At 45.8% G+C, this 138,593-nt stretch overlaps 9 protein-coding genes, 4 long non-coding RNA genes and 1 pseudogene across 19 annotated transcripts in view; 7 read left to right on the top strand and 7 right to left on the bottom strand.

Annotated features, from left to right (window-relative positions):
• Window positions 1-15,227: 15,227 nt before the first annotated feature.
• Window positions 15,228-37,868, top strand: LOC120674455 (annotated as a pseudogene).
• Window positions 37,869-38,546: 678 nt separating this feature from the next.
• Window positions 38,547-42,856, top strand: LOC120674228 (E3 ubiquitin-protein ligase At1g12760-like). The gene is made up of 7 exons (XM_039955372.1): window positions 38,547-38,715; window positions 38,919-38,984; window positions 40,429-41,236; window positions 41,481-41,606; window positions 41,692-41,968; window positions 42,064-42,383; window positions 42,468-42,856. The coding sequence occupies exons 3-6, from the start codon at window positions 40,641-40,643 to the stop codon at window positions 42,286-42,288; spliced, it is 1,224 nt and encodes a 407-aa protein (XP_039811306.1). The 5' UTR covers window positions 38,547-38,715; window positions 38,919-38,984; window positions 40,429-40,640; the 3' UTR covers window positions 42,289-42,383; window positions 42,468-42,856.
• An 11,645-nt stretch (window positions 42,857-54,501) lies between these two features.
• LOC120675807 lies at window positions 54,502-57,335 on the top strand. Of its 2 annotated transcripts, XR_005675501.1 has the most exons (4): window positions 54,502-55,131; window positions 55,471-55,536; window positions 55,650-55,833; window positions 56,036-57,335. It is a non-coding gene; the product is annotated as an uncharacterized LOC120675807 (long non-coding RNA). The 2 variants fall into 2 exon arrangements; XR_005675500.1 differs by having other exon boundaries at window positions 55,471-55,833.
• Window positions 57,336-60,327: 2,992 nt separating this feature from the next.
• LOC120673096 lies at window positions 60,328-61,454 on the bottom strand. Its single transcript, XM_039953786.1, has 3 exons — window positions 60,756-61,454; window positions 60,427-60,683; window positions 60,328-60,375 (listed from the first exon to the last, which is right to left on the bottom strand). The coding sequence occupies exons 1-3, from the start codon at window positions 61,432-61,434 to the stop codon at window positions 60,328-60,330; spliced, it is 984 nt and encodes a 327-aa protein (XP_039809720.1). The 5' UTR covers window positions 61,435-61,454.
• A 4,861-nt stretch (window positions 61,455-66,315) lies between these two features.
• Window positions 66,316-68,758, bottom strand: LOC120674419. The gene is made up of 2 exons (XR_005675109.1): window positions 68,609-68,758; window positions 66,316-67,416 (listed from the first exon to the last, which is right to left on the bottom strand). It is a non-coding gene; the product is annotated as an uncharacterized LOC120674419 (long non-coding RNA).
• Window positions 68,759-72,456: 3,698 nt separating this feature from the next.
• LOC120674418 lies at window positions 72,457-76,089 on the bottom strand. 3 transcript variants are annotated; one of them, XR_005675108.1, is made up of 2 exons: window positions 75,569-76,089; window positions 72,457-73,910 (listed from the first exon to the last, which is right to left on the bottom strand). It is a non-coding gene; the product is annotated as an uncharacterized LOC120674418 (long non-coding RNA). The 3 variants fall into 3 exon arrangements; XR_005675107.1 differs by lacking the exon at window positions 75,569-76,089 and adding an exon at window positions 75,259-75,447; XR_005675106.1 differs by lacking the exon at window positions 75,569-76,089 and adding an exon at window positions 75,103-75,252.
• A 578-nt stretch (window positions 76,090-76,667) lies between these two features.
• On the bottom strand, window positions 76,668-78,482 carry LOC120676184 (acyl transferase 7-like). The gene has a single exon (XM_039957417.1). The coding sequence runs from the start codon at window positions 78,323-78,325 to the stop codon at window positions 76,994-76,996; it is 1,332 nt and encodes a 443-aa protein (XP_039813351.1). The 5' UTR covers window positions 78,326-78,482; the 3' UTR covers window positions 76,668-76,993.
• A 12,750-nt stretch (window positions 78,483-91,232) lies between these two features.
• On the top strand, window positions 91,233-95,162 carry LOC120674305 (syntaxin-32-like). The gene is made up of 5 exons (XM_039955477.1): window positions 91,233-91,653; window positions 92,439-92,689; window positions 92,813-92,982; window positions 93,763-93,966; window positions 94,706-95,162. Exons 1-5 carry the CDS (start codon window positions 91,404-91,406, stop codon window positions 94,863-94,865), a joined length of 1,035 nt encoding a protein of 344 aa, XP_039811411.1. The 5' UTR covers window positions 91,233-91,403; the 3' UTR covers window positions 94,866-95,162.
• Window positions 95,163-97,035: 1,873 nt separating this feature from the next.
• Window positions 97,036-100,088, top strand: LOC120673441 (nucleolin-like). Its single transcript, XM_039954269.1, has 3 exons — window positions 97,036-97,698; window positions 99,091-99,340; window positions 99,505-100,088. The coding sequence occupies exons 1-3, from the start codon at window positions 97,327-97,329 to the stop codon at window positions 99,867-99,869; spliced, it is 987 nt and encodes a 328-aa protein (XP_039810203.1). The 5' UTR covers window positions 97,036-97,326; the 3' UTR covers window positions 99,870-100,088.
• Window positions 100,089-101,186: 1,098 nt separating this feature from the next.
• Window positions 101,187-114,377, top strand: LOC120673440 (protein SUBSTANDARD STARCH GRAIN 4, chloroplastic-like). 2 transcript variants are annotated; one of them, XM_039954267.1, is made up of 23 exons: window positions 101,188-103,095; window positions 103,515-103,713; window positions 103,841-103,900; window positions 104,119-104,223; window positions 104,310-104,450; window positions 104,552-104,614; window positions 105,207-105,434; window positions 105,550-105,633; window positions 106,204-106,361; window positions 106,448-106,973; window positions 107,419-107,589; window positions 107,681-107,740; window positions 108,381-108,503; window positions 109,151-109,426; window positions 109,536-109,601; window positions 109,731-109,862; window positions 110,061-110,882; window positions 111,057-111,337; window positions 112,293-112,525; window positions 112,786-113,024; window positions 113,132-113,323; window positions 113,569-113,841; window positions 113,955-114,377. In XM_039954267.1, the coding sequence occupies exons 1-23, from the start codon at window positions 101,324-101,326 to the stop codon at window positions 114,099-114,101; spliced, it is 6,351 nt and encodes a 2,116-aa protein (XP_039810201.1). In that variant the 5' UTR covers window positions 101,188-101,323; the 3' UTR covers window positions 114,102-114,377. The 2 variants fall into 2 exon arrangements, with proteins under 2 accessions (XP_039810202.1, XP_039810201.1); XM_039954268.1 differs by lacking the exon at window positions 103,515-103,713 and having other exon boundaries at window positions 101,187-103,095; window positions 103,841-103,895.
• Window positions 114,378-114,754: 377 nt separating this feature from the next.
• Window positions 114,755-117,355, bottom strand: LOC120674409. The gene is made up of 4 exons (XR_005675104.1): window positions 117,036-117,355; window positions 116,303-116,352; window positions 115,724-115,784; window positions 114,755-115,588 (listed from the first exon to the last, which is right to left on the bottom strand). It is a non-coding gene; the product is annotated as an uncharacterized LOC120674409 (long non-coding RNA).
• A 3,847-nt stretch (window positions 117,356-121,202) lies between these two features.
• Window positions 121,203-128,628, top strand: LOC120674175. 2 transcript variants are annotated; one of them, XM_039955314.1, is made up of 5 exons: window positions 121,203-121,644; window positions 121,741-124,069; window positions 125,137-126,858; window positions 127,615-127,861; window positions 127,940-128,628. In XM_039955314.1, the coding sequence occupies exons 2-5, from the start codon at window positions 121,910-121,912 to the stop codon at window positions 128,491-128,493; spliced, it is 4,683 nt and encodes a 1,560-aa protein (XP_039811248.1). In that variant the 5' UTR covers window positions 121,203-121,644; window positions 121,741-121,909; the 3' UTR covers window positions 128,494-128,628. The 2 variants fall into 2 exon arrangements, with proteins under 2 accessions (XP_039811248.1, XP_039811249.1); XM_039955315.1 differs by having other exon boundaries at window positions 127,946-128,595.
• A 3,505-nt stretch (window positions 128,629-132,133) lies between these two features.
• On the bottom strand, window positions 132,134-134,035 carry LOC120675871 (UDP-glycosyltransferase 75C1-like). Its single transcript, XM_039957082.1, has one exon. It carries the CDS (start codon window positions 133,842-133,844, stop codon window positions 132,357-132,359), a length of 1,488 nt encoding a protein of 495 aa, XP_039813016.1. The 5' UTR covers window positions 133,845-134,035; the 3' UTR covers window positions 132,134-132,356.
• Window positions 134,036-136,897: 2,862 nt separating this feature from the next.
• Window positions 136,898-138,593, bottom strand: part of LOC120674192 (probable serine incorporator) — a 5,514-nt gene continuing 3,818 nt past the window's right edge. For both annotated transcript variants that reach the window (XM_039955330.1, XM_039955331.1), the window contains exons 7-13: window positions 138,495-138,593; window positions 138,329-138,402; window positions 138,145-138,214; window positions 137,955-138,026; window positions 137,691-137,827; window positions 137,506-137,579; window positions 136,898-137,413 (exon numbers count right to left, since the gene is read on the bottom strand). The exon at window positions 138,495-138,593 is cut by the window's right edge and continues 73 nt beyond it. In XM_039955330.1, coding sequence (XP_039811264.1) covers window positions 137,349-137,413; window positions 137,506-137,579; window positions 137,691-137,827; window positions 137,955-138,026; window positions 138,145-138,214; window positions 138,329-138,402; window positions 138,495-138,593 — 591 coding nt within the window. In that variant the 3' untranslated portion in view covers window positions 136,898-137,348. The remainder of the gene's footprint in view (window positions 137,414-137,505; window positions 137,580-137,690; window positions 137,828-137,954; window positions 138,027-138,144; window positions 138,215-138,328; window positions 138,403-138,494) is intronic.

The following is a 138,593-nucleotide window of genomic DNA, read 5'->3' as shown; positions in this document are numbered from 1 at the left end:
AAAAACTAATTGCATAGTTTGCTTGTAAATTATGAGACGAATCTAATGAGCCTAATTAGGCCATGATTAGACACTAAATAACTATAGTAACCATGCATTAATGATAGATTAGTTAGGCTCATTAGATTCGTCTCTTAGTTTACAGACGAGTTTTATAATTAATTTTTTAATTAATCTATATTTAATACTTCAAATATGAAAGAATTTTATTTCAAAAATTATACACGTGCAACTAAATGAGGGCTAGATCTTTTGGTATTTTTTTCTTTTTTTAAAAAAAGAATTTTGTTATTTATGAGTGTTAAATAAAATTTATTTGGAAAATCTTTTGCACGGATGGATTGTAAATCGCGAGATGAATCTAATAAGTCTAATTGATCCATGATTAATTCTTAATTAGCAGATGTTTACTGTAGCACCACTGTTGCAAATTATGGATTAAGTAGACTCATTAGATTCATCTCACGATTTACAACTCATCTATACAAAAAGTTTTATAAATTTATTTTATTTAGTACTTCATACATGTGTTTAAACATTCCATCTGTTTTTTTTGTCGTAAATTTTTTGGATCAAAACACACCCGCCTGTCCTGTGCACCGGTAGTGTTTTGATTTCTTCCAAGAAAGCTGCGATGTCTGCTCCCTCTGCTTCCAAAAAATCAGGCACGGAGCTCGGCAGAATAATGCCAAATTGATCGCGTGGTAAAGCTGCCTGGACGCAGCTTCCCTTTTGGCTCTTCCTGCTCGAGCCATTATTCTGAGGGTCACCGCAGAAGAAGCAGCCATTATTCTCGTTTCTCCTTTTGTCGTTTGCAAAGACCAAGAATAAAAAGAAAGAAACACGATCACAACGTGTCATACTTTTTTTACCAGCTCTTCGTTCCCAAACCCTAAATACTTCTTCTTCATGACTCTTTCCTACTCGAAAAAAGACTAATAATTAGAGTTGTTTTGTTGGATACCAAAATGTTAGCATGCCAATCTTTCTTAGCAAAATCTTGGCAAGTTTAGAATACCATTTGGTTAGGTGGGCTATTTTTTTTTTCTTTTGCCTTCAATGAGTGCTGAAATTTATAAGTTTGCATTTTAATACAACATATATTTTGGAAGCCAACCAATTTTACCCTCGGAATGACTACGTGTCACTGCAACACCGAGCAGGAGCGCAAGATTGCATATTGGGTGTGTTTAGATTCCAAAAATTTTCATCCAAAAATATCACATCGAATGATTGGATACATGCATAAAGTAATAAATAAAATCTATTTACAAAACTTTTTGTATGGATGGATTGCATGAAGTAATAAATAAAATTTATTTATAAAACTTTTTGCATGGATGAGTTGTAAATCGCGAGATTAATCTAATGAGCCTCGTGATTTACATCTCATATGTACAAAAAGTTTTATAAATAGATTTTATTTAATATTCTAAATTAGCAAGATTTTCTTTCAAAAAAATTTGGCAAAAACATCTAACGCAGCCATTGCTAGTTGGCCGGCAAAATGGCCGATCGCGCATCCACCGTCAAGTCAAAAGCAGAATCTGGCTTGCTTTGAGGTCGGGTTGCTTTTGGCCTGCCTGCCTAGTGCCCACCGCGGCGAAAAACACACTCGCCCCGGTCAAAGACTCAAAGCGACGGCCTCCTTGTGCTTGGCTCGCCGAGATAGAGAGAGGCGGACTTCCCGTGATCCCGTCAAAAAGAGAGAGAGGCGGACTGGGGTTTTCCCTCCTTGTCCACGAAGCTGCAGCTGCCGGAGTAAGCCCGGGCCGAGCTCGGTCAGTCAACGCGCATCCTGTCGGCTCAGTCGGAGCATCCGATGCCAATTTGCTAGCGACGCCACCACTCGAAAAGAAAAGTCTGTACTAGACCACCACTAATCTCAGCTCCATTAAATTAGAAGAGCTCTCGTGTAGTCTGACCTGCTAAAAACCTTGTCGATGCCGTTGCCATGGCTCTGTTTGTTTTGGGCTACTCAAACTTGCGCTACTAGGGAATCTTGCAGGTATAGAGTACTAAACGAAGTTTATTTGTAAATTTTTTTTATGGATGTGTGTAACTTTTTGCGACGAATTTAATGACAATAATTAATTGATGATAGACTACAGTAACCATCCTCTAATCGTACGGTCAAAGATCTCATTAATTTCGTCTCGCGAAGTAGTGCAGGAATTGTGGAGTTAGTTTTATAAACTGATTTTATTTAGTACCTCTAATTATTAATTAAAATTTGTGCTACTTATGCTACTCATCAAACCAAACAGATCCCATCTTCGCCTGAACCGGAGACCCTCTGAAACTGAGACTGAAACTGTGCTCCCCCCGCAATCCATTCCAAGCTGCACAACACAACGGGCACGGAGGTCTGGGGAACACGGGCTAGTGGGCTGCAGAGGGGATCGGAGATGACCCGGAAGTGATGCCGTTGCTGCTGCAGTGCTAGCCTTTGCTGCCCTCGCTGTCAGCTAACTGTTGACTCTTGACAGTTTTGCCGACCCACCTCCACCTGGCCCGACCACACAGTGCAAACGGATATCGCCCATCAGCCCATGGCCATCCTCCCAAACAGCGGTCTGTCACTGTCACTCCCAGTCACTAGACTCACTACAGTAGTTTCAGGCTTTCAGCTTTTTTTAGGGGTTCTCACACTCCATTAAGTAACCAAATAAGAGTTACAAACGCAATCTGGCGAATCAAAAAACCATACACGCCGACCAAAAGAGCTAGCTAAGGTGCTCCTCGCCAGAACATGTGCGTCGTGGTTTGCTTCTCGTCGCTCGTGGACGAACTCCATCACCAGGAATGCCTTTGCGTCTTCTCTAAGTTCTTGTATAATTTGGCCATAAGCTCCCATAGTGGACCCTCCTGTCATACACCGTATTGTGTTGGCGCAGTCACTCGCCATACGGACCCGGTTGAGTGAGAGGTCTTTTGCTAGTGCCAAGCCTTCTCTGAGGGCTAGGACTTCCATTGTCTCTGGGTCAATAATTCCTCGCATTACAACAGACGATGCTCCCATAAACTTTCCAGATGCATCTCTGGCAACTGCGGCAGCTGAAGCCCCTCTCGAGTTTTTGGATAAAGCTGCATCAACATTAATCTTCACTATCCCGCCAGGAGGTGGAATCCACCGCGGCACCATGCCTTTGCTTGCTGTGATCGCCGATTGGGGACTTGATAAGTCTAGGTCAGACATGAACCTATCAACAAAACAGTGAGTGGAAAGTGGACTCTGGAAAATATTTTCGTAGACAGCTTTCCGTTTTGCATGCCAAACTGCCCACATTGTGACCACCACTCACCTTCACTCTTCCTTTGGCAAGGAGATAATTTCTGCCCACCAAGCCTTTGCGTTCTGCTCCTCAACGTTGCAAATATGTTCCACAGTTTCTTCATTCATTAAGGCCCAAACACATTTGGCCAAATTGCACTCAAGAAGGGAGTGCTTCCACGAGTCTGGGACTCCACAGACCAGACATGTTGCAACTGGCCAAATATGTCGTCGATGGAGGACATCTGCAGTTGGAATCGAATGCCTCGCCAAACGCCAGAGGAAAACTTTGATCTTTGATGGGACTTTCAGCTGCCAGATGGCAATCCACTCCTCCTCGTTTGCACGAATATCAGATGTGCTAGGCGTATGCTCCAACCAAGCTGTTAAATTCTCTTTCTTCTGAACCAACATCCGATATGCTGATCTTACTGAAAAACACCAGTTTTCTCATAATGCCAAGCCCAGAAGTCATCCTGCCTCCTGGTAGTTAAGGGGATGGAGCTGATTACCTCTGCATCCAAAGGGGTAAAGAAACATTGCAGCTTGTCGTGGTCCCATGTAAGAGTCAGTGGATCCACCAGCTCCTTTACCATCTGCGGCGCATCTGCTCGAGTACAGGTGAGAGGCCGGAACTGGCCATCCCGAGGGAGCCAATTCATACTCCAAATGTTTGTTGTTTCTACTGTCCCAATTCTTCTGATTAAACCCTGCACTATTGCATCTTTCCTTTCACTGATTGCACGCCACACTCGCGATGGCGACGACCCCACAGCGGCATCTAGGAACTCCGCCTCCGGGTAGTACACAACTTTAAGAATTCGTGCGCTCAGTGAATTGGCATCATTCAGAATCCTCCACGCTTGTCGTGCGAGCAAGGCAAGATTGAATAACTCGATATCTCTAAATCCGAGTCCCCCCCCAATTCTTGGGTTTGATCATCTCGTCCCATGCGACCCAGCAGGGCTTCCGTTTGCCTTCTTTGCTACCCCACCAGAAACTCCGGACAATTCCATTGATGTGCTCACATAAGCCTTTCGACAGCTTGAAACAGGACATGGAATAAGTAGGAATTGCTTGCGCAACTGCTTTGATGAGCACCTCTTTTCCTCCTGCCGATAAAGATTCCTCCATCCAGCCCTGGACCCTCTTCCAAACTCTGTCTTTTAAGTATTTAAAAGCACCATTCGCAGACACACCAACATCTGAGGGCATGCCCAAATACTTCTCACTGAGTGACTCGTTATGAACATTCAGCAAGTTCTTGAGTTCCTCCCTGGTGCTATTAGAAACTCCTTTTGCAAAGTGGATCGACGACTTATCCATATTGATTTGCTGGCTCGATGCACGACAGTAGGTCTCCATCACATCATTGATCACTTGAGCATTCTCCAAGTTTGCTCCAAAAAACAGCAGGCTATCATCTGCAAAAAGAAGATGGCTTACCACCGGAGCTGATGGAGCCACCTTGATGCCCTTAAGAGTCGATGATTGAAGTCTAGAATTTAAGAGGCACGAAAGGCCCATTGCTGCCAAGAGAAATAAATATGGAGAAATAGGATCTCCCTGACGGGTCCCCTGCGTCGGTAGAAAAGAGTTAAGCCGTTCACCATTGAATAAAACTGAAAAGGAAACAGTTGTGATGAGCCGCATTACCATGTCCACCCATAAGCGATGAAAGCCCAATTGAGTCATGATAGCGCGTAGATAATCCCACACCACGCGGTCATATGCCTTTTTCGTGTCAAGCTTCAGTGCACAACATCTGACATCTCGCGGTCTCTTCTTTTTCATGAAGTGCAGACATTCATAAGCCGTAATAACATTGTCTGTTATGAGCCGGCCTAGAACGAAAGCTGATTGTTCCTCAGAGATGATCTGGGGCAGCACCAGCTTTAGCCTGTTTGCAGCAACTTTCGATGCAATCTTGTAGATAACATTACACAGGCTAATTGGACGGAATTGAGATAATTCATCCGCAGCTGTAACTTTCGGGATTAGGACAAGCAAAGTATTGTTGACACATGAAGGATCATCTTCCCCCCTTAAAATTCGCAGCACAACTTTTGTGACCTCCTCACCACATAAGCTCCAGTGGCGCTGAAAGAAATGTGCTGGCAGACCGTCCGGCCCTAGTGCCTGTGGCGGAACCACCCAAAACTACTGGGCCCGGGTGCACCGATCTTTGTTGCTAAGCAACTCTGACCCAATTTGGCACTCACCAGTAGTTCCTTGAGTGAAGCCTCGATAAAAGCCACGCTATTCTAGGATCAGCAGACAACACTCACACGAAGGTGAGCCCAGAGATTACAACACAAAACATTTCATACATCTCAGAGTTTGCAGCGGAAAGGAAATTTATTACAAACCATATTCAGAGTAGCAAAGTACTACAGAAGTCCGAACTACACAAATTATTCAAGTGTCATAGTCTCAGCGGAAGTAATAAAACATCTAACGAAAGGAAGTGACGTATCGATAAAGCCCATACGAAACACGTCACTCAGCGGGACGGTGGTCAGCACCAGCTGAAGGGTCATCCCACTCAACAGACCAGCCCGGAGGAAAGGTACACGGCCGAGTAAGACTCGCAAACAGATCTTCGAAGTTAGTACCTGAAAAACAGTGCCACAAGCAAGGCTGAGTATACTAATGCTCAGCAAGACTTACCCGTCACCGGATATAACATAGTCCGATAACTAGACATGCGAGGCTTTTTAGGTCGGTGGGGTTTGTTTTGCCAAAAACGCCACTAAGAGTTGATCCTTATTTTCAGATTTTATTTAGCCATCTTCTAGTTAGATTAACCGTTCTAAGTTGGCATCAAACTCTACACAAACATGGTAGAGCAATCATTTAATCAATCAACAGTATTATCATCATCATGTTCCACTTGTTACTCTATGTGACCGAAAACGTTAAGCAATCTCATGCCGTGAGAGGCGGACGATTCTGAATCGAATTTCAACCTGGCCAGGGGAACCTAACACACACGCATGGGGATCGACGTCGCTTTCACCCAAGCAACTTTTCCTCTTTCTTTGCAGTCCGTGGATCCGGGTCACCCTCCCCGACTACAAAGTCCGACCACTCTGCACCCGTACGGTCGGACAAAAATAAAACCTACATCTACCAAAAGGGTGAATGGTCGTTCCACTCGCCGGTCCAATCAGGTACTTAAGCTTACCGATTACCATATTTCTCGGCATGTGGCTAGTACTTTCAAACGCTTAACGAAATGAGCCACACACACCGCAACCTTAACCATTTTCGACTACACCAGCGGGGTATCACAACTACACAACCCCGCCCATTGTCCTTATATTTCAGTAGGAATTAAAGTCAGTAAAAAAAATCCTATTTGCTCGCGAGAGGCAGGAAACCCCTCGACTTCTACCGTACCTAATTAGCATGGCATCTAGTCGATAAATAGATCCGGGTATCAAACATAGGTACCTAGGGATCATGAATCTAAGGTTTTCGTTCAACGCCTAGAAAACTTAAATGTAGAAATAAGATTATTACAACACATTATAAAAAGCTAGGTGAATAATAACTCAGAAAATAGTGGGATTATGCACCGGGGCTTGCCTTCTTGGGCACTGTCAGGTAGAAAAACCTCTGGGGCTTGGCCCAGGCCTTGAGATAAGTTAGCACAGTTCAAATTAACCTCCTGATCAATACGAGAGTCCGCGGGCACCAATTCGTATTCACCGTCCGCGAGATTAACCGTTTCTATATGCAAATGCAAAGATGTGTTATTATGACATGATATGATTTTTCTTTCCTTCACGATAAAGTTGTAGCCCAACAAAAGTTAATTCAGTGATGATCTCAACATTTCATTTCATGGGCAGTCATTTATAGAGTAGTAAGCACAACTATGTTTCTTCATAAATGAGTGTGGGGTTTGGTTTTCATTTTTATCATTAAAACATAGCATGCTTTCACTATTTCATGACAACAAAAAATTACTCATGAGCTAGTGATGAAAAATTTAAGTAACACAGATCAGATACTCTAGCATCTATGGTATAGTTTTCAGCATCTAATCATAAAGCAATTAACCATAACAATCATGTAAGTAGATTACTCTAGTTGCTTCACCTTTTTGCACAGAACATTTGACATAGTTTCTGGTGCTAAAATTTTTACGGGAGAAACTTCATAGCATCTACTCAGTACTGTAATTTTTCCAGATTTTATATACTTATACATCAGAGGTGACAAAATGAACAAATTTAGCAAACTATTAAATAAGATTAATTCTACTTAGAGTTATACTAGGAATATGGTTCACAAATTTTTACTAGAGCCTAGTCATGAGCTAAAAATATTCCATAAAAATTATCAAGCTTCATATCAACGAGATAAATTAGTTATGCATTTAACTTAACATGAGTTAACATAAATTTTTCAAGGTTCATTTGATTAGTACTGCATGTGAAATTTTTATTATAGTGAGAAAATACTCTAAATAAGAACATGTCCAAAAATCATGATCAGATATGGCATAGTTTACTAAAAAAATGGTAAATCTAACCATGAGATACTAAGCATGATTTTTATCTAAAGCAATACTCAGTAACTGTAGCTCCAAGTTTTCATACAGGATCGCAAAACTGAAGTGAGACATCAGAAATAAATATATATTTTTCTGAGTATAAAAACTATATATGATAAATTAAGTTGATTAAACAAGCATTACTCATGGTATATAGCAAATGAACTCTAATAAATCTGAAATTTATGGATTAACAAGGATTCAATTACACATGCATGCAGTAGAAATTACAGAACAAGTTTATGTATATGTTTTCCAGTATTAAATTGTGAAAGTCAACAACAGATTAGAGAATCTTTATTGTTCCAACATGATAACTGTTTTGGTCGGGTGCCATCTTTTTACTGTAAGATTAAAATTCCATCAGTGATAACATATTCAAAAATCAAGATCGTTTGTTGAGTGGAACTTCCTGAACATGCATGGGTTGGTTTTCTTATTCTTTTTCCTAGATTAAATTTAGTAAAGTTTCTGTAGATTCGACTGTTACAAAACTTGTAGATATTGTTACAAGGATTCCAGATCAGTTGAGTTTGCATTTTTACGATTTTTCTGTGATTTGTTTAGTATTTTAGAAGTTCACTAACAAACACTAGAAATCTTGCAAACACACCCTTGAGCGAAAAAAATAAATTACAACCGGGTCCTTCGCCGGCCTTCTCCGCCGTTGCATCTTGCCGGTGGTGTTCTGCTAGGCAGGGCTTACCGGGGCTGCAACGGGGAGGCGCGTGAGAGAGAGGAGGTCGAGGAACACCAACCTAGGTCGGCGTTTGAGTGCAAGGTGACCGGAAACAAGCTCGTCGGCGTCAATGGCGGAGGTGAAGTTCGGGTCGCCGGCGTTGTAGGCGACGGAGGGCTCGGGGTAGAGGAAATTCGCGCGCACGAGCACCGCGAGAGCGTGAGGAAGCTCCTGGGGTAGCTCTCGTGCACGGTCTCCCTCTGGGTTGGCCGGTCCGCGGTGAGCCCGAGCTCGCCGCTGGCAGCACAGAAGGGCAACGGCGACGGGGATGGGTTTGGGCTCGATTCCGTGCGCGTGGAGCTTAACTGGGGTGTGGCGAAGCTGCTGGGGTGGTTGGATGGAGCAATGCGGCGCTGTGGTGGCCGGTCCGCGCGAGCTAGATCTCGCCGGCCATGGCGAAAGGTGGAGGAAGGGGAAGGGGAAAGGGATCGCGCGACTGGGGCCTTGGGTCCTCTTTATAGGCTGGAGAGCACCTGGGCGAGGCTATTGGAGTCTGGGGGAGGTCGATTTGGTCCGGGTCGACTCGACGGCGAGCGGGCGGAGCGAGCAGGCGGCGAGCTGCATGGCGGGGCGGCGTGGCGGCTCGGGAGGGCCTCAGGGGCGCGTGTCCTCTTGGGGAGGTGCCAAGGGGCAGGCCAGGTGGCGCTGGAGAGCTCCCCTGGGTCTACTTGGCCGCGGACGCGCCGTGGACGAGGTCCACCGGCGGCGTACGGCGGGTGGCTGGCGAAACCGCGAAACAGAGAGAAACAGAGAGGGGAGATGAAGATGAGGGCCTATTTGTGATTTTTGAAAATTCAGGGACCTCTCTGAAAACTAAAAATATATCCTTAGAGGGCTCAAATGAAAAAGTGTTGAACACCAATTTTGCATAACTTTTCAAGATCTACAACTTTTGTGTAATGCAAATTTTCATTTGAAACTCACATTTTGAACTATTTTTAAATTTCAAACTTGCAAAAAAGGGGTTTGGTTTTATTCAGTTTTTGGGTGGTTTTTGGCTGAAGTTTAATTGAGCACATGTCAATTGAAGTACCTCTCATGAGCCAACTAAATTTTTGTGCACATTTTTTAATTGAATTCTGAGTAGTTTTTCACTCCTTTTTCTTTCTCCTTTAATTTCTTTTGTATACTTTGACTTTTATTTGACCTCTCCTCTTTGAATTAATTTCCCACATTTTTCTTTTAAGTTTTAATTGGGTAGAGTTATCTGTATTTAAGTATACTGACACCTGAGGAGTCACAACCTACCCCCCTTAAAAAGAATCTCGCCCCGAGATTGGATGATTGAATTTAGGTAGGAAAAAATGAGATACCTGAGGTGGAGCTAAGAAAACCCGGATAATGTCGATTAAGATAATCTTCCGTCTCCCATGTGGCTACTTCTTCAGTGTGATGAGACCACTGAATTTTATACATTTTTACCACCTTTCGACGAGTACCTCTCTCTTTTTGATCCAGAATTCTGAGTGGATATTCGGTATAAGAGAGATCGGGCTCCACTAAAATTTCCTGTTGATCGATAATTTCGGTCGGAACTCGGACACATTTCTTAAGTTGGGATATGTGGAAAACATCCTGGATGGCTGCAAGTCGTGAAGGAAGTCACAGACGATAAGCCACGGGTCCACATTCTTCAATGATTTCATATGGCCCGACGTAGCGAGGTGCTAGCTTACCCTTGACTCCGAAACGTTGAACGCCTCGAGTTGGTGATACTCGTAAATAAACATGGTCACCAACCATGAACTTCAAAGGATCCCTTCTTTTATCAAAATAACTATTTTGCCGAGACAGGGCTGCCCGGAGATTTGCTTGTACGATTTTTACTTTTTCCTCGGCCTCGACCACTAATTCGGGTCCAAATATTTGGCGTTCTCCAGTCTGGGACCAACTCAAAGGAGTTCGGCACCGTCGACCATACAAGGCCTCGAATGGTGCCATCTTCAGACTGGCCTGATAGCTGTTGTTATAAGAAAACTCAGCCAAGGATAAACATTTGTCCCAGTTCTTGTCATAATGGATGACACATGCTCGAAGCATATCCTCGAGAATTTGATTCACCCTTTCGGTCTGTCCGTCAATTTGTGGATGGTAAGCTGAGCTTCGAATTAATTTAGTTCCGAGAGCTTCTTAGAGCTGCTCCCAAAACCTTGCCACAAACTGAGGACCACGATCCGAGATAATCGTTTTGGGTACACCGTGTAGACAGACAATTCGATCGATATAGATTTCGGCATATTTCTTGGCTCGATATTCAGTATGCACTGGAATAAAATGAGCGATCTTTGTGAGCCTGTCGACAATAACCCAAATGAAATCATGATGCTGAGAGGTATTCGGTAAGCCCACGATGAAATTCATACTGATATCTTCCCATTTCCAGGAAGGAATTGGCAAAGGTTGGAGAGTTCCAGCAACTTTCAAGTGACTAGGTTTCACTCTCTGACATGTGTCACACTCTGCGACATATTTAGCAATTTCTCTCTTCATGCGAGTCCGCCAGAAATTTTGTCTGAGATCTTGGTACATCTTGGTGCTACCCGGATGAATCGAAAATTTAGAGAGATGTGCTTCGTCCAAGATTTGTTTCCGCAGCTCATGATTTTTGGGAACGACTAGGCGATCCTCGAACCACAAGATTCCTTTATGGTCCACACGCAAACACTTGTATTTATTTTCACTTTCTAATACTTTTTCTATTTGATGATACCAACACTTTTGTTATGTAATTGTGCCATGATGACCTTGTCATACAGTGTTGGTTCCACAGAAATATGAGTCAGAGAACCCTGAGGAATGATCTCCAATTTCAGCTTTTGCATTTCAGCACACAATGTGTCATTATACGACTCCACTGAAAGGCAATTGCAGTGAACCTTGCGACTGAGCGCATCGGCTACGACATTAGCTTTGCCCAGATGATAATGAACTTCCAGGTCATAATCTTTTATTAATTTCAGCCATCTTCGTTGCCTCATATTCAGCTCACTTTGGGTGAAAATGTATTTGAGACTCTTATGGTCGGTATAGATATTGCAATGAGTGCCCATAAGATAATGTCTCCAAATCATGAGAGCATGAATAACTGCGGCTAGCTCAAGATCATGAGTGGGATAATTTAGCTCGTGTGGCCGAAGTGCTCGGGAAACATATGCTATAACCCGATTATCTTGCATTAGAACACAACCAAGACCAGTTGCTGACGCATCACAGTAAACATCGTAGGGTTTATTATTGTCAGGTTGAGCTAAGACTGGTGCAGTGGTTAGATGTGCTCTTAATGTATGGAATGCTTCATCGCACTTTGCATCCCATTTAAACTTGACATCCTTCTTTAGTAGTTCTGTCATGGGTTTTGTAATTCTGGAGAAATCCGGAATAAATCTGCGGTAATTGTGGCAGAACCGCCCGAATTAATCCGGCTCAAGTGTGCTAACCATCACCATAAAGGTAATCCCGGCTAACACGCACTTCAAATGGAGTAATCCGACAGTCCAGTCGGATAAAGTCCTGATAAAACCACCTCAGCTGCATTCGAAACCCAAAACTTACATGCAACTCACGCAAAGGTGAGTCCAGAGAGTACAACATTCCACAAATATATTACATTACCGAGTCTTAACTTAATTATTACAAACCAAGTTCGAATTCTCAGAAAGGTACTTGAAGTTCAAATTGAAAATAGTTCAGAGTTTAACTGCAGCAGAAATAAAGCGAGTTCTAAACGACGATACCAGATGTCATGATAAAGCCCGTACATGACATCACTTGGTATTGCCATCGTTGGCCGGAGTCATATCCCCCTCTACCGACCAACCAGGAGGTAAAGTACACGGCCAAGTCAAGCTAGCTATCTGATCTTCAAACGTATCACCTGAAAACAAAGTTGAGCCACAAGCAAGGCTGAGTATACTAATACTCAGCAAGGCTTACCCGACTAAGGGTATACTTATCCCTTAACTAGACATACAAGGCTTTTGGCTTGAGGGGTTTGTTTTTGCCGAAAAGCAATAAAGAGTAAGTCCTTATTTTCAGATTTTAGCCTTCAAGTTCTAGTTCGATTAACCATTCTACATTAGCATCTATCCAATAGCATACATGGTGAAAACAATTCTTTTTCATCATTCAACCATATTTCTCATCATCATTGTTCCACTTCTTACTCTATATGGCAAAAGGGTTAAGCAGTCCCAATATCCGTGAGAGGCAGACGATTCGAATCGAATTTGTTAACCTGGCCAGGCAGACCTAAACACACGTATGGGAACAGAGTCACCCACGCAATAGTTCCCTTCAATTCCCGCTTCACGGAACAGGCCCACCGCCCTCAAGTACAGCAGTACGACGACTCTGTACTCGCCATTAGCTAGATGTGAACGAGTTCAAGACGGTGGGGAGTATGTTCCGGCCTCGGTTCAATCTAGTACTTAAGCTTACCAATTACCATATTCTCGGCATGTGGTTAGTACATTCAAACGCTTAACCACCACTACCACACACTGCGGCCTTATCATTTTCACTAAATAGACGGGGCATCACAAGTACCACAGCCCCGCCCGTGAGCCTTATAGTTGCAGTATGTAGTGGACATTCAATTCCTATAATTCTCGCGAGTGACAGGAAATCACTCGACTTCTACCGAACCATTAGCCTAGCCAACTAGCGACCTAAACCAACTAGTGTTCAAGCATAGGTACCTAGGATCATGCAACTAAGGTTTCAATCAACTCCTGTAAACGTAAATGCACAAGTATATAGAAATATAAGCAGTTGCATAAATCTACAATAGATAGGACATGCTCCGGGGCTTGCCTTGCTAAGCAAAGTTAGCCTTGAGCTCTTCCGAACTTTGGTTGGGGTCTTCGGCGGCTTCAGTTAGATTAGCTTGGGCTTCACGCTGCTCACTCTCGGACTCCGGCACCAGCTCGTACGTACCGTCGGCGAGAGTAGGCGTATCTATATGAAATACACATGCATGAGTAGTGTGATCGTAACAATTTATTATTTACTTCACTATAAAGTTGTAAAATATTTCATTTACATCTATTTGGGCAATCGTTTATAGAGTAGTAATTAACTTGGCTTAAACTTATAGAGCAAGTTGGATTTCTTATTTTTGTCTTTTGTCATTTTTCACATAGAAATTTAGTTTATTTACTATCATTACTAGGAAGAGTTTATGGTGTTGAAATTTTTATGCAGAGAACAAAACTAAACAAAAAGATTACTATAAAAGTTTCAGCCATTTTCATTAATCATATATAACATGAAAAATAAAATACACGGATTCTTCTATAAATAAGATTCATTTTTACAAAACGGAATATGACAGTAATGGTGCTCATGATTTTATAGAGTATTCCAGATATGCCAAGAATCCTACTGTTAAAGTTTCAACAAATTTTAGTCAGCAAATTAATCGTGAAAAATAAAACAAATAGACACTGCTAGAAACAAAACATATTTATACATAACAATATATACAAGTTCTGGTATTAAAATTTTTTATGAGTATTTTTAATATGGTGTAAAGTATTCTATGAATTTTTCATATTTTTCTAGTTACCAGAACTATTTATCATGAAATATCACTATTAAACATGGATTAAATCAAAACCATATCTAGAGACATGTGATGGGTTTCAAACTTTTACTGCACTGTTATTTCAGTATATTAAATGTACAGAAAAAGTTTCATCCATAAATATTCATTATAACATCAAGAACAAAAATGCAAAGTTTCATCCATAATATCACTATTAAACATGGATTAAATCAAAACCATATCTAGAGACATGTGATGGGTTTCAAACTTTTACTGCACTGTTATTTCAGTATATCAAATGTACAGAAAAAGTTTCATCCATAAATATTCATTATAACATCAAGAACAAAAATGCAAAGTATTATGCTAGATCCAACAAAGAGTAGGGTTTCATCTAGTTACAAGTCTTATATGGTGCTCAAGTTTTTACACAGAGCTAAACATAGTATGAAGTATCTACCAACCAAAAATCACCTATAGATACTGAGTATAACTCCTTGAATAATTATAGCCTATGGAATCTAATCTTTTTTCCTATAATAAAATATATTCCGAAAATAAATATGTGCATGTAATGAAAGTTGTATATCTAGTAACAAGGAACTCAGATCAATTGAGTTTGCATTTTTCTGATTTTTCTTCGAATTTATATCGATTTTACAAGTTCACTGCTTTGGAAAACAAAAAGGAAAAAGGATATCTTTTTGCGCAGAGGCCCCTGGACTTCTGTTTCTTCTCAGGAAAGGTCCCTGGCGGACTGGACAGAACAGGGGAGAGGTTTGAGTGGCGTTTTCCGGCGAGGTCCGGCCCTGGAGGCTAGGGGAAAGTTGGGGGAAATAGAGAGGAGTTCGAGCCGCACCTGTAGATGGTCTCAGTGGGGGCTGGGGTGGCCTGTGGCGCGCCGGCCACGGAGAGCAGCGGGTGGCAGCGACGGCAAGCCGCGGCGGCGGCGCTCTGACGGGTTGAGGCGTCGGTGAGCGGGCTTGGGAGGTCCGTTGGGGCGAGGTGAAGCCGTTCCCGAGGTCGGTTGGAGCCGAGGGAGGGCGGAGGAGGGGGCTCCGCGTTGAGCTAGGGGGAGGGGCGGCGGCAATGGTGGGCACCGGCGATGGCGTGCGCGTTCCGGCTCGGTGGGGGCAAGGAGCGGCGGTTTGGCGGCCCTGGGAGGTGGAGTGGGTGGTGTGAAGCTGCTCCGGGGTGGGCAGGGGTGGAGGCCGAGCGGAGGGGGAAGCTCGACGGCGAGGTCGAGCGGCAGCACGGCAATGCGGCGGCTGTGGCTCCCGGGCGCGTGAGCAGAGGCTTGCCTCGGCTTTTATGGGCGAGCAGGAGGAGGAGAGGGGCTGGGCACATCGGTCTCGGGGCAGGGAGGCCGGCCGTGGCGCGAGCGGCGCTTGGCCGGGCGCGGCTGTCGCCGAGCGGCCGTCGGAGCGTGGCGTGCGCGGGCGGAGCGGGGCGTCAGCGATGGCCAGGGCGCGGCGCGTGCTTGAGTGGGGTGGTGGTGGTGCGGCGCAGCGAGACAGCAGTGCGGCGGCAGCGCGGGCATCCGCGCTCGAGTGGCTGCGCGCGCGCAGGGAGAACAGGGAGAGCGAGGGAGAGAGAGTTAGGGTGATTCGGTCAACGGTTTGACTCGCTTCGAACTCAAAATTTTCAATTGAAACTCGAAAAACTTTGAATACGAAAGTTGTTCAAAATGTCGAAATCTACAACTTTTGTTTTAGGCATTTTCCCATTTGATATTTGGTTTGAAAGTTACAAATTCAAATTTAAATGCAAAAGAAATTAACCTATACACATTGTTTTTCAAATTTTTCTTCAAATTTTGTGTGCTAACTTGAAAAACTTCGAACATGAAAGTTGTTTGTCATATAAAACTTTACAACTTTGGTTTTAGACAAAAGTTTATTTAAGCAACGGTTTGAATTTTAACTGTTAGGCCTAATTAAAGAATTTTCAAAATCAATATATGTTATAAAACTTGAGTTGAAACAACTTGTCATTTCATGCACAAAATTTTATTTTCTCCTCTTGAGTTCAACTAGACTTTGGTTCATCATGATGTCGGTGAGATGCCTATGCAATTTCATAAGCATACTCGCAATAGTTAAAAAGTTATTCACATGTTCTGACTTAGGGTCCAATTAATTTGATATGTTTTAATCCTAATTTTTGTTTATAACTTCCTTGCTCGTTTTAGGTCTAACCCATGCTGAACTGCCATTAACAGTTTGGGCGTGTTCTCTTAGTGGTTTAAATGTTACGAATGTTTCCTGAATTAAGGTTTAAATTTTGTTAACACGCGTATAAACACGTGTAGGTGTTCAAATTAAACCCACTTCAAAATGCACCTTCGAATGATTAATTCTTAATTAGTGTTTTAAGAATCTGGGTTGTCACAGTGATACCCCGCCAAGCCGAGAAAACTGCGAATCTGATGAACTGAAGTAGGAGGTTTCCAGTCCATCACTTCTTGTACTTTGTTGGGATCAACTGAGATGCCTTCCCTAGATATGGTGTGACCCAGAAATTTGACTGTGTCCAGCTAGAATTCACACTTGGAAAATTTCGCGTACAGCTTATGATCTCGGAGACGTTGAAGAACAATACGCAGATGTTGTTCATGTTCCGCCTCGTTCTTGGAATAGATCAGAATGTCGTCAATAAAAACCACGACAAACTTGTCAAGTTCTGGCATGAATACCGAGTTCATGAGATACATGAAATAATCTGGAGCATTGGTGAGACCGAAAGACATAATCAAATATTCATAGAGGTCATATCTGGTTGAGAAAGCGGTCTTGGGAATATCACAAGGCCGGATTTTAATTTGATGATACCCCAATCGAAGATCAATCTTGGAGAAGATCTTTGCTCCAGCCAACTGATCAAACAGTACATCAATGCGGGAAAGTGGATATTTATTTTTGATGGTCACCGCATTGAGAGGCCGGTAGTCAACACACAACCTCAGACAGTCATCCTTCTTCTTTACGAACAATGCTGGACAGCCCCATGGTGAAGCACTTGGGCGAATAAAACCCTTGTCCAGAAGTTCTTGCAGCTGGATTTTTAGTTCAGCCAATTCTTTAGGCGGCATTCGGTACGGCCTTTTTGAAATAGGTGCTGTACCAGGCTGAAGTTCAATGACAAATTCGATCTCCCGGTCTGGCGGCATACCAGGTAAATCGTCCGGGAACACATCTACATATTCACGGACTACAGGAATATCTTCGAGAGGAATATCTTTCATGGCATAGGCACAAGAGTTGTTGCATTGGTGATGAGGTAAATATAGAACCGAATGGCCATGGGTGGGTGAATTAATTTCAACTGCTCGGGAAGAGATATCTAACAATATCCCATGTCTTTTCATCCAATCCATTCCTAGAATAATATCCATACCTTTTAGTGGTAATAAGATTAAGGTGGTAGGAACGGTTTTACTACCCAAACTAAGTGGCGCATTATGAACGATTTGGTTTGATGCGACTTTACCACCCGGAGTAGATATCATGAATGACCCTTTTGTGTGACAAAAATCTAACCCAACCCTTGCTCCAAATTTAGAACTAATGAAGCTATGAGATGCACCAGAATCGAATAAGATAACTGCGGGGTGATGGTTTATAGAGAATGTACCCGACATAATTGGTGCTCCCTCTGGAAGGTCAGCCAAGTTGGTGAAATTAAGTCGGCCCTGCCTGATTTGAATGGTTTGTTTCTTGCCCTTGTTCTGATCATTTCTGCGAGAAGCCTGCCCTTGAGATTGTCCCGCCTGGGGGCACATCTTGACAAAGTGATCCGGACTCCCGCATTTGAAACAGCGGTTATTGTTGTCAGGGCGAGCGGCTTGCTGAGTATTCGGCCTAGGGCTGGTCTGCTGCTACTGAGGTGCAACTCGAGCTTGCTGGGGTAGTCCGAATCGAGTCTGCTGCTGCTATTGAGGAGGACGAATAATTCAACGCCCTGGATGAGGGGCCTTCTGAGAGGGTGCGAGTGGATTATTCTGCGCAAGGCGATACCTCGGTGCAGAGGCACTCGAGGGTCCAGCAGGTATCTTGCGCTTCTTTTCAGTGCGGTGTGCAGAAATAAGATCCTCCTGGGAGATAGCCATATTCACCAATTCATTGAAAGAGTCTGCACTGACAAGATTTAGCCTTTCTTGTAATTTGGTGCTAAGGCCTCGACGGAAGCGTTCATGCTTCTTAACGTCGGTATCCGCGTGATGTCCAGCATATTGACACAATTGATTGAATGCCTGGGCATACTGCACTACAGTACGAGTGCCCTGAGTTAAGGCCAAGAACTCGTTGAGCTTACGGTCAAGAAGTCCAGCTGGAATATGATGAGCCCGAAAAGCTATTTTGAACTCATTCCAATTCACCACATGATCAGCCGGTAGCATCCCGTGGTAATGATCCCACCACATACGAGCTGATCCGCAAAGCTGCTGCGCTGCGTAGCGAGTCTTGTTCGCTTCTGAACAAGGAGTAGTCGATAGAGAAAACTTGGACTCGATTGTGCGAATCCAAGCGTCCGCGTCTAGAGGCTCATCCGCTTTAGTAAACAGCGGAGGCTGAGTACTGAGGAAATCTTGGTAGCTCGCTTCTTGTGCTTGATGAGAATGATGCCCACCCCGCGGTTGTTGCTGAGCTTGAACCAACTGCCGCAAAATTTCCGTCTTGGCGGCAAGAACCTCAGCGAGACCCACTGGTGGAGGAGGTGGAGGTGGGTCGCCATTCCCCCCGGCTCCAAAACCACTAGGGTCACCTCGAGTTGATCCAACCATCTGAAATGTGGGTACTCTTGCATTAGGCTCAACATTATCATCATTTCAAATGGAACATACAACTCAAAATGACAAGGAAGTAATAGGAATCGCTTAAATCATGTTGTGCAGAAAAACTGGTGATACGAAATCGTGCATAACTGGAGTTATGTACATGATATAAACTTGAAACTTTTACAGGAGATAGATAATTTCATGAGCTAAGACTTTGGTAGTCATCACAAAGTCAGATTCCCAGAGTAGGTTAGTCGAAAAATTCATTTACTCCTCCTCTGGTTTTCTGTTTTACAGAAAACAGAGCTTCTGTATTTTGCGATTATCTCTTGCGACACAAATCCGTTTGAGCTGAAATTTTGTGAGCATTTCAATGATGAAATTTGGAACAACTTTGGTATTCAACTTAGGAGCTAATTCATAAAGGAAAAGAGGTTAAAATTTCGAACTAGCTGCTGTATTCAGCTTTTCACAAATCACCGATATTTCACATTAGTAGCATTAGAGGTTCATTACATTCATCATCCTCCCATTTCCACTTGGTTACTTCTAACATCAGTACTAAGGGGGTTACTCAACTCTAAGTTAGCCTAGTAGCCATGATCCAAAAGTAGGCTACACTAAGAGGAGTCTACAAAAGCTAAGAAAACAGCGCCTCGGTCTACATATTGACCGATGCCTCACTCGCCACGGGAGTGTGAACCTCAACCGGTGCGAGCTGCGGCGCCTGGTCCTCAGAGTCCATCTCTGAAATGCCCTGGATCTCATGGGGATCGTCCTCACCGTCCACCTGCATCTCGTCGGGTGGTGCGTGAAGGGCATCCTGCGCGTGCTGCATCTTGTGGAGCTGCCCCTGGGCCTCGTCCAAGTCAAGCTGAAGGTCGGGAAACTGGTCCTCCAGGAAGTTGATCGTAGCATCACGATCCAACACCGTGTCCTGAAGCTCGTGAACCTGGCCGTGGAGCTGGGTGATAAGAGCTGCCCTGCTCTCGAGCTCGGCACTAGCCTCCTGAAGCTGCTCGTCTCTCAGCTGGACCGTCAGGTGCAAGGCCTGAGCCTGGTCCACCAACTGAGCGACGACGTAACTCTGGTACGTGTGAAGTCTGTAGAGACCGTCTAAGCACATCGCTGTCGTCCAAAGTGCCCCGACCGGGTCGAGGGTAGCGACTACGTTCACGTGTGCCATCCGGTCAAGCCAAAGTGGGTCTGCTGGGTCGGGTGCAGGGAACAACCCGAACGCGGTCAGAACCACCTCCAGAGGGTGAGAAGAGCAAAAAATGGTCATCGCCCTCATGGTGGCAAGCTCCCAAGTGTCAAGCAGATGGTGACCGACCATCTGAGTCATTATCGGCTCCCACCCGTTGAGCGGGTGCTGCGGGATCACCATCGTCACACTGCAGCGACGAACTCCATCCTCCACAAACTCATGGCCATCGTAAATCGGTGGAGGTAACCGGCTGCACTCAAAAGCTCCCAAAGATGGCGAGGAAATCCATCCCAGTGCAAGCAAAGGGGAGTGCACGTGCCCCTGCGCGTCAACAACCAGCAGCTCTTCCATCTGTCCCAACAAAACACCGATGCATCAGCTGATGGTAAACAAGGAATAGCTGATTCTGGACAGTGAAAGAAATTGCCAAAATGATAGATAATATGCTCCAAAAATCCTCAAAAATTTACAAAAGATCCCTATGATAATAAGTAAAAATTTATCTAGTCATCACTAAGATCAATTCGGACTCTAGGGGGTGCTATGCTCAGGTTTTCAAAGTGACGTCAACCAGGAAAACTGGGTGTCCAGAGAGGGTGTATTTTGACCATAACTCTCAAACCAGTTATCTAAAACGCTTCCAATTTTTATGGTAATTTAATCATTTAGTTATATACAACTTTCATGTTGAACGATTTTTCATTTGAACAACTTATGAAGGTCGAAAAATTTTAGTTTGTACAGACTGTTCAGAGTTGACAGTTTTACATAGGGTTGATATAAAATCACAAATACCAAGCTAGAAGGCTTAAAAAATTCTCAAATTTTTACAAGAGTTTGATAACTGAAGTAGCATCATTTCGTCTTACTACCCCAAGTTTATTTGAATAATTTAACAGAGGGTTAAAATTCGTGGAAACCAATTTCCCTGAATTTGCAGACTATCTAGATGCTCCTTAGGATAGGGTTTTAGCCGATTTGATTGCGATTTCTTCCAAAGATTTCTTTGTTAACAATTTTGAGGATGAATGCAAAACCTATCAATCCTCACCAAGGAAAAGAATTGCCAAGTAACCTTGGTCTTACGCAATTGACTTTGGTGGCATACATATTATGTCTCTCACTATGTAGCTACTCGATATAGCTAGATAGCCTAGAATTCGATTTCGAGTTAGCGTACTTGCAGAAAATTGACAATACATAAATTGAACCTTCCGTGCCAGCACTCACGAAAGCGTTCCCATCCATTACCGATCACTATAGAACCGTCATCCATACAATTACGGCCGTATGGACAACGTTAAGCATACGTTATCGAAACAATGTATTGACTGAGTACCGTCTTTGACGGGGAATTGAATTCCAATTTCGAACCATTACTCCCCATATAATGAACCGAAGTTGGTATATGGGCAGCAGCTCAATTAGGCCACTGCTTGAGCTCCAGCGTTCGGCTTGCATCACCGACGGGAAGGTCAGACTCCCTCAGCTGACTGAGTAAGCATACCTCCGCGGCGACGATGTAGTTGCAGAATTTAAATTACGGAATTTAAATACTGAAAAGTAATGTGCTGGAAGTTAGCCATACAATATAAGTCACCTGATTATACCCATAAGATCCCCTAGGGCTTTACGTTCTAGACTTGTCCTTGGAGATCCTAAACTCTTTCAAAAACTTTTGTAGTTTTGAAGTCAAGTTTTAATTTGTTGTTTTGAAAACCGAGGCTGCCATCTCGGGTAGGCTGTCTGCGAGCTCGGATGCCAGCTGTGGCGGAACCACCCAAAACTACTGGGCCCGGGTGCACCGATCTTTGTTGCTAAGCAACTCTGACCCAATTTGGCACTCACCGGTAGTTCCTCGAGTGAAGCCTCGATAAAAGCCACGCTATTCCAGGATCAGCAGACAACACTCACACGAAGGTGAGCCCAGAGATTAGAACACAAAATATTTCATACATCTCAGAGTTTGCAGCGGAAAGGAAATTTATTACAAACCATATTCAGAGTAGCAAAGTACTACAGAAGTTCGAACTACACAAATTATTCAAGTGTCATAGTCTCAGCGGAAGTAATAAAACATCTAATGGAAGGAAGTGACGTATCGATAAAGCCCATACGAAACACGTCACTCAGCAGGAGGGTGGTCAGCACCAGCTGAAGGGTCATCCCACTCAACAGACCAGCCCGGAGGAAAGGTACACGGCCGAGTAAGACTCGCAAACAGATCTTCGAAGTTAGTACCTGAAAAACAGTGCCACAAGCAAGGCTGAGTATACTAATGCTCAGCAAGACTTACCCGTCACCGGATATAACATAGTCCGATAACTAGACATGCGAGGCTTTTTAGGTCGGTGGGGTTTGTTTTGCCAAAAATGCCACTAAGAGTTGATCCTTATTTTCAGATTTTATTTAGCCATCTTCTAGTTAGATTAACCGTTCTAAGTTGGCATCTAACTCTACACAAACATGGTAGAGCAATCATTTAATCAATCAGCAGTATTATCATCATCATGTTCCACTTGTTACTCTATGTGACCGAAAACGTTAAGCAATCTCATGCCGTGAGAGGCGGACGATTCTGAATCAATTTTCAACCTGGCCAGGGGAACCAAACACACACGCATGGGGATCGACGTCGCTTTCACCCACGCAACTTTTCCTCTTTCTTTCCAGTCCATGGATCCGGGTCACCCTCCCCGACTACAGAGTCCGACCACTCTGCACCCGTACGGCCGGACAAAAATAAAACCTACATCTACCAAGAGGGTGAATGGTCGTTCCACTCGCCGGTCCAATCAGGTACTTAAGCTTACCGATTACCATATTTCTCGGCATGTGGCTAGTACTTTCAAACGCTTAACGAAATGAGCCACACACACCGCAACCTTAACCATTTTCGACTACACCAGCGGGGTATCACAACTACACAACCCCGCCCGTTGTCCTTATATTTCAGCAGGAATTAAAGTCAGTAAAAAAAATTCCTATTTGCTCGCGAGAGGCAGGAAACCCCTCGACTTCTACCGTACCTAATTAGCATGGCAACTAGTCGATAAATAGATCCGGGTATCAAACATAGGTACCTAGGGATCATGAATCTAAGGTTTTCGTTCAACGCCTAGAAAACTTAAATGTAGAAATAAGATTATTACAACACATTATAAAAAGCTAGGTGAATAATAACTCAGAAAATAGTGGGATTATGCACCGGGGCTTGCCTTCTTGGGCACTATTAGGTAGAAAAACCTCTGGGGCTTGGCCCAGCCCTTGAGATAAGTTAGCACAGTTCAAATTAACCTCCTGATCAATACGAGAGTTTGCGGGCACCAATTCGTATTCACCGTCCGCGAGATTAACCGTTTCTATATGCAAATGCAAAGATGTGTTATTATGACATGATATGATTTTTCTTTCCTTCACGATAAAGTTGTAGCCCAACAAAAGTTAATTCAGTGATGATCTCAACATTTCATTTCATGGGCAGTCATTTATAGAGTAGTAAACACAACTATGTTTCTTCATAAATGAGTGTGGGGTTTGGTTTTCATTTTTATCATTAAAACATAGCATGCTTTCACTATTTCATGACAACAAAAAATTACTCATGAGCTAGTGATGAAAAATTTAAGTAACACAGATCAGATACTCTAGCATCTATGGTATAGTTTTCAGCATCTAATCATAAAGCAATTAACCATAACAATCATGTAAGTAGATTACTCTAGTTGCTTCACCTTTTTGCACAGAACGTTTGACATAGTTTATGGTGCTAAAAATTTTACGGGAGAAACTTCATAGCATCTACTCAGTACTGTAATTTTTCCAGATTTTATATACTTATACATTAGAGGTGACAAAATGAACAAATTTAGCAAACTATTAAATAAGATTAATTCTACATAGAGTTATACTAGGAAAATGGTTCACAAATTTTTACCAGAGCCTAGTCATGAGCTAAAAATATTCCATAAAAATTATGAAGCTTCATATCAACGAGATAAATTAGTTATGCATTTAACTTATCATGAGTTAGCATAAATTTTTCAAGGTTCATTTGATTAGTACTGCATGTGAAATTTTTATTATAGCGAGAAAATACTCTAAATAAGAACATGTCCAAAAATCATGATCAGATATGGCATAGTTTACTAAAAAATGGTAAATCTAACCATGAGATACTAAGCATGATTTTTATCTAAAGCAATACTCAGTAACTGTAGCTCCAAGTTTTCATACAGGATCACAAAACTAAAGTGAGACTTCAAAAATAAATATATATTTTTCTGAGTATAAAAACTATATATGATAAATTAAGTTGATTAAACATGCATTACTCATGGTATATAGCAAATGAACTCTAATAAATCTGAAATTTATGGATTAACAAGGTTTCAGTTACACATGCATGCAGTAGAAATTACAGAGCAAGTTTACGTATATGTTTTCCAGTATTAAATTGTGAAAGTCAACAACAGATTAGAGAATCTTGATTGTTCCAACATAATAACTGTTTTGTTCGGATGCCATCTTTTTACTGTAAGCTTAAAATTCCATCAGTTATAACATATTCAAAAATCAAGATCGTTTGTTGAGTGGAACTTCCTGAACATGCATGGGTTGGTTTTCTTATTCTTTTTCCTAGATTAAATTTAGTAAATTTTCTGCAGATTCGACTGTTACAAAACTTGTAGATATTGTTACAAGGATTCTAGATCAGTTGAGTTTGCATTTTTATGATTTTTCTGTGATTTGTTTAGCATTTTAGAAGTTCACTAACAAACACTAGAAATCTTGCAAACACACCCTTGAGCGAAAAAAATAAATTACAACCGGGTCCTTCGCCGGCCTTCTCCGCCGTTGCATCTTGCCGGTGGTGTTCTGCTAGGCAGGGCTTACCGGGGCTGCAACGGGGAGGCGCGTGAGAGAGAGGAGGTCGAGGAACACCTACCCAGGTCGGCGTTCGAGTGCAAGGTGACCGGAAACAAGCTCGTCGGCGTCAATGGCGGAGGTGAAGTTCGGGTCGCCGGTGTTGTAGGCGAAGGAGGGCTCGGGGTAGAGGAAAGTCGTGCGCACGAGCACCGCGAGAGTGTGAGGAAGCTCCTGGGGTAGCTCTCGTGCACGGTCTCCCTCTGGGTTGGCCGGTCCGCGGTGAGCCCGAGCTCGCCGCCGGCGGCGCAGAAGGGCAACGGCGACGGGGATGGGTTTGGGCTCGATTCCGCGTGCGTGGAGCTTAACTGGGGTGTGGTGAAGCTGCTGGGGTGGTTGGATGGAGCAATACGGGGCTATGGTGGCCAGTCCGCGCGAGCTAGTTCTCGCCGGCCATGGCGGAAGGTGGAGGAAGGGGAAGGGGAAAGGGATCGCGCGACTGCGGGCCTTGGGTCCTCTTTATAGGCTGGAGAGCACCTGGGCGAGACTATTGGCGTCTGGGGGAGGTCGATTTGGTCTGGGTCGACTCGACGGCGAGCGGGCAGAGCGAGCAGGCGGCGAGCTGCATGGCGGGGCGGCGTGGAGGCTCGGGAGGGCCTCAGGGGCGCGTGTCCTCTTGGGGAGGTGCCAAGGGGCAGGCCAGGTGGCGCTGGAGAGCTCCCCTGGGTCCACTTGGCCACGGACGCGCCGTGGACGAGGTCCACCGGCGGCGTACGGCAGGTGGCGAGCGAAACAGAGAGAAACAGAGAGGGTAGATGAAGATGAGGGCCTATTTGTGATTTCTGAAAATTCAGGGACCTCTCTGAAAACTAGAAATATATCCTTAGAGGGCTCAAATGAAAAAGTGTTGAATACTAATTTTGCATAACTTTTCAAGATCTACAACTTTTGTGTTATGCAAATTTTCATTTGGAACTCACATTTTGAACTATTTTTAAATTTCAAACTTGCACAAAAGGGGTTTGGTTTTATTCAGTTTTTTGGTGGTTTTTGGCTGAAGTTTAATTGAGCACATGTCAATTGAAGTACCTCTCATGAGCCAACTAAATTTTTGTACACATTTTTGAATTGAATTCTAAGTAGCTTTTCACTCCTTTTTCTTTCTCCTTTAATTTCTTTTGTATACTTTGACTTTTATTTGACCTCTCCTCTTTGAATTAATTTCCCGCATTTTTCTTTTAAGTTTTAATTGGGTACAGTGATCTGTATTTAAGTATACTGACACCTGAGATGTTATAGTGCCTTTGTGGGAAACATCTGAAAAAGAGCGTCCTTCACTTCCTTCTCCACAAAAGGCGCTAACAGCAGTCATTCATCTCCGGTGTCACCTTCACAGGCACCACATTCAGTACTGATTCCATGTCTATAGTACCCTCATAAGTATAAAGGTTCCTGTAAAAACTAGATGTTAAGTTGCCCATCTCCTGGATATCCTCAGTAAACTGCCCATCTGGCCTTTTCAGTCTCTTAATGCTATTCTTCTTCCTTCTCTGACTGGCTCGTAGGTGGAAGAAACGGGTATTCTTATCACCTGCCGCCAGCCATCTGATTCTCGACCTTTGTTGCCACATGATTTCCTCTCTATGGTTGAGTTCGACGATCCTATCTGCAATCTTGTTTTCTACGTAAGTTGGTCCCATGCGATTCAGATCAGACTATAACCTCTCTAGTTCCTCCTTTAGGCGCTTTAGCTCTAGACGGACATGGCCAAAGGTTGTCCTTCCCCAGCTGTCTAGCTTGTTCGTCACATCTGACAATTTCCGTTGCAACTCTTGCAAAGTCGATGCCTTTCCCGTTTCCTGCCATGCATTAGCCATCCACGAGAAAAAATCATCATGTGATTCCCACATGATCTCGTACCTGAACATTTTCTTCCCTTTCGTCTTGTAGCACCCTCCTTGTTGCCACTGTAGCAATATTGGGCCATGATCCGATGATGTTGCTATCATGTTGCGTACAGTAGCAAAAGGGAAGCGGGAATTCCATTCAGGTGCAGACAGAGCACGGTCCAGCCACACTCTACAGTAAGAGCCTCCCACCACTTTCTTTTTAAAAGTCCACCTGCGTCCTTCATATCCAAGATCATGAAGACCGCAAACATCCACCATCTCCCAGAATCCCTCAATTTGGGCGTAGCTACGCTCTTGCACTCCTTCATGTTCCGATCGATGTAAGACTTCATTAAAATCACCTATGCACAGCCACAGCAGAGCATTTGATGACTTTATATGTTTCAGCATATTCCAAGTTTTGAAACGCTCACTTGTCTGGGCTTCCCCGTACACACAAGTTAGTCTCCATGGTTCACTCCCAGTTTCTATGACAATGGCATCAATATGGTATTGTGAGTACAGTAAAATTTCTAACCTTATTTTGTTGTTCCAAAAAATCCCCATGCCGCCACTGCGGCCAGAGCTGCTTACAACAAAGGCATTATCAAAGCCTAAAGTGCCCTTAAGGCCTTCAACACGTGCTTTGTGAACCTCAGTTTCCAGTACACATAACACGGACGGGGCAACACTCTTTGCAAAATCACGAAGCTCCTTCACTGACGCGGCGTTGCCCAATACGCGACAGTTCCAACTAAAGCAACTCATTACGATCGGCGGTCCTCCGCCAAGGAGGCCGCCTTACTCTTTGCCGGGGATTTAGTTGCTTTCCGAAATAGCTCGTCCAAACCCAGCTCTCTCCTCGCCTTCGTCTTGGAGGCCTCCGCCACCATCTTCTACTCCGTTACGCCGAGAGCAAGCTGGTAGGACTACCACCCCAAGACCTAGAACCTCAACCTCTCGCCAAGGCCGGGTAGCTGTGCTGAGACAACCCCTGGTTCAGCCCGAGCAAGGGAAGAGGGGGTGATGGGTGTAGGGATGAACCTTCACCGGCGGTGAGATTGCCAGCAAAGTCGCCAAGCCCTAGGTCCCGGCCTAGGTCCGAATAGCACCTAAGAGTAGTTTCAGGCTTTCAGGTGCACGGCAAGAAAGCAGAAACCTTCCCGGGCCAACCTTGCATGCAGGCCCACTTGTCCCGTAGCCTCATGGGCCGTTTCAGCTGGGCCCGCTACCATCAACCGGCCCGACAGATGCTACGGGCCTCGCAGCGGCGAACCTTTTCCTCGCCGGCCCGTTCTCATTTCGGCGCGCGAAGGGATGACGAACATTCCTTTTCGTTTCGTGCCACAGTTCTTCTCCAAAAGACGAAGAGGAAACAACAGAGGCAGGCATTGGAATTATTTTCCACCAACATTACTCCTTCAAAAAAAATTCAACGGATTTGTTTACTAGGATGGTAATTACTATAGCCTACCAGGCATCCAAATGGCCGACCCCTCCAGATCCAGCTTTTACTAGCCACCAAACCAAAACGAGCAGGGGTTAACCATGCTTGCCTGCACTGATATGCAATCTTTTTCTCATTAAATTACTGCCCCCAAACCCTTCAACTTTCCCCCATAGTGAAAAAAACGTACGCGTCTCTTCACCAGCTGATGGAATCTGCCCGTGTTGCCGGCAGTATCACCACAGCACGGCATGCCATTTAGGATCAATGGCAAGTAATCAAGGTTGCAGATTTACAGCCCATGATGAACACCACACCACTCATCCATTGCCATTGCCCCAAGGGTGGTAAATGGGCCCAAGATTTTGAACTATAAAATCTAAGAGCCGGACCCTAAAAGGGCCGGACTCTAATCTTATATAATTTTGAACTAAGTAATTTAAGGGCTTTGTTGGGCTGTGAAAAAAACACTAGAGCCATGACCCATTACCACCCCTAATTGCCCCTCTAGTTACCATCTACGTTACGGTAATTCACCTATTAGTATCGGGCGAGTGTCACCAGCCATGGCGGAAATTATTACTACCGAGTCACCGTGTTCCAGTTCAGGAGTCGCTAGCGCAGGACGCCAAGGGAGCGACGGTGATGATGCTCGTCCTCTCCGCCCTCGTCGTGCTCCTCGCCGGGCAACGGGCCTGCGCGGCGTCCGACGCCGGGTTCAGCGTGGAGTTCATCCACCGCGACTCGCCGAGGTCGCCGTTCCACGACCCGGCGCTGTCCCCGCACAGCCGGATGCTCGCGGCCGCGCGCCGCTCGCTCAACGGCCAGATGCCCGGGGGCTCGGCGCCCGCGCCCGCGGCCGACGGCGGCGTCGAGTCCAAGATCATCTCCCGGCCGTTCGAGTACCTGATGGCGGTGAACATCGGGACGCCGGCAACGCAGTTGCTCGCGATCGCCGTCACCGGGAGTGACCTCGTGTGGGTCGACTGCAGGAACTGTTGGAAATATGCCCTAGAGGCAATCATAGAGATGATCATATTTCCTTATATTCATGATTAATGAAGTGTTCCTTGAATATCCATGAAAGGCAACTTGTATTGATTGATAATTATGTGAATTGTCTGTGAGACTCTTTACTTGTATGGTTATTCTAAAGCTGTTCCTAGTCGGAGTTCATGTGAGGACACACATAGATATTAGACTAGCACATGTATTAGTTGATGACTATGTTTCACAAGTCATGGACATGTAGATGTCAAACTAATAAAGTGGGCTCATGTGGGACATGAGTCTGAACTGACCCAACACGAGAGATGGTGATTTCTCATTACACAATATGTACGCTGTGTCCCAAGACCTGAGATCGTCGTATGTACTCAAGATGTGAACCGACTTACTTAGGAGCCATCAAACGCTGCACCGTAATAGGGTAGTCATAAAGGTGGCTTTCGTGTCTGTCAAGAAGCATGATGTGAGACATAGTCGGTCAAGATGGGATTTGCCCCTCTCTACAAGAGAGATATCTCTGGGGGCCTCGAGTGATTCGGATCAGGAAATGCATGGCCATGCTGGGATTAAGAGTTAACCAAGTATTCCAAATCACAGGATCGAGAAAGAGTGGTCGACTTTAAACCAGACCAAATATCGTGAGGCAAAGGGAACAGCATGTATATGATATTGTGGCGGCTTGTCTGATATGATCTTTGTGTGCGTATAGGAGTTGACATGTCTTGCTACAGGCCACTGTCTACTATTGGGCCGAGTAAGAGTACTCGGGCCATGTCTATTCGCATATGAGCCCATAGGGTCACACACTTAAGGGAAAAAAGCCTGATAAGGATGAGATGCGAATTAGAATGGGCTTAGGTGCACTAATGGGCCTTTTCGGCCCAAAAAGGGGGCGCCCAAAGTGGGGCCCAAGGCAGCCCACCTAAGGGGTTATATAAACAGAGGATGGGGGCGCCTAAGAACCCTAGCTGTGTTTACTGTTCGCATGAATAGTAGCCGCCGCTACAGTAGCGGTGCGTGAACAGTAGCCACGCCTCCTGTGCGCCCAAGCCCTAGGTCGCCTTCGCGGACCTAACAGTCTGGATCGCGACGCTTCTTTCCGTACGTGTGGATACCTTTGAGGTGTCGCATCTGCTGCACAAGGACGAGCCGCACGTTAGGAGGTTCTCGCAACTGCACTGCCGGCTTCCATCTGTTCGACTACATCGACGCGCGAAAGAAGTTCCGCATCCGTGCGTCTAGTGGTAATCCCGTGATCTATAACTGCAGTAATCCTGTTTATGCGGTAGAAAATTTTTGTTTTTAGTACCTCATATTCCTACAGTGGTATCAGAGCCAGTGATGTCTCGTTATAGATTCGGATATTGCATATGGAGATATGCCTAGTTTCAGATCGATCTATGACCTAGTTTCGTAAACTAGCTGCGAAGGTTGTGCAACGACATACTCCTACCGGTGGGTTTTCCGCCATCAGAGTTAAGTGATGCACATAAACCCAGTCACTGCGGTAGGAGATCAATGTGATTGGTCGAATCGAAACTTAGGGCATAAGCCAGATGCAAGAGATGCATAGGGCAGTAGATTGGATCTATTACGAATTCCGTTTTGTTGCAAAAGCATGTTTTACTGTAAAACAGTCATAACTTTTGCATACGAACTCGGATTGAGGCGAATTTTATATCGATTTAAATCTATAGAAAAAGTTAGAATTGGTTCAGAACAACAATAGTGTTTTCGCGAAATTTAGATTTGCGAAATTCGGCCCAGAAGATAGAGTTTTCGGCGTTTTAAGTTCGGACGTCGGAATCGCATAACTCTGTTTTGCAGGTTTTGTGATCGGTATGGCCCCTATGTGTATGTGATGCATGTGTGTAATTGTTCCATGACCTGCGCGTCGTGATTATGATAATTCGGCTGGAGCCATATGAATTGTTGCATTTGATGTAATGGCCTGTGTGCCAACCTGTGATGATCCAAGTCGTGAATGTAATTTTATTTACTAGCTATTAGGTGTAATAGCAAGTTCTAGTTCTTAGAGTTTTCATCACATGAAGGATGGTGCACATGTACATGGAGATGGAGATCAACATGGTGAACAAGTTCCATGAAGATGGAGATCTACATGGCGAACAAGTTCTATGGAGATGGAGATCACCAGAAGAACAAGAGCCATACTGATTCACAATTATGTGCTTGCCGTTCTTGATGTTTTACTATTACGTGCGTCATAGTAGAAGTAGAACGATCCCTCACAAATTTCGAGCTATCATGCCCTACCAACTAAACCTTGCACTGTCACATGTCTTGTACGATTGGTGGTGGGTCTATGAAATTAGGGCGCCACTGGTTTTCCTTGACTAGACAGGCTGTATCGGATACATGCACGCATAAGGGTTGGTTAGCTTGACAAGGTTAGCTTAACGGTTAAGGACCTTGGGGCATAAAGGTTGTGCGCCGAGACATGAGATGTCACCCAACAACAAGAGTCATATGAGATATGATTAGCAAAGAGTTGCTTACCGATCTAACTTGTCCTCTAGCGGTGATGCTAAAGCTCACTAGTCGACTTGATAGTTGTGGGTCTTGAATCACTAAGAATCAATGGAGGGATATTGATTTTAGTGGGAGTAGATTCTGTTAAATTGTTTAATATGATTTACTCCATCATGAATATGTTTGTATTAGTATTTTGTATTATTATTTTGTTGTAGATCATGGTCCGCAATAACACCCAATCCTTTTCATTGTGTCCGGTCCTTGAGAAGGACAAATTGAATGGGACTAACTATGAGGATTGGATCCGCAACCTAAGAATTGTTCTCAGGGCAGCTAACAAGGAAGATGTTCTAGATAACCCATCACTAGTAGGGCCACATGTAATCAAGATGGCTGGTTACACACATAGGTTGGAGAACCTAGGCTTCCCATTTGGCTAAGAGTTGGCCACTAACTTCATTCTTGCCTCTTTGCCTCCGAGCTATGGAAATTTTGTCTCGAACTACCACATGCACGGGGCTGAGAAGGGCTAGAATGAGCTGTGCGGCATCCTCAAAATGGCAGAGAGTGACATCAAGAAAAGCACAGGTGGCGGCCATGTGATGGCTGTCCAGAATAAGCCTACTTTCAAGAAGAAAGGTTCTTCTTGGAAGAAGAAGAAGGGCAAGGCTAAGGTTGCGAACCCCAAGCCAAACCCTACACCCAAGGCTAAACCTGGACCAGCTGCAGACAAGGAGTGCTTTCATTGTCACCAGACAGGACACTGGAAAAGGAATTGCAAACTATACCTTGCTTCGTAGAAGAACCATTCTTCAACCTTAGGTACGCTTGCTATTCATGTTACAGACATATTTCTCGCTGACTCTTATGTCAATTCTTGGGTATTTGATACTGGATCGGTTGCTCATATTTGCAACACGATGCAGGGAATGACCAAAGAGTAGGAGCGTTGAAAGAGGAGAAGTTGATTTCCGTGACGGCAATAATGCAAGAGTTGCTGCTTTGGCCGTCGGGCAATGCAACTACACCTATCGTCAGGATTTATCTTGGAGCTTAATAATTATTATTTCGTTCCAAGTTCGAGTCGAAACATTGTGTGTCCTTCATGTCTGATGAAGGATGGTTATTCTTTTGCGAGTGAAAACAATGGTTGTGTGATCTCTAAGAATAATATGTTTGTGGCTCTGGCGTCCATTAAGAATGGGCTATTTATTCTAAATCTTGATGATTCACCTGTCTGTAATATGATTTCTAAAAGGCCTCGGCTTACTGATTTGAATCCTACCTACATGTGGCATTGTCGTCTCGGTCATATAAGCGAGAAACGCATGAAGAAGCTCCATTTGGATGGACTTCTAACTTCGTTTGATTTTGAGTCATACGAGACATGCGATGCTTGTTTGCTAGGCAAGATGACCAAGATGCCATTTACAGGTTTTCCAGAGAGAGCATCAGACTTGCTGGAACTCATACATACTGATGTATGTGGACCAATGAGCTCGATTGCTAGAGGTGGATTCAAATACTTCATAACTTTCACTGATGACTTGAGTAGATATGGCTATGTCTACTTGATGAAGCATAAGTCTAAAACTTTTGAAAAGTTCAAAGAATTTCAGAGTGAAGTTGAAAATCAGTGTGGCAAGAAAATTAAAGGCTTACGATCTGATCGTGGAGGCGAATATCTGAGCCACGTGTTTAGCAATCATCTAAAGAGTTGCGGAATTGTTCCACAACTTACGCCGCCTGGAACACCTTGGAGAAACGGTGTGTCTGAGCGACGTAATCGAACTCTGTTGGACATGGTTCGATCAATGATGAACCAGTCGGACCTACCGTTATCGTTTTGGGGTTACGCTCTAGAAACAGTAGCTTTCACACTGAACAGGGTGCCGTCAAAATCCGTAGACAAGACACCATATGAAATATGGACTGGCAAGTCTCCCAGTTTGTCTTTTCTAAAAATTTGGGGTTGCGAAGCATTTGTCAAACGACTCCAGTCTGACAAGCTTGCACCCAAATCGGATAAGTGCATATTCGTGGGATACCCAAAGGAGACCTTAGGGTATTACTTCTACAATCGATCTGAGGGCAAAGTGTTTGTCGCTCAGAACGGAGTTTTCCTAGAGAAAAAGTTTCTCAAAGGAGAGAAAAGTGGAAGAACGGTGCAACTCGAAGAAGTTCGAGATGAGCCAATAGGACAGGACTCTACAAGTGACGCTAATGCAGTTGAACATGTTGAGATGCCTATGGAAATATAAGCACCTCTGCAACCACGAAGGTCAGCAAGGCTCCGTTCAGCACGGGAATTATTATTGTTAGACAATGATGAGCCTGCAACATATGCAGAGGAGATGGCAGACCCTGACTCCGAGAGATGGCAAGATGCCATGAAATCCGAAATAGAATCCATGAAGGAAAATCAAGTTTGGAACTTGATAGACCCGCCTGATGGTGTGAGAACCATAGAGTGCAAATGGATCTATAAGAAGAAGAAAGATATGGATGGAAATATTCACATCTATAAAAGCTCGACTTGTCGCAAAAGGTTTTCGACAAGTTCAAGGAGTTGACTACGACTAGACTTTCTCGCCTGTAGCGATGCTTAAATCTGTTCGGATTATTCTAGCTATTGCTGCATATTTTGATTATGAAATATGGCAGATGGATGTCAAAACAGTTTTCCTCAATGGAAATCTGACCGAGGACGTGTATATGATGCAGCCCGAGGGTTTCGTCGATCCGACCAATGCTGCAAAGATATGCAAGCTTCAAAAATCCATTTATGGATTAAACCAAGCATCTCGGAGTTGGAACATTCGTTTTGATGAAGTAGTCAAAGGGTTTGGCTTCATTAATAATGAAAAAGAGGCTTGTGTTTACAAGAAGGCAAGTGGGAGCTCTGTTGCATTTCTAATCCTGTATGTGGATGACATACTGTTGATTGGAAATGACATTCCTATGCTTGATTCCATAAAGACTTCACTGAAAAATAATTTTTCGATGAAAGATTTAGGGGAAGCAGCATACATTTTGGGAATTAAGATCTATAGAGATAGATCGAAAAGACTTATAGGATTAAGCCAGGATATTTATATTGACAAAGTGCTAAAGCGGTTTAGCATGGAGGAGGCAAAGAAAGGGTTCTTGCCTATGTCACATGGCATACAACTTAGCAAGACTCAGTGTCCTCGGACGGCTGATGAGCGAGAGCACATGAGTAAAGTTCCATATGCCTCGGCAATTGGATCTATTATGTATGCAATGATAAGTACACGCCCAGATGTTTCTTATGCTCTAAGTGTTACGAGCAGATACCAGTCTGATCCAGGTGAAGGTCACTGGACAGCTGTGAAAAATATTCCAAATGCGTCCAGTCCGCTGGACCTTTACTGTGACAACAGTGGGGCTATTGCGCAAGCAAAGGAGCCTCGGAATCACCAGAAGAGCAAACACGTTATGCGGCGATTTCATCTCATTCGAGAGTTCATCGAACGTGGTGAAATTAAGATATGCAAAATACATACAGATTTGAATGTCTCAGTTCCGTTGACAAAGCCACTCCCGCAGCCCAAGCATGAGGCGCACACAAGAGCAATGGGTATAAGATACATTCTAGATTGACTCTAGTGCAAATGGAAGACTGTTGGAAATATGCCCTAGAGGCAATCATAGAAATGATCATATTTCCTTGTATTCATGATTAATGAAGTGTTCTTTGAATTTCCATGAAAGGCAACTTGTATTGATTGACAATTATGTGAATTGTCTGTGAGACTCTTTACTTGTATGGTTATTCTAAAGCTGTTTCTAGTCGGAGTTCATGTAAGGACACACATGGATATTAGACTAGCACATGTATTAGTTGATGACTATTTTTCACAAGTCATGGACATGTAGATGTCAAACTAATAATGTGGGCTCATGTGGGACATGAGTCTGAACTGACCCAACACGAGAGATGGTGATTTCTCATTACACAATATGTACGCTGTGTCTCAAGACCTGAGATCGTCGTATGTACTCAAGATGTGAACCGACTTACTTAAGAGCCATCAAACGCTGCACCGTAATAGGGTAGTCATAAAAGTGGCTTTCGGGTCTGTCAAGAAGCATGCTGTGAGACATAGTCGGTCAAGATGGGATTTGCCCCTCTCTACAAGAGAGATATCTCTGGGCCCTCGAGTGATTCGGATCAGGAAATGCATGGCCATGCTGGGGTTAAGAGTTAACCAAGTATTTCGAATCACAGGATCGAGAAAGAGTGGTCGGCTTTAAACTAGACCAAATATCGTGAGGCAAAGGGAACATCATGTATATGATATTGTGGCGGCTCGTCTGATGTGATCTTTGTGTGCGTATAGGAGTTGACATGTCTTGCTAGAGGCCACTGTCTACTATTGGGCCGAGTAAGAGTACTCGGGCCATGTCTATTCGCATATGAGCCCATAGGGTCACACACTTAAGGGAAAAAAGCCTGATAAGGATGAGATCCGAATTAGAATGGGTTTAGGTGCACTAATAGGCCTTTTCGGCCCAAAAAGGAGGCGCCCAAGGTGGGGCCCAAGACAGCCCACCTAATGGGCTATATAAACAGAGGAAGGCGGCGACTAAGAACCCTAGTTGTTTTACTGTTCGTGTGAATAGTAGTTGCCGCTACAGTATCCGTGCGTGAATAGTAGCCGCCCCTCCTGTGCGCCCAAGCCCTAGGCCGCCTTCGCGGACCTAGCAGTCCGGATCGCGACGCTTCTTCTCATAAGTGTGGATACCTTGGATGTGCCGCATCTGGTGTACAAAGACGAGCCGCACGTGAGGAGGTTCTCGCGACTGCACTGCCGGGTTCCATCTGTTCGACTACATCGACGCGCGATAGATGTTCCGCATTCGCACGTATAGTTGTAATCCCGTGATCTATAACTGCAGTAATTCTAATTTATGCGGTAGAAAATTTTTATTTTTGATACTCCATGTTCCTACAGGAACGGCAGCGGCGCGCCCGCCGCCGCCGGCGGGGGCGTGGTGTTCGAGCCGTCGAGCTCGTCGACGTACGACGTCGTGGGGTGCCAGTCCGAAGCGTGCCAGGGGCTGAACCAGGCCTCCTGCGACGCTGACTCCAACTGCCAGTACCAGTACGCATACGGCGACGGGTCCCGCACGGTCGGGGTCCTGTCCACCGAGACGTTCAGCTTCGCCGAGCGGCGGCGGCGGCGCGCGCCAGGTTCCCGTGCCCCACATCGACTTCGGGTGCTCGACGTACATGGCCGGCAATTTCCGCGCGGACGGGCTCGTCGGGCTCGGCGGCGGCGCCTTCTCCCTCGTGTCGCAGCTCGGGTCCGCGACGCCGTTCGGGCGCAGGTTCTCCTACTGCCTGATGCCGTCCTACGCCGCCAACGCGTCGTCCACACTCAACTTCGGGTCCCGGGCCGTCGTGTCGGGGCCCGGCGCCGCGACGACGCCGCTGGTGCCCGGGGAGGTGGAGGCGTACTACACCGTCGTGCTCGAGTCCGTGGCGGTGGCCGGGCGGACGGTCGCGTCCCACCGCTCCCCCATCATCGTGGACTCCGGCACGACGCTGACGTTCCTGCACCCCGCGCTGCTGCGGCCGCTGGTGGCGGAGCTGGGGCGGCGGATCAACCTGACCCGGGCGCAGCCGCCGGAGCAGCTGCTGGAGGTGTGCTACGATGTGAGCGGGAGGCCGCAGGAGGAGTGGGGGGTCCCGTACGAGGCGCTGCGGTTCGGCGGCGGCGGCGGCGGCGGGGACGTGACGCTCCGGCCGGAGAACACGTTCGTGCTGGTTGGAGGGGACGCTGTGCCTGGCGCTGGTGCCCGTGTCCGAGTCGTAGCCGGTGTCCATCCTGGGGAACGTCGCGCAGCAAAACTTCCACGTCGGGTTCGACCTCGACGCGCGCACCGTCACCTTCGCCCCCGCCGACTGCGCCCACTCGTCGGCGTCGACCTCCAGCTGATGAAGAACAGCCGGCACTGCCGGCCCTACTGTGTACCTAGCCACACAACTGGAAAATAAATAAATCATTTGAGGAAAAACAAAAACAGAGTTTTGCTAGGTTTTATTGTCCTGTTCGTGTTTTTCTTTTTGACAAGTCCTGTTCGTGTGTTGGACGAACTTAGCACCAGGTGATGCTAGAAGTCATTGCCCATGGCTGTCGAAGCTGCTGCTGACTCACTGCACACTGCAGGATGGAAATGCCAATTTTAGCCACGCACCCCCACGTTTCCTCCGAAGGTTCGCGCAACGGGAAGCATATCCGGTGCAATCACCGAACTGGTGAAAGCACCGTGAAAGCAAACTAAAAAAATCTTCAAAAAATTCTGAAAAAAATCATGAATGTACATCTCGATCTACCCTATCTACATATAAATTTCCACGATCAAATTCATCTTACACTTGCAGTTACAAAAAAGACAAAATGTGATTCCCCACTGCCCCCAATCCCTTCCTCCCTCTAACATTAGCCAAAGAAGAGGCCCGACGACACGATTCCCACGCGAAGGCGAAGCCACCTCGCCATTCCTTAACCTGGGCTGCCACCGGAGCTAGTCAAACAGGGGAGGAGGGCCCCACTAATCCCGCCCGCGCCAGCGGGCCATGACCGAGCGCCCTCCGCGGCCGTCGGATGCCGCCACCCGAGCGGCCACGATGCGCGCTGCCTAAATTTACCGGGCTGCCCCTTGGCTTCTTCTTCTTCTTCTCTCTCCCCCCGCCTGGTCGTTAGCTTCGTCGGCCCCCCGAGCGGACCCCGACCGCTGACCTGCGGCTGCGGGGGTTCCTACAAAAGCGACGGCGGCGAAAGGACAGGCGAGCCGAGGGGGGAAGGGGCCAGGGGGGCAATCCGCTCGCTCGGGGGTGGGAGCAGCCCGAATCGGAGCCCCGGTTCCTCCTAGGTACGCTCCCGCTGATCCTCTCTTGTCCTCCGCCTCGCTCGCTCCGATCGTCGGAATGGGGCCCGTGCCGTTCGTCCCGTTCAGTATAGCGCGCGTCTCGTCTCGTCTCGTCTCGCCGCGCGTTGTCGGCGTCGATTAGTGGCTTGTGGGGTTGAGATGCTCCTGGGATTGGCTGTTTTATCCGCTGTTTTTTTTTTCCTCAGGTGATTGGGGAGAACGAACGAGCTGCGCCGGTTAGGTGGGGGCTTCCGTTTCGCCATTCTATGGAGGTATGCTGTATCCAGGGTTCACCAAACCGGTGGGAACCGGTCCGGTTTGACCGGACCGGTTCCGGTTTCGGCCTGTACCCGACCGGCCAAAATTCAAAATTTAAATTTAAATTCAAAAAATGAAAAATTTCCAAAAAAATCCTAAAAATACTTCAAGTTGCGATGAATCTAATGGTATCAAATTTTCTCAAAAATTCGTTTATTTAGTATAGTTTGCGGGGATTTAAAGTTAAAAAAAATGGGCCGGCCCATTAAGGCCCACCAGTCAAACCGGCCGGTAAACCGGTTGCACGGGAGCTTTTGAATTTGGATTTGAATTCAAACCGGGTAAACCGGTCGGAACCGGTTGCACGGGAGCTTTTGAATTTATTTGAATTCAACCGGTTTCCACCGGTTACCGGTCCAACCGGTCCGGTAAACCGGAACCGGTGGCCGGTGGTTTGGGTTAACCGGTCGGGGAAAAAAACCTTGGCTGTATCATGCTCCCTCGTAGTCATAGCTGCATTATTCTTCTGAAGCAACATTTGGAGGGGTTCAGTTGTTGTGCGTTTCATTTCTAGGATCAGTGTGTTAGGTTATGTTTCGTTTACTCTAGTACATCGCAATGCCTCCCTGCCAAATCATGCCTATGGCGTGACCAACGATCTTGTGTTACGTTGTTTTATTGTAGCAAATCATGCCCCGTTACTTCCAATTTTGTGGGAGTAGCATTTTATTGGGATAATTGGCTCCATAGCACTGAAAAAAGGAATGGTATATTGACATCTCGTTTTCATGCCTATGATGTGACCAACGATCTTGTGTTACATTGTTTTAGTGTAGCAAATCATGACCCGTTCCTTCCAATTTTGTGGGAGTAGCATTTTGTCAGGATAATTGGCTCCATAGCACCAAAAAATGGAGTGGTATATTGACATCTCGTTTTCATGCCTATGGTGTGAGCAACGATCTTGTGTTACATTGTTTTAGTGTAGCAAATTGTGTCCCGTTCCTTCCAATTTTGTGGGAGTAGCATTTTGTTGGGATAATTGGCTCCATACCACTGAAAAATGGAACGGTACATTGACATCTCGTTTGACTCTGCACCACTTTTTTGTTTTTGCAAAAGAAAACGAGAAAATTTTACTTGCAAGATTTATTTGCAGTGAAGCTCTAGTATTGCAGGAAAATAAGATGAAGAACAGTTGGTTGTGTATACTATAAAATAAAGGAACGTAATGTCAACCTTAGGAGAACAGATGAGATTTGGTAATGGAAAATGAGGTTTACCTACGACAACAACTCTGATCTTCCAAAACACTCCATATAACCTGGCTGCGATCTTTCCTTCTACTCTAATTCTGTCTAGCGACATATCATGCTTACCTTAGATGAAGTCTTTCATAAATTAAGCAGGCAGGTTGGCAGTTATTTGACTCTTGGTATTGACTTTACTTTCCTTCAGGTACACTAAAAGTTACCTTAGGTGCTCTGCTGGGGGGGGGAAAATAAGTACCTTAGTTTGTGTTAAGGATATAGAGCCAAGTCGGAGATCACTTAATATCAAGGGAGGCTGTCAAACTAACGTTTTGTATGGCTGTCTAGTTTCGTGGCTGTTGGCCTGTTGCCCCTGCTGAATCAAAACGTGAAGGTCAATCACGTAGTCATCCTTTATTGATGGATCACACTGGAAACTTAAGCCATCATGATCACACAATTGACATACCAAGGAATGATGTTACCTCCCCATCAGCATCTCACCAGGACGATCTCGACAGCTTGGATGAGTTTCACGACACCATAAGTCCTCCAGATGAAGTGCCTGCAGTGCCAGAAAGTGCTTCTGTCACGTATGATGTATCTGACTCTCAAAACGCATCCTCTGCCAGAAGAGATCGAGGCCATCGTCAGCAAAATCCTTTGAATTCTGGCTTCTGGATCTCAATTGAGCTTATTGTAAATCTTAGCCAGATTATAGCGGCTATTTCTGTTCTATCAGTATCAAGGAACGAGCACCCACATGCTCCATTATTTGTGTGGCTTCTTGGCTATACAATAGGTTGTATTGCTATTCTTCCACATCTTTATTGGCGGTACCTTCATCGCAATCGCCAGAACACAGAGCAGGAACTGCCGACCCAAAGTTCATCAGAAAGAAATATATCTGAGATTAATTCTTTTGCGGCTGTTTCATCTACTCATTCATCAGAAACTGTGGATGGTGCCAACCGAACTGGAGTCTCAAGAAGTAACTTACCATTGGCAAGTCCAAGGTAACATTTTTTCCATTGAATAAATACATGTGTTATACCTGCATAGTCATATAGCCTATCTCCAATGGGATGCATCACATGATCCTGGGCATTTTGACTATGCTGACTATTAAGATTCAGCACTTCCTATAACTTTTCTTTGAACTCTGGATGTGGTAGTTGAGACACATCATATAATGACATGACATTTGAAGTGTTTCCTCTGCCAATACTGAGTACTAATGGCGTAATTAATGTTTTGTAGGTTCTATGCATTGGTCGCTTGCTTTAAATTGTTGCTGGATTGTTTCTTTGCTGTGTGGTTTGTTGTGGGGAATGTGTGGATATTTGGCAGCCGTTCTTCTGCCCAAGATGCTCCTAACTTGTACAGGTATGTGCTCCATGTTTTCAATTTTTAATGGCTTCCTCACATTCGCAACTTAGACGTGTCATCTTTTGTTTGTAATAATTTTCAGGATCTGCATAGTATTCCTTGTGTTTGGCTTCATTGGCTATGCATTGCCTTTCATTCTCTGTACAATGATATGTTGCTGCCTGCCCTGCATAATCTCCATTCTGGGCGTCCACGAGGATTTGGATCCAAACAGAGGCGCTACCACGGACACAATCAATGCTTTGGTGGCATACAAGTTCAAATCGAAAAGAGTTCACGATGGGGATGTGGGAGAAGAGGGCGGTGGAGTCTTGGCAGCTGGAACTGACAAGGAGCGAACGATCTCCGCAGAAGATGCTGTGAGTTCCCTCCTCATGTTCCTTTCAACATCTGGTCGACTGTGCTGCACATTGCACATTTGTTGTTGACACATTTGCTTGTCTGGGCTCTGCAGATCTGCTGCATCTGCTTGTCAAAGTTCTCGAACAATGAAGATCTACGAGAACTTCCCTGCGCGCATGTCTTCCACATGGAATGCATAGATAAATGGCTCCAGATAAACGCATTGTGCCCTCTTTGCAAGGCTGAGATAGGGGGCTCCAAAAGTGCTGCAGAAACTGGCTCCGAGGGGCCTCGGGATGATAACAGAGTAGCCAGTGACGTTGAGTCACAGCGATAACTGCTGAATGCTCTCTCACATGAGCATGAGGATGATGGATGATGTGCTTTTGATACGGCCTAAGCTTGTTAACATAACCGACTACAAGTAGGAAGGTTATACGCTCTATGATCCGACAACAAGTCCTTTTTTCTGGTGGACTTGTTTCGTATTGCTAATATAGTATTTCCTGCTTACAGTGCAGGGCAATGTTCTCTCAGATTTTCTCATGCATTTCGGAAGCAACATTTTCACGTACCTACCATGGCTTCCTAGCTGGACTGAGCTGGTGATGGTGGCTACCTAAGATGATCATACTCTGTGGGTTGCTGATGTTAACCTCCCTGCTGTTAGCAGCAGTTGCCCTATCGCCTTGTATAGAAAATGTTAGTGAATTAGTCTACACTTTGCACCAATGTCCTTGTACAGAAAAAATGGACATCTCATTTGTACCTGGTCAGCTTGCACCAGTACCGCAGCTCCTGTAATGGTTGATCTTGTACACTGTATAAACCCAGAAATGCTGGGTACTAGGTAGATATATATTGTTATCAATGAAAGGCAAAATTCACCAAACCCATTCGCTGGAGCATGCCTGTACTTTACCTCTAAATGCATGTGTATCAGTGTATGGTACAGCTCAGTTTATTCCAACTCCATGTATGCAAGTCCCTGTAATGACTGGGTGACAGAAAGTGCAATAACAGATGCGTCCATGATAGAAGAGAAAGCGCAGATCTATCCATGAAGTACCCAACAACATTCAGTTCCCCCACGTTTATTTAGAGAGATACCAGCACAAATGCAGATCCAACAACCTGATGCTCCTACACACAATTAAGCTGCAAAAGCTTATCCATCCCCTGCATTGGACCTTGAAAGCTGCACTGTCAACTATTGCTTGTCCTTGCATCCCAGAAAGAAAGAGAGAGGAGAAGAATATCTCCAATTATTGATCCCTTTCTTGGTTTGCTCTGATGATACTGTGTGCGGGCAGACAGTACAGCTATGCAACACTGACCACTCTACTGGTCTACTCCTGCTATAGCTTCGAATAAACTTCTCGTGATCATGAAATGAAACCATCTTATTGCCGTCCTGAAACTAATGGATTGCTGTTAGTAGTGATTGAGCTCTGGATCGTGCGGCTGCAGCATAAAAACGCGTTGATCACTTTGCTTAAGCATGCAGTGATTCAGCCAAGCAATGCACTATCTGCTGAAGTACTGAACGGCATCCTAGATACCTGAATGGCTGAATCTGGTCAAGAATCGGAGACACCAATCTCAGTCTGTCCGTGCGCCGGCGATGGGTCCGATTTCACGTGCCGCCGGCCCGATCCACCTCATGACCGACGGGCATGTAATCATGCTGAAGCATGAGCACTTTTGTAGTAGGTGTAGATGATGGATTGGTTCGCGTCCGTCCATCTCTCTCCTGCTCTCCCTCTCATTCTGCCGGCCGGCCCTCGCGCTCCCTGTAGCCTGGCGTTGTCGAGCGAAGGTGGCACAGGGCCGGCAGGCAGATTGGCCGGACGCGCGGGCACGCGGCGGCGGCGGCGTGCCCCAGCTATTCCCTATTGGTTAGCGCGTACGTGTGGGCGCGGGGCACAGTCAGGCGATAAGGGGAGGGAACGTGGTGTGCCGGAGGAAGACGACGGCGAGGTGAGCGTGAGCCCCGCTCCGCCCCGCCCCGCGCGCATGCGCGTGCGTCTGGCTAGCCTGTGCGCGGGCCAACGCGGCGCCGGCGCGTCGTGCGAACAGCCATCCCCTCGCAACAGGCCCCCCGCCGTCTCCGGCCACACCGCTCCCCTCGCGCCGCCGCGATGGCAGCTGTAGAACAGACATTTCAATAAACCCCCTTGGACGGGCTCCACCTACGGCCTGCCGAGCAACGGCCGCCGCCACCGCCACCATCCTAGCCGAGCGACAAGAACCGGATGCTCGTAGCCTAGGGAGTGAATTAGGTGAATTAAAAATTTTAATCTCAAACTCTAATTATTTAGATATAAATAAACTAAGACATACTATCTACATGTGCAACTAGTGTTTTTAGTATGAAAATCCTCATCCAAAAAAATTATGTAATATATAACCAATTCTATCAAAATTCTACTCTATGAAAATAAAGGCACACAAAATTGCAATAAGTAAAAAGAAAGCAAACTCTTTGACACGAAGATTTATTCCGTGGTTCGGGTAGCCACAAAGGCACATCTACATCCATGTTGTTGAAGCACTCACAAAGAATATTGCTTCTCGGCCACCAAGTCTTTTCCGTAAACACAATCACAGTCACCTTGGTTCCGAGTTCCACTAAGGAGTTTCATAAAAAAGGGTGGGGGTCTACACATCCCCCGCACAAATATGTCGTAGCCGCTCCACACCAAGCCGGAGGGTCGATGACATTGCCGGTGAGTCACCAAGACTCCAAGGATGGCCGGCTCACCGAGTACACGCTTGAGCAGCTCGCAAGCACAGCACACAAGGCACACAACTTTGCTCTCACACTCAAACTTGAGCTATCCTAGCATTCTCACTTATAAGAATGTGCTAAATCTAAGGATTTGATTACTAAACACTTGGGTTGGCTTGGAGATATTCTTCAATGTTTCTAGGGTCTCTCTAAACTCCAACAACTCCAAAATGGCCGGGGGAAACCATATATATAGCCCACAAACTTGAAGTAGCTGTTTGTAGCCGTCGGATAATCCGACGTGTTCACTGTCTAGGGCGTCGGATCATCCGACCCCACTGAGATTCCCCTGATAGCCGTTACCCTTTGCAACTTTTGCTGACGTCATTTATCCGACCTATTAGTTCGACGTGTTCTGAATCACACGTCGGATCACCCGATGCAACTGCCAAATTTGAATTCCAAACAATGATCACTGATCATTGCTACTGCCCATTAGTCCGACGCTTCGAAGTCATCATATCGGATCATCCGACCCTAAAGGATATTTTCCATCTCGAGAAAACAAACTCTCTGGAGAATAGTCCGACCTTTAGTCCGATGTTGAATTTCCTATCGTCGGATTATCCGTCCCTGAAGGGATTCTGAGCTCTGTGAAACAGTCTTCTCTGAAGAATGCTCTGGTCATTTGTCCAGCCCTTCTTCCATTCCGTCGGATTAACCGAGTGCATTGGTCGGATAGTCTCGACGGTCACTGCGACTTGATATCTCTACGGTGGATTGGACACCTCGTCTCGACGGTGTATTGGACATCTCGTCTCGACGGTGCATTGGACGTCTCGGATATTGCTTAGACTCTATTCAAGGGACATAAAGAATTCTACAAATACGATCTTGCAAACTCGTTAGTCCCATTAATTATGTTCACTCGATCACCAAAATCACTCGAAACGGTCTGCCGCTGCTCCCGCAACAAGCCGCGCGTCCGAGCCGAGCGAGAAGCCGTGCGCTCGAGCTCACTCTGGCTGGCGCGGCGCCGCACGGACTGCGCCTCCCCCCTGGACGATGCTAGCTGTGTTAACCCCGCCATGAGAGGCCAAGAGAGCTTTCCCCCACGAGATTTCTACTGTGCCGCTAGCTAGCCTGTGCAGGCCAGGCCAGGGCCGGCGGCTCGTCGTCACTCATCACCGCGCGCGTCGTGCCACCACGCGGCGCTAGGGCCTGGCCCTCCCCGGAGAGCCCTGCGCTCCGCTGCAGGCTCGTGTGGGCAAGACGGTGATTGAGCGCCGGTGGGGACGGCCATGGCACTGCACCTGCACGGCTGCACGCGTCGTGTCGTGTGGTGGCTGGTCGAGCGGCCGCGCGGCCGCGGCCATGTTTGACCGATCTGAGCTGGGTCTCGCTCGGCTGGATTTGACTGTCCTGCCCTTGCCCCTGGTGCGTCTACGGTTCCTACAGCTGCTGAGGGTAGAACGGCCAATCGACACACGTGGCGTGACCCCACGCCGGCCCCCTATTTAAACAGCGGCGTCCCTACTCTCCGGCGCTCAACTCAACCCAGCTACTCCAACTGTCCACACCCTGACACCCATCTCGATCTCTTCTCTGCATCACATTACGAGCTGCAAGCCAGCAAACACTCTCTGCACCGCCTCTTGGTCTTGGGCGTCGGCCATCGTCACCGCTGAGCTTCATCTCCTTCGATCCATGGAGCCGATCTCGGCGTCCGTCCCCCGGCCCGCGTGCGCGGCGTACCGGCGGCGGCGGCGGACGACGGCGAAGCCCGTGGGCGGCCTCGCTGGGCGGGGCAACGCCGTGCTGAAGCAGCACAAGACGAGGCTGTACATCCTCGGCAGGTGCGTCTCCATGCTCTTGTGCTGGCGCGACCACGACGCCGACTGATGACCGCGGCCGGCTGCGCAATCGAGCTTGCTGGAGGGGATCGGCCGGACTGCCGTGAGTGGGGGTCTGACCATTGGGTTTTGGACTTTCGGTGTAGGGCGGCTTGCGGTGTATTACAGTAAACCGGTTGGTAAATTATATTGGACTGATTATAGGTGACGATGAAAAATGCAGAAGTGTAAATGAATGGAATAATATACATGTATACTGAGGCGTTCATTTTCTTGTGCTTCTCTATCATCACTCGAGTCATGTATGTATGATTTTTGTGGTGTCAGTTGGTGTCATTTTCTTCATCGGAGAGAGAGGGAGAGAGAGAGATATGCTGCGCAGCCCAAACTAGCAGGCGAGATGGACCGGACCGGATGGGCCGAGATCCTGCCTCGCCACGGCCGACCTAATCAGCAGCTTGGATGGAAAATCACTCATGCAGTTGCTGGTACACAAGTAAAATGGTGTTCCTAAAAAAAAGTAAAATGGTGCATATCTTCAACAATGTTTAAAATAACCGGCTAAGGGTGTGTTTAGTTGGTGAAAAAGTTTGGTTTTTGGTACTATAGCACATGTCGTTATTACTTGACAAATAATATCCAATTATGAACTAATTAGACTTAAAAGATTCAGCTCGTGCTAATAAGTTAGACTATGTAATTAGTTATTTTTTTCAACTGCATTTAATGCTCTATGCATGTGTCCGAAGATTCGATGTGACGGATACTGTGCAAAATTTTTTGGGAACTAAACAGGCCTAAGCCCTTTAACGGCAGTGCGTGGTCTGCAAAGGCCTCAACTGACCCCATTTAGCGCTTTGCAAACTGGAAGATTAATTGTTTGAAAAAAAAGCAAACTGGAAGATTATAGAACTTTACATTTTCAGTAAAGCTACGCACAAACACAAAACTGAATCTGAAGGTTCAGATGTTATGGGCGTCATGAACTGAAACTAAAACACGTCAAGCAAGGGATGGAAGCCTGAAACGTAAACAAACACAAAAGACTTCAGGCCTTCATCACATCATCAATGTAACAAATCACAACGTTCAGATGTTCAGTAGACATTAGACAAACACATAGTTCAGACGGTGCTGCAGACCATCAGTCTAACACAAAGTTCAGCGAAAACCTCTGTTTTCTTAGACATGACACGTGCATTGTGTGTGTGTGTGTGTGTGTGTGTGTGTGTGTCTATATATATATATATATATATATATATATATATATATATATATATATATATATATTGAGCATTGTTCTTCAACCTATCGACCTGATTGATGCAGGTTAGCTCACAAAAAAAAAAACTGATTGATGCTGGCAGGAGTCGCAAGTTTCGGGTGTTGATGATGGAACGCAAAACAATGACAGGCTTTACGAAGCATCAGGACTTGCGACTACGAATCTAGCTGGCGTACACGGGACACAAGCTTTTCATCATCACTGATTATCTGAAATCCTCACTTCAAGCCCCTTGCGGCCTTGCCATTCTGATACTGACAATTGAGACATCAGAAAAAAAAAACGCAGAAGAGCTGCGCATCATTGCATTAAGATAGAAGAAAAATGTTTTTACAAGACAAACCACCATGCCTTGGCATGTGCCGTCGCCCGTCGGGAAGCAGGACCTCCTGCCCTGATAACCGACAAGACAACCCGCACAATAAACTAAGGGATTATTGAAATAAAATCGCCCACCGATGTTGAAACATCACTTTGTGTCCACATCCGCGACAAAAATGCTTGGACGGATCAGCTTCTGAGCTGGGAACACGTTCCTGTGGATCACCGTGTTCTCGAACCCATCATCCCTTCTGCTGGATGGATTGAAGGAGATGAGAATAACATAGATGACTTCTTCAAAAAAAGAAAAAGATAGATGCAAATTGCAATCGCCACAGTAGCCGGCCCATTTTTTGCGGCCCCCTCCTAGATCTGCCGCCAGCGAGTCCACGCCCGCTTGCTCGCTTCCGCAGCAGGAGGAGCGCCAGTGCCATGGACTTGCCCTCTTGTGCAGCAACAAGAAATGCTCGACCGCTCGACGCAGATCCGGCCGCCCACCTGCAACAGCTTCGAGGACGGCTACGGCCGGAGTGGGGACTCGGCGCTGCGAGGACGACGGTGTCGGCTCGGCGAGGATCGGCGCGCGCGCGGTTCGGCGTCAGGTCTTCCGGCATCCGCATGCACGCGTGCTCATCGCGACGCCGCCGTCGCGGCCGCGCGGTTCGGCGTCAGCTCCGACGCCCGCGTGCTCCGTGGCGCTGGTCGCTGGCATCGCTGGGAGCGCCGTCACGCGTAGCACGGCAAGTGCTGGCCATGCAGCGCCAGCGAGTGCGTCGTGGACGCGCTAGCTGTTCAACGGCCACCTCCGGCACCGGCCGCGCTAGGGGCAGCTCGCGCTCTGTCGCTCTGCTCGCCCTGGCAATGTGCGCGGAAGAACATGGCGACGAACTTGTGCGCAAGCCAGTGCCCAGCGGCGGCCTTGCTTGGCAGCCGGCGCCCGCCGCCAGGGCGCACTGGACGAAGCTCCGCGCCGCGCGTTGTCCAGGCGAACGGCGGCCCAGCGCGCGAGAACCGTGGAGACCTGGCGCTGCCTGCAACTACTCACGTCGATCGATCCTAGCCGCAGGAGGCTGATCGAACGACCAGGAAAGGATAAGGGGTGGACGGTATTTCATTTGCCGTCCACCCCCGGACGGGAAATCAAATACTGTCCTCCCCGGAGTCCGGCATCCCTCGTCGCGCGCAGCTCAGGGGAGGCGCCGGCGAGCGCCAGTTCCCGTTATGCGTGCCCGGAGACCGGACCTACATGTTCCCGACTTCTCGCAGTCGCCCGGGTGCGGCGTTCCGGTGGCGTGCGCGTGCCGCGGGACGCTCCAGCTCTTCGACGGCAATGGAGACGGGCCGGACGGCCAATGCATGTACGCGTGGTCACCGCGACGAACCGCGCGGACGACGTCCGTGAGCGCACGTGGCACCTCCACCCGCCAACTCTTCGAGCCCTTGGCGAGCATGCGCATGTCCGCGTGCTTCCCATGGCGCGCCGCCGCGCCGACTCGGACGGAGTTCTCGCTGTCGGACGGACGGCGGCCGCCGGGGTCAGGTCGTGCCCACTCAAGCCTTCCTCGCCGCCGTAGGCTACCACGAGCTACGGTGCGGTGCTTGCTTCCTGGGCAGCGCCGGGCCTCACCGGAGGAAGCTCCGCACAGCGCGTCGACGCGTCGTGCGGGGAGAGCGGCCGCCCAGCGGACTGGCCAGAGCCCAGAGCGTAAGAGCCATTCAAATCGATCCTGACCACACGAGACCGATCCAACGAACAGGAGAGGCCAAGGGGTGGACGGTATTTCATTTACCGTCCACCCCGGACGCCCACCCCCAGAGTCCGGCTCCGGCGTTCCTCGCCGTGCGCAGCTCTCGGATGCGCCCGGAAGCGCCGGTTCCTGTTCCGCATGCACAGCGACCGGACCTACACGTTCCTGCACGCTCCCCGCCGGTCGGCGTGCCGGTGGCGTGCGCCGGGGAGCCCCTGCCTGCCGGGGCCATGCCACCCGGCGTGCGCGTGGTCGCGCGGGACGCTCGAGCTCGGCGACGGCGACGGCGACGGCGACGGAGATTGGCAAGCACGGGTGGGAGGCTCTCTTCGACGAGGTCGCCGGAGTGACGGTCGCGGCCGCCGTCCGGTGCAGGGTGTAGCGAGGGAGGGTGCCGAGGAGCGATGAGAAGATGGAGGCGTTCCTTCAAGAGTCGGGCGGACAGCGCTTCAGCGGACCGCCCACGCGAGAGCGGCGCTCCAGCCCAGAACCGCCCGGCGACGAGCGGCAGCATCGCAAGCCCCGCGCCGAAGGATGAAACCGGCGGGCACGTGCTCGGCGTTGCAGCAATCGAGCCGGCGCCACCACGCCACTTGAGGACGAGCGCACCGAGCATCATGAAGGCGCTGGTGCTTGGTCCGCCGCCGCGGCGGCGGTCGTCCATCCACGCCACCAGTAGGAGGTTCTCGCCGTCGTCGTTGGCGCGGCGGGGACCATCTCGGGTAGCAGCGGCAGCCATTTCACGGGCGCAACACCAGTACACCACGCCGGTGCTGCAGTGCAGAGCGTGTCAGTGACTCTGTGTCAGTCTGGGGGCTCGCCATTTCGCCGGGACTTCGGGTGCCGGAGCAGCAGTCCGCCACCGACCACCGGCTCTGTCCGTGGTGCTTCCCGGCGGCAGATGACGCCAGCGCCATCAAGTCCCAGCTCTAGCTAGAGCTATGACCCATACAGGCCTTGCCTATTTTGTACAGTACAAAACAGAATTAGAGGATATTAAAGCTAATCTTCAGCTCTTTTCCTGTTTTCCATAATAGCATAGAGGAATAGTTGTGCTAAGCCAGAGCTGTATTAACAAGTTTGAGACATGAAGCCAGAGCTGACTTATTAACCTTTTACATATACCCCTGCACATCAAATGAGAGCTGTATTTGAAGTGCCCAACTTTGGCTAGCTTAGGCCAAAGAACAGATGGCTAAGAAAGGTGTAAACATGTTCGTTATAGCTGTATCTCTACTAATAAGTGAAATAAGACAGGTTGAGGTTGAGGTTGAGGTCATACAGGGGAACATAGCTAGTGTATGCATGAATCCAGTTTTTGCCCCACAAATAAAAAACTCTAGTCACACCAGTGTAGTATTTTCCGCACACTACAGTAACAAAAGGGATAGGGGTGTAAACCCCTCCTGTTTCATCAAAAAAGAAAACAAAAGGGTTAGGGCAATTGAAACAGTACTAGATACATCAGGTAAAAGGAGCCAAGGTTAGTGACCACAATGCAGTTTTGGTATGTGAAGCTTCATTTAACTGAAACAAATATTCAAAAGCGTCAAAGTAAATAAATATTAAAATTAATTCCATGCTGAAATCAACCTAAAATTTGGCCATTCCTATAAACATTACAATGAACAGATTTTCTCAGGCAAGCAACATATGTAGCTACACTTGGTCAGTACAACTTGAGAATATTAGGTAAAAAATGAAACAGTTACAGCCTACCTCATAGTGAGTGATGAAATGCACCACCAACCTGTTTCTTTTGCTTTTGAAGAAACTTCAGTGTTAGAAAAGTACCAATTCACATCAGCTTATGTTGACTGGAAAAACTAATCAAAGGGCAGCCTGGGAATTGAAAATGTAGTCATTTCATAAATAAAAGGATTTGGCATCTTACTATTACTAATTGGAGGCTCCTTTGAAGCCTCCTCATGAAACCACCTAGGATCCTAGGTGGATACTCTTAAAAAATAGATAAATACTAAAAATTCTCACAAAAATCAGAAACATCTAGCCATCAATCCGACGACTCTAATCATAATAGTCATTGGATCTGTTTTCTTTTCTAATAAATTACCTACCTCTGTCATTATAAAAATAGATTAAAGTAACCCCTAAACATATATCTAAATTGCCCACTCTGCCATTATTAAAACCTAAAGTAAACTCCTGATCTTCATGTAAATTACCCACCTATACCATTATAAAAATAATGCAAATAGTCCCCTAAATTTGCGTATAACTTATTCAATTATGTCATTATTCAAAGTTAAAGTAACTCCTAAATATGAATCTAAATTGCATAATTATAACAAAATATTAAAGTGTGCCAATATAAATTCTAAATTATTATTTATATCATTATTAATATATTATTTATGTTATTGCTCATATAAAAATATTGCCCACGATATGTGTCATCTGTATTGATCTATGAATTATGATGGAAGAGATAAAAATATCAATTCACAAAAAATGGTTCAATTAAATATATATATAACATGTGGATGTGTGATACAAAATAAAATCTATTGCAACTAAATAATAATAAATATGTATTTTTTAGTATGTCTTAGAATATTTAATAGATGAAAGAGAGGGCGAAATAAATAATTATAATTGTTATCTGTAAGTCTTATTTTAAAATAATTCTAATTAGCCCGTGCAGGAGCACGGGTGGCAGGCTAGTACTGCTAAATTTGTATAAAAAAATAGAACAGCTGTTCTTGTAGGCTGCATTCAGCGAGATACATCTTAAATTTTCCTCTCCTGTCACAAAGCCTAGAGGGTCTGATCTCTGCAATGGCCACAACACTCCTTCCTCCCAGTTGGTGAAAAAGATTAGCTTTTCGTACTGTAGCATATTTCATTGTTACTTGACAAATAATGCCCAATCATAAATTAATTAGGCTTAAAAGATTCCTCGTTCTAATCAGTTAGACTGTGTAATTAATTATTTTTTAAATTGTATTTAATGTCTCATGCATGTGTCCGAAGATTCGATGTGACGGGTACTATAGAAAGTTTTTTGGGAACTAAGCACCCCGAGATATACAAAATCTGTGGACTCATCAAGGGTGTGTTTGGTTGGGGAGCGGAATGGGATGGAGCGGCTCCCTCCTTCGTTTGGTTCGCGGATGTGTGAACGGAGCCATCCCGCGAGCGAATATTCGCTCAATATATATGCGGGATGAGCTCGCTCGGCCAAATCCATCGAACCAGTTCGCTCCCGTTCATCTCCGTCACTTCCCGTTTCTCGTGCGTCCTTCTCCCCACGAGCTCGGGCGGACGGTGCGTAGCCGCGGAGGAGCAGGGGCGGCACGGCAGAGTGCGGTGGCGGGAGGAGCTCTGGCAGCGCAGACGGAACGTGGCCGCCGGCGGAGCTCGGGCGGCGCGCGGCCGCGGGCGGAGCTCGAGCGGCGCGCGGCCCCGGCGCGGGCGGAGCACCGCCGCCGCCGAAGCTCAGGCGGCACGCGGCGGCGCGGTCGAAGCACGAGGTGGAGGCGGAGGCGGAGCGCGGGCCGAGGCGGGCCTCGGGCAGGGGCGGCCGGCGTGAGGCCGAGCAACGCTGGGAATTGGGGCGAGAGAGAGGAAGAAGAGGGAATCGGGGAGAGGGAGGAAGAAGAGGGATGGGGGACTGACAGGCGGACCCCATATGACGGTGGTTAATGGAGTACTAACGGTTCTATATCTATCTCTCTAACCAAACAAAAAATAGAGCCGTTCTATCCCTTTAACCAAACATGAAGCACAGAACCATCTCATCCCTAGAATTAGGAATGGAACTACTCCATTGCATCTCGCTCTCCAACCAAACGCACCCCAAGTGTTCCAAAATAGCAGTCAGCAAATCCGTTCCACAGTCATTACTTGTATTCTCTGGAACCATCTGGAAGGTGAGGAACCAGAAGACGTTTGATGATCTGGACACTACTAGGGCGACCGGGGTGCTCCGCTGCTTAAGCAATGACCTATGCCTGTGGGTTTTTTATCGTGCTAGGCATCACAACTGTAAGGTTGAGCTTTTTCTTCTCCATTCTCCCTCACCTTCACAAATCCTGTATGCTACACTCTTGCATCACTTTTATAAAGTTCAGGCCGGCTATTGCCTGCTGTAGGTTCTCTCTAAAAAAAGATACATCTTAAATACATTGGGCCGGTGTCTTTGGTGTCTAAAATTGGCCTCGAGAGCCTTTCTATTGGCGTAAGAGACAGCAGGCGCTACATCCATCCGAGAGACTTTGTGAAGCTGGGTCTCGGATTGGATCGACCGCCGTCAGCATGAGCATGAAGGCTGTGTCATCTATCTATACTATAAAAGATAAAAGAATTGAATATAATTTTCACCAACTCTAACCCATCCATTCTTCTCACAAAATATCTTTTTTAGACCCACATGGAAGACCTTAGTGCTTGACAATCTATCTATACTATAATCTATACTATAAAGGATGAAAGAATTGAATATAATTCTCACCGACTCTGACCCACCCACTCTTCTCACAAAATACATTTTTTAAGACCACATGGAAGACCTTAGTGCTTAACAATGCTTGACAAGAGGCAAAACACCATCAAAGAAAATATTTCTGCCCAAAATGAAATTTTTTTTGTCACCCCGCCCATCTTTACCCGCCGGCGTGTACCCACCCGACCCGCGCAGCTTGATTTGGGAGAGATTTCCTTTTCTTTCTCTCCCTTTCTATGCGCAGCGCTTGATCGACGCCGGCCTCCTCCCTCGCGACGGGCCTGCCCCCAACGCCTCCTCCCCCTCGCGGCAGCCTTTGAGCTTCTCATCTCAGCATGCAACAAAGGATGGGAATGGAGCCACCGCCGCCCACGTCGCCGAAGACGCGGCCGCCGGCGCCGCCGTCCCGGAGACGCGCACGCCGCGGACGTCGCCGGACACGCGCACGCGGCGGCGCCGGAACCAGCCACCGCCGGCCGTCACCGGACACGCGGACGAGCCTTTCAGCTACTCATCTTCTGCACGCCCCCATCCCATGCGCCTCCTCCTCTTCTGCACGCCCCCCATCCCATGCGCCTCCTCCTCTTCTCCTCATAATGTCAGCACACAGTCCATCCAGCTCCTCATCCACGCACACGGCGAAGCCGATCTCACCAGAGACAAGGACGCCGATGGCCATGGACAGCGGACACCGGAGACGAGGACGCCGCACGCGCGCGGCCAGCGCCGGGGAAGCGCACGCCGTGCCGCATCGCCGGAGACGTGGTGCAGATTAAGGTAAGTTGTTGATTCTCTTTTCCCCGTTGCCGTTGGATAGCTAAGAATGGATGGATAAGTGAGAGGTAAATAAGTTTCTGTCTTGAAGGGGAAAAAAGGGAGCATTACATTTTGCCTTTTGATAGAACATGCATCATATTATGTGTCCCTATTTTGCCTCTTCTGTAGCCTCCATCATTGAATCATGTTGTTATATTTTGCGTTTGCTTCTTGCCTACTCAATAAATTGGTTATTTTCGATGCTTAAGGTGAAGCGCAAATGTTCTGCTAGGTGTAAGGTGAAATAGATTTATGTGTGCTATATGTAATGACTGAAATCTTATCTTTTCTCGTGCATAGGTGACTTCGGCACATGCTTGAGACACATAATCCTTCATGAAAGCTGATGGTGCTGTAGAGTTACAAGTATTATCCTTTTCTTTTTTATGCTGTAATGAGTAAGATACAAGGTTTTTGCAATGAGAAGCTCTCACCAATATGCTTTATTATCAATAATCTTGGATATGTTTTTATTGCAGGAAGAGGATCATTTGAAGAAAAAAATCTAAGAGAGGTGGGAATAAGGCAAATCAGATTAATTTATATTTAAGGATTGATATCAATCTAACTCCTATACATTGTGGGTAAAACTTGAAATATGGAGGCAAAGAATAAAGTCATGTTGTTACCGAAGCACTGGAAACATGTTGAATTAATCTGCTGGTAACATGCTTCTCACCATTCTGAGTTCCTTCATTTACACATAGTTCTTCGCATTATAGGGTTTATGACTCATATGATGGATCTCTATACGTGAAATTATTTTAGACACCTGCTTTGATTATCTGATGAATTTACGGTTAGTGCTGGATGCGTGTATGGCTGAAGTTCATGTGCCTCTTTTTTTTTTATTTGGATGATTCAGATTCCAACGGTGGTGATACATGACTATGCTTTCATCGCTTCGTTCAGTAGATCAGCTTGTGAGATAGAGCCACCTCGGGATGCCTTCCCTGATGATGTGATGATGAGACTTAGAGGAGCTCTGGATGGGGTTGCTGTCGAGCGTTCTTGGAAGCAAGTGGCAAAAGCTGAATCGATAAGTGCATTGTAGTCCTTTTTTATCCATCTTTGATAGATTTTTACATGTTCATTTGCTGCTCATTATTGGAATTCTGTTTTGTTGATATAATTTTGGTAATTTCTGTTCTTTGAACTTTGGACGATTACCGTAACATGTCGTTTTGTTTGGAGTGATTGGATTATTACTATGACATAATGAACAATGCTTGTAACTGATTCTCTCTGTTTTGGGAAATAAACAAAATAAATGGGGAAATCAATTGGTGATTTAGATTTTATTGAAGAGATGAAATTTGTTGGCATTATGGTGAAATGCTTGTAACTAGGTGCATGCTAGCATGGTGCACACACACTTTTGAGATAGAACTGATAAATCACATAGATTAATGTCAGGTCCTTAGATATGACAAGGTCCCTAGCTATGAAATGGTTTAGAGAGGTAAAAAGGTATCAGGATGTAGTTCTTTCTATATTGAACTAACCAGCTTTCAATTGGAGAGGAATTAAGTTAATCTTTTTCTAACCTCGCTGGTTAACATGGAGCTAGCTGGTGTTGCTTTGTTCATCCTATGTTCAGAAAAGTTTAAGCTGCAGACTATTAAGCCTTGGCAGTTGCTGACAACACATGACGAAAATTCAAGAGTTATTGTTTGAGATTATATTTTTTCCTTGAAATTTCATATTGCGAATGGATCCTTTCTTGTCATTTACTTGAGGCTTTGCTTGGTCTTGCAGGACACATGGATTTCAAGGGCCCAGATTCCTTGGCTCAAGCATATAAACTGAATGGAACTATCCTTGGTGGCTACAACTTCATCATCGATGAACCCAAGAAGAAACCTGATAATAACAGAGAGACGCTGGCTTCAGTGGTGATAGGCATGGTAGTTCCAGTAACAGAGGGAGGAAGGAGCAACAGGCGCTGGGTGGAGACGGCTGCGGAGATGGTTATGGACGTCATCGAGATCATGGGCGACGATTTGGAGGACTGAGTGTTGGTGGCTTCTAGCTGGTAGAACATGACTTGCCAAGGGCCTATAGGCATAAAAAGACTCTGTTGTTCATGCTAAGATGTATTTGCTGAATTATGTTCCATAATAGTCATTTCTACCTCATGCTATAATAGTTATTTTTATCGACAACATGGTTGATCTTTGATGCGGGTCGTGAAAAGAAGAGTGTTGTGGATGGGTGGTAAGAATTTAGTTTAATTTGGGTTCACTACAAGATTGGTTTTTGGATGGGTCTGGAATCAGTTTCAGAAAATCAGTTCGAGAGTACTCGAACCCATCAGTTTGAGCATGGATCTGAATCCATTGGCACTGATGTGAGAGGGAGAAATGGGTAGTAGGAGCGAGAGGGATATGAACAAAGGGGATAAAAGGGGGCGGACAGAGACAGAGATGTGATAGAGAGAGGGAAGGCGAGAGACAGAGATGAAGATAGAGGGTCAAGCTTTTCCATAATTTTGTAAAATAATGAGAGAAGACAAGTAGAGCAGCAAATAGAAAGGATAGAGACAGATGATGAGAGTACGTTTGAATCCTTCGTGATATAATCCATGAGAGAGGTGGTAAGGATATCAGAAGCTTCCATGGTGTCATTTAGTTGAAGTGCATTTAGGCTAATAAATTTAAATTTTATTTCAATAATGTATTCGGACAAATTATGTGATTTTACTAATTATGTTGATTAAAAAAACTTTTTATTTACTATGTTTTATCAGAAAATATAAAGGTTTTATTTAAATTGTTTTCTAAAAGCTCAATGCTGATAAAAATAATTGTGGGGGAATGAATCTTAAAATATATCCTTGCCCATATACATTTTTTCTATGAATATATAAATTTTATTTACTAAACACGTCCTACAATGTTTGGAAAAGAATGAAAATTGATGCTACCACGAATGTTCTATTATAAATATAAAAAATATTGTTAATAGGGTTTCTAAAATCAGCGGAGAGATAGAGAGAAGGGAAGGTGAGATGGCAAAAAATATAGTGCCATGTGGGATCCACAAGTGCCATGTCAGCAAAACCGCTTGACAAACCTCTCTGGAATGGTCAGTGGGGTAGATTGTGTGGTTTTGAGAAGATGAGGATGCATAATATCGAATTTTGGAGTTAGGATTTTTTTTTAAAAAAAACTTAGTGACAAGTTAGGGGGGGCAAAATGGATTTCTCTCTCCTTTTAACACGTGCGTGCCGCACCTGCGTCTCGGCTATTCTTTTAAAAGTTCAAAAGGGTTTATCTTACTCGATAGGGAAATAATTGCCCAGACTATCCGGATACGATTTAAATGCATTGCAATGTCCCGTACATTGGACAGTCATTATCCTCTCGGTGACATCACAAACACGTACGACAGTCAGAAGCAATGTAATCGTTTAGGGTCTAAATATCCTAGATAACAAATATATGTTACGCCATCAACAGTTTTGGTTTTCTATTACAAATGTCAGAGTTGGCATATATACAGACTCTATTTTGCGTGATGGCATCAAATGTGCGGTTGTCGCTCGAACGGAAGAGATAAAGATGGTCCATGAAGTACCCTATTTGGAGAATGATGGCTATAAATCCGCATTGAAATATGTGTACGAGTACATAAGATGTTGTGAGAATCTTCAAGAAATCAAAACTGAATAAACTTTTTTACGAGAACCTGGATTAGATTAGATTTAGAATGGAGTTGATTGTTACATTTTTAATAAAAAAATAATTTAGTTGTTTTAGAGGAATTTAATTGTTATAGTAGACTTTGTTTTGTTGTATCAATTTTGAATCTCATGTTATTTTTAAATATAATTATTCTTTAAGTATGTGATATTTTAAGTATAAATATTCTTTAAACAGGTACGTGCATGTCCACTGGCGGTGACAAAAACATAATCCTTACCGCACCGACCAGTGGCAAGGATCTCGGGCAACTTGCGAGCTGTGCCTGTCTGCCCAGCTTGCCGGTACGCCAGTGGGCACCAAGGAAAAACTTACCGGCGGTAAACCATTTACCGGATGTTACCGGTAACGGTAAAACACCGAAAACCGCCGGTTTACCGGATTTACCGTTCGGTAAACCAATTCAAATTTGAAACCACCGAATTTCGTATTTTTCGACCGGTTTTCGTTGTAATTTCGGTGGTATTCTCTGAGTAAGTACCGAAAAATGTTGACCACGATAGAAAATAACAAATTGTGTTAAGAGAGGTGTAATATTTTTAGAGAATTATATCTAATTGTTATATATAATAGTTCAATATGCATAATGATTTTCTTACAAAGCAAATATTAATAGAATTGACGTAAAACATATGTATATCAAATTATCAATACAAACCACAATCCAAATGCAATAAAATATAGGTGCAACTTGTTAACACAATTTATAGGTTCAAATAAAATATAGGTTCAAATAATACAAGTCTCAAATAGCTAACACAAAATATACTCTAAAATTTTTATTTCTGTGTTTTCCCATAGGAAAACCTTACGACTGACCGGAAATTGTTGATGACTCCCATTGTAACGTCGAATCCTATAAAAAGGAATAAATAAAATGGATGAGAAGATGTAAAAGAAATGAATGCAAGTGAGAAAATAAGATGTGTTACCTACATACTTAGGTACTCATTCGGAGGGATCTTGCTCTGGGGGATATTCCTGATAGTACATGTGAGGATTTCCATATGGGAGGTATCCTTGATAGTACATATGGGGATATCCATATAGAGGACGCGGAGGGACAGCCATCGGATGTGGTTGTGGTGGCCACAGAAAGGAGGGTGCCGACGAGTAGCTGTAGGTGGAACTGACAGAGGTAGAGCTACCATCATTCTCACTGTCGTACGGGCCTAATGGACGAGTATTGCTTCTTGTGCGACGTTGAGAGCTGGGTGCTCCATGATCTTGATCTTGTGTGGCATGGGTGAAGGCAGTCTCTCCCGTAAATCTCATAGCACCAGTAACAGCACCACTAGTAGAAGCACCACCGCGATCATCCCCATCATCATCGTCATTGTCATCACCACCCTCATTGCCATCATCATCGTCGTCGTCGTCGTCGTCGTCATCATCATCATCATCACCACCACTACCACCATGTCCATCATCACTAGGCTCTGGTGTGCTATCGTCAGTGCCAATGCTTTCCTCCTGCAAGTTGTTGAAATCCATTAGAAAACTACAAATTCTTACAAATGTCATGATCCATTAGAAAAATACAAATGGTTACCTTAAGTATGAGCTGATGATCTTGTATTTTTCCAGTTACATCAGTAGACTTCCAGAAGTACATCATTCCATTGCAATATACCAAGAAGTTGATTACGCTATTGCGAGAAATACCGGTCCATGAATCACATATGATAGTGGCACCATACTCAGGGAACTCTTGCTTCCACTTGTTGATCTCCTTCTTTATCTCCTCCATGTTCTCTGAAAGATATTTTCCATCAATGTCCCTCCCAGTTGGGATCGTGACCCCAGTACCTGCATGCAATAATCACATATGATCCGGGATGTAGAATACAAATTGACATGCAATAATAAATGATTATTTACCTTGTTTCTGTGTCTCTATGATGGCCGCCCTAAAGTAAGGGTCATCTACCTTCCGTCCAGGAATACCAACGGAGTGGCAAGCCTTTGACCACGCCCTACCCAGCAACTCTCTCGCAGTCCTCCCCTTAGACGTCCAAGGCCCCGTATCAATCCTCTGCTGCCTCGGTCCAGAAGCAGTAGCAAGGTTATAGTCCCTTGCCCGCTCGGGGATATGTGACCGACTCCTAGAAAACAACCTCCCAATTTGTCTAGAGCCACCACCTGGATCCCGTGCCTGGCCTGATCCAGAACCACCACCCCTCTCATACCTTGGACCAGCCCTTTGCCTAAACTCATACTCTTCCCGTGAATGTCTCAAAGCTTGCTGCAACTCATCATCCTGCTCTTCTTCTTCTTCCTCACCTTCCAAGTCAACATATTGAGTACTTCGAGCTGCAGCATCTCTCCTACGCCTATCTTGCTGTCTTTCATACTTCTTCGCCTTTATCTTGTCCAACTCGCTAATGAAAAAGTTCTTCACCGCGGGGGGAACCGAAGGGCAATCAATAACATCATGACCTCTATGTGCCAAGTGGTCCTTGAACCGTGTTGCCCCTCCATCGCTCTTTGATGTGCCACAATACTTGCACTTGAAACCCGCTCCCCTTTTTTCTCCATGCTCCCAAACAGGGTCAACCATTTACCTGCAACGGTGCAACATTCATACACATACACATGCATATTCACATACCAAAAATACATGCACATTCTCAATTTGTCATACACATGCATATTAATTTTCACATTTGTACTCATACACATACATAACAAAACATGAATAACAAATACATGCACATTCTCGTTTTCTAATCCATAAAAACATTGTATACTTCTACTAATACTTATATTACACTACTTGCTACCATAAAAAAATTCAAACAAAAAAAGCCTTACCCACAGCAGCCGGATCCGGTCGGGAGGGAGAAAAAACCGGTCGGAATCAGAGGTTTACTGGCCGGAACGTCCGGAAAACCGCAAAAACCGGAGCAGGCGGAAGCTACACGCGACCGGCGACGAAATCCGGCCGAAACACCCCGATTTCCGCTCGGGAAATGGCGGGAGCGGCCGGCAGCGGCACCGGCGCCCCGCCCGGAAACCGCTTCTGCCGGTCGGAAACCGCCTCCACAAGCGCGGAAACCGGTGGGATCCGATCGGAAATCGCCGGGAGACAAGGAGGGAGCAGCTCGGGTGTGGGAGGACTGGAGGAGGAGAAATGGGGAGTCTGGCCGGCTGCTCGCGGCGTGCGAATGGATAAGGTGAGTGCTTCAACTTTAAAAGCTCAGTTTCTTTTTTTTTACACAACATATGAGGTTACATTTCAAAAAAAATATTAGTCCAAAATGCTCATAAAATGTCTAGTTTTTTATCATATTTTTATTCTATTTTATATAATTTTTTTTGAATTTTCAAATTTAAAACCGATAAATGCGAAATCACACCGAAATTTGTTTCTCGGACACCACCGGTAACGATAAATTTTCCGGTAAACCGGATTTACCGTTCGAAATTTTTTTCCTTGGTGGGCACTGAGCAATCGTCTATTCCCAGTGTGCCATGCGTCCTTCCGAGTTAAGACTGCGTACGGATTCAAACACCGCTCCATCCCATTCTGGAGTCCTGATCACCGGCCGATTAATGGCCACCGATAGTCAGCCGCCCCGAAAATGGCCGGATGGAACCTGGACGTTGACGACACGTTCCGGCCGAGGAAGTCTCTGAAAAAGCGTCGACTTGACATTGACGCCTGCTCGCCGGGAAGCACCACGGATGGAGCCCGGTGGTGGCGAGACACTGCTCCTATATAAGGCGCCCGCATCCCCGGCAAAAGCGCCGAGCACCCAGAGGCCAGACTTGCACCGGCAAGCTCTGCCGCACAGGTGCGTCGTGGCAGTCGCGTGGCACACGCCTGGGAGGCCGAATGGCTGCCGCCGCTCCGCCGGAGATGGGCTATCCCCCCCGCGCCCACGGCGGCGGTGGCGGGAACCTCCTGGTACCGGCGCGGGTGGGCCGCGGCCGCGGCCGCGGCGGCGTGGCCCGGCAGCTCCTCGACTCCGCCCGCGCTTTCATGATGCTCGGCGCGCTCGTCCTCACGTGGCGCCGCCTCGCTCGCTGCAACGCCGAGCACGTGCTCGCTGGCTTCGCCCTCTGGCTGCTCGGCGCGGGGCTCGCGATGCTGTCGCTCGTCGCCGCGCAGTTCCCCGGGCTCGCGGCCGCCGGCGCCGCTCTCGCCACGGCGCTCCGCAGCCACTTGCTCGGCGGCGTCTGAGCCGCAGAGCGCTAGTCCAACGAACGAAGCAGAGGCAGAGCACACGCATACGCGTGCGTGCCACGTCTGAACGTCTCCCATTAGACATGTTTACTCCATCTAATCAAGTGGCCTATTTGATGCCGACATTCCAGTTTCCGTCTAGTAAATTTTTTTAAAAAAAGCAATTTGCAACAATTTTCTTTCCACGTAGAGCAGCATTTTTTTTTGGATAATGCAGAGCAGCATTGAGAAGGCAAACACACTGACAAGTTGGGCTTAAGAACAGGCTGGCTGTGGAGACTGGGTTCCTTCAAACATTTTGATTGGCACATGGCTGGGTGATAACTGATAACCTTATAATTCAGTGTAATATTTAGTTAAACAGGTCCATAAATTTGTCAGATTCTGTGTATCATTTTTTGCAGTAGTCGCACCTATGTTTCGAAACAAAAGAGCTGATTTGTTATTACAGACTTACAGTAGTAATCTTGTTATACTCGATTCATGATCACTTATAGGTTTCGATCTGTGCCTTGCTACAGTTTGAATTCCTGCTGATGATGGTCATAATAGCGCATTGCCAAGATCATGTGCTTGCATCCTTCAGTAGTTCAGTTGATTCCTGAAGCTATCGCCGATCGGGGTTGGTGGCTTGGTGCAACTTGGCGCTGCTTGGATATGTTTTCGTTAACCTAGTTCTTGGAATCTTGATCCGTTTCTCGTGGCAGATCAAATGGTTAGGAGACCTTGCAGATAGTCAGAAGGATTAACCAACCGCAAGCTGGATGCTATATAAGATAGACCGGAACAACCAACCACAAAGATCAAAGGCTGCACACTTCCGGTTCAAAAAGAAAAAAGGCTGCACACTATCAGTAATTATAGGGGCAAGGAGCAACTAGGTAAGATCATTTTATATGCTAGAATCATTTTTTTTAGAGCCGAGGAGTACCATGCTAGATCTATTTAATTATAAGGGACTTTCTTTATCTAAAAAATTATAAGGGGCTTTCTAATTAGGTCGTGGATGTTGTGGTCGTAGTTTAAGCAGCCAATGGTGGTGTTTGCAATTTGTTTAGTCCATTTTTTTCGTGACCGTGCCTGAGCACGTTTTTCATTAAGAGAAAAACAGTTACATACACAATTTTGATGAGATCAAGCGGGGTTTGATCAACACAAGAGCATAAATGACTAAAAAAAGAGAAACACTGAAAAAACACACACAAACGACACAGCGACAACATGAACAATAGCAAAGCAATACGAAGAAGACAAAGGGCACCACTACCCAAAATCCTACATATGAACCTGCAAGCATAAACAGCAACGTCCAAGGCGCAAAAGGTCTACGACCAAATAACGGTGGCCAAGCATCCACCCAAGCAATCAACCACGGCGGCAAAGCATCCGCCCGAAGCAAACTTCAACCAATGCGACGACGACGGCAAAGCATCTGCCAGGCCGGAACGGCGGCAAAGCATCCGCCAGCGAAGAGAATCCAACGACCAAGCGCGACCCAGACGATGCAGATGAAATGAAGCGGAGACAGGCGCAGAAGCAGAATCTCTTCGATGAGAGCAGATGGCCGCCACCAGCAACGCTTTCAAAACAACGCCTCCAGAAAGGAAACGACGCCACATGCGCCGTCGTCGTCCGACCAACATGATTTAGGTTTTCACCCGGAAGACAAGCTGGAGAGAAAGAAAAATGGCGGAAAGATGACACCTTCATTCAACAAGATAAACGACGTACTCAGACGTCGTCGTCATGTTCCGCAAGCGGATGCGGAACCAATGTTTTCGTCACCACTATTTTCCGACCCAGAGCCGACGGCCCCGCCACAGCGCAAACGGGACCCCCGACGGGGACACTGACGGGCCAGCCACTGCCACTAGGTACCGCAACACCGACACGCCGCCGACAAGGGAGCGTCAGGGGAGGGCCCACCACCCCCAACGGCCGACCACAGCCGGCGAAGGAGCGCCGACCACCAGCGCCCGGCCGCGCCCGGCGAGGGAGCGTCGGCGGGAGAGCTGCGCCGGCAGCCAGCGCTGCGGCCGGAATGGAGCGTCGGCCGCACGCAGCCGCGACCAGCGGGGGAGCCCCGGCCGACGGAGGCCGAGAGCCCCGACGAGGAAGGCCGCGCCCGGCCAGGGAGGCCAGCCACCGGCGGCCGCGAGCCCCGAGGAGCGAGTGGGCTGGCCACTGACCAGGCCCCGAGTCGCCACAAGGAGGCGACGCGGGGGTCAGGAGTCGTTCGTCCAAAAGAAATTACACTTCTCTAGTCCTCTGACCTCTTTCGGGGAGAAAACATGAAGTGAACATTGGATTTCTGGGCGGCATTCTTTTACGAATGTTTCTTTTGCAATTTTCACGCAGAGGAAGAGCATCAGGACAGCGAAACACTGCCAGAGCTGGGTGAGCTGAGTGGAAGAAGATTGCAAGTCGCAAGCGTGACTTATGAGGAGCATGGATCCATAGAGACCTGTTTCCTGCAAACAGTCCTGATTGGTAGATGTGCGTAGGCTGGGACTCGTCTGCTAAGAACTTGAGTATGGGAGTGTGGCAGCACCTATCGGCTAAAAGAATGGCGGCACCCGCGTGCTTCAGTGGAGGACACCAATGGCGAGGGCACGCTGCCTCCTCGCTTTGCTTATTTCTCGCGTCCACTTGGTGAAAGAATAAGTAATCAGGCAGTGATCCACATGGGGGCTAGCCGGGCTCCAGTGAAAGAATAAGCAATGAGGTGGACAAGCAGTATGACAGAACCGCCAAGTTAAACGGTTTAATTAAGCGTAATGGTCATCATCTAAACGCATCAGGCGCATTAGCTTAATTAAGTGTAACCTGACAGCCTGTTTCCAACCCACAGGCCGATCGAAACACACCAGAAGTCTTGCGCAACGGCGAGCACAGACGGTACCAGCATAATATAATTTCACAAAAATAGATAATAACATAAATATTTACAAAATAGCTTTAAATTTGGAATTTACATAAAATAAATGACAATAGCGGAAGAGAATATAACCTGAGAGAAAGAAATTCGATTGAGAACCAATAAAACAAGACGATAACTATGAACACGTGTGAGGACGTCACATCAAGCCCACTGATGCGAATCCTGATTAGCTTCTATATCTGAAATAGGGTAAACAACAAACCCTGAGTATACTAATACTCAGCAAGACTTACCCGACCAGTGGGTATAACTTAGCCCACATATCTAGACATGCTAGGCATTTGGCTGGTGGTTTGTTTTTGCGGAAATAGCACTAGAAGTGTATCCTTACTTTCAACATTTTAGCCACATATTTTATATAGCTAGACTCACACTAAAGTTTGCCTGTCTACACACACAGGTGGAGCATCCAAATAAGATTAAGAATTTATATCCATTTTTATATCTCTAAAACTCTAGCTCATTCGCTACGGTGTGACAAAGAGACCAAGGCCCTCATAACCGCGAGACACGGCGAATCGATCCGATTTAACCTTGCAAGGTGGACCTAACCAACACGGCACGTATTGGCCCCGTCGGACTATACATGCCAACCATTCCCCTCCCCGCCTCGAACTACAGGAACCAGCCCAACGACATATGGTCAGCCGAGCTCAACGTGAGACCACCAAAAGTAAACATATGCAACCCAATTCTCCGCGACTACTCGACTCGCCCCAGGAGTTGGGTGCGGGTTCCTGTACTTTCGAAGCAAGGCAGTACTCGGCTTACCGGTTTCGACTACCTCCTACTTCCGGCATGCGGTTAGTACAATTCAATCCCCGATCAGCACTGCCACAACGACCGGTCCTTAATCGACACGGACGGGACTAAGACACACAGAAACCCTGTCCTGCTGCCATACCTATCCATCATTCCCGCCCGGTCTCACATCTCCATATCCAATACAATCCATTTCACAAATACTGAAGTATAAAGATAATAATGTATCTCGCGAGTAACCGGCAATTACTCGGCTTCTAAAGTTTCCTATGTCTCGCGAGTGACACGAAGTCACCCGACTTTTACCGGACTCTTTTAGCCTGGCACCACTATCGACCTAGACATACTAGTAAAAATTCGGGGAAACCTAAGGATCATGCAGCGAGGGTTCCAATCAATTCCTAATACGTAATGCACAAGTAATAGATAAAACATATATATAGTGAAGCATAATTTAAAATAATAGGACATGCACCGGGGCTTGCCTGGGATTAACACTAAGTCAGTGTTAGTTAGATGACACTTGCTTGACGAGTATTCCGGTCCAAGCATGTACTCCTGGTTCTTTGCCTCTTCTGGATATGTCCACCAAACATCGTCTTCGTGTTCGGTTCCAATATCACGTCCTTCACGTGGTTCATCTATCGTACCTAAATGAGGTGCAATAATGCATATGTATGAATGCACAGTTCTGAGTTGCTCAACAATATAGATGCTATTATTTTTCCTTCACGATAAAGTTGTAGTCTAACAAGTAACAAATAATCATATCACATGGGCAATCGTTTATAGAGTAGTTAACTACATTTCTAACTACCCATGGCATCATGATCAACGGCACAAAAGAAGTTCACTAACTGCACAAACAAGCAGTAGTTGATTCCTATAACATGCAGGTCATGGCTTGCTAATAATTAAATAACTCAGTACATAGACAACAACAATTTCAGCAAAAAATATTCTAAACAGAAGGTACAAAGAGCAATCTACTCTGCAACATCATGTCATTTCATGCATCCATTTAATCCAAATAATTCATTCATTCAGACAACTCCTAGAACAAGATTGAATTATACATGTCAGACCAGAGCAAAACAGAAGTTGAAAATTTAACAGGAGGTCGACTCAGGGATGATTTAGCTACTGTGAATTTTTCATGATTTTATCTACACAGAATTAATTCTGAGAAAATAAACAAAACAAACATCAATCTAACAAGATTTATTTTTAACTTCTGTTCTAGTCATGAACTGGTGCTCAAACTTCATGGACAAGCTAATCTATTCAAAAAGAACACTCAGAAATATTTTCATGATTTAAAACAACATAAATTATTTCTCATAATTAAAGTCTTCTAAACAAGGATTAAATAAAATAAATAGCTACACAAATCTATAATTAACGAAATTTGGACAGTGGTGTTCATTTAGTATTGGAAATACACAGAAAAAGTTTCATACATATATCTAAATCATAACATCCAGAAATAAAAGAATATATTATTCTACTAGATCTAGCAAAAACTAGGGTTTCATCTAGTTAAAAGTATTAACTGGTGCTCAAATTTTTACACAAATCTAAGCATAGCATGAAGTAGCTACCCACCAAAAATAACCCCTAGATAGTGAGTAGAACTCCTAGAATAATTACAACCTATGTAATCTAATCTTTTTCCTAGATTAAAATACAGACATAAAATAAATATGTGCATGTAATGAAAGTTGTAGATATTGTTGCAAGGATTCCAAAACATTTTAGTTTGCATTTTTCTGATTTTTCTACGATTTTATATTGAATTTAAAAGTTTGCTGTTTTTGAAAACAAAAGAAAAAGAAAACGAACTTTTGCATCTAGGCCCCTGAACTTCTATTTCTTCTCAGCATGGGTCCTTGGCGGACGGGACAGTACAGGGGAGGTTCGGGCGGCCGTTTTCCGGCGAGGTTCGGCCCCGGCGGCGAGGGGGAAGTTGGGGAAAAGGTTGAGGGGGCTCGTGCGCACCTGTGGGTGGTGGTTTGGGGGCTCGAGGTGGTCTGTAGTGGTGGCGCCACGGCGAGCGGCGGGCCGGCGGCGAACTGAGCCACGGCGGCGGTGCTCCGGCGAGGTATGGAGAGGGCGGCCGGGCTAGGAAGGTTCAGCAGGGCCGGGCGGAGTGGAGGCGCTCGGCGGCACGGCTCAGAGGCGCGTGGGCGCGGCTCGCGGCGAGCAGCAGCTTGTCGACGGCGACATGGCACGGGAACGAGTGTGGAAACAATGCGAACGCGACGAAACGTGGAGAGCATGAGCATCAGTGGCTCACCTAGAGTCGATTTGAGCTATGGGGCGAAGAAAACGGTGGCCGGAGGTGGGAGTTCGACGGCGGAGTGGAGCTCGGCCGGCTTTAATGGCTGGCGGCCGGAAAAGCTTCGGTTCCCGGCGACTTGGTCGATGAGGCTCGCGAAGGAGGGGTCGAGGAGGAAGCTAGGAAGGTAGACAAGCTTCGGGTGAAGTGGATTTGGGATCCATGGAGGGAAACTCGCGAATCGGGCCGGCGAGCGCGAGTTGTTTCAAACACCGTCCATGGCGAACCCAAGGAGGAGAAGGAGAGGAGAGCGAGACGTAAACGGGAGTGAGGCAGGTGGCGAGCTCGGAAGGAAGAGCGTGGACGACTTGGCTACGTCGCTGGCCGGGAAAACGGGGCGACCCTCCACGACGGCAATCGCACGGAGTGGAGGAGCTTCGGGAAGGGAGGGAGCTGGCCGATGGCCATGCCTTGCCCTGTGCCGAACAGGGAAAGGGGATGACAAGGATGGAAGGGTGGATGACGAATGGGCCATGGCTAACGGTGTTTTGACTAGCAATTAGCGCTTGATCCATGTGCTAATCACCGGGTGTTACAATCCTACCCCCTTAAAGAAATCTCGTCCCGAGATTTAAATGGGGAAAAAGTAAAGGAGAACAGTCGATAAACTAAGGACAAGGATCGGCAAATGTGGGTGCTAGTTTCTAGATTAATCAATGTAGCTAAGTTTAACAGTATAAACATTGCCAGCTGATTTGCTAATCTCTTGCTCAACATGGTTCCGAAAGAAATAAGTTTCATAGCAACTCTACTGTCATTATCCAACTGGAGATTAACCGTGCCACTGTGCGATCTAATCAATTGTTTTTCCACACTAAAAAGCTCAAGGGCTTCAGCTTTTGCAGCAAGTGACTGTGGATAATATATGTGGATACAATCACCATCAAAGTCGGTTGAAAATGTCCGGTTGAGTATTCCCGTACTAGCAGAAAGTAGGATTTTTACAAAGAAGAGAGGTTCTAAGCTTCTCAACGAATATGAATCAAGGAGATTTCTGAGAAGAATCAAATTCTCAATTTGGTGGTGAATCTAGATAGAACAGACATCAAAGTGAGTTTTTAACGAACTCTGGGAAACTGAAAAGAAAGGGCATCAAAGCAAGTTTTTCTCAAGAATATTCTTGCTCGATATTGTTTATTAATGGAACTGCATGATGCAAGATGCATATGTTGCCATGCATGTTAGTATACTACTATCCCAGAAACTCAAACCTAAAACAGCCCGTTCGCGTCGTTATTTGTCTATGGCCTACCCCCTTAAAGAGGACGAAGTAGAGAAAAATATTTTATGGGTTGCATAAAAAGACAGTCGTAACAGTCCATGTCCCTTCGTACTTAAGCGCCAGCGCGTACCCAGCGGCACAATCGTATGGGTCCATACGAGGCACTAGGTCTCGTTGCGGCACTATAGTTTGAAAGACAATCACCGCTACGAAAGAAAAATCATAGAAAGCAATCCAAGCAGCACAAATTCAGAGAGGTTTTTCATATTTCAAAAACATCAAAAGTTCTACGTAGACATACGGGACACATAACGTTAGTTAGCCTATCATCCGGTTTCACCTTGTTAAACCCATACCTAAACAATGTATGATTATGCAATGCAACAATATTGCATTCCTATTCATGCAAGATGACTATAATGTAGGTGATTAAAATCTTTAACTTATTCACATTGATTCGAGCAAGAATGCAAGTGAATCCATATTAAGGGTAGGAATCAAAATGATTAAGAATAAAGGATATCGATACTCGCAGAACAATAGAATGTCTCTAGTCGTCAAGGAGGACTGGAATGGATTATCGTTGGGCATCGGAACGAATGGCCTAGAGATGAGGATATATGATTTTGAACTGAACATTGATCCATAGTAGAAAGCATCGATATTTGGATTAACCGGAATGGTCATTGAGTCACGGATAGGATAATATTGGCTGATTACGAGATAAAAGGTACACGACGAAAACCACCCGAGGATTTCATTTAACATTAACATTCCTACTTTAACTATCAAGGAGGACAAAATCGGTCAAAAGATTCTAACCTTAGAAACGAGAAACACCGACCATACTACTAGACTCACTTCGCACGTCTATTGCTTGAACCAGTAGATAGGTTTTGTTCAAACATACGCATTTATTTTTCTACTTCCCTAACGACATAAGGTCTGAAATTACCGAAAGTGAGATGTACATGGTACAAAGAAATTCATGCGGAAATACTAACAAACAGTCAAAACATAATAGTATGCACGATATAATGCATGCATGCACGACCTGTACGTTCTCTCCAGAATTTTGCCAACATAACTATATGGCAATATACGTAGACATTCGGTGGCATACATACGTACTCTCCCTATTATATATCTAGTCGTTTTGTACTCGACCTATCTCACGTAATCATTTGTTAGTGTACCTGCAGAAAATCACATGATATACATATATATATATATATCCACGACTGGACCCTTCGTGCCAGCACACACGAACGGCCCCCATGCGTTCTACGCCACATGAGTAACGCATATGCAGTTGCCCACATATTCACACATACATCACCATCCACTATAGAGATGGCGCCCATGCGTTTAACGCTGCATGGACAGCGCTGCATATGTTACCGAGGCAACGTATTCACTTCCCGTACAAATCGCCTTACGGGACACCCAAGGGTAAACGTGTCCCAAGGTACACGGTCATGGCCAATCGCATGACAGATTTACATCTCGTAACATTGCCTCACGAGATGGCCGTGATTGCAATCACACGGCGGGAAGTCCGCACTCCATATCAGGCGGCAGATAGCGACAGGCTCATTTGAATGGAGCCTTATCACCTCCTCGTATGCTCATCATACGGGACCCGCGCACGTATGAAACACGTGGGCTATTCTAAGGACTACCAAGAATGCTCACCTTGCTTACCTTAGCGTAGGTGCGTCGTTACAATATTAAATAAGGGTTAAGCAAGAAAGTAAGTTTTGACATAAATATAATGTGCTGGAAGTTAGTTGATATTATATAGAGCCACCTGATATAACTTACACTATATAGGGCTTACGTACTAATCTTTCCTAATCCCTTAAGCGCAAAGAAACGTATCTTTCTAAAACTCATTTTTAAATTTTGAAAACACTAAAAATAATCATGCTAGTACCCTCCCTGGTGCATTTCAGCTCTGATACCAGCTGTGACAGAACCGCCAAGTTAAACGGCTTAATTAAGCGTAATGGCCATCATCTAAACGCATCAGGCGCATTAGCTTAATTAAGTGTAACCTGACAGCCTGTTTCCAACCCACAGGCCGATCGAAACACACCAGAAGTCTTGCGCAACGGCGAGCACAGACGGTACCAGCATAATATAATTTCACAAAAATAGATAATAACATAAATATTTACAAAACAGCTTTAAATTTGGAATTTACATAAAATAAATGACAGTAGCGGAAGAGAATATAACCTGAGAGAAAGAAATTCGATTGAGAACCAATAAAACAAGACGATAACTATGAACACGTGTGAGGACGTCACATCGAGCCCACTGATGCGAATCCTGATTAGCTTCTATACCTGAAATAGGGTAAACAACAAACCCTGAGTATACTAATACTCAGCAAGACTTACCCGACCAGTGGGTATAACTTAGCCCACATATCTAGACATGCTAGGCATTTGGCTGGTGGTTTGTTTTTGCGGAAATAGCACTAGAAGTGTATCCTTACTTTCAACATTTTAGCCACATATTTTATATAGCTAGACTCACACTAAAGTTTGCCTGTCTACACACACAGGTGGAGCATCCAAATAAGATTAAGAATTTATATCCATTTTTATATCTCTAAAACTCTAGCTCATTCGCTACGGTGTGACAAAGAGACCAAGGCCCTCATAACCGCGAGACACGGCGAATCGATCCGATTTAACCTTGCAAGGTGGACCTAACCAACACGGCACGTATTGGCCCCGTCGGACTATACATGCCAACCATTCCCCTCCCCGCCTCGAACTACAGGAACCAGCCCAACGACATATGGTCAGCCGAGCTCAACGTGAGACCACCAAAAGTAAACATATGCAACCCAATTCTCCGCGACTACTCGACTCGCCCCAGGAGTTGGGTGCGGGTTCCTGTACTTTCGAAGCAAGGCAGTACTCGGCTTACCGGTTTCGACTACCTCCTACTTCCGGCATGCGGTTAGTACAATTCAATCCCCGATCAGCACTGCCACAACGACCGGTCCTTAATCGACACGGACGGGACTAAGACACACAGAAACCCTGTCCTGCTGCCATACCTATCCATCATTCCCGCCCGGTCTCACATCTCCATATCCAATACAATCCATTTCACAAATACTGAAGTATAAAGATAATAATGTATCTCGCGAGTAACCGGCAATTACTCGGCTTCTAAAGTTTCCTATGTCTCGCGAGTGACACGAAGTCACCCGACTTTTACCGGACTCTTTTAGCCTGGCACCACTATCGACCTAGACATACTAGTAAAAATTCGGGGAAACCTAAGGATCATGCAGCGAGGGTTCCAATCAATTCCTAATACGTAATGCACAAGTAATAGATAAAACATATATATAGTGAAGCATAATTTAAAATAATAGGACATGCACCGGGGCTTGCCTGGGATTAACATTAAGTCAGTGTTAGTTAGATGACACTTGCTTGACGAGTATTCCGGTCCAAGCATGTACTCCTGGTTCTTTGCCTCTTCTGGATATGTCCACCAAACATCGTCTTCGTGTTCGGTTCCAATATCACGTCCTTCACGTGGTTCATCTATCGTACCTAAATGAGATGCAATAATGCATATGTATGAATGCACAGTTCTGAGTTGCTCAACAATATAGATGCTATTATTTTTCCTTCACGATAAAGTTGTAGTCTAACAAGTAACAAATAATCATATCACATGGGCAATCATTTATAGAGTAGTTAACTACATTTCTAACTACCCATGGCATCATGATCAACGGCACAAAAGAAGTTCACTAACTGCACAAACAAGCAGTAGTTGATTCCTATAACATGCAGGTCATGGCTTGCTAATAATTAAATAACTCAGTACATAGACAACAACAATTTCAGCAAAAAATATTCTAAACAGAAGGTACAAAGAGCAATCTACTCTGCAACATCATGTCATTTCATGCATCCATTTAATCCAAATAATTCATTCATTCAGACAACTCCTAGAACAAGATTGAATTATACATGTCAGACCAGAGCAAAACAGAAGTTGAAAATTTAACAGGAGGTCGACTCAGGGATGATTTAGCTACTGTGAATTTTTCATGATTTTATCTACACAGAATTAATTCTGAGAAAATAAACAAAACAAACATCAATCTAACAAGATTTATTTTTAACTTCTGTTCTAGTCATGAACTGGTGCTCAAACTTCATGGACAAGCTAATCTATTCAAAAAGAACACTCAGAAATATTTTCATGATTTAAAACAACATAAATTATTTCTCATAATTAAAGTCTTCTAAACAAGGATTAAATAAAATAAATAGCTACACAAATCTATAATTAACGAAATTTGGACAGTGGTGTTCATTTAGTATTGGAAATACACAGAAAAAGTTTCATACATATATCTAAATCAGAACATCCAGAAATAAAAGAATATATTATTCTACTAGATCTAGCAAAAACTAGGGTTTCATCTAGTTAAAAGTATTTACTGGTGCTCAAATTTTTACACAAATCTAAGCATAGCATGAAGTAGCTACCCACCAAAAATAACCCCTAGATAGTGAGTAGAACTCCTAGAATAATTACAACCTATGTAATCTAATCTTTTTCCTAGATTAAAATACAGACATAAAATAAATATGTGCATGTAATGAAAGTTGTAGATATTGTTGCAAGGATTCCAAAACATTTTAGTTTGCATTTTTCTGATTTTTCTACGATTTTATATTGAATTTAAAAGTTTGCTGTTTTTGAAAACAAAAGAAAAAGAAAACGAACTTTTGCATCTAGGCCCCTGAACTTCTATTTCTTCTCAGCATGGGTCCTTGGCGGACGGGACAGTACAGGGGAGGTTCGGGCGGCCGTTTTCCGGCGAGGTTCGGCCCCGGCGGCGAGGGGGAAGTTGGGGAAAAGGTTGAGGGGGCTCGTGCGCACCTGTGGGTGGTGGTTTGGGGGCTCGAGGTGGTCTGTAGTGGTGGCGCCACGGCGAGCGGCGGGCCGGCGGCGAACTGAGCCACGGCGGCGGTGCTCCGGCGAGGTGTGGAGAGGGCGGCCGGGCTAGGAAGGTTCAGCAGGGCCGGGCGGAGTGGAGGCGCTCGGCGGCACGGCTCAGAGGCGCGTGGGCGCGGCGAGCAACAGCTTGTCGACGGCGACATGGCACGGGAACGAGTGTGGAAACAATGCGAACGCGATGAAACGTGGAGAGCATGAGCATCAGTGGCTCACCTAGAGTCGAGTGGCTCACCTAGAGTCGATTTGAGCTATGGGGCGAAGAAAACGGTGGCCGGAGGTGGGAGTTCGACGGCGGAGTGGAGCTCGGCCGGCTTTAATGGCTGGCGGCCGGAAAAGCTTCGGTTCCCGGCGACTTGGTCGATGAGGCTCGCGAAGGAGGGGTCGAGGAGGAAGCTAGGAAGGTAGACAAGCTTCGGGTGAAGTGGATTTGGGATCCATGGAGGGAAACTCGCGAATCGGGCCGGCGAGCGCGAGTTGTTTCAAACACCATCCATGGCGAACCCAGGGAGGAGAAGGAGAGGAGAGCGAGACGTAAACGGGAGTGAGACAGGTGGCGAGCTCGGAAGGAAGAGCGTGGACGACTTGGCTACGTCGCTGGCCGGGAAAACGGGGCGACCCTCCACGACGGCAATCGCACGGAGTGGAGGAGCTTCGGGAAGGGAGGGAGCTGGCCGATGGCCATGCCTTGCCCTGTGCCGAACAGGGAAAGGGGATGACAAGGATGGAAGGGTGGATGACGAATGGGCCACGGCTAACGGTGTTTTGACTAGCAATTAGCGCTTGATCCATGTGCTAATCACCGGGTGTTACAAGCAGATAGGCTGAAAAAAACAACATTGGCTCCCTGCATGGGAAACGATTTGAAATCCGGCGATGAGCTCGTTTTCTGCTGGATCTGTGTTGGTCATTGCGGTTGCCCTGTCTGTCGGCTCTGCATTGCAAGTTGCAACTGGGCATGGGCAACTGCAGCATCAGATGCTTTGTCTGGCTGTCATTGAGGAATTTCTGCTTGCCTCTTCCTTTTTGTTAAGTGTGTTCCCGACAGGGAACAATTAAAGAAATCATGCATGGAGAGCATAAATGGATTGAAAGAACGAGACTGAAAATGTGTCAAATGTGTGTGTTTTTTTAAAAAATGCGTTAAGTGTACTAGCATCCCCTACTGATGCCACCATTGATTTGCTGAGGAGTAAGCACTCACTAATACTACAGTACCAGCATTTGAGTATAAAACCTGGAGCGCTCAACAGAACAAGAACTGAGGCACCTAAAAAACAACATAATTAACAAATTGTCATGTAGGTATTAGTATGATCAAAGATGAAAATCCCTTCAAAAAAACGATCAAAGATGAAATAATCCAATATTAGTGTAAGCAGGTGGTGGCTTCCCACCAGATGCAATGCAGTTCAGTTCCCCCAAAACCTTCCTGAATTCAGGAGTTCGGTTATTCAGATGCTACGCACACATCACCAACCAACAACACTCATCAACCCCCCATCGGTTAGCTAATCCAATACCAATCCCCACATGACACCAACTACCATCTCTAATTAACCCCACCTGATCACACGTCATTAGCCTTAACCACGAGCTCCCTTTTCGCCTTGGGCTTCTCTGACCGACTCGCTCTCCTCCATCAGACATTCAGACTTGTTCAGTTCATGTCGAGCATGCCCTCGTGGAAGGCGGCGACGCGGTCCGGGGTGACGCACTGCGTGATGAGCCGCGCCCCTGGCTTGTGGGCCCAAGGCTTCACCAGGATACACGTGGCGATGTAGTCCAGGTTTGTCAGCGGCACGACGTGCGCGGGCGGGCCCCAGCCGTAGTCCACCTCCGCGAACCCGAGCCGCGTCCAGTCGGACACCAGCAGCGTCCGGTAGTCGGACGTGATCTGGTACGGGTCGACGCCGTCGGCGGCTCCCATCTCCCCCGCCGCCCACCGCGCGAACTCCGCGGGCATGCGGCGCTTCCCGTCCTTGATGATCCTGACCACCTCCGTCACCGACGACCCGGCCACCTTGCCCGCCGGCGCCGACACGCGCATGATGTAGTAGCAGTTGCCGTAGAACCCGGCGCCGCCGCGCGGGAGGGAGGCGTGCAGCATGGGGCGCGCGTTCATGGCGAAGCAGAGGTGGACGGGGGAGTCCGGCTCGAAGCCGGCGGCCCGGGTGCGGCTCTGCCACGCCTTGGCGATCAGCACCTCGAACGCCGAGCACCAGGCGCCGCCGCCGCCGTGCGCCGCGCTGTACTGGCCCTTGAAGTGGTTGATGTAGTCGGCGGAGATGTCGATGGCGAGGTACTCGAGCCGCTTGGCGCCGTCGGGCCGCGGGAGGCTGCCGACCAGGGCGGCCGCGGGGTCCGGGATCGCGTCGCGGCCCCACTGCGGCTCCACCGGCGCGGCCTCCGCCTCCGCGCCGCGCGCCAGCTCCCCGACGGCGTTCATGAACTGCGCGGCGCCGGGCCCGTCGGCGACCGCGTGGCTGAACCGGAAGCCGACGACGAAGCCGCCGCACGCGAAGGCGGTGACCTGGACGAGCAGGACGAGCGCGCGCTCGTCCTCGCCGGCGGGCGTGGGCGGGAGGAGCTCGTCCTTGGGGATCATCAGCGGGGCCTCCAGGTAGTCCACGTCCTCGAGGCTGCACGCCGCCGCGGCCTCCGTGAACCACACGCCCGCGTTGCTGCAGTCCACCGCCTGCTGCGCGCCGTCCGCCGAGAGCACCAGCCGCCCGGCCAGCGGGTAGTAGCGCACCAATGCGCGGGCCAGGGCGCGCTCGATCGTCCTGGCCGGGCTGGCGGAGGCATCGACGTCGCCGCCGCCGGCGGCGACGCGGTCAGCGGCCGGCTTGAACACGTGGAGCGACTCGATGAGCGCCATCTGCGTGGGGTACCGGTCCAGCCACGAGAGGCGGAGCGGGCCGGCCGGCGTGGGCTCGGCCGGGACCACCCGCCGCGCCGGCAGCCGCTTGATGGACTTGGCCGCCGCCATGAATCGCGGAATGGAGATGCTGGAAAGCCAACGAACGAGGCGGATGACCTGGTAGCTGGAGGCTGGAGCTGGTGGTGGCCGCGGGTGCTCTGCTCTCCTTGCTAGGCTTTGATTTTGATTTGGTTGTTGGCTTGACCTGGCTCGGAAGCCAAGGGAGGATGATGCAAATTTATAGGTGCGTGGACCGGGGCATGGTGACGAGGATGAGAGTCGGATGGAATGGAAGGCGTCCACGGGGTCCCACGCGCTCGGGATTTCTGCTCCGGCGAGGTTGCTAGTTGCGGCTGGTTGCTACGTCGGGGTCAAAGGTGGTGCCAGCTGCCAGCCACGGTGGAGCCGAGCTGGGCTTTCCCGGCTCTATCCAATCCCAGAAGCCTTCGTGCTCCAGAGTCACTGTGACCTCGTGCGGACTGCATCAACTCATGGTGCTCGGCTAGTCAGCTGCTTCATCTCCATGCAGCCGCCCATTCCTACTTCCTGACCAACCTACTTACCAACATTGATCCACCCCGTTAACCTACAGAAATCTGAATTACTCATTCATTATTCTTATATACTGTCAGTATAGTATTAGTTTGCAGATGGCATTTGCAGCTAAGCGTTACAATAGCAGCAGGGGTACAAGCCCTCGCATTGGTTCAGTTTGTTCCTGAATTCGCGTGGGCTTTGTTGGCCTTAAAATTGGTCAGGTAGGTAATCTCTACTATAAACCAATGGTGTGATGGACTTTTCAAAAAGGAAAAAGTCCATTTTTGACCCCTCAACTTTTGGGTTTGTCCAACTGTAACCCCCAACTACAAAACCGGGCACAATAGACACCCTAAGTTGTAATACCGTGCAACTTTGGCACCTGTGCTCGTTTTCGGTGGTTTTGCGCTGACATGGCGGCGGTTTTGAACACGTGGCGCTGTCGTGGCAGACTCCGTTCATTGCTGAGGAGAGAGAGGGAGCAGAGCCGTTGCCGCCGCCGCCACGTCCGACGCCCACACGCTCGCGCCACCGCCGTCGAGGCTGGGCGTTGCCGAACTGCTGCGGCGGTGAGGGAGCTCCTCCTCCTGCAGACCCGTGCATGGGTTCGGGCGCTCGTGGGGAGGCCGGACGGTAGCCGGGGGCGCAAGCCGTGGCCCGCTCGACGGCGAGGCGGCACTGGGCGGCGGCGCGGAGCAGGCAGCTCGGCGGCACTGCTCAGGGGCGGTGCACGGCGCACACGTGGCGGTGGAGGTGCGAGGGTGCGGCGGCTAAGGCAGGCTCGGCCGCGTGTAGTGGCCATGGCGGGCGGCAGCGCAGCTCGGCGCAAGCAGGGGGGGCGGACCGGCAGCGGGGCAGGCGGGGCGGCGGTCAGCACGGCCGGGCGTTGCCGCGGCGCTCCGTGGCGCGACGCTGCGGGCCGCCTCCGCAATCGACTGCGCCGCCGTCACCAGTCATGGCCGCTCCTCTGTTCTTCCCTGAGCCGAGACCACCGCCATCGATTAGCCAGCCCTGCACTGCAATCGACCGAGCTGAGGCCATCACGAGCTCCACCTACCTCCACCGAACCTTCCCAGCCCCTTTACTCTTCTTCTCTTTGCCCGAGCAGAGCTCCCCACTAGCTCCCATGGCATGCGGCAAGCAGAGGCTGTGGCGGCGAGGCAGGGCCAGCGGCAAGCAGAGGCTGCGCGGCACGGCACGGCAGGGCTGCGCCCGTGGGAGCCTGCGTGCGCAGCGAGGCAGCAGCCCGCGGCAGGAGGAGCTCCACGGCGAGCTGCACGCGGCCAGCCTAGGGGCGCGTGGGAGGCGAGGAGCTGGGCAACCACAGCCACCGCCGTCTCCGGAATATCTTGCTCTGCTCTGCTCTCGCACAGCTATGTGGGGGGACCGGCAGCGGGGCGGGCGCGGCGGCGGTGAGCGCGTGCTACGCGAGAGACTAACGATGCTATTTGTGCCATCAATCGAAGACAAACGAGCCCGGAGGTGAGGTCTCACCATGGGAGTAGCTCACGGCAGCGTTGGCAACTCGGGGCTCATCGTCGGCAAGCGATTTCGAGGCACGACGAGCTAGAGCGAAGCGACGGGGAGGTGCACGGGGGTGGTAGAGGTGCTAAGGCCGAGAGGAACTGGCCTGAAGCGCGGAGATGGCGGCGGATTTGGGGGCACAGTGGCGGCGTGCAACGAAGGAGCGAGGCATAGCAGAGCAGAGCAGAGCAGTGGCGGCGGTGCTGGGGGCGGGACGCGTCCCCCTCGGCTTCGGATGCGCCGGAGGCCGACTTCGACGCGGCGGCGGCGGCAACGGCCGGGCGCTTTGGGGCCATGGTGTAATGCCCCGATATTTGGCCGGGGTCACCAAGGCCAAATTGGCCACGGCACCGCCGAACGACGCGCGCGTTCCGCGTGTCCCGCGTTGCCGCTGTGCCGCCCTTCCTTCTGCTGCTGCTCGCCCACTGCCATCTTTTCCTCATCCCTCTGCTCGCGAGTGCTCCGTGTGCGCGCCATGGCCGCTGGTCTGCCCGACTTCCGCCACCGCACGTCGCGGGCCGCCTCTGCGCAACCCTGCGCTGCGCCACGGGGCGTTGCAGCTGTGCCTGGCTGCAGCGCTGCTCGCCTCATCGCCGGCCAGTCCCGCGCCGCCTGCGCTTACGCAGCGCCGCTGCTCGCCATGGCTGTCACCCGCCCCTCCATGCTGAGCCACCACTCGAGCCCACACCGCCCTCCACCAACCCCCGAATCCGCTTGCTCTCATCCCAACGAAGCTCCCGGGCCCGGCCATCACCTCCACGCCTCGCCGGAACACCGCCGCCACTGGCCACCCCGAGCCCTCAAACCACCACCCACAGGTAGCTCTCGCTCTCCTCTTCCTCCTCCTCCTCCACCCCTCCCTCGCCGCCAGCAAGCCCTCCCATGGCTGGAATCGCCGTTTCCCTTTCTTCCCTGCTTCAAAATCGCGACCAAGGACCTTGTGCGACAATTGAAACAAGTTCAGGGGCCTATCTGCACAACCGTAGACTCATATGAATAGTGCTGCGAAGGGTGATTTTGCAATAAATTGGCTGAAACTTTGAAAAATCATAGTAAATCATAGACAAATCAGAAAAATGCAAACTAAAATTTGTTGAATTCCTTGTTCTAAGATCTACAACTTTTCTTACAGGTTGATCTTCAGTTTCTAAATAGTTTTTGCTCTAGTTTAAATATTATTTTAAGTGACTGTAAACTTTGAAAATGCATAGTAAATCATGGAAAAATCATAAAATATAAAATAAAGATGTTTTGGAATCCTTGTGATTAGATATATTCAATGAACCTATAATATGACATGTGTTGGTAGGAAAATATTGTCTTAGAATTTTATTCATGATTGTTAGGGATAAAATCATATATGTAGTTATGTTGCTCCTTTTTGCTGTGAAATTTTTATGGTAGGTTAGTCATGTGATGTATGTTCTGTGGTAAAAATTTTAGAATTATTGATGCATGTATGACTGAGTTATTGATTTAAGTTGGATAGTGCTTAATAAATTGTTATGAATAATAGAAAGGTGTAAAAATAGAAAATGTGCTAAACTTGTTTAATGCCTAGTAAATTATAGTTTGAACCATAAGTGACAAAATTTATTTTGTTATGCTCCTCACGACTAGATATATGCTTTGGGTAGATAAAATGACATGCTTTAGTTTAATATTTTGTTGGAAATCAATATTTGCTTGTTAATGCTTTATGTGGATAATTTGTAATAATTCCTTAAATGAAGTTGTAACAATTCAAATGCTTTAGCAATTTCATAGTAAACTAGTGATAATGTTTGTAGTTTAAGGTAATAATTTCATATCCTGAGTTACTAATTTACCTCATAATAGACTTGTTTAATATTAAGAACATGGATATTAGGTTTAGAAGAAAATAAACATTTGTTTTGTACATATGATGTCATGACTGGTGATTAGTCATCGGAGCTAGTTTTCATGAGCTGTCTAACAAAATTTTGAAACACTTTAATTACCTCTGACCTGTTGGTTGTATGAAGTGCTTGTGTGTTAAGCTAGTGTAGGGTTGATGCAACTATTAATAAGCATCTCTCTGTATGTTGCCTGTGTCTGCTCTCTAGTTGTGCAAACTTCTTTATAAATATTGTACTGAATGGTAAATTCAGTTATTAAATTCTTGTTCATGTATAAATCATATTAAATCTGATATATCAGAATGTGGTTTGTCTTTATTTACCTTGCTTATGCTTGCTCGCTTGTTACATCAAGTTTTAGTTTAATCCTTCTTGCTTTATCGTATTGCTTGGCTTTTCTAAATAAGTTTAGTAATGCTTTCTAGAAGGAAATACTTCAGGCTAAAATAAATTAAATGAACTCTAGTATTTCAGCACCAACCCAATTGACTTTGAGTTTGTTTGTTGTGTTTACTCGATAAATGATTGCCCAGTCATGTCTTTCTTTTAATCGTATCGCATTACATGGCATTATGCTCATGTCCATGCAATCGTGACATTGTGCCAGCCTCGCTTGTCCTTTTTGCTGTATCATCTACTACACTGCCATGCATTCAGACATCCGCATTGGTGCATCTCATTTAGGTACGCTAGATGTACAACGCATGGAGGTGAAGTACATGATTTTGGAGCCGAGTCAGAAGACGGTGAATGGTGAACACATCTAGAAGATGGATGAATGGATCCCGATGTGCATGACCGAAGGAAGGTACTTGCCAAGCGAGTATCATCTAACTAACACGGACTCAGTGGTAATCCCATGCAAGCCCCGGTGCATAACCCACTATTTTAAATTATGAATTATTATATGTGTATTACTTGTGCATTATGTTGTTAGGAGTTGCTTGGAACCTTAATTGCATGATCCCTAGGTTCCCTTGGTCTTATACTAGTATGGATAGGTCGATAGCACTGCTATGCTTAAATAGGTCTCGGTAGAAGTCGAGTGATTTCCTGTCACTCGCGAGCTATAGGGCAAAAGTCGAGTAATTTCCGGTTACTCGCGAGATTTATAGTTATCTTTATATTCCAGTATATGAAATATTGAATACAATATGGAATGAATGAAAATTTGAGACCGGATGGGGGAATGACGATGAGATATAGGTATGGCAACAGGACAGGGTTCCTGGTGTCTTAGCCTCGTCTGTGTCGATTGAGGACCGTATCGTTGTTGCCCCTGCTGATCATGTTTGAACTGTACTAACCGCATGCCGGGAGTAGGAGGTAGTCGAAACCGGTAAGCCTAGTACTGCCTTGTTTCGAAAGTACAGAACTTCATCACCACCCCTTAGGGCGAGTCGGGTAGTCGCGGAGAATTGTGATGCATATATTTACTTTTGGTGGTCTCTCGTTGAGCCCGGCTGACTATATGTAGGTGGGGTGGTTCTGTAGTTCGAAGTGGGGAGGGGAATGGTTGGTCCGTATGGTCCGACGGGGCTAATACGTGCCGTGTTGGTTAGGTTCACTTTGCAAGGTTAAATCGGATCGATTCGCCGTCAGTCGCTCTTGGACATGAGCACATTGATCTCCGAGTCACATCGTATTAAGGAAATGAAACGAAATGATATGATACATGTTGATGTTATTTAATCAATTATGTTTTCACATTGATTGTTATAGATCTGCAAATCATAGATGTGTAGCAACTTTATAACTATAATTTGGAGCTAAAATTTTGAAATTAAGGATCTACCCTTATATGTTTTTCTGCAAATAAATCCACCAGCCAGAAAGCTTTGCATGTCTAGATATATGGGCTAAGTATACCCAAAAGTCGGATAAGTCTTGCTGAGTATTAGTATACTCAGGGTTTGTTGTTTACCCTGTTTCAGGTATAGAAGCTAACCAGGATTCGCATCAGTGGGCTCGATGTGACGTCCTCACGTGTTCATAGTTATCGTTTTGTTTTATTTGTTCTCAATCAAATTTCCTTCTCTCAGGTCATATTCTCTTCGCTGCTGTCATTTATTTTATGTAAATTCTAAATTTAAAGTTGTTTTGTAAATATTTATGTTATTATCTATTTTTGTGAAATTATATTATGCTGGTACCATCTGTGCTCGCCGTCGCGCGAGACTTCTGGTGTGTTTCGATCGGCCTGTGGGTTGGAAATAGGCTGTCAGGTTACACTTAATTAAGCTAATGCGCCTGATGCGTTCAAATGATGGCCATTACGCTTAATTAAGCCGTTTAACTTGGCGGTTCTGTCACACATGGGGGCGGCGAGTGCGGAGGGGAGGTGCGGGCAGTGCAGCGGCAAGCGGGCGTCGGTGAGGAAGAAGAGAGAGAGAATGGGTATGACAGGTCGGCACGGCCACGTCATGGCTTAGTTGGCAAAAAAAAGGGCAAAATCACTGTCATATCATCATAATACCACCCAGAAGGGGTTGGGGGGCCAAAGTTGCACGGTATTAATTGTTGGGGTATCCATTGTGTCCGGTTTTATAGTTGGGGGTTAAAGTTGGACAAACCCAAGAGTTGAGGGGTCGAAAATGGACTTTTTCCTTTCAAAAAAAACCCAATGGTGTGGTGGACTACTGGTTACTCCATTTTTTTAGATACGATTCTTGGCAGTTGCTGAAAGAAGCCTGAAACTGATTTACCACCTGCCGCCCTTTCTACGGTGGCACAGTGACAGAGAGGCCGGCCGGGACCGGGAGTAGAAGTTTCAGAGACGATCCACGCTTCTCCAACCAAGATTCTCCGGCGGCACTCCTGATTCCTAAAGTCTCGGTACGTACGGCATGCGTCTCTTTCGCCGTCGGTACGCGCGCGTCCGTCTGAAAGCGATTTCCCAGCAGGGTTAACCTTTTCGTTTTGAAACAAAATTTCGGTGAGCAGCGAAAACGGTAAACCGGCCGAAATTTCGTGGTTTTCCGGTAATTCCGACCGGAAAGGGATTTCAAATTTAAAATTTCGGAATTCCGGTTTACCGGCCGAAATTTCGGTGTATTATACCGGTATTCCGGTGCATTTCACCGGAAATTGATGGAAATTGTTGAAAAATGATGGGAAAATTATGTATTTATGAAAAAAATTAAAAATTTTGGCGGAGTTTACCCTAGTTATGTCTATATTGATAGATTATAATACACAACATATAAGAAACTCCAGCACACAAAGGGAAATAAAAAATGAAACACACTACAATAATGCAAAGAAGTATAGTGTAAGTAAATACGCTAGACGTAAGCTTATAAACTAAAAATAGCTAGCAGCCTAGCACTCAAGCATTTCTATATGATAAGGTGCCCGGTCCCGGAAAACCGGTGCCCGGTCCCGAAAAACCGGTGCCCGCGCGGAAAACCAGCGGGTCTGTAACGGGTACGAACCCAAATTATCAATTTTACCTACAAAATCAATTTAGATTTGAATGATTTTAAGTAATATTAGCTAATAAAAACCCCTAGTTTTTTATCATATTTTTTCCCAATTTTTTTGATGGTTATTTATAAAAAAAATTAAAATTTTGAAATTCAAAACGAAAAATACCGAAAAACACCGGTATACCAAAAGCCGGTGCGGACCGAAAACGAAAAAAACACCGAAATTTCGGCGATATGCCGCCGAAATTTTAAACCCTGTTTCCCAGCAGCAAATGACACGGACCTGAGGCGCACGACGACGAGTTCCAATGTGAGGTCACGCTCTCATCTCACGCTTGCTTGCTTGCTCCCTCCAAGCAAGGCACGCACCGAAATCTACCGGGTCGTCCATGGACACGGTCCGGACGAAGGCGCGTCGCCGCTAATTACCCTTCCCATCAATCACCGGGCGCGGCGAGATAGTAGAGACAACAGGCGCCGGGCCAGTTTAGCACGAAAGCGATTACGACGCGTGATTAGAGGTGGTAAAGAGTCTTAAAATTTTACTTAAATAATCTAATAAGTGTCGGACTCTAAAAGAGCCGAGCTCTAATCTTATACAATATTGAACTCAAATTATATAAGAGTTAAGTTGGATTTTGAAGAAATCACTAAGCATGATTCATGGTATACGATCGAGAGCATCGTTAGCTAGCTAAGAGAGCTGATATAACTATAAAGCACCAGAGCATCATGGATGCAGACAGCAGTTGTGAGTTGTTTATTGCTGGGTGGGTAGGTGCGAGTGCGAGCACGGTGAGTGAGTCGGTGAGCCCGCGCGGCGGCAGCAGCCCGGACCGGGAGCTTGGAGCACGCATGCGGTTCATATGCGCGCACGGGAGGAGCTTGCGTCGATGGAGGTCATGGACTCATTGAGCCTTTGCCTTTCCGCTTTTGTCCTTTCTGTTTTTTACGCCAAGTGTGTCTGTCTGTGTGTGGGGGCATCGTCAGCTTTCTCAGGAGGTTGCATTGGGTGGGTGGATTGGCAGTTCCCTCAATCTTTTTGAGATACGATAATCGCAAAGAACAAATTAAAATGGTAGCTCAATTTGAAAACAAGAGCTACAAACTTACAAGCATGCAGAATGTGTGTGCGATAAGAAAAGGTGGAACTAAAGAAACCGAGAGAAATTTGTGTTAGTTTGCCCTGCATTTCGCGCTCGGTTCGTCAGAACCCAACACGCCTCTTCCTGGTTCAAGCGGTCGCTTACTAATTAGTTCCAGTATAGTAGTAGTCGCGAGTGACCTATGTCGTCAACCCCTCTGGATGATTATTACCCTCATCCGAACAGGAAAAAGAAAACCTACTATTAGTGTAGTGACCACAAAAAGAAAATCAAGCCTCTTGGCAACAACAGTTTTTCTTTGACGGCTTGAAGCTAAATTTTGAGTTTTATGTTGGAGTATAAATGAATTGACCTTTTTTTTCTCGTGAGCTTAAGCTTTTAGGTTGAATTGGTTGGTGTATGCAAATTAATATGATATCAGAAATTAAACTCATGAGGAATATGTATTATAAACGCAAAGGCACAACAACTATTTTTTATAATAAATAAAAGGCAACAACTAATTGTTAAGCTGTCCATATTGATATATAGCACGACCAACTATTGATGATGACGACGATGTCAATTGTCAACGCAAGCAGCCAAAAGCGCACGCAGCTTCCTCAATGGCTGCTCCATTATAAGCTAGTTGGCCAGCTACAGGAGTCAGAGATACCGATCATTATTCATTCATACTTAACACATGAACGGAATACGAAAAAGTTAGTTGTTGAAATGGCAAGCATCATGTTGATGTATGCTTTTCCCTGTAATGGCGCATCTGAATGATAGATAATCCATCAAGATCTAATCCATCCGTTAATATGGCCAATTAGTTGGCCAGTGGGCTGCTAACTAGGGTTAGGCTTAGCTGACGCTGGCAGATGTTTTGCGCGAACGAACGTAACCCTTCTTTGATGTTCTCTTACGCACCTATGTTTGTGATGTGACAGTGTCTCTGTTCAGGACAGTTGAAAACCAAACATCATGCTGGATTCCTACTCTCAACGCCTTTTAGAATACTTTCTCATAGTTAAATGCTTGAAACGGCGTCGAGGGGAATGTGATTTGGACAGGCAATCTAACAATTAGTTTGTCTTGCGCGGAGAAGTAATTGTCAAGAAAATGATCACAATGAACCTAGCCCCCACTCGAAAAAAAGGTTAGCTAGCCGGTCCCTCTTACAGCCTTGCTCACCCCACCACCTAATCGTTTCTTCTGTTCAACTCATCCACAGGTGAGGATACTAGTGGAGCTAGCACTTGGCAGTTGGCACATTTGCATGATGAGTATACACAAATATCTGCCCAAGTGGAGCAAAAAACAATAATCAGTGAGAGATTCCACTCATCTTAGCTCGCATTGCAAAAGTTAAAAAGTTACTATGCTCCGAGTCCCAGTTCATGCATCTGGTATTCAGGCATGTTTTCAATGCTCTGTCTGAATAATCTGCATATGGCTGCTGCTGCCTTTCCTAGCAGATGGCCACGGCTAAATACGAACATATCTGATCCATTCATCAATATTCATCCATGTGGCTAGAGATCGCTGGGGATAGCGTCAAGAATGCATGAACATCAGGTGTAAGTGGAGCCTTAGCAGCCTTCAACAACCACTAGCTTTTGCATTGTACAGTCTGACGAGCGCGATTGCTTCTGTCAACTGAAGTCTGCCTCTCGAGGTGCCTAAAACTTGGATGGATTGCTGCCTACCCAACTGATGCCTCCCTCCATCCTTCACCTTCTGCAGCGATGTCGGCTAGCTGATATACGAAGGCCACCAACAACTGCGCACGCGGTCAAAAGTTTCAGGCTTTCAGCGTTTCGTCGCTGTTGCGTTACACATTTGTGAGTGTATATCTAGTACTAGTAGTCGTGGCATTTTTTAACACACGTACGGGACAATGTATATATATATATCCGACTTTCATTTGAAAAAGGTTCAGGTACATGTTAGACTAATATCAGACCGTGACTGCATACCAGTTTACTGCATGCAATTCACAGAACCAAGTTGCACTCATAGGGACAGTCAGCAAATTCAATGTTCATGACATTTCTATTGAGATTGACATGGTTAAAAGTTGCGTCTTAAGTTTGCTTGCCGGCGTCTCGCACTCCAGCTCACCTGAGCCGCCAAGCTTGTGGTGGCGGGCTCCACCTTCATTTAATGGTGTTTATGGTCTAGCAGCCTCGCAGAGCAGTGGGAGGCAGAGCAGCTGCGATGAAGAGCAAATCGCCCGCTTTCAGCGGACGTTTGCTGAGACGCATACGCCTGCCTCCTTCTCTCTTCTATTCTCCGTCTCTCTCCGCCAGTGATGCCTTTTTCCTACGTGTCAAGTGAGTTGCCGCTAATGTAGGCTTATAATACTTCCACTAATGCCTCCTCCAATGGTGCCAAGTTAACTAGTTTATAGGATTAAACTATAATATTTTGTTTAGGTGGAAGAGAGAAAGAAGAGCTATCTCCTGCTCAAAAGATAGTTCCATACACGTAGTCCAAAATTATATGGAGCTGGTTTGTGGTCTGCCTATATTTTGAACTATATATATGCTAATAGTTAGATCATTAAAGAAGTTGTCTCTTATGATAGTATGAGCTAGTGGTTGACTTTAATTGTTGGAGGAGCCCTAAAGGACTACAGGATTAAAAAAGACTGAAATGGCTAGGTTATGGAACCAAGAAGACTAAAAGACCGTCTCTGCGAAGTTGGATTGACAAAGATGTACTTTTTATTTTATTTTTTTCCTGAGGAAGAAGAGTATATGTGAAGTTTGCGCAGTTTCTTCAGCAAACTTGCATATATCTCAGTAAGTTTAACACTTTACCCGATAAAAATGTAAGTCTGTACGTTACCTGCAATTACAGATTTTTCACTTTTATAGTTTCTGTACATCTCTGTAAAACTGGGCTGGCAAAAATTCAACTAGAATAGGACAAAATCTTCAAAGGGAAGCGAATAGAAGACTGATACTGTCTCAATTATCTGGAATATCAATAGCTAGTTATTCAGCTGATATGTTCGGATCTATAATAGCAAAATTAGCTAGTTAATCATTAGCTGGCGGCATTCTCACTCAAGGTCAAGGGGATTGTGCAGTTCTTTTCAATTTTAGGCCTTCGTTACGTCAGTTGGGCTACTGTGTGACTGTGTCTATATGCTTCATGGGCCTTCTTCTTCTTTAGGCCGTGCTATGGGGAATCTTGGCCCATTACGAAAAAATTCCCGAATTCAGCCCGAAGGAAAGGAATAAGGAAACTTTAATCGAAGCCGTTGCTTCATGGGTCAGACGGTGAAGACGTTCCCAGGCGGTAAATCCTATATATCTTCCGCAAATTTTTTTCTCCCCCACCTTCCACTGTTTGAGATTCGTACAACGATCTATATCCATTAGATCTACCCAGTCCAACCCTAACCCTCCCGTTCACCATCCCCTCCTATGAACCCGCCGCCACAGGGGACCGCGCCGCCGCCGCTCCTGCGCGCCGCCAACTCCACGCGCCGCTGCCGCGCCCCGCTGCCGGCCACCGCCGCCGCCCTGCCACGCCGCCGGCTGCCGCCGGCCACCACCGCCGGAGAAGAAAGTGGTAATGTTGAGTTCCAACATTTTCAAAATATCATTTCAACATTTTCAAAATACTAATTCAACATTTTCAAAATGTTAGTCCAACATTTTTAAAATACTAGTTCAATATTAATTGGGTTTTAATGGACTTTATAGATGATTTGCTTAATCATCTTCCACAAAATGTATAGGAGCCCCCTTCCCAGACAGCAGGAGGCAGGATGCCGGGGGCGTTTAATTTTCAAAAAAAATTGTGCAGTATCCGTCACATCGATTTTTTGAATACATATATGGAGCATTAAATACAGTTGAAAAAATAACTAATTACATCGTTTAATTGATTCATACGAGATGAATCTAAGACCAATCTCAATGAAAGTGTTATAGGAGTGTCATGGACATTAAATTTGTTAACATATACCAATAGTATGAGGAGAGAGAAAAAAATGTCATGAAATGTGAGAGGAGGCACATTTCTTAAGTTCCCAGTCTTGGTAACTGTGTCGATGACACTCCCACTGAGACTGGTCAAATGATGCTAACTAATCCATGATTGGACATTAATTATCAAATAACAATGAAATGTGCTACAGTAGCTAAATTCAAACTTTTTCACCAACTAAGGCCATGTTTAGTTCCCAAAATTTTTTGCACGGTACCTATCACATCGAATCTTCGGATACATGTATAGAACATTAAATGTAATTGAAAAAATAACTAATTATACAGTCTAACTGATTAACACAAACTAAATATTTTAAATCTAATTAATTCATAATTGAACATTATTTATCAAATAACACTAAAATGTGCCAAAACTCAAACTTTTTCACCAAAACACACCCTAAACCGCATTCTCCGACCCAGTACCCAACCATCCCCGCGAAGCAAACTCTTGCGATCTGACAAGATTCTCCCCCAATTTCCAGCTCGATTCCCCATCGCCGCCCACCCTGAGCCGACCGAGACGTCCCTGTGCTTCCTCACCCTCTCCCTTCCCCCTCCCCCTCCCCCTCCCCCTCCCACCGCGTGCTCCTCCCCCATCCCCCTCCCACCCACCGAGGCGGAGGGCGAGGAAGAGGGCGAGATCCAGATCCGGGGCCCCAGATCCACCGCCGGCGGCCGCCATGAACCCGACGCGGCCCGCGCAGGCGTCGTTCCGCGACCGCACCAACGAGTTCCGCGCCGCCGTCGAGAGCGCGCGCCGCCACGCCGTCCCTTCCTCCTCCGCGGCGAGCAGCAGCGGGAGCGGCGGCGCCGGGCCCCTCGACGGGTCGATCGCGGCCACGTCGGCGCGCTCGGAGTTCAACAACCGCGCGTCCAAGATCGGGCTCGGGATCCACCAGACCTCCCAAAAGCTAGCCCGCCTCGCCAAATGTATGCTCAGCCCCCTGCTCCCCCTCGTACCTCCTGATTCTCGCGTCGCTGCAGATAAGTTAGAATTGGTAGAGCGCTACGATCAGTGAGATCTCCAGATGCGATAGTTGGTTATGAATAGTGATTTACTTTGTGGTTGCGGATGATTGATACGTGTCTTTGCTTGAGGTTTCTATGAGAGTGTTCGTTCTCACTTCTCAGTGTTTCCGGATGATTGATTGTTTGGTGTAGATGTCTGTTGTAACCTGGTTGATCGTCTTGGCCCTTGGGTGCTCATCTGCCTACTAGTACCTACTTGTGCTATTTTCTATGAGGGTCAGGATGGGTGTGCTGCGTTTATATCGTGATGATGTTACTCTTCTAGTGATGCCATTAGCATCATGATGCCGTGAAGCAAGCCAGATGGCCATTCTTTTATCTTAGTCTATTTACATGCTTCTGAGATGTGTGCTTGTTATGTGGGTGCAAGTGTATCCGGTTGTTGCCTCCTTTTGTGAATGGACTTATTTTCTAGTTACATCAGTTGAATCTGACATTATTATATATTCATATGTTCCCAGGTCCTTAATCATATGATCTTCAGTATTCTATGCTATGGTAGCATGGTGCTACTGTCAGATCTAATTATGTACATTAGTTCTAGTGGCATTACATGCGATGTATCACCACAAAACATCATCGGGAACCTCATGCTATATGCCTTTTTATCATGAATACTCATATGTTATGCATTTATAAAGTTCGTGCTATTTCTATGATACTCATTATGAAATGAATGTTTGCAGTGGCAAAGAGGACATCAGTTTTTGATGACCCTACCGTGGAGATTCAAGAGCTGACTGCAGTTATCAAGAAGGATATCACTGCTTTGAATACTGCTGTTGTAGACCTACAAGCTCTCTGCAATTCACAAAATGAGAGTGGGAATCTATCCAAGGACACAACGAATCATTCCACTACAGTCGTGGACAACCTGAAAAACCGTTTGATGAGTGCAACAAAAGAATTTAAAGAAGTTCTCACCATGCGAACAGAGGTCAGATAAAATCCACCCCCACCCCCCTCACAAAAAACCTCAATTATACTGCTCATCCCCCCCCCCCTTCTAAAGTCTATAGTACACATGGTTGATTAAAGCCTTTCTTCCCATGATATGTAGAATTTGAAGGTTCATGAAAATAGAAGGCAGATGTTCTCCTCGTCAGCTGGAAAGGATGCGTCAAATCCATTCATTCGTCAACGTCCCCTTGTTACTAGGGACCCATCTGAGCCCTCTGTGCCCCCAGCACCATGGGCCAGCGACTCTGCATCTACCCCATTGTTCCAGAGGTACTGTTTCCCATACAAAACTTGATGGTTTTGTACTTTTATATTTAAGCAGCCACCTTATTTTAGTTCTATCACATGCTATGCTAGCTGTGGGTTAGCAACATGGCTTCTGACATTACACTTGAGTCCATTCACAATCATCTTAGTTTCCCTCTATTTCACTTGGTATTTACATTATGTAGTGTCTTCTATCTTGGGAGTAATATGGCACAAAAGAGATACTTTTCTATAGAAGTCCTCACATCTGTCAAGTACATAGCACCACTAGCAACTGGTCAGGAAACTTTAGAAAACCAATCTGGCTTGGACAACTATTTTGTGCCTGCAAATGTAAACAACCAACAACCAGATCCCCATCCCAACCCAATCCTTGCACATCCCTACCCATCACTTCCAGAGGCATAGCAGCCTTTGCATTAGCCCTGTTTACACAATTCAATGTTATCAGATGTATCTACTTGAGGTGAGTATTTTCTATGTTGCCATTGTGATGGAACAGCCTCAATGCTTGCTCACAAAATTTATCAAATAACATTATGCCAGACACGGGCTAGTCCAGTGGGGGTTCATCTTACTGTCTGTATTGTTGTGTTTGGCACAAATGTTTATGTTGAGACAAGCTATTTCTTTTCAATTTGTTCTCTACGGCCGTGCTAATGTTAAAGTATAAAATTGGCTATAATATCATTTTTGGCAGGATACATTTCACACTCAACCATGTAACATATTGTCAGTGTGCTTTAAGAGTTTTACTCACAAATTTGTGCTCCTGATCACCAGGAAGAAGACTAATGGAGACCATGGAGCATCATCATCATCATCCCAGCCTTTCATGCAGCAGCAACAACTAGCAGTACAGCAGGACAGTTACATGCAGAGCAGAGCTGAAGCTCTACAGAATGTGGAATCAACCATCCATGAGCTGAGCAATATATTTACACAGTTGGCAACCATGGTTTCTCAACAGGGAGAGCTAGCAATCAGGTGAACCTTCACCCGAAGTTTATTTTAAACATCTTATTATCTGGAGAATAAATATCCTGTGCTTGAATTCAAATATGTAACTTCATTTTTGTAGAAGTGTTAATGCCTTCAAGATATAAGGACATGACCTCACTTAGAGAATATGTTGGCCTTTTCAGAGATGAACATTGTCTGAAATATTAGTGTAGAATCTGAACAATAGTCGACTGCCTAGCTGTTGGTGTAGCTGACTAGCTGGTTGGAATATGAGCAGTGCCTGCAAATTGATTAGACCCTGAGGATAAGAATAAGTTGATTGCTACCTCCTTTTTAGTTTGTTAGGCTATCCATTTTGTTGGAAAGCAATGATCTATTACGAATGTGGATATTTTGTGAAGGGCCAAGCTATTCTTTGCACATTTAAACAGGATCTTAGTACTGTAGCACGGGCAAAAAGTCTTTTTCACTAAAAGTGATACCATTTATCCCATTATGATCCAGAAGACATAAAACAAGTGCGGTACCTGGATATAAGATTCTGGTTGCGGTTGCCGGTTGGGATCATGCCTGATGTCAGAGAGTGATGTCACACCACGGTTCTGGGACCTTTAACCCCAAACAGCTACTGTATCACTAGTTTTCAGTTTTCACCATCCCTGTAACAGTCATTAGAAGTCCAAAATCAAAATTTGACGATTCATGCTTAATACTGCGCTTTGGCTATGTTTTTTTTTCCTTAATGTTGCCTTGTCTATGGCAGAATTGATGAGAACATGGATGACACGTTGGCTAACGTTGAGGGAGCACAGGGCCAGCTCCTGAAGTACCTCAACAGCATCTCATCGAACAGGTGGCTGATGATGAAGATATTCTTTGTACTGATGGTGTTTCTCATGATCTTCATATTCTTCGTCGCTTGATTCCTTGTGTAGCATCTCTCAGCTCATGCTATGCGTAGACAGCTGCAATGCGAAGTATTCTTTAATTTTTGCTCATACTACTATACCATGTACACAATTTTCACCCCGTATGATAAGCAACCGTTCACCCTTCTGTGGTCATGTAAATTGGGACAGCTCCCGCACTGATCTGTTGCTCTTGACTCTTGAGTGTCGATGTTTCCTCAATATGTTTGATGTATTATCTCGGGACCAAACCAAACAGTAATAGGTGATAGCAATGTTTCAGAATCGCTGCTCATCATTGTGGGATCGCCACTACGTGTTTGTGTCATGTACTTTCTGATCGTTCCTGTGGTCTGCATCTGTTTCAATTATTTTGGTGATATTATCCCAATAACTAGTGTTTACGATCCGTTGATTGCAGGTACGCCTTCAGGGCTGAGGCATGTTCACCTGGAATATGTCTTCACGATAAACATGGATGAATACTGGCATCTTGAATTAGGGCATGTCTGAATGGACTAAAGTTACTTTAGCACTCATATTTTTGCTAAAGTTTTTGAGTCTTGACTAAATAGTAGCCCATTCTATTAGCACTCCTGTTTGGATTTGGATGAACTAATACTAAAGTTTAGCATTTTCACCTATTAGTACTTGATCATTTGGATCCAAACGGGCTACTCCTAATTATGCTTTTGTAACTTTTCACGCGTTTTTGCCACGGCAAAATAAACCCCTAGGTGACCTTACACTGTTGCAGTGTTTTCCTTTTTGAAAACATCACTGTCGCAGTGATCATTTAGGGTTCGTTTGGTTGCCCGCACAAGTCCTAGCCAGGCTCCATTAATACAGGTACCTATGTTTGGTTGCCTGTTTAAGGTTCTTAGCCAGGCTCTATAAATGCAATGAGGGGTCTTTAGGCAGGCTTGTTGGAAACGCCCAGATCGACTGTCTCCACAGAGCTAGGCTTGGCTTAGCTTTGGCCCGCTGTCTGCTCACCTCCCCATGGGACCATCGATCTTCCCTGGTCGTCTGCTCACCGGAGATGCCTTCCCCATGGCGGAGCTCCCCCGCCTGGCCGGCGACGAGGCCCCGGCGGCGAAGCTCCTCCGCACAACTGGTGGCGAGGTCGCCCCTGGGAGGACCTGGTGCGTGCGACGGGGCAAGGCAATAGCGACAGCAGAGGGCCGGCGGCGAGCGGCGGCATGGGCACGGTGGCACGACCGCGTCCCAGCGGCGGTGGCAGCGAACACACGTAGCTAGTGCGAGCACGAGCAACAAGAAGCGGAGAAGAAGCCATTTCCGGCGTTTCTCGTCGGAGGCTGGGGCAGCGGAGAGGTTCTCACCATGGCGTCTAACGACGGCGCTGGGCGGCTCTGGCGATCAGCGGGGAACTGATTTTGGTGGTCGGCCGGCTGAGGCGACGGGCGGGGGAGGTCGGCGGGGTCCAGCTATGGCTCCTGGGGCGACGAATCGGCTAGAGATGCTATGGTGGCAGCGGATTTCGCCCGCGTGGGTGGAGGTGCCCTGCTTTGGTGCCGAGGCGGGCACGGGTGGCGGCAGGATCAGGCGCGAGGGCGGTGGGGGTCGGTCGCGAGGTGGCGGCGAGGAGCGTGGGGAGCAGCTCGTCGCGCTCGGCGACCTCGCGGTCGCCACGCGCCCTGAGCGTGGCGGCGTCGGCCTCAGCGAGCTGGGCGGACTCGTCGTCGGCAGAAGAGGGGCGTTGCAACAGATAATTCCAACCATAACTGAGAAAGAACGAAAGGTGGGAGGTGAGTGGTCAACGTTGCAAAGAAGAGGTGATCCTACTCAACTAAACCAAACAACCAAACATAGGCATATCTAAACCAGGCTTATCTAAGTCAACCAACCAAATATGGTCTATTGTATCTGTGAAGCCAGACTTGGTTAAGCTGGGCTTAAAATTCTAACCAGTCTAGACTTGGTCTGATAATCAAAAGACCCTTAGGCGCCCCCTCTGCAATCTCCATTTCTGCCAGGTCCTCTGGCTCACAATTCTGCAGGGAATCGTAGCCCGGATACAGTACAGGCGAGTTCTTGCGACGTCACACTCACCCATCAGGCAAGGCAAGGGGGAAGCGCCCGTGGCACGGCACCACAGCGCGTGGCGTGTGCAATCTGGCAATGCGGGTGGATAGAATTGTAGCTGGGCTGCTGGGCGATAGACCAGGCGCGGCACGCGAGCAAACTACCCTCCTCTCCCTCGCCCTGCGCCGCTGCTTAAACAAACGCCAGGCAAGGCCGCGGGCACGCGTCTCCTCCACCCCATCTCAAAACCCTAGCGCCTGCGCCTCCATCCCCATCCAAATCCCAATCCCCGACCCGATCCCCGGCGGCGAGGAACCCCCCGCGCCGATTCGCCTCCGCAGATCGGCGGCCGGGCCGAGGGCGGGGCGGGTTCAGATTCGGGTTCGCGCCGGGGCGCCTCGTCGGGGTCCCACCGCGGCGGTTGGGGAGCATGGTTGGAGGCGGGAGGCGGGGCGGGGCGGCGGACGAGGTGAAGCTCAACACTGGCAACGTGTTCGCGGCGCTCGAGTCCCTCAAGAAGAAGAAGAAGGGCGACAAGGGCAAGGCGGCCGGGTCGTCGTCCTCCAGGAAGAAGCACGGCGACGGGGCGGCCCAGCAGCAGGAGCCGGCGCAGAAGGAGGTCTTCTGGGCGCCTGCGCCGCTCACAACCAAGTCCTGGGCCGACGTTGGGGACGACGACGACGACGACTACTTCGCCACCACCGCGCCCCCGCGCCCCGTCTGGGGCACAACCGGACAGGGCGACGAGGCGGCGAAGGACGAGGAGGACGTCGAGGATGCTGTTCGCGCAGCCCTTCAGGAGGTCTATTTCCCCTACTCTATGCGCCTCTCTATTTGGGTGATGAAATGTGCTTGGAAATGTTTTAATACCTTTGAAATGTGTTGTTTTTTAATCTATGCTCACTGGTCGGTTGGCTAGTGTTGGCGCGGAATTGTTGGAGTGAGGCATGCAAAGTAATGTAGGCGTACGCCCTTGTGTGTGTGTGTGTGTTATGCTGTTTGATTGCTGTAGGTAACGGATGCATGAATTCAGTTTAATTTTGCAATGCATGCTCAGTTTGGCAATCAGTTCAATGTAGGTATGGAAACACTAAATTTCCGCTGCAAAATTCTGTAGGTGTATACTACAGCCACGTGTTTGTCCTCAGATTGAATGATCATCTTGTTGCACAGCACATGCTTAGCTGAGACAAAACGACATGACGTAGCTGCATACATGGCTTATGATTGTTGTGCCGCTTAATTAATGCTTGTGACAGATGCAAGTATTCACTGTAGCAATTAGTTTCTTGTGTAGTGGAAACAATAATTTGCCATGGGAAAATGCAGTTATAGATAGGTCCGTATGATGAACTGATGAATTTATACTTCCGTTGAATAATTCTCTTGTTGTACCACATATGCTTAGCTGAGAAATCGACATGACGTAACTGTATATATGGAATTGGATTGGAGAATTAGTGTATTAATGTGGTATCTTTATTTTTGGCAGTTAATGATGTTTTTCAGAAGTGTGAGGGTGTTATGTGTCCTGGAACTGTAACGGTATATATAGAAGATTAGCAGTAAATAGTTACAGAGGCACTAAGGCACATAGAGTGCAAATTACTGTTCTCTATTAGAGCAAGTATAATAAATGGCTTATAGCCAAGCAAATGCTGATGTGGAGGAGGGAGGGAGGGAGCTTGGTTCTCATGCAAGCACCAAGCTGGGCACGGAAGCATATGCAGGTGGGGAGCCATACATTAAATGAATGTGAGGAGGACTAGGAAAGAGAAAATGGAACATGGAATAAAAAAATTTCTTATAGACAAATAAGAGACCACTGTTATATAGTTTGGCTCTTACATCTTGGCTAATAGCCAAGCACTTGGCTCTATTATTAAATTTTAGTGAAGGTTCAAAAAAATGTTATTAAACTTCGTTTAATTGAGATTGAACGCTAAACGGAGGCCTAACGTCTACGTTTAATCTACGTTTAACCTTCCTAGGCGCTAGTCAATAGGCTAGCGCCTAGTGTTTTCTTGAACATTGGTTTTAGTTCTATTTATCTGAAGTCTAAATAAGGATATGATCCAACAACAAGCAAATTTATTTCGTCTCTTATGGCTTTAGCATATAACATGTTTGATTATTTGTGTTAATGATGGGTCTCTGTGATGTCATTCTTAGATGTATTTGCTTCATGCTGCAGGACATTGAGAGTGATGATGAGGACCTTGATGATGAGGTTGATGGTGCTGAGGATGAACCTGAGCATGAAGCGGGAGATGCCCCAGCTGAACCTCTGAAGACAATTGCACTCCCTGCACCTCCCAAAGATACAGAAAGACAACTATCTAAAAAGGAGTTGAAAAAGAAGGAATTAGCAGAACTTGATGCGGTATTGGCTGAGCTGGGACTTTCTGGAAATTCAAGCAATGCTGCACAGGATGATAAGAATGGTAAATGCTACAGTTCATTGTGTTTCCCCTCTTGTGTTTTGTAGTTCTTGAATCATGCTTGGATGATCACTATGGATTGAAGAGAACCTAAATTCCTGATTCCAATCTCTCTGTGGTTGGGTGTTTGTATGAATTTTGTTTTCTCATGTTATATTTTCTTGCAGTTGAGAAGAAAGGTGTGAACCAAACTGGTGATGGAGAGAAAAAGGAAGATGCCCCAGCCCCTTCTGAGAGCAAGACCTCCAAGAAGAAGAAAAAGAAAGACAAGAGTTCCAAGGAAGCAAAAGAAACACAAGAAGCAGCTGATGGGTCAGAGGAGACTGCCAGTGCAGAACCTGATGAAGACACAGCAGCTGTGGATGTGAAGGAGCGCCTAAAGAAGATGGCTTCTATGAAGAAGAAGAAATCAAGCAAAGAGACGGACACGGCTGCCAAAATCGCTGCTGCTGAGGCCGCAGCAAGGAGTGCAAGGCTCGCAGCAGCTAAGAAGAAAGAGAAGAGTCATTACAACCAGCAGCCCGTGCGGTAAATGTGCAGAAAGTTTTGAAATGCTGAGTTTGATATCCACTTGTTCGTTTTGGACTTGCAATAAAACTTTTTTGAGTTGATGTCTTTATGACTGTGAAGCCTTTCTGAGTTCCATTTCAGAATTCATGAATGGCCTTTATGGTCGCAAAACAGTTGTGTAATTGTGTTTTGAATTGCTCATCCAATGGAACTTCATGAACGACATGGCCAGTCAGGGTTATATCGTGCTGCCTCCTGTAGCCCTAGTCTTGCATTGGGCTAGGCTTGTCGAAATTATCCTCTGCTTGCTTTCTTCAATCATAATACCTTTTCCATTTTAATAAATATACCTTGTAATCATCCGCAGCCCGTAGGATGGTACCACGTGCTCTGTTTTGCAGGTCGCTGAGTGTAAAAGATGGTGTAATCTCTTTAATATTGTACTGCTAATAACAGTAGCGTTTGATCTCACAAGTGGGCCAGCGGGTCTTGGATGTGGGCGATCTGCGCTGCATCACTATACCAGTGGCAGATGGTGCTCGGGGAGGCATCTGGTATTCAGGTACTTGTTAGTCATAACCGCTCAGTTCCTAGTCTCGTTCATAGGACATGTTATCGTCAGAGGATAACTGTGCTTATGCTGCGTTTATACTGAAAAGTTGCTGTCAAGTTTGTCGGAATTCTTGTGAGCCGACTGACCACTTGTCAAATTGACAACGGCTGTGTTTAGATGAGGTGAAAAGAGGAGAAAAAGGCACATCAGTCACTGTAGTATACTGTAGCACTTTTTGTTTGTTTGTGGTAAATATTGTTCTACCATGACCTAACTAGGCTCAAAAGATTCGTCTCGCAACGTACATCAAAATTATGCAATTAGTTTTTTATTTAACTACATTTAGTACTTCATGCATAGATTATTTACTATATTTAATGTTTCGATGTGATAGGAGATGTGATGGATGTGATGAAAAGTTTGGAAATTTGGTGGGAACTAAACACACCCAACAGCATTTTCTTGCCTTGTGCAAGCTGGTGCATCCTGTTGCGTAGGGACAAACGATGGCTCGCATTGCGTACTGCACCTGGGTTGCCTGGATACGAACAATTCATAAAGCAATGGAAATGGAATGGACAAACTCGCTAAGGTACAGCACTGCAGCGAAAATTCGAATAATTGCGAAGCGAAAGAATAAGCAAAAAAGAAAAGAGGGAGAAGGGAAACTGGAGGCGAGGAAGCGAAACTTCGAAAGCTCTGCTGCGCTTTCGCCAGAGAAGGGAGAACTGATGAAGCGGCACGGCGGCGAAACGGGCCCCGCGAAAGACAAGCATCTCTCTGGCGTGTCGCCCCGCGCCTAGGCTACCGCTACTGTGGTCTGTGGGCACCCACCTCCTCTCGTCTCCCTCCCTGCTGCCCCTCCCCTCTTCCTCCCGCCGCACGCAAATGGTCACCTAGGCGGGCGAGGCCGCCGCGCCGCAATGTCGCACTGCCTCCGCGCCTGGGCCTTCCTCGCGCCGCCGCCGCCCCTCCTCTTCCCGCGCACCCGCCGGCGCCCCCGCGGCCGCCTGGCCTCGCGGCCCCTCCTCATCCTCGACCCGCCGCCGCTGCTCCGCCTCAAGGTTTCCGACTCCAGCGACTCCCCCGCCGACGCCGCCCACGCCCACGCCCACGCCAGCCACGGCCACGCGCCGCCGCTGCTTCCGGGGCCGCGGGGCCTGATCGGCTCGCTCGCGCCCGTATGGCGGGAGGGGCTCTTCCTCGTGCGCTGCTCCGTCTTCGCCGCCGTGGTCTCCGTCGCCGCCGCGCTCTCGTGGGTCGCGCAGCTCCGGGCCCGCTCCTTCGTCGAGGCGCGCCTCCTGCCCGCGGCCTGCGCCGCGCTCGGCGAGTACCTCCAGCGGGAGGTCCGCCTCGGCAAGGTGCGCAGCATCTCGCCGCTCGGGATCACGCTGCAGACCTGCTCCATCGGCCCGCACGCGGAGGAGTTCTCCTGCGCCGAGGTGCCCGTCATGAAGATTAGGGTACGCCCCTTCGCCAGCCTCAGGAGGGGGAAGGTCGTCGTCGACGCCGTGCTGTCCGAGCCCTCCGCGCTGGTGACGCAGAAGAAGGACTTCTCGTGGCTCGGGCTTCCCGGGCCGTCCGAGGGCACCGTCAAGAGGCATTCAGGGGAGGAGGGCATAGACTACCGCACCAAGACGAGGAGGCTCGCCAGGGAGAAGGCTGCGGATCAATGGAATGAGGAGAGGGATAAGGCTGCAAGGGAAGCCGCTGAAAAGGGGTACATCATTCCGAGTGACCAATTTGTTTCTCCGTCCACTGATGAGATGCTGGAGGTTGATGGGCCTACGGAGACTGGGAAGTCCAGTCCGCCCCTTTGCGCTAATGAGATGCACAAGAAGGATCATCACTTGGCAACGGGCATAGACTCTGGTTCGAAGCATGCGGATTTAGAGAAATCTTTTGGTGTCAAATCACGGATTCCAGGGATCAACCTCTGGTCTAGGATGATTCCGAGCCCTAGTAGGCTCAGGTACAGGAGAAAGGTTCATAGTAGGGTAGTGCCAGATGCTGACAATTCTTCTCAGCAAAGGATTCTTAGACGCAGTGCGGATGCTGCTGTAGCATATTTTCAGAGCACAGGTTGCAGTAATATTGATGATTCATCCCCTGGCCCAGGAAAAAGCTCATCACATGGAGGTTCTGCCAATGTTGGTGACATTGAAACCGTTTCAAATGACGGAACTGTTGGCGGCTCTGGGACTGCCTCAACAAGTTTGGCTGAATCACCATCGGCTAATCAACGATCTAGTCAGTTTAGATCATGTAATTTGGATAACGTGTTAGTAAGCCACAATTGGGAAGATCTGCAGATAGGTCAGGACAACTTCCCTCAAGGCCCTGTACTGGAGAAATTTGACAAATCTTTTGAAAACAAATTTGTTCCTCAGCGAGAAACTATTATCGGGAATTTTAGTTCATGCACGCATGGTCACAACTGGGTGCCATTTTGGCCTTTCCAACTAAATGGGTTCCCTGCCAGTTTTAATGCACCGTGTGCATCTCTGGATGTTCAAATTCAGAAATTGAAGTCACAATTTGCTATTGGTCCTGGAGATATCTCTGCTGAACTTACAGAAGGGGTTAGTCAGATGCATCCTGGTGGTGTTCAGAATGCCCTACCCATTACCCTTGATTCAGTTTATTTCAATGGAGGGAATTTGATGCTTCTTGGGTATGGTGATCAGGAACCCAGGTATGATCACTTTATTTGCCATCTCATTTCAAATATGTGCTCTTCTGTAGTTATTATTCCCCCTTTCTGACGCATTGTTTCCAATAAACTTTCAACATTGTGAACAGTAAATATTCTCAATTTAGGCTTTCGTATTCATATTAATATATCTTATAACCTGGTGGCACCATTCCACAATAAAGTTGCTAAAGCATAGCACAGAGTTGGGGTAGAGTATGCAGAATGTGCTGTAATTTACATCTTAGTCTGTTAACACAATTTGTAGGCTTTTGAAATGTTAATTTTGTTAACATTGGACGTAGGTTTTTATACTTTGAAACTAAATACAGCTTGAAGTGCTACAACTCTGATCTTGTCCAGTATTAACATTTTAAAATGATCCCACTACTTAGTTTGGACTGACGGCCTGTGTACTGTAGAGAAATGAAGCATTCTAGTGGACACGTTAAGTTTAAAAACAGTTATAATCGTGTACACGTGCATGTAACTGGGAACTGCATGGAGTGGAGGCAAGACCGGACTTCTCAAGGAGGGGGTTATCTTTCTACAGATGTTTTTGTTGACATAGCTGAACAAACATGGCATGCTAATCTCAATGTAGTCGATGCATTTGCTCCGGTAATTCATCTAATTTTATGATTTCTGTTTGACCGTAATTTTATTATCTTATATTCTCTGCTGGACAAAAAAAATGACGGACGTTGGAAGTTTAGTGTCTGTGTTGAAATGGAGTTTTCATGTGCAGCTGTTTGAAAGGATTTTGGAAATACCTGTTGTTTGGCACAAAGGAAGAGCTACTGGTGAGGTACTTCCCTTTTTCCCACTGCTTGCGTTGATAGCCCTTCATATTTTTGAAGACAAGTTTTGACATGTGATTTTCACTTGCACTGGAGGAGAGTGGCTGAACTTAATAGGGTTTACTGTTAGCTAGGCCAAGACATCCATATCTCATAGAATCTTTCTTATGCGTTCCTTGACCTTTCAATATGCTTACGAGAGTATTTTTTACTTTTCCTCTTACAGGTGCATGTCTGTATGTCAAAGGATGATAGTTTCCCGAGCATTCATGGTCAGATTGATGTGAAAGGCCTGGCTTTTCAGATATTGGATGCCCCATCATCATTTTCAGTATGTTTACTCTTAATCCCATGTGTTCTATAGAACATAGAAATGTTAGCGCTGGAAATATTAATAGTAAGCCTTAATACATTCAGGATGTAGTGGGCAAACTTTCATTTCGTGGCCAAAGAGTATTTTTACACAATGCAAGTGGATGGTTTGGTGATGCTCCAGTTGAAGCTTCTGGAGATTTCGGACTAAATCCTGAGGATGGAGAGTTCCATCTAATGTGCCAGGTACTGTAAAATGTTCTACCTGCATATATAGGTTTATGTCATACACAGTTTCTAAAACAGCAATGCTTAAATCGTTTTGGTAATTTTGATTCTCGTACCAGGTTCCATCTGTCGAAGTTAATGCACTTATGAGGACAATGAAAATGAAACCTCTTATGTTCCCGGTACAACATACCCTCCCTCCCTCTCTGGTGCTGCATGATTGCTTTGGTATGATTATTTCAGTTCTGCATGCAGCTGATTGATCTCTTTTGACTCAGTTGCCTGGCAATATATGGAAATGCCGTAGATGTTTAACATTTAAATATACTAGTTTCAGCTAAGACAAAGAAGGAAAGGATATTATTGATTAGTTTTGTAAAAAGAACATTATCATATTACAAATTAGTTTTGCGCTGTATTGATTGTGAGAATTTAACTTTTGAAGGTCATATATGGAATTCACTAATTTAACCAACATGTCTTGTAGAGTGAGTAAAGATAACTAGATTTTGATATATTCTCTATTTGTACTGTCCTCATTGTATGGAGAAAAAACAACAACATTAAATTGGTTCTCAGGATAAAAAGAAATAGCCTCAGGATGAATCAAAGTGATTAGTTTAATTATCATTATGGGCAATGTGTTTGACATTTTTTTTTTGTAAAAAATAACTTGGAATCATATGGTGTAATGTGTTCGAGCTCATTTATCCCTTATGTTTCTGTTTTCCCTTTTTAATGTGGACTTCTTATACAATAACCTAATCTTTTCAGTTGGCTGGTGCTGTTACTGCTGTATTTAACTGTCAAGGACCCCTTGATGCTCCTGTTTTTGTTGGAAGTGGGATTGTCTCAAGGAAGTCTCTTTCAATATCTGGTATGCCGCCATCTGCAGCTTCTGAAGCTGTGATGCAAAACAAAGAGGCTGGTGCAGTTGCTGCATTTGACCATATTCCATTCTCTCATGTATCTGCCAATTTCACATTCAACCTTGACAACTGTGTGAGTACAAATATAGCCATAATTCTTGCTATTTTGGAAGTTCAAGAGTTAGCGACCGTTTCTCTCTCTCTCTCTCTCTCTCTCTCTCTCTCTAAATTATCATCCCTGGATGCAGGTGGCTGATTTATATGGTATTAGAGCTTGCCTATTGGATGGCGGAGAAATTCGAGGGGCTGGTAATGCATGGATATGCCCAGAGGTATTATTGTTACGCAGTGTCGTACTGTTCCAGTCAGCCATACTTCTGTGTTTGAGTCAGACTAACTTCTTTCTACTTCTACTGTGGTGGCTTCAGTTTGCGGCAAATCATCTTATCGTTGTTCATTGCACACTCTATACTTTAGAAAAAAAAGTGAACAATTTTGGATTATGATGAATAGATGATGACATAATGACACTCAAATCATGAAAATGTGTATGGAATAATAGAATTAAGGATATTCGCAAAGGGTGTTCATTAGGTCCATATGATGTTCACAACTTTTGACACTCTAGAAATGTAGTTGGAGCCCAGCAAAGTCATTATATTGCTCTTTCCCCTGGGGTTGTAGTGAATGTGCATTGTTAAGTGCCTAGAAAACAACAACAAACTACAGCCTATCCTTCTTTCTGTTAAAGTTCCTTACAGCTAGAATATAGCAATGTGCTCCTATGAAGGCAAGCATAAAGTTGCGCTGCTACATTAATCCATTATAGATAACCTAGTATTTCTCATCAATACAAGTAACCACATTATGCAAAATATATTTATAGATTTCAATCTTTACAGGGGGGAGTTGATGATTCTGCCATGGATATTAATTTGTCTGGGACCATTTTACTTGATAAAGTTTTGCATCGTTACATTCCTGGAGGAATCCAGCTGATTCCACTCAAGATTGGAGAGCTCAATGGAGAGACTAGACTTTCTGGTTCCCTTGTTAAACCGTGAGTATCTCAAATGTAGTGTCTGATGTCCTGTGTCCAAGGAGGCTTAGTATTTTTTTAATCTAACAACAATAAATCTATTATAGGAAGTTTGACATCAAGTGGGCTGCACCAAATGCAGAAGATTCTTTTTCAGATGCACGTGGCAATATTGTTATTGCACATGATTATATTATGGTCAACTCATCATCTGTTGCCTTTGATTTAAATACTCGAGTTCAAACATCATATATTGATGATTACTTGCTGAACAAGAGGACATATCAAATGAAAAAAATCATGCCACTAATTGTGGAGGGTGTTGATTTAGATTTACGTATGCGAGGCTTTGAGTTTGCTCATATAGCGTCCTCAATACCTTTTGATTCACCACGACCGCTACATTTGAAAGCATCTGGAAGGGTCAAATTTCAAGGTAAAATCATGAAATCTAGCAATACAGCTGATGACAAGATCAAGGGTGTTCTGCAAAGTAACATTGACCAAAATAAGCTTGAGACCAATGCGTCAAAGCTTGCTGGCAACATATCTCTATCTGGAATAAAACTCAACCAACTCATGCTAGCGCCACAGTCTACTGGTTTCCTTTCCATTTCACGGGATTCTGTGATGGTAATTACTTATTAAATTGTTTGGTTTCTTGTTATCATACTCCATATTCAACTTCTTTTGCTTCTAGATTTCTTGTTATCTTCAAGCCATAATTGGAAGCAATGATGGTACTTTGTGCACAAATATATCCACTATTACTGCAGAAACTTTGCAAAAGGGTTTTCATTGAAATAGCTGCATATTATAATTTGGGGACTTCAAACGATCTTTAGTTTCAAACGATCTTTAATTCCATGTACACTTAACTGGTTTTACACAAAAATGGATCTTGTCTTCTTGGATGCATATGAGTTGGATGGTTTTCCACATGAAGTTTTGATCTAAAAAATTGGATAGAGCATGCAATCATGTTTGTTCTGTATCAATTTTAGTATTGTATCTGTATGGACTTCACTGTGGTTCCTGTCCATCCTCCCCTTACAATCTCTATTCCCTGGTCAAGCAGTTGAATGCTACTGGCAGGCCTGATGAGAATTTTTCCATAGAAGTGAATGGGCCATTGTTTTCCACTACGAACGAGGCTATTCAAGATGTAAGGCTTCTGTCAATTTTCCTCCAAAAGGGGCAGCTGAGATCTAATATCTGTTATCATCCTGAAAATTTGTCCAGTCTAGAGGTACAATATTGACATGCTTGTATTTTGCTTGCCAGTAGATTTTTTTGAATTTAATGTCCCATTTTTTTGAGCCTTGTTCCTGGTTTTAAAGGTTCGGAATTTACCACTTGATGAGCTGGAATTTGCTTCATTGCGTGGATTTGTTCAGAAGGTAATGTTGTTTTTAGTAATAATATATGACCTATTATGATTTTTTCCCCTTTTTAGGATAATGCAATGGCAGGTTTTGTACTATGATCTTTGATTCTTTGTGTTATGTTTGTCTTGATCGCTTTGGTTGGTGCTGCTCTGTACCATGTAGCTATAACTAAATTACTAGCATATCCAAGTTTGGATACATCTTTGATGACAACACAGCTTTTAATTGCAAGCATGATGTTATAGACCGACTAGACAACCACTGGAATCATCAATAGTATGTGGTACTATAAGAATTTTGTGCTGTGTTTGTATTAACAAAATTTAGTTGTTGAGCTTTAAATTTGGGGTGTGGTTATTTGCAGGGTGTGGTTATTTGCAGTGCTGTAACTTTATGGTTTACTGCTATTTTGTATTGCCTATTGTTCACAACATACTCATGTATTCATTTTGTTACTTTTGGAACATATTTTTTGGTTACTAGCATAACATTTTTCTGTTACTACCATCCAGTTCCAGTATGTTTTTCTGCCCTTGCTTTTAATAGGAATATTGTGGACATACAGGTTGAATCCGGAAGGTCCAAAATCATTGACCTGTGTTACTGGGCAATCCACCATAATGCCTGACGCATCATTTCTTTTTTGTTGCAGGCAGAACTTCAGCTTAATTTCCAGAAAAGAAGAGGTCATGGTTTGCTATCAGTAATTCGTCCCAAATTTAGTGGCATGCTTGGTGAAGCACTCGATATAGCTGCTCGATGGAGTGGTGATGTTGTGAGTATTCCTTTCCTATTTTTTCTTCATTTCCTGAGCTTAGTATGTTACTATCATATTTTGAAAAACAGTATGTTACTATCATATTTTGAAAAACAGTATGTTACTATCATATGTTGTTTATTGTCCCTTTACGAAATTTGATGTATTGACATCTAGAATGATGCTTCAGACATTATACTGGGTATACTGGGATATAAAATGATGTCCTTGGTAGAGTACACATTGGTTATACTGGGTATAGTGGCATTAATGATGCGTCAGCATACTGTATATATTGATATCTAGTATGATGTGTCAGGCTGGAGACACTATTATATCCTTGGTAGAGTGTATGCTGGGTATGCACTCCTAAGAAACAACTCACGTTATGCTTTAAATCTCTGACCATACTCTTCTTTATACCTGTATAACTTGCAGCAATTATCATTAGTTTTACTCTGCTTTTGATCTCTGCGAGTCATAATAATGTGCTGCTGTTAGCACAGACTACGTGGTGTATAGTGTAAATCTATTCTGCATCACTAGGTTTTCCTGACATCATTTATCCATTTCTAGTGAGGTTTGTATTTGATTTTAATCACTGTTTTGGAACCATCTCTCTTTCTTTCTCTCACTAGCCTTCTTTTTTGTATTTTAATACACAGATTACTATGGAAAAATCTATCTTGGAGCAAGCTAATAGCAAGTATGAGCTTCAAGGGGAGTATGTTTTCCCCGGAACACGTGATAGATTTCCTGTGGAAAGTCAGAGTAATGGATTCATAGAGAAAGCAATGGGAGGGCATCTTGGTAGCATAATGTCTTCGATGGGCAGGTGGAGGATGAGACTAGAGGTTCCTGGCGCTGAAGTAGCTGAAATGCTTCCTTTAGCAAGGCTTCTTTCACGAAGTACAGACCCAGTTATTCGTTCTAGATCAAAGGTATACATTTGGTCCCAGAACTCCCCTTTCTTTGGTTGGACAAAATACGTGTTGGTGTTTATGGTCGATTAGATGGCCCATGGCCATGTAACGCTCCATTTGTTGTCAGGAACTTTTTATGCAATGTCTGCATTCTGTTGGGTTCAATGCTGAAAGTCTTCGTGATCAACTAAAGGTATTGTACTAAAGCTAGTGATTTGAGCCGAGTAGATTCACAGGCATAGGGGTTGATGTCTTCTCCAATTCTATGTCTCATGATGACATTGATTCTTTATAGTAAGCTTTTTCATGATACTTGCTCCAGGCATTAGAAATGTATCATGATCGGTTGGATGACAACACCATGGAAGATATAACACTTCCTGGCTTAGCTGAACTGAGAGGCTATTGGCGTGGCTCTCTTGATGCCAGTGGAGGTGGTAATGGGGATACTATGGTGAGCATGTTCAGAAATTGACTCCTTGGCATGATTGTACATGTACTTTGCTGTTTAATTTTGTTTTCCATTTGTTTCCTTCCAAGCATTTGTTTTGTATATGTTAGTGACTTGCAACAGGATAGTTTTCCTAAAGTTATAGTTGAATATGGGATGCATGTACATATACATGATTCATAACACACTTATGTACCACAGGCTGATTTTGATTTCAATGGTGAAGATTGGGAATGGGGAACTTACAAGACTCAGCGTGTTCTCGCATCTGGTTCATTCAGCAATAATGATGGCCTGCGTCTTGATAAATTGTTTATTCAGAAAGATAATGCCACCCTTCATGCTGATGGGTCGATTCTTGGACCACTAACAAATCTTCACTTTGCTGTGCTTAACTTCCCAGTTGGTCTTATACCAGCTTTAGTTCAGGCTATAGAATCATCAACCACAGACTCAATTCATTTTCTGAGGCAATGGTTGACACCCATTAAAGGCATTTTGCACATGGAGGGAGACTTGAAAGGTACTCTTGCAAAACCACAATGTGATGTTCAAATAAGGCTGCTTGATGGCACTATTGGAGGCATCGATCTTGGAAGAGCAGAAGTATTAGCTTCTGTTACCCCTACAAGCCGTTTCGTATTTGATGCAAATTTCGAACCAACCATACAAAGTGGGCATGTAAACATTCAAGGTAGTATCCCAGTTACTTATGTAGACAGCAGCTCAACAGAGGAAAGTCTGGAGGAGGAAGATGGGAAACAAGGTATCATAAGAATCCCTGTTTGGGCAAAAGACAGAGGACCATCTAATGAGATCAGTGAAACAAGAATTCTGAGAGACAAGATGGAGGAGGGATGGGAATTTCAATTAGCTGAAAGCCTTAAAGGTTTAAGTTGGAACATGCTAGAACCAGGTGAAGTGAGGATAAATGCAGATATAAAGGATGGGGGTATGATGTTGATAACTGCTTTGAGTCCTTACGCAAACTGGCTTCAAGGCTATGCTGATGTTCTCCTCCAGGTATATCATTCTTTTTTAATTACTATTATTCAGTTAGTGACAATATTCAAGTATAAGTATTGTATTTATATATTGGTTCTTTTGTTGTACTTGTGAAACCTTTAGAATATTTTTTTTTCTAATCTAACGTGAAACAATGTTGTTGATATTGTCCCTTATCTTTTCTTTATCAAGGTTAAAGGCACAGTTGATCAGCCCGTTGTTGATGGGTCTGCAACATTTAACCGAGCGATTGTGGATTCTCCTTTCCTTCGGACACCATTGACAAATTTTGCTGGTACCATTAATGTCATATCCAACAGACTATGCATCAGTTCCATGGAAAGCAGGGTTGGGAGGAAAGGGAGATTGTCGATGAAAGGGACCCTACCTCTGAAGAACAGTGAGCCATCTGCCAACGACAAGATTGATTTGAAATGTGAAGTTCTGGACATACGAGCAAAAAATATTTTGAGGTCATTGTTGTTTCTTTATCCTTTTGTTTATACAGGATTGCATACTAGTAATTGCTTCATAGGGTATATGCTTCAGTCTAAAATAAACGCCCCCTCTGATTGCAAATTTAGGTCATTTTAGACTCATTCACAAGGATTAAGAAAGTAGGTCAATGATTTTATTGCCCTTTATTTATACTACCTTGGGAAAGATGCCTGCTTTATTTAGGAGAGTGGTAGAATTTATTAAGCAAGGGTAATGGAGGAAGAAAATAGAAAAAAATACTTGTAAATTTTCGGATGACTTGAGCTAATAGAATAGTTGAGGATTAATACATACTACCTTTGCTATTGGACAGAGTATAATTTGGGAGATGAATTTTGGTTAGAATATATATGTAATTTTGGATATACTGGCACTAGCATTAAAGAGAGGAGTGTACATTCAGTAGTTACTTAATCCAGATTGGAGCTTTTCAGCCTAGGCGGTTTTCGGGATCCTGGGATGGGCATAATAATAGTGTAATCGGTAGTTCAGTACTGTCTTCCAAGATCAATTTAATGCATTTGCAATAGTATGCTGACCTTACATGCATCTCATAAATGGATAGGGTAAATCGATGCTGACTGGAGAATACTTACTCTTGTCACAAATAAGTGATGTTTTGGAGATCGACATGGTCCTCCAAACCACATCTTTGACTAATTTTTTTTTTTGTTACGATACATTCATAAACATAGCAGAAGTATATATACTTTTATTTCGAGACAAATCTACTCATGTCATTTTCAAATATTCAAACTAACAAATAAAAAATAATTTCTATTCAAAGTTTAATTGAAAGTGGTTGACTTAAGACAACGCCAAAACATCACTTATTTATGACTAGAGGGAAGTAATAATATGTAGGACCCAACACCGTGGAGTTGTGGTGCCTTAACATTTGTTTTGTTGTTTCTGTGTTGACTTATGTAGTGGCCAAGTAGACAGCCAGCTGCAAGTTACAGGCTCAATTTTGCGACCAGATGTCTCTGGGATGATCCAGTTGAGTCATGGTGAAGCATATTTGCCTCATGATAAGGGCAATGGTGCTGCTGCCATTAGGCTTGCTTCAAACAAGTCGAGCTACCTTGCTTCTGGTTTTGACCAATCAACCACTTCACAGGATGTCTCACGCATTCTGGGTTCACTGTCAGCATCACCAGAGAGTAAGTATTCCGTAAATTTAAGCTTCACTAATTTTGCGACCAAATATTCTTGGCTATAATATTTTGTTAAACTTTCGTTCAAAAGAAATATTTTACTTAACTGAGTTGCACATAAGTACACCACAACTGGTTCAATCCGGTTTTGGCATGAATAAGTGGTATATTATTTACTTCTGTGCCATTTTTCTCAGTACTTGTGCTGTTTCCTTCATGACTTCATGAGCCAACTGAAGCTGTTCATTTTCTCTTAATATGTCTAGGGGAACAATCAGGCACAGAAAGGGCTCTTGAGCATGGAAGCTTTAAGCCAAACATTGATGCCCGGCTAAATGACCTGAAGCTTACCTTGGGACCAGAATTAAGGATTGTTTACCCTCTAATTCTGAATTTTGCTGTCAGTGGTGATCTAGAGCTCAGTGGGATGGTTCATCCAAAGTACATAAGACCTAAGGGTATCTTAACATTTGAAAATGGTGAGGTCAACCTGGTAGCTACTCAAGTAAGCCTAACTGCCCTAAGCCCTTGGTTAGCATATCTTTATTTTATTGGAGCATACATCCTATTTGATATGGTTATAATGGCTTTACACTCTGTACTCAATTGCAGGTTAGACTAAAAAATGATCATTTAAATGTGGCAAAATTTGAACCTGATCTTGGTTTGGATCCTGTTCTTGATCTTGTTCTTGTTGGATCTGAATGGCAATTCAAAATCCAAAGTCGAGCAAGCATGTGGCAAGACAATCTGGTGGTAACATCAACACGCTCTGTGGACCAGGATGTTCTGTCACCTAGTGAGGTGAGTCTACAATGAGTAATAATAACCGAGTGACTTTACTGTAGGACTTTAACACCTTGCTTTAGTTTTTCAACTACGGTACAATCAGGTGAAACTGCTTACGTACAATATACCTCTTTCTGGGTGTTTACCCAATCCATTTTGGGTAGCGCATGAAGATTTGTCATTAAAGAATTGGTTTGCTGCATTATTTTCCTATCATATATTGATACGCCGTTCTTAAACCTGCTTTCTTTGTCTTTTAGGCTGCAAAGGTTTTTGAGTCACAGCTTGCAGAATCACTATTAGAAAGTGACGGACAGCTTGCATTCAAGAAGCTTGCAACTGCAACGCTTGAGACTTTGATGCCAAGGATTGAAGGCAAGGGTGAGTTTGGACAGGCACGGTGGCGGCTGGTTTATGCTCCGCAGATCCCAAGTTTACTATCTGTGGACCCAACAGTTGATCCGCTAAAATCACTGGCAAACAATATCTCTTTTGCCACAGAGGTGGAAGTGCAGCTTGGAAAACGCCTTCAGGTATAACTTCTCGTAAAAAGGAAATAGTTAGACCTTTTTAGCCAGATAAGGTGCAATGTGTTGTAACACTGGTCTGGGTAGGAACTGACCTAATTGCTGTGGTCAATGTGCAGGCCACTGTTGTTAGGCAAATGAAAGATTCAGAAATGGCGATGCAGTGGACGCTGATATATCAGCTAACTAGTAGGCTCCGTGTTCTCTTCCAGTCTACCCCATCCAATAGGCTTCTCTTCGAGTACTCAGCAACATCGCAGGATTGATTCATTGTTGCCATTGCACCACAGCAGGAACCGGGCGTAGCAGCTGTGCTATATGAAGATTAGGTGCCCTGATTAATTATTTTTGTAGATATGCAAGTTTTGACAAGGAGTTGTGCTTGTAAATCTGCTCTGTGGTAGTTACATTCTTTTCTCAGAAACAAAGTTTCTGAGGCTGTAAATAATAGGAAGCGATCTTAGCGTCGGATGTAAAGAAACACATGTACAAATGAATTAACTCGCCCAGTCTCCACATGTACAAATGAATTAACTCGCCTAGTCTCCGCTGCATCGCCGCCCATATATAAAATTGGCTTTTGTTATGGACTCGGCTTACAAAATGTGCTTGTGTGCCTGTGGCTTGACATGTGGAAGTGTGGACATTTATCATGGTACGAGTACTTTGCGCGCGCCTTGGCGCGCCCTCATTTTTTTAATAAGATAAGCAAAGATTATGAGCATTTATACGTAATAAGCGTCTTAAGCTGTAGTAGTATGAACTTTTTGTGGTGGTCCAAATATGCATAAAAAAGGACGTACCCAGTGCCGTAGGCTTCCCGCACTGTGCGGGGTCTAGGGAAGGGTTGTTTTTAAGTGGTCCAAATATGCATGCATATACATTAAATTTACACTGAAATAATTATGTACAATGGCACTCAAGGTAGTATCTATGTTTTTAGAAAGGGTGAGATGCACATCAGCTTATCTCTTTTCCTCCCTTACTTGCACAACAAAGAATTAACAGACATAAGATACACTGCAATCACACAATAGGATAATAAAAAATTTCCTATTTTAGAAAGAGATAAAACAATTTAAATGCATGTATATGGGATGCATCTCAAAATAACATATCCATTGCTTCAGCATGTTGGCTCTACTTCAGTTGACCCATCAAAGTTTACCTAAAGCATGCACATGACGTTCTGTTGACGAACCAGTTGGAGTGCATGCACCAGCCATCATGGGGAAAAATTGTTGTTCATAATTCTCGAGTAAAGTAGTACAACGGCAGAATCATAAGTAACAGATTCATCTTGGAAATCAGCAGTTGCCCTGATATTCTAAAATCCGAACACAAACACATCGATGACATATACTTTGCAAGATTGATAGAATGTTAAGCTACATTCCAGCAATAAAATGTGACATGGTCACTGGATCAGGATGAAATCAACGAATTATTTATTTGAGCTATATGAAAAGAGCAATGTAGATAATAGTTAACTGTTTTTTTTTCAAATGCCCTTTTTTTATGTAGCTAGATCAGAGTAGCATGTCAGCAGCTGTGGACAGATCAAAAGAGGTCGGTGTAGGCACATTTTAAATAATTTGCAATTTATTGGCTAGGATATATAGGTTTAACACAACATTTTGTAAATACAAAACAATATTAATTTTACACAGGTTGACACTTTCACCTTCTCATTGCTGGACTCGACAGGATTACTTCTTGCACCACCGTGTAGATCCTTTTCAAATGGCAACCTCTGCATTTGTATAGGAAAAAAATGACATATATATCAAACCCAATTTACTTTGGTGATTGTAATAACAATAAGGAAACCATATTAATAATTCAAGGATATTTTGTTGTACAATAATTTCATACAGAGAGGATTGACCTCTTTATTGGAGATAATCCATGCTTGTGTCTGAACACATGTACCAGCTGACCTGCACACACTGGAGTGGAAATATGAGGTGCCGCACTTATTTCACTTTGGAAATCAGAATAACCGAGTGAACATAAGTTTTTAAAGAATAAGTATTATATTGTGAAGATGACGCAGCCTTTGCTCTATTTTGAAATAAATGGCAGCTTTCTTGGTCAATTGACCAAACAGGTTGTGATCGTTGTCCGTACATGTGAGAAATTTACATATCTAATCAATCGATGAACCTACTTACTATTCTCTGAAGGTTAAGAGAAACAGCTGAAACTTTGTAGCACATGAGTCAAGACCGGTGAATTTACTCTTATAGGTAAACACATTTTTCAGAACATTTGATATCACTATTGCAGAGGTGCCATGAAAAGCTTGAGAGCTGTAAAGAATCTTTATCGAAGAGCACTTAAATTAGCAGAGCCTAAACTTACCTTGAAAGAGTCCATTCTGATGCCCATTGACTTTAAAACACTGGACTATAAAGATCGTAAGAGCAGCAGAGGTATGTAAGGATTGTGTCGATTGGCAACGTACCTTGTATATGTAGTTTAGTGGACTAAATTCTTCAAGATAAGCCACGCAACCTGCAAAAACCAAATCAATCATTCAAGGTTTAAATTAATATAAAATTTGCATATAGATGTACAAAATTTAGAGTACATAACTCATACAGTTGTGGAGGTAGTATAATAAAAATTGCAAGAAGCAATAGATCCATCAAATAAATTGTCAGATGAAAGCAATAATTGTTCTCAGGTAAAGAAATGGAATATGTATTTTCTATACTATTTTATATTAAAACATCAGAATCAATTAAACCAGAAAGTAAATCATAGAAGCATAAGTCGTCGTATAAGTGGCACACAGTTAGAGATGAATTGGTAATAGAATCAGGGAAATATTTTTTTTTCCTAAAAATGGGTTCTTCTCCTAGCCTAAGGGTGCGATGCTGCAAAACCTGAACACTACAATAGTAGTTTCATAATTGTCATTTTGCAATCGGCTATTGTTTTGGTACACTATACACATCCGAAAACACTACTTGTATCGTAGTGCATCAGGGAGGTACAGATTATGCTAACTGAAGTAAATAAGAATGAATGAAGTGGTGGGCAAAAAAAGAAAGAAAGAAAACAATGAGCAGGAACTAAATACAATCTTGCTGGCAGGATTTATATTATAATAGAAAGGGTGAGTACAACAATGCTATAACTGATATATCTCATTAGGCAGTTCCATCAATGTTTTGAGTGAAGCAAGGAAATACTTTGGCTTAGCAGCTTCATTTCCCAGAAAAGGTCAGGAGGGCCATGGACTCTGCATGTAGCCATTACACCCTAAAATTGAAATATTCATTCTAGGAGTATCGTACAAACTGTATAGGAACAGTAAATATTCAGTCAAAAAATAGATTAGAAAGAAGATAGATGCTGTTATGCAGAAAGCAATATGTCTTAACCATATAAGTGTTAAGAATCAGAGCTTTCAGAATCAGCTCCCTAAATTACATCATCACAAGCACATGGTAAAAACTACCAGCAAAAATATGCAAGCTAGGAGCATTTATATCAGCATCAGCTATAGCAGAAAGAAGGTTTATATTATAATAAAAAGGGTGAGTGCAGCAATCACTTTACACACTACTGATTTATCTGCATTCCCTCTATCCACCTTGCATTGCTACTTTTGTGCCTCAAGCTGTCAAGCACAAAGACATCTGAAATCAAGAGAACTATGCAAATAAAGGGAATGTGGTTACTGGTATTAGTTAGCAAAAAGTTTTAAAAACAGCTGAAACAAGAACATATGTACCCAACCTTTTGTTTAGGCAATACGTCAAGCAGTTGGAGTGCATCAAAACTGAAGCATAAAGAAGAGCATGGAAAGCTCTCTCTCCACTGAAGCCACATCGTGCAAGTGCCCTTTGTCCACTGCGGCTCTGGAATAAGCTCATGTTCATCACCAAGTTGAGCACCTTCGGCGACCAAATTGAACCAAAATCAACAAAAGCGGATTACAGACCCATAAAATCGAACTGCAGATTCACAATATTGAACTATAGACCAACCGAATCTGTATATGTGTGCATCAAATCTCAAATCGGGGGGGGGGGGGGGGGTGAGTCCTAGCGTGAGAGGGAGAGGCAGAGCAAACCAGTGAGCGGACGGATCGAGGGAAAATGGAGCCGCGCGGATGATGCACAGGAGGCCGTGCGGGGGGAGCGGGACATCGAGTAGTCGTGACGCCGGCGGCCGTCGCTAGGGTTTCGTGGAGCACAGCATCAGGCGTGAAAACTACGGGAGCAGGCAGCGCCGCAGCAACGCTGGCGGCCACCAGCGGGGCCCTTTCGCACGGCGCAGCGGCCGGTGCCGGACACCGCCGGGGCACGCGCTTGGCACCACACCGCAGCCCGTGGTGCCGTCGTTGCCCGCCACCGTCTGGCGCGGTGGGGCGGCGGCACGGGGATGGGGCAGCGGCGGGAAGGAGGAGAAAGCCGGTGGAGAGAGGAGGCCGCACGAGCGCCACACTGCTCGGGAGCGCCGAGGAGGAGAGGAAAAGGAGGACGAGGGCCCGCGCGGCGCGAGCAGCGCCGGCGCCGAGCTCGGTTACCCTTGGCGGCGGCGGGGAGGAGGCGGTGGGAAGGAGGAGGAGAAGCCGGGGACGGGGATGGCGAGGAGGAGGAGGGGTGGGTCGGCGGCGGGGAGGAGGAGGAGGGTGGATGGGACGGCTGTGGGGAGGAGGAGAGGGGAAAATGGGACGGCGGTGGGAAGGAGGAGGTGGAGGCGGGGTTGAGGCGGCGGCGGGAAGGAGGAGAGCCGTGGGATGCGCATCGTGCGGGTCAAATCATTTTCGCTGTCGTGGACGAATGGGAGGCCGAGAAAGCGTGGGTCTTTAACATATAGAAATGAATTTGGTGTAGTTCTGTATCTTACCTCTCTCCTGCATCTCCCTTTCTCTAGTTGTCCCATCCCTTGCTATCATCCTTGTCTGTTGATTCCATTGCAATTGCCACGGCAGCTGCCGGCACAAATCCATCTCTTCTGAAACCCACTAGTGTCCTTCCCTCTGCCAATGTACTCACATCATTATATCAAGCAAGAGTTCTGAGGCCATATGGCCCCGAGCCACATTCTGTTGGCGAGTTTCTGGCAAACGCAATAACGCCAAGTTCCCAACAATGACGTCTCCTAGGTGGATGGCTCGCGACAATGGCCACCAACATCAATCAATTCTTTGACTTTATAGTTGATCGCAGTATGATTAGAGCAAGTCCAATATTTGATCTAATTGTTTCGCTACAAGTCAAAATACAACAAGCAAGTTCTACAATAGTGATCTTTTATTTGTCTACAACATACTTATTTATTGTTATATGATGATGCTAGTTCTTACTCATACTTTAATTCTTTTTCTTATTCTCCATCACATCTGCTTGCACCTTGGCCCACTGAGCTCGCGCTAAGTTTGTTACTTGCACGAAAGCTAAATTACATCATATCAGCAAAAATACTGACTAGTTTGGCTATCCCATTGTATACCCTTAGCGATCTATTGTTGTCCACTGTTCAAGTTCAGGCTAAGTAAACGTTCTTCTTACTCTATCCAGCACATTCTCCCATTGAGCACCCACTTAAAATGATGCGAAGTACGGCTGGCCATAACAAAAGCTCATTAAAAATTACTCACTCTGTTCCAAATTGTAAGTTATTTGGATAAATTTAGATACATGTATCTAGATATATACCAAAAACTATATATCTAGATTTGTTAAAACGACATTCCATTTCAAACGAATAGGGCAAGCGATACTAAATTATAAAATATTATATTTATAAAAATAATATATAAACTTAAAAATTGGGTTTCAAAATTGTTATATTATTTTATTTTTTAGACTGCTATGTATATTCAATTACTTCCGTAATCAGAGACCCACATAGATTCATTGAGCTTGGCCAATGTGGCAACAAGGAGTATTCCAATTACAACGTACTCACATTTACAAGGTAAATATCATCCTTTTTAATCGAAAGTTGATATGTTGAGTTTGAAAAACTCAGCATGCAACTACGAAGCAAGAAACATCGCTAATGTGCAAGAAAGGTATAATGTTGTACAAATAAAATTGTGAGATCAAATTTTTGGGAAAGATTTGGTAAAATGCTTTTGCAAAGTATTTTTGAGAAAAATGTCTTGCCAAAATTTTGCTGACAATGTTTTGATGAAAATTTCAGAAGAGAAGATTCACAAAAACTTTGACTAAAATTTCCTTGTAAAACAAGAAAAAAAGTTTGACAAAAACTTTGGCTACTTTGACAATGTATAAGTAATTCTTATAACTCAGTAAAAATAGAAAAAAAGATCAACTTGTATCACTAAAACCATTTTAAAAAATAAGTAGAGAAACATAGATGATAGAAAGATGTCGGTTATAGCCACATGTCACCTATTGGCTGAGAGAGAGAGAGAGCAGTGGGAACTGGGAAGTGGATTGATGTCAATATATCATACTAGACTAGATGTCGTAGGTTTTTCAAAAAAAAAAGACTAGATGTCGTAGGTTGTAGCAATTGCTCTGCATGTTGTGAGCAGTGGAGAGTAGGGACAAGTCATGCTTTGGCAAGCACTATAACATGCAAGCTAAAAGAAAATGTTTGCGTAGGCTATAACATGGAAGCTAAAAGAAAATGTTTGCGTAGGAGTGTTAATTGGTGATTTTTATATGCACCTCCAATCCTCTTCGGTTCAAAGTTTTGTACTATTTTTTCAAATTGAAATCAGATTTGCACCTCTATGTTTGCGGGCAAACCTATCTGCCTCCTACAAAATCCAACGACCATACATCTTCTTAGTAAATCCTAACCATTAATTGCATTCGAGCTACACGACAGAAAAAAATGTTCAATCACCTGAAATACAGGAAGTGTGTATGTATAAATGCATACCATCGTACTATGATGTCATATCTAGAGCGACATAAATATCCGTTACCTACTAAGAGCCGCGATATATATTCTAGTCTTATGTGCCATAAAGGAAGCTTCAAGTGCACATGCACCATTTCAACTAATTGCCTCAAAATTCATAAATCCTGATAAAAAATAAAAATGGTTGGTTTATCTTTCTAAATTAATAGAGAGAAGAAAGTCCACCAAACACATGCAATTTAATTCCTTAAGAGGTACTGCAATTCCACGTCATTGCTTTCTTCATGGGAAAAAAATATACAGAAAAAGGAGGGGTTCCCTTCTCATAGAAGAAAATTTGCAGGAAAAGAACAAATAAATAAACCTGGCTAATTACAAATCTCCTTTGGAAAGTTTGCTTGGCTCACTGACAGGGACTCGCGCCTCGAAGCCCGCCCAAACCCCGGAAGCGGCAACCCCTCATCATCTCCGTCCAACCGAGATCGGACGGCACGTGTTCCCGCAACTCCCGCACGCCTCACCTTCGCTCACTCGCCAGTTAGCTGTACCCCACCATTCCCCGCTTTCAATCGGCAAAAACAAAAAAAAACAAACCCCGAGACAAGGAGGAAAAAAAGCTCGAGAAGAGCAAACCCTAGGCTCCCGTGGCGCCGACGAAATCCTAATTCGCCGCGTTGGATCGGCCCAGGCAAGGGGCTTTTGACACAGATCGGCGCTTCCCCGTCCCCGGATTCGATTCGGCAGCTCAATTTGGCGCCGATCCGTGGCTGGATCTTCTCGCAGCCCGCCGCCTCTCCCGCTCCCCTTTCTCTCGATCCGTCTGCGAAACACTAAAGCACTCCGCCGCTCGACAACCCTCCGCCGCCCCAGCAGACGCCGCCGGGACCCGGAGGCAAGTTGCCGTCGCTGGTCCGCCAACGACGTCTGACGCTGACATAGGCCTCTAAGGTAAACCATTTTTCTGTCCACAGATCTGCGATTTCTTTTAATGTTATGATGGCAAAACGGGTTAATGAGGTGATTGTGGATGAATTGATGGTGTAGGATTGCAGATGAAAGGATATGATTGAAACTTTTTCGGTGAACTTGCTTTGGATTCAACTGAACCCCCATGCCCCAGGCCAAGTCCGCCCCTGATCTGGGAGCGGGACTTTACGTATGATGGGAGGAGAAATTCTGCGAAAAACTTTTCTTTTGATCCGTGGGCTCGTGGATGGAATCCAGTGGCGGTGATAAGCCCACTGCAACAGATGCTACTGAGTCAGTGTTGGGTTTAGATGGTGAGGAGACTTTGTCTGAGAGGGAATCTGTTGGAGCGAGGCAAGTTCCTGGCTTGCCTAATGGGGGTGGAAAGGAGGCTCCTTCAAGCAGTTCATCTGCGGGGAGTAAGAGGAAGCAGAACAACTTGGATTCTGATCAAATGGAACTCAATGAGCCAGGGATTCCGAGCTCCAGTTCAGATGATTCCACATGGAGTATAGATAGTTTGGATGACTGTCGCCAACCCTCATTGTCGAGAAATAAGAATGACCACTCTGAGCATTCAGTTACTTCTGCTGGAGTTACAGTGATCAGGCAGCCTCGTGGTGTCTTGAGGTTGAGGAAGCTGCCCCAAAATGTCAGTACAGAGAGTTGGACTGGTGGTCATAATATTCCGCAAGCCAATGGAGTTCCTGGATCTACCCAACTCCAGAGTAGGAACAGGAGAGCGGAATCGATTGAGCTCAAGGGAAACAGAGTTGGTGGTGATGACCCTGTGAGTTGCTTGAGAACTGAGAATGGTACTTGCAATCATGATACTGGTGCAAAGTTCTGTTCCGAAACTGAATTCTCAGTTGAAAAACAGTCCCTTCTTTCAGGTGAACCCCCTCAAGCTGTTCATGTTGACAAGGGTAGCTGTGGCCGTGTAAAAGACGATGATGGTGTTAATTTGGAAGAAAATGCTGCTAGGATGCTCTGTTCTCTATCAGATAACAGATGTGCAGGATCGCCAAGGAAGAGAATGAAATCACCTGATAGGTCATCAAAGAGACCTTTTCCTCAGCATTCAAATCATTTCAAGAATTCATACAAAAAGAACAAGGATGTACCTGGTCCAGCTAGGTTGCTGAGGAAGCGTGATGATAAAGTTCCATTCAGGAAGCGTCGTCCACGGAGGCACTTTTATGAAGTCAGCCCTCGTGATGTGGATCCATTTTGCATTGTAAAAGAGAGGATCAGGGTGTTTTGGCCTCTTGATGAGACTTGGTACTTTGGCCTGGTCAAGGAATATGATCCAGTTAAAAAGTTGCATCATGTCAGGTATGATGATAAGGACGAAGAATGGATCAATCTTCAAAATGAGAGGATTAAGCTCCTGTTTTTGCCCGCTGAAGCTCGCAATAGATCTAAATGCAACAATTCTAGGTCAGTGTTTAAACCGAGGTATGAACAGGATGACCGAGAAGACATGGATGGAAGCAATACAGAGAGTTCTGAGTCAGGTCCTATCAGCTCATGGTTGGCTCGATCAAACCAAGCAAAATCTTCTACACTTAATAACATCAGCAAGCTAGATCACCCTCATTCTGATGTTCCAATTTTATTTGACCAAAAGCAGTGCCAAAGGTCTGTTGCCAAGCAGGATGGGCTGTGGCCTAATGATCCTATACCAGGTAGTTCAACTGCAAATGGTGGTGCAGAAGTTCTCAAGGATAGGATCGCACCCGAGGACAGGAGGTTTCGCTTTGTTTATTCTAGGAAGCGATTTTGCAGAAAAAAGAATGGTTTTCTCACCATGTCAGAACAGAAATCTAATTCCCGAAGAAGTGCAAGTCCTGCCACAGTTATTAGCACGCTTCCTTGTATGCAATCTGGTACTGAAACTGGTGCTTCGGTGACATATGTCATACTGCTATTGAGCCTCCCACTGAAACCTGTTTATAAGTTGATTCGTGAAGCCTGTTTTGTTTGGGTTTCCAATGCCCTCTTCCTCCTTCAGCATGGTACATTGGTTGCCTTATGGCCTGTTGTTCATCTAGACATACTTCTTGTCGATAATGTTTTAGGCTTCAAGCACATTCTTCTTGAGACATGCTTGAGATCAGCAGTATCTCTTTTTTGTTTACTTGTTGGAAGCATCAAGCGGTATTCTAGGCAGAGAACTACCAAGGCATTGACAATGCCAAGCACCTCAATCAGATTTCAGATATCTGGTGTGCATGGTAGAAGCCAAGTAGTGTTTATGCTATTCAGCTTCGTTGGGGTAGATAAATCAAAATGGAAACGCCTGCAAGGAAAGCTGCAGTGCCACTGTTCAAAGAGGGAGTTCTCTAAAGATTGCACAAATGGTGCCGTTCAGAAAGGCCTTTCTTCAATTAATCTCTTCTCTAAGGTACCATTCCAGCTTTTCGGATGCAGTTTAAAGTGATATTTGCACTGACTATCTTAATTGCTTTCCCTAAAGGATGTAAACAACCTTGCATGCTTTTCATATTGTGAGCACTGCCCTCATTAACAAATAGAAGCATTAATATCACACGGTATGCAGCAGGACCCCCTTATGGGGCTGTTGAGGCTTAGTTCTGGTTGTATGAAGCAAAACATGTTGTAATGGTTTTTTAGAATAGCATTAAGATGGCTTCATCTTTTTGGGTGTACTCCTAGAATTTGTTTGAGGTTGTCCGTCATCAGTTTTTGGTTATCTGAGGAAGTTGAACTGCTATCTGGCCAAGTGATGGATAGTCATCTTTCTCTTACTGCGTATATACTTATGCTATATACTTGTTTTTTACTCCTTTTACTAGAATAGTTAGGCAGCTAGCATTGTTTAAATTCTGCAATAATGTTGCTTTGCCAAATCTGTTATGTTACATTTCAATAGAATCTACTCCCTCTGTCCCTTTATAAGTTTCGCTCGGGAAGCGTGTTTGTGAGGGAATCATGCTTCCCGAGCGACACTTATAAAGGGACGGAGGGAGTATATACTTGCCTATGAAATTTACATTACAACTCCTGGGCACTGGAATTGCTTAATGTATTTGAAACGTGTGTTCTTTGTTTCCTTCTCATGTCAATGATTAGTTATTTAGTATTGACGTTATTTTGTTTTTGTTGTATGTATGGTCTCTCTATATTACCCTTCTGTCTTTATCATGCCTCCAACTTATTATTTCTTGTCAAGTTATTTGTGCCTCAGTAATCCTTCAACACCTTATGTTCTGCTTGTGCTTATGCCTCCTGTGATTTATATATGAATTTTGAATTTCTGTTTTCAGCAGAAATACACATTTTAACTGCTGTTTGTTTAGCGATCTACTCCTTTGAGCAATCCATTATTTGTCATTCATGTCCAACACATAGTTGTTAGCATGATCTAATGCATTGCTATAAAACATTGTGCTAAAGTTCTATATTTGTAGGAAATCAACTTACCATTGTTCCATGTTTTCTGTTAAACAGGGTTTTGATGTTCAGGAGGCTGACTTTCTTTCAGAATCAAATTATTCAGATATTGATCCTGTCGTTTATTGTCTTGATGACCAGTGTAAATTTGCTCACAACATGCTGGACCTGACAACTGCACCTTCACTACTTCTTTGCCACCACTTAAAATCAATATCTGAAATCAGTTCGATTAATGGTTCTCAACAATCCATTTCATTTGCTTTGGATGAGAATCAGCAGCAGCTGGTAACAGACCATGCATCTGGTACTGTTCGTCATGCGCCTCCTAGAGTTTGTTTGCTTAATCTTGGTTCGTCACCTGATAGTCCATTGGATATGGCTTCTGCTAGTTGTACAGACCAAGCTTCTGCCAGTTGTACAGACCAAGCTTCTGCTAGTTGTACGGACCAAACTAGCTCAGCTAGTAGGGAATTCAAGACTGCTGAATGCAATGTAATCCCAGAATGTAATGGTGGCAATACTGGTGATGCAAACATAATGTGCAGCAAGTTTCGAGATCAAAATGGGCCTTATGTTGGTGCTGACAAACCATGTTCCTACAACCTTAATGAGTCTTCTGAGAGGCATCTTTCCATCAATATTCCTCAAGATAAGGTGATTGATGCGCCAAATGACAAACCTCTTAACATAGATGAAAAAGACAATCAACCAGTATCTAACTTGGTCCAGGAATTGAATGAACATCCAATTGGTCGTGCTACACCAACTGCCCCCAGGACAACCTACCATCGGAATCGGTTTACATCTATATCACGTGCTTTTGGAGATGGTTCAAAATTACTGCCAGAAGACCTCATGTTGACGAGCTTTGCTGGTGGTTCTAAGAAGCCACGAAGTCAGGTTTCATACTCAATTTCTCCTAGAAGTGAGGAATCTGGCATAAAACACAAAGGACATTTTCGCAAGATACAATCTCATAGCAGTGCTAAGATAAATGATGCAAAGAAACTTCCTGATAGTTCTAGAAGTGGGCATAGCAGTCCGGAGTCATTGACTTGCGTTGCAAATGTTCTGGTTACAGTTGGTGATAGAGGTTGGAGGGAGTATGATACCCAGATCACAATGGACTCTGATGGTCAGAGGGAACGGCGGATATGTGTGAAGCTTGCAGAAGGAATGAAGTATGCTCACAAGGTCTGCCAAGTTTTGCAGCCTGGAGCCACAAACCGCTATACACATGCTATGATGTGGAAAGGTGGGGCTGAATGGTGCCTAGAATTTCCTGACAGAAGCCAGTGGTTGATTTTCAAGCAAATGCATGATGAATGTTATAGCCATAACATCAGAGCAGGGTCTGTGAGGAACATTCCAATCCCTGGTGTCCGTTTGGTTGAAGTCCATGATGATAATGATGTTGTATCCTTTGTGCGATCTGAAGATTATATTGGCCACGTTGGAACAGATGTTGAAATTGCTCTTGATGAATCCCGTGTGGTATATGACATGGACAGTGATGATGAAGAGTGGATATCAAATTGGAGGAAATTCTTAGTAGGAGATGACATCACTGCACATGAATTGGCAGAAGATTTGTTTGAGAGGGTTATGGACAAATTAGAGAAGTTTGCGTATAGCCATAATTGCAATGAGCTCAGCATTGATCAGATGAAAGAACTGAATATTGATAATGTACCACTGGACATTATTGAAGTGATACATGCATATTGGCAAGATAAGAGGCAGAAAAAGGGAATGCCACTTATTCGACATTTTCAGGTGAGCATGTATTTAGCATTTCCTTTTGGGCCTGTTGCCTTGAGATTGTTATTGTTATTGTTTTAGTGATTCTCTGGTTTATGTAATACAGAAAGCTGGTGACATTTGATAATTGTTGTCTAGTTCTGTCTGTCATGTTTCATGCAATGTTTAGTAAGGGGTCTGAGCTTCTTCATGGTCCCAAGCTAGATGAACATTGCATATATAGCTGCCGTAAACTGGCATATACTTGTGGACATATTTATGTATTTAGACAGAAAGCAGATGAACATTGGATATTTGTTATCTAGCTCGATTATTATGTTTCATGTATGCCTAGTACTGAAGCGTCCTTGACATTATTTTGCAAGCAAAATTTTACTTTCTTTGTTCTCAGCTTTGATACGCCAATCAAGTGAACACCATACTGTGAGTAGATTACATTTGGTTGCAAATCCATTGTTTTCCTGAGTTGTTCTGACCACTTATAGTCTGTAGAGCTAGATCCTCTTGGGATATTATTATATTTGTTGCATAACTAGATATGAAATTTTTCTTTTTGAATGGTTGTAAATAATGGCAATAGAGCATATTGATTTTAAAAAAAAATCAAGGTGACATGCACGGTGTCGTGCTTCCTGGTAAACACAACTGTTTGTTTTTCCTGAACTATGGTTATGACATATCTTTCTTACCAAACAGATTGCTATGGTCCAAATACTGGCTGAGAAATGGGTACACACTTATTCTAACTTTTACATCATTTTCATTTTTCAGTCTGCTATGTATAAGATCTATGAGCAGCAGCTACATGAATGGGAATCAACAGTATACAGAATGCAGGGTTCATCAAATGGGTACCAAGAAAAGAAATTACCTCCCAAACCTGCATTGTTTGCATTCTGTTTGAGGCCTCGCGGACTCCATGTGCCACACAAGGGACCGAAGCAGCGTTCTCATAAGAAGCTTATGTCCACAGGCTACCATAGCTTTTCAAGAGAGCATGACAGCTTTTACCGACAAGGTACTCTTCTTTGATAGCTACCAATCTAATGATTGTTTTGCCTTTTCCTGTTTGCTGATGTGTATTCCTCTTGTCCAGTATCAGGCAGGAAATACAATGAATACTTTGGGGATGGGAGGATAGGTGAATCATATGACAGTGGTTCTCTTTATTCCCCAACAGGGTATTCTCCCAGGTTCTCTACAAGAACAGAATCTCCTCGGGCATTTGATGCCTCAGAAAGAAGCTCTACACCAAGATTTTTCAGGACCAATAGTGTTAAAAGGACTGCAAGCTTTGCATTTTCTGATGATCACCAACCATCACCTTCCTTCCGCCATCAGAAAGTAAAGCGAGGCGCACCTGACCACTGGAACAATGTCATTCATGAATGGCAGAACTCGAAGCACCTCTACCCCGGTTCATCCCGCGTTGATATCGAGGAGCTCAAACTGCGTGATGCTGCGAGCACAGCGCAGCATGCAGCTGCTGTGGCGAAACTCAAGAGGGAAAAGGCTCATTGCCTAATGCACAAGGCTGATCTTGCCCTCCATAAGGCCACGGTGGCACTCATGATCGCCGATGCGATTAAATCCTCCAACAGGGACACCTCCCGGGATAGTAGAAGGGATTCAAGGGATGAGGAACGCTGACATGTTTTTCGTTTCTCCTTTTTGCCGCGAGCTCTTGGCGCATACATGCAACTTGAACTCGCTGGATCTTTCGCTGATGAAGGGAGCTTGTTTTGCTCCAGTCCACCGACTCAGTAGATGGCATCTCTTCCTATCTTTTCCCCCTCGTCGCACCTCCTGTACATAGTTTTTCATTTTTCTTCAACCCCCCCCCCCCCCCCCCCCCCCCTCTCCTTTTTTAGACCTCCCGGTTAACATGTTGCCCGGTGAAGAATGGGCCAGAATGTTAGGTCAGCTATCTGTTGGTACAATCTTGGCATGTTGCCCGCATAGTGGCTAATGTTGTCTCATGGTTGAGTCACTCCATAGAATGTGACTGTTTGGGTCTTTGGGGCTAGGAGCCGCTATCATATGAAAACAATGGAGAGGTGAATGAAAGGCACAGTACAGGGTGTAGTGCCTCTGAAACTAACATGTTGCCCATCTGGTGTATCTACATTTTTTGCATGTCTTTCTTTCAAGAATGCTGCAAGCACAAAGAATATACTATAAAGTGGTGTGAACGAGGACACGAATGCGGAATTCATACCACATGTTGCCCATTTTCAATCTCCGCCCAAAACAAGGTAAACCGTGCTCACGCTTCGTACGGCACCAATGAATTTGAGGAAATCCACATGTGGCTTCAAAACGGATCCTAACCTTGTCTACCATCGTCGTGAGTGCGTGGCTGGTGAAGAAGTGCTACTGCACGCCACACGCGGCCACACCTGCAACTTTGCGAAGGCATATGCATCCATCAATATTCAATATCTTATTTGGATAAGAGAGAGTACTTGCTACTTCAACTTCCCCTCGGCCAAGTAAGAAATCATTGTGACATCGAACCATCCCTTTTTCCCATTACCAAGAAATTTTTTTCACAACATGGCGAGCTTCAATTCGTCCACCAGTTACTTGTTGGTTTTCATAACCCTACCGTGCAAGCTTGAACTAGGAGATGCATACGATAGAACTTATATATAATGGTTTCTTATCCGAAACTTGCCATGTGAAACTTTTCTTTTACCCAAACGGAGCTGTGTAGACAACCACAGACCAAAGAAAAGTAGCCACTTGCTGATTACTGGAGCATGGAATAGCTTCTGTGTAGCGATAAGCCTCGTGTCAAACTCAAGCTTGGGAGATCCCTTTGGGCCAGAGCAATCCGCGAAAATGCGTCTCATTCGTTTAGTCTTGATCAGCCTCACCTAGAACATGACAAGAAAATGACAGCATACTAGGCAATAGTTTTGACTCTCGAGTGACCTACAGTCTAGGATTAGTCTCTTACAGTTACAGCTGGGTTACTCCAGACAATAATGCTCTTATCAAGTGAGACTTAACTTGAAAGCAGACAATTCAACTTGAAAAATCGAACATTAATTGCGGATCCTGAATCTTTGGTCGAAACATCAATCGTGTCATTTTCTTTCAGTTCTTTATTCAATTCGTCTTTTATGCAAATTAATAGTAATATAAATATCTTGAAACATATGACATGATTAAAGTACCTTCAGTTACAAACCTAATAGCACTTTTCTTTATTTACATAACTAATACTAGAACAAAAACTACTCCATTAGTCAAAACTTGACAATAAAAGTTTAAATTGTCAATTATTTGGAGACGGGGGTTTCTAATATATACAATGAACATGTAGAGTTTGTAGAACTGGAACGTGCAGCTTATGAAGGTGAGTGATACAATAGAACTGACCATTGGTGCAGAAAGGTTTTAGGGAAACTTTCTAGAAAATTTCACAAGAATGAAAACCATTTTTCGGTAAGGTGAAACAAGATCTCTGCGTATCTAATCACCAGTAGGCTTTCAGCTTTCTTACGGTACACCACATTTCAGCTGTAAGTTTGTGGATGGCTGGATGCTCTTTGCCATGTGATGACAACAACTGCAGACATGCCGTCATGGACATGTTGCTGACCATGGACTGGACGCCATTGACACACAAGAATTATCCCGTTGAAACTGAGTTCCAACCAGTCAACAATTTAACTTCAATAACGCATAGGGTCCTAACATATATTGATGCGTTGACACAACCTAAAATCAGAGGTGGGTACAAGCATGGTTCACCAAACCAGTGGGAACCGGTCCGGTTTGACCGGTTACTGGTCAAACCGGACCGGCCCGGTTTCGGTTTGGGCCGGTATCAAACCGGCCCAAAATCAAAATTTGAATTTGAATTTAAAAAAATGAAAAATTCCCAAAATTTTTTTCTAAAAATACTTCAAGGTGCGACGAATCTAATGGTGTCAAATTTTCTAAAAAATTCGTTCATTTAGTATAGTTTGCGGGGATTTAAAGTTAAATAAAAAAAGTGTGCATACAAAAGTATACAAATACAATGTAAAAGTAGTACAAAAGAGGGTTGGAGGGTTCATTTAGGCCAAAATATGTTATACAAACATTTATTTAGTATACTTTACGGGCATTTGAATTTAAACCAAAAAAAAAAATTGAATTTGGCCGGTTACCAGTCAAACCGACAACCGGTAAACCGGTCGAAACCGGTTGAACATGCGATTTTGAATTTGATTTTGATTTTGACCGGTTTCCACCGGTTTCGGGTCAACCGGTTCGGTAAACCGCTACCGGACCGCGCCGGTTTGACCGGACCGGTCGGTTTATTTAACCCTGGGTACAAGACGAAATCTTAGGTATGGCAGACAGTAAAGTCTAATCTAACGTACTAGGCAAAATCCAAACAAAATTTGTAAAGTGAACTTAATACTCCCCTCCATTCTTTTTTGGTAATCCTATTTTTTAAAAAAGGTCTCCTTGGCAAGGCTCCTCCCTCCACCTTCTTCGGCTCCAAAATTACTGTAATGTACTGTTTTGCCCTGTAGCAGTAGGAAAAACAGCTCTAGCTCCACTCGGCTTTGCCTAGGGGACAGAAGGAGCAGGTCGAGCTGGGTTGTTGGAGCTTCTCCTAGCTCTGCTACAGTAGCCTACAATGCTGGAGCCGAAGCCTGGTGAAGCCCAGCCAAAGACAGCCTTAGGATGACTCTTCAATTTCCGTGTAGAGCTCTGTTTGCCTAAACGGCCATTTAATCTGTTTAAACAATGTTTATGGTAGATAGAGGTCACACATGTCGTTTAGTCCCTAAACAGTAAATTAAATAGTTGGACCATTTAAATAGAGTCGAGTTAAACATGATTAGATTAGCTAGATGACCATTTAATTTATAATTTAGTCAATAGGAGGATTACAACTACCACAATCAATACCAAACTAATTAGCATCGTAAGTAACATGAAGTGTTGCGGGATTCTGATTTTTTCCAAAAACATTATTTGGTAGAATACTTACTTTTTACATGTGCAAATATGTAGACTTTCTAGCATATTTGACATTTACGTATAATATTTTAGTGTTACTATGTCAAACTGTTTAAGCCTTTTAACTCTGTTTAAACAGCCTAAATGCTAAACAAAGAATGGTCGAATGTTTACCGTTTAGCGTTTAGGATAACATTGATATAGAGTAACTTCTTTAGAACAAAGATGGGTGCATGCATGTATATAATAATGTCAGAAGTGAGTCATAATAGAGATGATAAGCATGCAAGGTACTTCTTCTTGGGTCGTCGGGAGGCAACCATGAAATTTAGTCGAATAATTACCACCACGTAAAATCCACCATGAACACAACGATGTTTGATAGTATTTCCCAAGAACCGGATACAGCAATGTAAAAGTACAGTATATTAGGTGTAATATATAGGTCGGTGTCTTCTAGGTACTTGTAGGCTCCATCCATCCTACTATGCCATCCTTGTTGGCATAGAGCAATGCATCGACGCGACCGAGAGAGCGAGGACAGCCTAGTTGCCGCCGCCGAGCTGCTTCCCGACGAACGCCCTGAGGTTCCGCTCCGACGAGCCGCCCTCCGCCGCCGAGGCGTGCGCCTTCTCCCTCCACACGGCGGCCTTGGCGCGCACCATCTCGGACGTGGCGAAGTCGAGGCACCTCCGCAGCTCGTCGGCCTCCAGCACGCCGTCCTTGTCGCTGACGGCGGCCCTGACCCCGGCGCCGAGCCGCTCCACCAGCCACGCGTTGGTGCCCTGGTCCGTCCACTGGGGCACCCCCACGGTGGGCACGCCGCACGCCACGCTCTCCAGCGTCGAGTTCCAGCCGCAGTGCGTGACGAAGCACCCCACGGCCGGGTGCGACAGCACCCGCACCTGGTCGCACCACTCCACCACCATGCCGCGCTCGCCGCCGAGCGACGCCGCGTCGCCGGCGCCCTCGCTGCTGCGGTTGTCCTCCCGCAGCACCCACAGGAACGGCCGCCCGCTCGCCGCCATGCCGCGCGCCACCTCCTCGATCTGCCGCTTGCTCATCATCGACAGGCTCCCGAACGAGATGTACACCACCGAGCCGGGCGCCTGCGCGTCCAGCCACTCGAGGTAGCCCGTGCCGTCCTGCTTGAACAGGTCGTTGCCGCCGTTCTTCGCGACGGACACGCACCCGGCCCCCGGCGCCTCGTCGAGGAAGGAGAGCACGGGGCCGACGGGGACGATGTCGACGCCGTGCTCGCGCAGCGACGCCACCGCCTCGGGCTCCATGGCGTCGAACGTGTTGGTGAGCACGCTGGGGCTGTCCTCGCGGCCGAGCATGTCGACGAGCTCGCGGAACATGTCGGCGACGAACGCGTACGGGTCGTCCTCGGAGGTGTTGGCGATGAACGACGGCAGGTCGCGGATGCGGAGCGGCGGGAGGCCCGGGACGCGGACGGTGGCCATGGGGTCGCCGCCCGCCGCGGCGATGGCCCTGTCCACGCCGTCGGTGCCGCGGAAGAAGTGCAGGTACGCGGCGAGCACGGTGGCCGGCTGGATCCAGTAGAGCGCGGCGGGCACGCCGTGGCCGCGGGCCACGTCGGCGACCCACGAGAGCAGCAGCGTGTAGACGACGAGCGTGACGGGCCGCCCCGCGGCGCGGAGGCGTTCGAGGACGGCCCCGAGCGTGCGGGAGCCGACGACCCTGACCTGGCTCATGTAGTGCGTGTGGTCGTGCACGGCGCGGTCGAACCCGGCGTCGTAGCCGTCGGAGTAGGGCACGTACCACACCCCCGCGGCGTCGCGGTGGCACTCGCCGGCCGCCGCCCCCTCCTCGTCGCCCGGGAACATCTTGCGGAACGCGGACGCGGCGGTGGAGATGGTGACGCGCGCCCCCGTGGCGCGGAGCAGGCGGCGCGCGAGGTGGCGCGCCGGGTTGATGTGGCCCTGCGCCGGGTAGGTCACCACCAGGAAGTGCGGCCCGGCCGCCCCCGCCTCCGCCGCCGCCCGGACCTCCTCCACCATGGCCGGCATTGCGATGCGAGCCAAGAAACCACGTTGGGTACACGACAAAGCTGTTGCTCCTGGAAGCTAGCTAGCGAGCGAGGCTGAATGGCTGATGGCTGTCAGGCTGTGGCAAGCGAGAGTGAGGCGGTGGGGCGAGCGAGCTGTTGGTGGAGAGGAGTGGGCGCGGCCTGGCCTGCCACCCATTTATACGGCGGGGGAGGGGACGCCGGTGACGCAAGCGATGAGGGGAGCAGCGCCGGAGCCGCCCGCCGCAGGGCCGTGCCCGTGTGGTCAGTAGATAAGGCGGGCCGTCAGCGCGGCCGTGCCGAGCTGGGCCAGGGGCTCCGGGCGGCGGGCGCATGGCATGTGTGGCGCCTGGTTGCCTGGCGCAAGATGCCAGCGAGACATCAATTGCTACAGGCTACAGGCTACAGCTCCTGCCCAAATCACCAGCCAAACGGTTGGGTTCTTGGGTTGGATGCTGGACATGCATGGTGCCGTGTCGGGAGGGCTGAGCTGTCGAAAGTCCTGTGGCGAACTGGCGCTGGAGGAGGCTGTAGGTGTAGGCTGTAGCGTAACGCCCTGGGCGGCTGGCCCTGGATGGAGAGAGGTCAGCTGAGGCCTGAGGGTAGGGTGCAGCAGTGTTTGCGTTGGCCTTTGCCAGCAGCCTTTTCTGTTTTCCGGTGTGTTTGCTGCGGAGATGCATGCATGCAAGTTGAGCCTCTGAGTCTCTGACTTCCCATCTTCATGCATGCATCCAGGAGTAAGGATGCGGTTACTGATCTCTACTGCCTCAAACCAATACCACAACATTCTCTAGCGGAAAAGCATGAGTTTTCAGTTTTTATTCAGTGTAAATCGCTGGATAAATTTGACCCCCCCCCCCCCCCCGCCCCCCCCAAGATGTGCCGACCTCCCTGCCACGGCCAGGTTCTAGAAGGCGAGTGCGAGAATGCAGTGCAGCGACAACTATCGCTGCTGCCTGGCAAGAACAGGCTAACAAACAGGATCCCGCACGTGGCCCCCAGCGTGAACGATTGGGGCAGGCACGTCGCCGGTGACGTGCGCCGTGACGACGAAGCCGGACCGAGACGGAGGTGGAGCACGTACACGTACGGCTCACCGTTCGCCGCGAAACCGCGGCGGCGGCGGCGATGTGACTGGTGTCCGGTCGCGTGATCCCGGGCCCGATCCGCGGGGCCGACCGCCGATGGCGTCGCGGACCGAACTCGATTTGGCAACCACCAATCTGCGCGCGGGAAGAAACTTGACGCCTTCCCTTTCCTTTTGGGCCGCCCGCCCTCTGGCCGATCCGATTGTTGCATCGATCGCATGCACGACCTGCGTCAGCGGTCTGGTCTGATCCGATCTCCGATGGTCGCGCTGCTTTACTGTATCTTGTGTGTGCGTCGTCGAGAGTCCAGCAAGGGCCATGTTGCTGCTGCTCTTGCTGACACTGACACTGACACTGAATATATATATATATCTTAATTGGGGCAATTATTTTGCTTTTGTCCCAGCTGTTTGTGGCGAGGGATGGCTTAGCGTTGCGTTCTTCCCCTATTTCTTGTACGTATCTCATTTCGCATGATTCGAGGTATGGAGGAGGTGATGAGAGTAGCAGTCGAGGAAGAACCGACCAAAAGTTGGCCTCTCTTCTAAACTTCCAGAAGCCTCGAAAACCTAGCAGTAGAGATGTAAATGGTACGGATATTTCCCGACTGTATTCGAATTTGATCTGGTCTGGAAGAGTTTTTATCCGTTCGTATCCGTTTCCGAGTATTCAATATCCGTAACCGATCCATATCCAAATACTCATAAGTTATATTTTTATGATGTCGACATCCATTGTAATCTTATCCGACAAAAACTAGCACTATTCATATTCGACTTCGCATTCGAACAAAAATATGAAAATAAATATAATATCAGTAATATTCGTCTGTATCTGATCCGTTTACATTCTTACCTAGCAGCAAAAACAGGAGGATGCCAGATGAACTGGAAGAGTCGTCCCAGAGTCGGTATGGTACAGTACGCATCTGTCAGCGTCAGTCTAGCGGTTGCACGTTCAGAAATTCTGTCCTTCCTCAGAAAGGGCGAACCATGCTTGGAAAAGCCGAGATCAGCTTCTCTTCTTCCTACAAGTTCTGACAGATGGCTTAGCGCTCCTAGCTCCCTACTTCTAACATCCTACTTGCATGATTTGGAGGTGGTATGGAGACAAGACTAATATACTCTCTTTTTTTTTGCGAAGAGAAGACCAATATACCTACTCCCTCCGCCCCAAATAAATGCAATTTTAGGACCGAACACGTAAACCAATACTAGATGCAAATTAACAAATTGTCCTTGTCATTTATAAAAAAAATCTAGACATTGGCTTGTTTTTTGTAACAGAAGTTTTCCAAGACTCTTGTCTTTTGTGATTGCTAAGTCAAAGTTGCATTTTTTGTGAGACAAATTTGGAACCATAGAATTGTATTTATTTTGGGACGGAGGTCCCTAAGAGATTGTGCGGAGGAAGGACTGAGCAAGTCGGATTCTTTCCAGAAGCTTCTAGAAGACTGAAACCCCATGTTTTTGTTTTTGTTGTTTTTTCTTTAAAGAAAACCTATGTACACGCATGCGCCGAACCGCAAGCTAATCGGGTATTTGGAGGCCCGTCCCGCAACAAAGTCATAATGAGCCCACCAAGCACCCTCATTTCGTGAGATGGGCTTAAACTGCCCAGCCTGCAAAGCCTCATGGGCTTAACTGGGAAGCCCTGGATCGGACGCGGCCCGCGCGAGCATTATGAGGGTGCTTCGCCCCCCCCCCCCCCCCTCCCTCCCCCGCAGCTTCGCCGCCGCCAACCCGCCATGTCCGCTACCGGCGAGGCGAGCGTGTCGCCTGACGCCGGCCGAGCTTGTTTCTTCTCCGGTGGATCGCCGGCGAGGATCTCGGGACGCTGCTTCCGGCGTCACCACCGGTGCTGCCCAATATCATCAGAAATTCAGGATCGATTGCTCTAGCCAAGCTCCGTTTCTAGTGTTCTGCGGTTCGGAACAGGAAAGAGCCTGGTTTCTGGAGCAACTCAGTTCACCTTTGCGAAGGCAAGTCTTTCTTTATTCCGGCCTCTACAGCTATTGATAGAACTTGCTCGTGTTTGTTTGTACAACAATTGCGTGTAGCGTGCTGCCTTCCTTCTGTCAAGGCATCAATGCAGATGCAGGGTCCAAACTCCAAACAATGAGCCCCGCAGCAGCGAGCGAGAATCAGCGACAAGCAAAAGATGACGCTTTCAGTTTTGTGCAGCGACAGCGATCGATGAGGAGCGCCTTCCTCGTTCAACCGAGCTTCACGCCACCTTGGTTACTTGGGTGTTACTACTAATATGATACTACTAGTTGCCTCACCTCTTCTGCTTAGCAAAAATTAGCTGACCAGCAAGCAGTGCGTCAGTCTTGAACTCCTCTTGATCAGACCTCTTCCTTTTCTTTTTCTTTTTTTGTTTTCTGATGTCACATTAGTGGTTGATTGTTCATCAGCTCATGTCTCCGCCGATGATCCCACCTGCCGCGTCTTCCAGATGATGGGCGCGATCATCATCCATACTGCAAGCGCAAGCGAGCATTCATCCGTCAGAAAACACAGAGTTCTGACAGTGTTTGCTCACTGGATACATATGATCAGTCAGTTCACTTACTGTACACGATCGCCGCCAGCCACTCGTTGCCGATGCGCACCCACGTGCTCGCCCACCCGACGTCGATCGTCCACCTGACGTCGCAGATGGTCGATCATGGTGTCAGATTAACAAGGTGAAGGTAATTGTTTCGTCTTATGGATTCAGAAAGAGTGGAGGTTTTTTTTTTCTTCTTCAGAACATACTTCTCCATTGTCTGGTGCGCGTTCCAGCCGACGAAGATCATGGCGAAGTACATGGCGCCCATGGCGAACACCAGGTGGAAGAAGCCGAACCCGTAGGGGATGTCGTCCTCCTCCGACTCCCCCTCTGCCTTCTTGAACTGCAGACGTAGCCGAGGTTCAGGCTTTTCAGACTTTCAGTTTCAGTGTGGCACAGACCCTGGCCGCCAGGCGGCGACCACCAAGTGATGCTCAGTCTGGTCCAGAACTCCAGATGAGAGAACATACCTGGAGGCACTTGGAGTCGATTCCGGTCGAGAAGGTCGCTGCCACGATGACGATGACCGCGATCACAAAGCTCTGCCGGAGACACATATAGCTCTTGTCAGATAGCCGATTCATCGTCAGACTAGTGCAGAACGTACATTCCTAGTGAACTAATGAACAATCAATCGCCAAAGAGAGCTAATAAGTCTACCGCGATGTTCACCCAGTCCGCACTCGTGGCAACTTCTGCCTTCTTGTTGCAGATCTCCGTGTGAGGTTCACTGTTTCGGCAAGAGAAAAGGAAGTAAATCTTACTGCGAAATGGACAACTTTGAGATGCAAACATGCAATCAGTCACGTTGTTCAGAGTTTCAGGTTCGGGGTCCCGATCTCACCTTCTGATTGCCGACCAGCACAGGAACACGACGTAGATGCCCATCAGCCCCGGCGCCAGGTACCCTGCCTTCACCTGTATTTCAGGGGCGATTCCGTCAGACCATTCAGCCTACATTTCCAAACCCCGCCGATGGCCGCCATTGTTCAGAGCATGCGCCTACTGACCTTGGAGCTCATGGAGACGAAGGTCATGAGCTGCACGAGCACCAGCGTGACGGTGACGAAGAGGATGTTGAGCTTGCAGGCCGGGCTCGGCGCGTACCA

The sequence above is a fragment of the Panicum virgatum genome, chromosome 5N, assembly GCF_016808335.1.
Source record: "Panicum virgatum strain AP13 chromosome 5N, P.virgatum_v5, whole genome shotgun sequence".
Classification (NCBI taxonomy): domain Eukaryota; kingdom Viridiplantae; phylum Streptophyta; class Magnoliopsida; order Poales; family Poaceae; genus Panicum; species Panicum virgatum.
The sequence above is the reverse complement of the archived record's forward strand: the minus strand, read 5'-3'. Positions and strand labels throughout refer to the sequence as shown.

What these genes read in the sequence shown, in the direction of transcription:
- LOC120674175 (XM_039955314.1), top strand. Translation starts at nt 121,910, where the DNA reads ATGGAATCCAGTGGCGGTGATAAGCCCACTGCAACAGATGCTACTGAG. An exon ending in CACTTATTCGACATTTTCAG is followed by an intron (nt 126,859 to 127,614) that starts GTGAGCATGTAT and finishes TTCATTTTTCAG; the next exon opens with TCTGCTATGTATAAGATCTA. An exon ending in TGACAGCTTTTACCGACAAG is followed by an intron (nt 127,862 to 127,939) that starts GTACTCTTCTTT and finishes CCTCTTGTCCAG; the next exon opens with TATCAGGCAGGAAATACAAT.
- LOC120676184 (XM_039957417.1), bottom strand. Translation starts at nt 78,325, where the DNA reads ATGGCGGCGGCCAAGTCCATCAAGCGGCTGCCGGCGCGGCGGGTGGTC.
- LOC120674305 (XM_039955477.1), top strand. Translation starts at nt 91,404, where the DNA reads ATGAACCCGACGCGGCCCGCGCAGGCGTCGTTCCGCGACCGCACCAAC. An exon ending in GCTAGCCCGCCTCGCCAAAT is followed by an intron (nt 91,654 to 92,438) that starts GTATGCTCAGCC and finishes GAATGTTTGCAG; the next exon opens with TGGCAAAGAGGACATCAGTT. An exon ending in TCTACCCCATTGTTCCAGAG is followed by an intron (nt 92,983 to 93,762) that starts GTACTGTTTCCC and finishes CCTGATCACCAG; the next exon opens with GAAGAAGACTAATGGAGACC.
- LOC120675871 (XM_039957082.1), bottom strand. Translation starts at nt 133,844, where the DNA reads ATGCCGGCCATGGTGGAGGAGGTCCGGGCGGCGGCGGAGGCGGGGGCG.
- LOC120673096 (XM_039953786.1), bottom strand. Translation starts at nt 61,434, where the DNA reads ATGGTTGACCCTGTTTGGGAGCATGGAGAAAAAAGGGGAGCGGGTTTC. An exon ending in CATAGAGACACAGAAACAAG is followed by an intron (nt 60,684 to 60,755) that starts GTAAATAATCAT and finishes TATTGCATGCAG; the next exon opens with GTACTGGGGTCACGATCCCA. An exon ending in ATCATCAGCTCATACTTAAG is followed by an intron (nt 60,376 to 60,426) that starts GTAACCATTTGT and finishes AAGAATTTGTAG; the next exon opens with TTTTCTAATGGATTTCAACA.
- LOC120673441 (XM_039954269.1), top strand. Translation starts at nt 97,327, where the DNA reads ATGGTTGGAGGCGGGAGGCGGGGCGGGGCGGCGGACGAGGTGAAGCTC. An exon ending in TTCGCGCAGCCCTTCAGGAG is followed by an intron (nt 97,699 to 99,090) that starts GTCTATTTCCCC and finishes TTCATGCTGCAG; the next exon opens with GACATTGAGAGTGATGATGA. An exon ending in TGCACAGGATGATAAGAATG is followed by an intron (nt 99,341 to 99,504) that starts GTAAATGCTACA and finishes ATTTTCTTGCAG; the next exon opens with TTGAGAAGAAAGGTGTGAAC.
- LOC120674228 (XM_039955372.1), top strand. Translation starts at nt 40,641, where the DNA reads ATGGATCACACTGGAAACTTAAGCCATCATGATCACACAATTGACATA. An exon ending in GATGCTCCTAACTTGTACAG is followed by an intron (nt 41,607 to 41,691) that starts GTATGTGCTCCA and finishes AATAATTTTCAG; the next exon opens with GATCTGCATAGTATTCCTTG. An exon ending in CGATCTCCGCAGAAGATGCT is followed by an intron (nt 41,969 to 42,063) that starts GTGAGTTCCCTC and finishes TGGGCTCTGCAG; the next exon opens with ATCTGCTGCATCTGCTTGTC.
- LOC120673440 (XM_039954267.1), top strand. Translation starts at nt 101,324, where the DNA reads ATGTCGCACTGCCTCCGCGCCTGGGCCTTCCTCGCGCCGCCGCCGCCC. An exon ending in CGAGCAAAAAATATTTTGAG is followed by an intron (nt 111,338 to 112,292) that starts GTCATTGTTGTT and finishes TGACTTATGTAG; the next exon opens with TGGCCAAGTAGACAGCCAGC. An exon ending in AGCTTGGAAAACGCCTTCAG is followed by an intron (nt 113,842 to 113,954) that starts GTATAACTTCTC and finishes GTCAATGTGCAG; the next exon opens with GCCACTGTTGTTAGGCAAAT.